The sequence below is a fragment of the Bombina bombina genome, chromosome 9 (assembly GCF_027579735.1).
Source record: "Bombina bombina isolate aBomBom1 chromosome 9, aBomBom1.pri, whole genome shotgun sequence".
Lineage (NCBI taxonomy): Eukaryota > Metazoa > Chordata > Amphibia > Anura > Bombinatoridae > Bombina > Bombina bombina.
Window position 1 is genome coordinate 210,857,630 of NC_069507.1, and position 126,498 is coordinate 210,984,127.

Consider the following 126,498-nt stretch of genomic DNA (forward strand, 5'->3'; position numbering starts at 1 on the left):
GCAGAGCTTTTTAAGTCCTACGCATCGCCACAGCCCTTCGGGGTCCACCCTCAGAGAACGACTCGACGGACAGGTAGCAGACTACCTCGCCTCAACTGCAGATATCAACACTCTGAGGAGCGAAGAATCCCTTGACTACTGGGTGTGCAGGCTTGACCTGTGGCCTGAGCTATCCCAATTTGCGATAGAACTTCTGGCCTGCCCCGCTTCAAGTGTCCTGTCAGAAAGGACCTTTAGTGCAGCAGGAGGTATTGTCACTGAGAAGAGAAGTCGCCTAGGTCAAAAAAGTCTAGATTACCTCACCTTTATTAAGATGAATGAGGGATGGATCCCGAAGGGACTGACAGTGGGCGATACATTTGACTAAAAAAGCCTGATGAGATGAGCTGCCTTGGACTAAAAATGGTCCACACGCTGCAGTATTTTATCTCTGAATGCCGGATGACTTGTGTGACTTATCCGCCACCAACTAGGGTTCAAGCCGCAATGTTTTAGGGCACTTTCTGCTGGGAAACAAACATCAATTTTTCTGGCTGCTGCTACAGCAGCGGCTGCAACAATACCTAATTTTTCAGGCATGTGTACATGCCTAATTTTTCTGGCCTCTGGTGCTGCACTGTGGCTTCAAAAACCAAACAAAAAATAAGGCACATAACAGGGATTAAACTGATAGGAATAGTACTACTTAACACACCACTCCTATCTGGTGGCACATTAGATTGCACACGCAGTGCCCCAAATTTGAAGTAGGAGGTCCAACCAAGCATCTTTTTCCATCTCCCGGTTCCTAAAATCGATGACATATACACGTCCCCTGATAGGGGACGTAACAGGGATTAAACTGATAGGAATAGTACTACTTAACACACCTTATAATAACACAGAGAGAGGCAACGCAGAGAGAGGAGTCTGAAGAAGAGGAGTCAGAGGAGGAAGGTGGCTTTGAGGAGGTGGAAGACCAAACACAGCAGGCGTCCCAGGGGGCTTGTTGTCACCTTTCGGGGACCCTTGGTGTTGTATGTGGCTGGGTGGAGGAAGAGACCTTCAATGACATCAGTGAGGACAAGGAACAGGACATGCCTAGCTTGGTATCTAACCTTGTGCAAATGGGGAGTTTGCGGTTGTGCAAATGGACTGTTTGCGGTTATTTGCGGTGCGTTAAACGGGGAGTTTGGTCTGTCACTGTGAAGCGGGCGTAACCCTTACACTACCTGATCGATACAACATCATACCTGATGTTTTAAAGCACGTTATTCCAAACAATTTAGGAATGTTAGGTGATTTATGCCCTTTATGGATTAAAACCAGACTCTGCATCAACTATGTAATTTTCCATGGGAGTTTTGCCATGGGTCCCCCTCTGGCATGCCACAGTCCAGGTGTTAGTCGCCTTGAAACAACTTTTCCATCACTATTGTGGCCAGAAAGAGTCCCTGTGGGTTTTAAAATTCGCCTGCCTATTGAAGTCTATGGCGGTTCAACCCGAATCGCCCGTCTGCGAACAGTTGCGGAAGTTCGCGTTCGCCGTTCGCGAACCCAAATTTTTATGTTTGCGACATCACTATATACAGTATGTACAATCAGCATAATAACTATTTAAATATACAATTATTATTCTAGTACCACAAGGTGGCGTACAAGGTGAAATTCATTAAAATTGTTTAATATTTGTTTTATGCTTTTTTTTTTAAATATATTAGAATACATTTAGATGACCGGTCATATGTGAGGATTATTCTTAATTATTTTGGTGTATTGTATATTTGTATACATTCTTTTATCTTTTTTAAGGTATTAAATACGCAACCTTTTTTACTACTTCTTTACCACTTTTTTGTCTCTGTAGAAATACTACTACATTGAATACCACCCCTTAGCTGTTAGCGCACATATACCAACCATTTTTTGTGTTTTCTGTCCAAACTTTTTATCTGTTTTTTGGGAGCAGATTAGTATATGTGCAGGGGCATGATTTGCGCACCATTTTAACCCCTTTTTTTTCTCTTAAATACCAAATGGGGTATATTTATTCAGTTAAGGAAAATAAATAAACAATGTAATAAAATATATAAGGAAGTTAACAATAAAATTAATACGACAGATAATATGGGACATCTCCCAATCTAAAACAGAGGAATTGAAATAAAATAAAATCTAAGTATCTCACTATAGCTTTTATAGATATGTGACAAGTAATCCTCAAAGCCTAGCAATTGTTTAGACCTAAGCAGCTTTATACAATGTATCAACGGATATAATTTCAATAAAAACAATATAACAATTTTCCACAGCAAATTTCTTTTTCTGGGGTATCCTTTGTTTGGCTTATACTCCAAAAGGAAGTCTTTAAAGGGACATAATACTCATATGCTAAATCACTTGAAACTGATGCAGTATAACTGTAAAAAGCTGACAGGAAAATATCACCTGAGCATCTCTATGTAAAAAAGGAAGATATTTTACCTCACAATCTCCTCAGCTCAGCAGAGTAAGTTCTGTGTAAAAAGTTATACTCAGCTGCTCCCAGCTGCAGGTAAAAAAATTAAAAAAAAATGAAGAAATGAACAGCAGCCAATCAGCATCAGCAGTGCTGAGGTCATGAACTCTTGCTGTGATCTCATGAGATTTGACTTAACTCTCATGAGATTTCATAGTAAGCTTCCTTTACCTGATTGGTGAAATAGTATGAGAGTGCACGATGCTAGTCCCTTCAGATGTCCCAGGACAAACACACTAAAATGCTGCTTAGAAATCCTTTACAATGGGAGGTGGCTACTGAGGAACTTTTGAGGTAAAATATCTTTCTTTTTTACATAGAGATGTTCAGGTGATATTTTCTAATCAGCTTTTTACAGCTATGCTGCATCACTTTCAAGTGTTTAAACATTTGGGTATTATGGCCCTTTAAATATCAGGGAAAGGCTTTATAACCTTGTAAATAAGAGATTATATTTAACACAGTTCTTATTATGTTGAATGTGGCAATTCTCCAGGACCAGGACCTGTTGCCACACACTAAATACCAACCGCTACTTCCAAGCCACTCTGTTTGGGCTTGTTTTTAGACATTTTGACTTTTCACTTTGACATACATTGCGAAGTTGCCACCTATTTCCTTTCTCCTAAGGCACCTAGGACATCGGAAGGAATATCAGCATATTCAATCACTAAAGCAACTTGCAGCCATTGGATCAGGACGTGACCTCTGACCTCTAACACACAGAGGGGAGTCAGGTGACGAAACTCACCGGAGCCCTGTAAAACAATCACCTCACAAAGTCAAAAGTTTATCAAAAGAGGAAGAGAAACATAAGAATTACCCGAAAGCTTTCGCAACCAAAGTAAGGTACCTTTCTTTATTTTACATACAATCCCTCTGGGTTCGGTAATCTGCTGTAGAGGTGAATATTCTTAAAAATACAATCTCCTGCATTATCCCTCTGGACGCGGTCCACCCGCCGAGGGGATTGTGAACTGCCATACTTGAAAAGAGAGCGGTAAGCCCGCCCGAGGAACTTGTGAATTGTCACATTCAGCAGAATAAGAACTGTGTTAAATATAATCTCTTATTTACAAGGTTATAAAGCATTTCCTTGATACCTAAAGACTTCCTTTTGGAGTATAAGCCAAACAAAGGATACCCCAGAAAAAGAAATTTTCTCTGGAAAATTGTTATATTGTTTTTATTGAAATTATATCCATTGATACATTGTATAAAGCTGCTTAGGTCTAAACAATTGCTAGGCTTTGAGGATTACTTGTCACATATCTATAAAAGCTATAGTGAGATACTTAGATTTTATTTTATTTCAATTCCTGTTTTAGATTGGGAGACGTTTATTTATTTTCCTTAACAGAATAAATATACCCCATTTGGTATTTAACCATTTCCGTGCTTTTAGCGCTGCTAATTCCAATTTTTTATTTTACGCTGATCGATCATCATGTATATATAGGGTTGAAGAGCCTATTATGCCTGTTTAATTGCCAGGCTTAAAAAGGGACATGAAACCCAAAATCTTTCTTTCATGATTCAGATAAAGAATACAATTTAAAAAAAAATCAAATTTACATCTATTATCAAATTTGCTTCGTTCTCTTGCTATTCTTTGTTAAAGGGACATTAAACCCAATTTTTTTATTTCATTATTTAGATAAAGAATACAATTTTAAACAACATTCCAATTTACTTCTATTATCTAATTCGCTTAATTCTTTAGATATCTTTTGTTTAAGAAATAGCAATGCACATGGGTGAGCCAATCACACAAAGCATCAATTGCAGCCATCAATCAGCAGCTTCTGAGCCTATCTAGATGTGCTTTTCAGCATAGAATATCAAGAGAATGAAGCAAATTAGATAATAGAAGTAAATCAGAAAGTTGCTTAAAATTGCATGCTCTTTCTTAATCATGAAAGAAAACAAATTGGGCTTAATGTCCCTTTAAAGAGAGTGTGCACATGTCTAAAGCACTGCATGACAGGAGATAGTGCTGCCATCTAGTGGTCTTGATAATGTATAACATTGTTGCAAAACTGCTGCCATATAGGACTCGATTTACCAATCTCACAAGAACTTGCTCGCCGTAATTTATCAAGCAGCGGTCACCTGACTGCTGCTTCCTTAACCTCTTCGCCACCTCTAAGGTGGCGAAATTCAATCTCTGCGGTCGAGTCCGACCGAGGAGATTGACAGCTCCTGCCCCTGCGTGATTGGCTGTGCGCGGGCAGGGGGCGGGATTGCTCGTGTGCAATGTTGATTACCTGCGGGTAATTTCGCCCCGCCTCAGCTTTGATAAATCTAGACCATAGTACTGCAGACACTTGCATGCTCCTGAGCTGTTACACATTAGTCAAGTATTTTACATTTTCTAATGTTTCTCTAATTACTGCATTACTTATTTAATTTGTTAAACATTGTTTAATATTATAAAAAAACATAATGGTTATTTAACTTAGTAATATTGCTATTTTAACAATGTGAAATGTGAGTACTTTGGTAACAAATTAGAATTATTATAACAATAATATAAATGATTCTTAGGTAGATGCTTTTTTTAAAAAAAAATACACTATTTTAACAATTTGAAATGTGAATGCTTAAGTAACAAACTGGAAACTAAAACTATTACCAAAGTATTTCAAGTATTCTTTTTAAACTATTCTTTAATAATATATTTTAGTGTCGTTTCTAAGTGTTTCAATCATTATAGAAATGTTTATTTCATTTGTTTTAGGGAGGGATGCAATCATACAGGTATAATAATAATAATATACAAAGAAATGTTTCGTTAGATAATTACACCAAATAGTTATCTGTATAAATTTGAAATAACATCTCGCCTTTGACAAAGTTTGGACCAGCCGAGTAGCCGTAGTCAGCCTGAGATTTCCATGGCAACGCGTCTCTTCCTTCTGCATGGTTATTAGTAATATGTTTCCGCCCAGACACAGTAAGCCCAGTTTTTAGACGCGCTTCATTTGACTGATTCCTGGCGGAGTGACCGATGTTGTCCCATGTAAGTGATGTGCATGAAGAAAGTTTCCCGAACTCCAAAACAAAACTGTTTCTGTGTAATAATGAATATCAAAATAATAAGAAAGAATTGGAACTAAGGATCAAGATCTCATCATATTGGCTTTCAGTGGGGATTAACACCTAATGTGCTATGAGAATAGGGGTTTACGAAATATGCAACGCAACTTTAGGTTTTCATTATTTTCTTGCATTAAAGGGACCGTGAACATCTTGTGATTACAAGGCATTTGTGTCGTGTTGCTGTAATTAAAAATAAGCTATTTTTAGAGCCAAATTTTACGAAAAGGGGCAAACATAAATAATGAAAGTATATTGCTAAGTTGTTTCTCATGCATAACTAGACCCTTACTGTTTTTGTGTAATAAAAAATAAATAAATACTCCTTTGTGCAATAAAAAACAAAACTGTAGCTCTTTCGATATTGAGTTGTTGGTGGAAATGTAAATGTTCACTAGATCTGACTTCAATTTGTCTGTATGTAATAGAAAAATATATCATTACTTTAGATCCATATTGCAAAGTAGATTGTTTCCAGCTATCTACTGTCCTAGATGGAAAATACTGTAAAAAAACTCAATCATATGAGTAAAGTGGAGCTCTCTAAGGGGAGGATCACTCTATTACTTGTTTTATTATACTGTATATATATATATATATTTATTTTTTCTTTTTACCAATTCTGATGTAGCTGCAGTCAAGTAATGGATAAACAGCTGTCAATGCAATGCAGTCTGAGGAGTGAATACAGACACACAGTCGTTGGAAATCAGACATTTGATATAAAAAGTCCATTAAAACAAACTGATTTACATTCCAACGAACATTCCACAACATGTGACACATTGGATCTAAGTAAGAAAAACCTAACTTATCTTAGTGAAGACCTTTACAAAAGCGACTTTTGTATAAAGGTAAGTTAGTACATTTTTATACATTTAAAAAATGTTTATCTTAATTGTGTTTAACAGTGTACATTGTTATTAAAATGTATGAATCCTGAGTAGATATTATGTAGGTCTTAGGTTCAGTTCAGCCTGCATCACTAGCATTGGCTCTCTGTTGTTTTTGACCCATCAGTAATCAAAGCATCCTGCTAGGAAACTATACAATTATTATAAGCTCTCAAATTGAAATATATGCATACAAATGACTTACAATAAACATGTAGAGACGGCCATAAATCTTAAAGGAACATAAACTCCGTATTGCATTACATTAATATACCAAACGTGAAATGTTTTTGAATGCATTAAGGGGCACACAACTCATATTATATTATAAAGACTAACTAAAGGACCCATAAATACAGTAGAATGATATATTCAGCAAACCAATAATAAAAAGACAAAACAATCACACTTACTCTGAATTTCAAATAAGCAGTAGATTATTTTCTGACACATGCACATATATACTTTGAACTCTTGCACATGCTCAGTAGTAGCTGGTGCCTCAGAAAGTGTGCATATAAAAAGATTGGGCCCATTTTGATAATGGTAGTACTTTGATTTCATGCTCTATCTGAATCATAAAAGTTAAATCTTGACTTTAGTGTCCCTTTAATGTATTTAGGGGTTTCCATAGGGTAATGCAAGTAGGAAGTGAAAAAAATGTTTGCGCTATTGCTGCCTTCACTTAGTCCTTGCTTTAAACAGTGGAGGGGGATATCTTCTGCTTCAGAATGAAATAACAAAATGGGTGGTAGGGTACAGACAAATGGGGGCTATTTTTAATGAAGATTACTAGTAGTACCCTATGGAAACCTCTTAAATGTTTACAATCATGTTTTTACACCTTGTTTGCTGCAATTGTTTTGTAATAGCCACCCCCCCTCCTGTGCCTTATTCAGAGGAACCAGTGCAGACTTGTAGACATATATAGCCACTTCCCACTATCATTGTTTGCATTTCCTTATTGAATGACCCCTGCTGAGCACAATTAGGGACAAATAAATAGCAGGGTTAGCCGCCATGTATAAGGTTTCCAGAGACAGAAAAAAAGGGTCAAAATAAAACTTCAAAACTAGGGAATGGGGAATAAAGGGATTATCCATCTTTTAAAACAGTAGGAATTCTGGTGTAGACTGTCCCTTTAAAAAGATAGATAATCCCTTTATTACCCATTTCTCCAGTTTTGCACAGCCAACACGGTTATATTAATATCATTTTTACCTCTGTGATTACTTTGTATCTAAGCCTCTGCAGACTTCCCCCTTATTTCAGTTCTTTTCACAGACTTGCATTTTAGCCAACCAATGCGGACTCCTAGGTAACTCCATGTGCATGAGCTCAATAATATCTATATGGCACACATGAACTAACACCCTCTTGTTGTGAAAAACTGTCAAAATGCGTTCAGATAAAAGGCGGCCTTCAAGGGCTTAGAAATTAGCATATGCACCTACCTAGGTTTAGCTTTCAACTCAGAATACCAAGAGAACAAAGCAAAATGTATGTTGTTAAAAATTACATTCCCTATCTGAATCATGAAAGTTAATTTTTTTGACTAGACTGTCCCTTTTGAGGGATTTAAAAAAAAAAACCCCAACATATTTATCTTTCATGATTCAGATAGAGAATACAATTTTATAGAGTTTCCGCTTTACTTATATTATCAAACTGTTCTCATGTTCTTTATTGAAAAGGTATCTAGATAGCTAGTGTGCACATGCCTGAAGCACTACATGACAGGAAATAGTGCTGCCATCTAGTGCTCTTGCTAATGTATAACATTGTTGCCAAACTGCTGCCATATAGGGCTGCAGACTCATGCACACTCCTGTACTTTACCTTCTGGCTTTTCAACAAAGGATACAAAGAAAACAAAGACAATTTTATAATAGCTGGGAAAAATCTGACGTGCATTCTATGGCCGCGGCAACATTTAGGGCTGGTCTACAAGTTTTCCAGGGCTGTTTTTTATTCCCAGTCCGGGAATCAGTTTTCAGTGGCTCTAACCCAGGGGTATCAAGCTCAATGTATCTGGGGACCACTGGTTAAAGGGCCATAATACCCAAATGTTTAAACACTTGAAAGTGAGGCAGCATAGCTGTAAAAAGCTGACTAGAAAATATCACCTGAATATCTCTATGTAAAAAAGAAAGATATTTTACCTCAAAAGTTCCTCAGTAGCCACCTCCCATTGTAAAGGATTTCTAAGCAACAAATCAGTATGTCTGTCCTGGGACAGCTAAGGGAGTGAGCTTCGTGCACTCTCATATTATTTCACCAATCGGGTAAAGGAAGCTTACTATGAAATCTCATGAGAGTTAAGTCAAATCTCATGAGATCACAGTAAGAGTTCATGACCTCAGCACTGCTGATGCTGATTGGCTGCTGTTCATTTCTTCATTTTTTTTTTATTTTTACCTGCAGCTGGGAGCAGCTGAGTATAACTTTTTACACAGAACTTACTCTGCTGAGCTAATGAAATTGTGAGGTAAAATATCTTCCTTTTTTACATAGAGATGCTCAGGTGATATTTTCCTGTGAGCTTTTTACAGTTATACTGCATCAGTTTCAAGTGATTTAGCATATGAGTATTATGTCCCTTTAAGTGTTCTTCTCCCATGGGGGCCTCTTAAACTGAGTAAGTGCTCCAGAACTGGATATACTAAACTGGAATTGACATTTAACTAAGTAGTAGTGTATGGTGTGAGTTGTAGCCCACAATAGAAATACTCAGTTGGCTATATTTATCTTGTGAGTGAAGTGATCATTCTGGAACTGTATAACAACGTAAAAAGTGACATTTATCCAAGCAGTGCATGGTGGGAGTCTACACTGGACACTTGCCTTTATAATCATCTTGTGAGTGCCTATATAGAACATCAACAAGTTACACCTCTTAGAGCCACAAAAAAAACTGACAGCCAAAATAAATTGTTTACCTATTAAACAAGGGAGGACCAAATTAAACTATCTTGAGGGCCGCATATGGCCCTGGGGCCGGTACTTTGAGATCACTGCTCTAACCACTTTTGGATGCTTTAGTGGAAGCAGATGGTATCACAAAATTTGTATTTGACCACAGGATGAAAAACACCTTTTTTTAAATGGCATGCTGTTTATATATACTGTAAATAGCTTCTGTATAGTCTTCAAATGCAGCAAGTTTATTTGTCCTATGCTTTTACCATCAAGCCTTTCTCTTTCCAGAGTAAATATTTGTTATGAACCATTTATTTATCTAAGGAATTGGATGTTTTTCAAATGTACAGTGACTGATGCAGAATGGAGGTTATGAATGGAAAATATTCCTCTCTATAATCCCTTTAGAAAAAAAAGATGTTATTGATATTTAGTAAAATGTTGTAAGAATCTTGTAGACAGAAATATCATTATAGATTTTATTTCTTCACTTCAGAATATCCATTTACAAGGAAATGCTTTGTGCTGTCTTCCCGAGGATTTCTTTCAACAACTGCCATATCTTGTATGGTTAGATCTTCGTTATAATAAAATTACAAGTCTGCCCTCTGCAATTGGAGAACACAGGTACTGTTTTTAAACACTGTTATAGATTCTTTACACTAATAGACTACTGCAAATATTGCTTATATTATATAAACTTTATTTGTAAGCAGCTAAATCTGTAAATACAACAGCACGGGGATATTTGTGACAATGTATGAATGGGTGTTCCTTACAGCTGATATTTATGTATAAAGAGAGAATGTCTCCAGATAGGCAGCTCTGCATATCTGAAATCAAAATGGATCACAGTGTTTTTTTGTTGTTGTTTCTTTGAAGCATTGATGTTCTGGTTCTGAATGAACCAACTTTTTTGGTGGTTGTTCTTTCTTTCAGCCAGTTAGCAGGGACATTAAAGGATCACTCAATGCAGTAGATTTGCATAATCAACAAATGCAAGATAACAAGACAATGCAATAGCACTTAGTCTGAACTTCAAATGAGTAGCAGATTTTTTTCTGACAAATTTCAAAGTTATGTCTTTTTCCACTCCCCCTGTACCATGTGAGAGCCATCAGCCAATCACAAATGCATACACGTACCATGTGACAGCCATCAGCCATTCACAAATGCATACACACTTATTCTTGCACATGCTCAGTAGGAGCTGGTGACTCAAAAAGTTAAAATATAAAAAGACTGTGCACATTTAGTTAATGGAAGTAAATTGGAAAGTTGTTTAAAATGGCATGCTCTATCTGAATAATGAAAGTTTAATTTTGATTGAGTGTCCCTCAATGTAGTAGAATTGCATAATTAACAAGTACATAATAAAAAAAGACAATGCAATAGCACTAATTCTGAATTTCAAATAAGCAGTAGATTTATTTCTGACAAATTTATTTTTTTCTCCCAATTTCCGGCCCCCTGTATCATGTGACAGACATCAGCCAATCACAGACTAGTATACGTATACCCTGTGAGCTTGTGCACATGCTCAGTAGGATCTTCCTCCCCAGAAAGTGTAAATATAAAAAGACTGTGTGCAAAATTTGATAATGGAAGTAAATTGGAAAGTGTCTAAAAACTGCACACCCTGTCTGAATCATAATACTTTATTTTGACTCTTTAAAAACACCAAAAGGAAGAGTTCTGTATTTAAAGCAAAGATTAGCCTGAGCGGACAATAAACTAAATAAAAATATATATTGGATTATTTGCTTCCACACTGAAAAAATAAGTGAAGCTTCAGTGTTAATAAAGCAACAGCCGCCATCTTGTAACCCAGTTTTCATTCTCTACTAAAACCAATTGGGGCAGTTTTAAAGTCAATAGAGTGTGCAGCCAATGGCTGTTTGGAATATAACAATTTTAAGTCTGGAATATGCATTTTATACATTTTACAAGCATTTGAAAGATCATTTTAGAATTAAATTACAGTAAAAGGGCACAAAACTGACACATTTGGGTTTTGTGCTGCCCTTGTCGCTCTAGGGCAGCCACCAATCACCAGCTAGCTCCAAGTAGTGTAGGATGTGTACTTGAATCAAGCACGTTTCATTTTGACTTTATTTTTTACATTTCTTCTCATATTTTCCCTTGGTCAGTGATATAATTTGATGTCCTGTATATGGTCTAAACTATGATCTGTAAGTGACCCTAACATATTAAATACAGTAGATAACCAGTGAACAAATAGAGTTAGATCATATTCCTGTTGTATGTGGCAGGAGGAATAGAAATCTTCATTAACCTCCTCAGTGCAAAGGAAGACACAGTGTTGTCTCACTTTCACTGTTGTGTACGGAGGACAATACTGTATCATCCTCTGTTGACTGCTTTTTCTCATTCATAGGTGGTAGAATAAAGAAGGACCGAGATCCAAATCACGGGCGAGATTACATATGCGGCGCAGGCTTTAGCGCAACTGCTGAAATCCCTGCCGCCCGTAATTTTCACCTCGCACATCGGGGAATCACATAAACCCCGCCAGCAGTTCATAAAGTGCCTTAAGTCGGATAAACTAGCAATGTCCAGAAATGTGCGTAAATACACATTTCCTGGAGTCGCCAGTGACTTAAGGCACTTTAGAAACTGACGGCGCCTAAAAAAAAATAAATCATTTTTAAATCTCCTGTAAAAGTCTAACCCGCCTCCCAAAAATAAACCCGACACGTAAAACCCCCTAAATCCACAATCCCCCCACATCACAACTAATAATAAAAGTATTAACCCCTAAACCAACAACACCCCACAACGCAATATGCCTAATTAAACTATTAACCCCTAATCCGCCATTCACCCACATTGTGATCTACCTAATAAATGTATTAACCCCTAATCCGCCATTCACCCACATGGCAAACTACCTAGAACATGTATTAACCCTTAAACCCCCACATCACAAAGTAACTAACTTTTGAACCCCTAAACCGCCAAACCCCCACATCGCAATTAACCTAATTAATCTATTTACTCCTAAACTGCCAACCCCCCACAATGCAAATAACTAATTTAATTACTAAGCCCACTAACCTAAAACCTCCTAAATGAACCCCAAATTACATAAAATACTATATTACAATTAAAATAAAAAATTCTAATAGTACTTAAAAAAAACTACAATTAAATTAATCTAAAATTACAAAAAATTAAAAAAAGTCTAACATTACAGAAAATAATAAACCAAATTATCAAAAATAAAAAAAATAAACCTAATCCCTACGAAAATAAAAAAGCATTCCCCCCAAAATAAAAACACCCCCTAATCTAAACTAAACTACCAATAGCCATTAAAAGTGCCTTTTGTAGGGCATTGCCCTAATTTAAACAGCTCTTTTACATTTAAAAAAAAAGTTCCCCCTAACAGTAAAATACCCCAGCACCCACCAAACTCCCCAAAATAAAAAAAACTAACACTAAAAACCTAAGCTACCCATTGCCCCTAAAAGGGAATTTGTATGGGCATTGCCCTTAAAGAGGCATTCAGCTCTTTTACTGCCCTTAAAAGGGCATTCAGCTCTTTTACCGCTCAATAAAATCCCTAATCTAAAAAATAACTCCCCCCAAATATAAAAAAAAAAAGCTTAAGTCTAACTCCCAGATTGGTAATCATGGTTCCTTAAGTCCGGTGGTGAATTCTGCTTCCTATCGGCGACATCTTCTTCCATCGCAGCGATCTCTTCTATCTTCATCAAGGATCGCGTAACTGAAGACCGGCGACAGCGGAACCATGGAGCATGGAGGATCCTCTTCGTACGATCACCGCCGTACACTGAATATTGAATCCAAGTTACGCTTTTAAATTATATTCAGTGTACGGCGGTGATTGTACAAAGAGGATCCTCCACCCTCCATGGCTCTGTGGTCGCCGGTCTTCAGTTCCGCGGTCCTAGATGAAAATAGAAGATGTCGCCGGTTGGAAGAAGACTTCACCGCTGGACTTCAGGAACCGCGAGTACCTATCTATTTTTTAGATTAGGGATTTTATTGGGCGGTAAAAGAGCTGAATGCCCTTTAAAGGGCAATGTCCATACAAATGCCCTTTTAGGGGCAATGGGTAGCTTAGGTTTTTTAGTGTTAGTTTTTTTTTATTTTGCGGGGGGTTTACTGTTAGGAGGAACTTAAGTTTTTTTATGTAAAAGAGCTGTTTAACTTAGGACAATGCCCTACAAAAGGCCCTTTTAAGGGCTATTGGTAGTTTAGTTTAGATTAGAGGTGTTTTTATTTTGGGGGGATTTTTTATTTTCATAGGGATTAGGTTTAATTTTTTTTATTTTTGATAATTTGGTTTATTATTTTCTGTAATGTTAGACTTTTTTATTTTTGTAATTTTAGATTAATTTAAACTTAGTTTTTTATTTATAAAGTAATCAGGTTTTTTATTTTAATTGTAATTAGTATTTTTTAATTTTAGGTAATTGGGGTTAATTTTGGGGGTGTTAGGTTAGGGGGCTTAGTAATTAGTAAATTGCGTTGGGGTTTGGCGGTTTAGGGGTTAATATACTTTATTAGGTAGTTTGCAATATGGGTGAATGGCAGATTAGGGGTTAATAGTTTATTTAGGCATATTGCGATCTGGGGGTTTGACGGATTAGGGGTTAATGTACTTTCTTAGGTAGTGGGCGAATGGCGGATTAGGGGTTAATAGTTTAATTAGGCATATTCCGATGTGGGTGTTCGGCGGATTAGGGGTTAATATACTTTATTAGTTATTGCTGTAGGGGATTGCGGTTGACAGGTAGATATTGTGCATGTGTTAGTTTATATTTTCAGGGAGTTACGATGCTCACATTTTTAGCGTAAGGCTTGCTGCGTCTGCCTATGTGTGGCGAGGTTAAAATTGAGTAAAATTTCTCTATTTTCGCCGCGTAAGTCCTTGCGCTGAATATGTGATACCAATTTACGACGCGGTTCTATGTTAGCTTATGGGAGTAAAATTAGCGGGCGACGGGTGAAATATACACACCGCATTTAAATGCGGTGCCGTATATGTGATAGCAAACCCGAACTAAACACCAGCATCGCCAGCTTTTGCGGGCAACGCCACATATGTAATCTCGCCCCACATTCTTAGTATCAGCATTATGATTACTCAGTGTTCTCCACATGACCTATTTAATGGACACACCACCCTGCTTAATTTAAAAAAACAACTGGCTAAAATTTAAGCCAATGTTAAGCTAAAATGAACTAATATTAAAGGGACATGAAACCCAGCTTTCCAATTTACTTCAATTATCAAATTTGCTTCATTCTCTTGGTATCATGTGTTGAATAATTAGCAGTGCAGCACTGGAAGCTAGTTAACACATTGGGTGAGCCAATAACATGAGGCATAAATGTGCATCCACCAATCAGCAGCTCCCGAGCCTACATAGGTATCCTTTTCAACAAAGTATACCAAGAGAACAAAACAAATTAGATAATAGAAATAAATTAAAAACTTGATTAAAATAGCATTCTCTATCTGAATCATGAAAGAAAAAAATTGGGTTTATGTCCCTTTCATTTTTTATTTTTTTTTAACAGATTACCATTAAATCACTTTATGTTAAATTATGCATTTCATGTGTGCTTTGGATATCTTAAGTAACATTTAGAAATAAAAGAAGATGTTATAATATTGCAAAATGTACCCACAAATCAGCAAGCGCTATACAAGGTGCTGAACCAAAAATGGGCTGGCTGGTAAGCTTATACATTCCTGCTTTTTCAAATAAAGATACCAAGAAAATAAAGACGCTTTGATAATTGGAGTAAATTAGAAAGTTGCTTAAAATTGCATGCTTTATCTGAATCATGAAATAAATAAATTGGGTTCAGTGTCCCTTTAAGCACAGCAAACAGGCTTTCATGTAGCATGATACATCATATAATATATATTTATGTACAGGTAGCCCTCAGTTTACGCCGGGGTTAGGTTCCAGAAGGAATGGTTGTAAATTGAAACCCAGTTTATAATGTAAGTCAATGGGAAGTGAGGGAGTTAGGTTCCAGGCCCCTCTCAAAATTGTCATAAGTAACACCTAATACATTATTTTTAAAGCTTTAAAATGAAGACTTTAAATGCTAAACAGCATTATAAACCTAATAAAATAATCACACAACACAGAATATATCATTAAACTAAGTTAAATGAACAAAAACATTTGCTAAACAGCATTATAAACCTAATAAAATAATCACACAACACAGACTTTACTTGCATTTTTCTGCAAACAGTTCTTTCTATGCATTCTAATCGGGACTGATTTATAGACAGGAAAATTGTGTTCCTTTGCAAGCTGCTCTATAGCTCAGGTCTGGTTAAACTGATTAATTTCAGCTTGATTGGCTTGCATATCTTTGCTGCAACACAAGCGGACAGCTCCACCTACTGGCTATTTTAATCAATGCACTGCTTCTCAATGCTTTTCAATAGCAGTCACATGACTGAAAAAAAAGGTTGTTATTCTGAAACGGTGTAAATTGAACCGTTGCAAACCGAGGGCCACCTGTATTTATTTATTATATTAATGTTATCCGGTTCTAGGTTTTAATTTTAAAAACTTGTGAGATACGTTGCTGGGTGCCATTCATTTTTTTCTAATGGAAATAGACATTTTGCAGAATAATAATTTTATGTTTTTGAATATAATAATAATTTTATGTTCTGAATATGTTTAAGGCAGCTGCAATATCTCCTCTTGGAAGGAAACCCGTTGCAAGCATTACCTATTGAACTTGGTAAGAATTTGTTATACTGTGAGCAATTAAATAGAAACTTTGACTGAGATTGACTCTTCTTAATAAGGGAAGTGGTCGGTGGAGTTTGACCATTGAAAAACAATTGAAGCAAACAAGGTTAATCTGTTCTAATGTAGTCCAAATTGCTGATATCTGTCTATTTATCTATCTTTCTACCTATCTATCTGTTAGATAGTGTATCTGTCTATCTGTCGGTTGTCTGTTCAAGACCCTCCATTTTCTATAATGTACGTCTCATTATTCTTCATGTAACAATTGTTAAAGGTACATAAAGGAGCAAAAAAGAAAATGCTCTGTGTTTATAGCACTTTATGATTGCACTATTGCAATAATAATTTATTATCAAAATTGAAAAGTAGTAATTTGAAAAGTCTCTAAAAGCTACATGTTTGTCTGAACCATGTAACTTTTAAAGGGGCAGTGTACTCCAATATTTTCTCCCCTTTAATGTGTTCCCAATTATCCATTTTACCTACTGGAGTGTATACAATTGTTTACAAATCGCTTCCTCACCTTTATTTTCTCATTTGAAATACTTGATTTTGCCTATACCTATACTGAACATTTCTGAACATATTTTCTGGTTACAAAAATACAAAAAACATGTAAACTAGAAGGTTTAGATAATATAATCGGGGGTGAAAGAAGTACTAAAATGTAAATTTTTCATTGTTCTTTCTATATATTGGTGTTTGAGTAAACAGTGACAAATAAGATAAGGAATACTTTTTGTAAATAACTAGACAGGTAAGCTAACTAGGTATGCTCTCAATATAAGCGAAGCCAATTTCATTGGGTTGTGGTTTCATTTTGCTGCAACAGCTATTTCATATAAAAGCATACCTAAAGGAGATATTTCTAATACATTTTAAACTCTGCAGCTGGTACATACTTTCTGAAAGTAGCAGGTAGCTGCACAAGTTTAAGTAAAATTGTTTGACGTAATTGTGAAGAAGCTTTAAACTAGTTTAAATCTCAATAAAAGCACTCATAGATCTTTGCAAATTCCATTTACTAAGAGGTGAATGTTGATGGCAGCGTTTTCCCCCTGCTTGCTATATGTGTTTAGCAGTTGAGATTAATTGCAGCCATTTTCTAAGCTGCTGAGCATGAATGTTTGGTAATGCATTTTGACAATTGTGTTTCTCTACATATAACTTTACTTATAGACGGCTGTCTAAAATTAGTTCATTCTGTAACAGTTACATTGTATTTTCTTCCATTACTGAAAGAAAATGAGGACAAAAATTGTTTCAAAATAATTCTAGTAAACATATCTTTTTTGTTTTAATGGGATGTTATCTTAGGGTTTAAAAAAACTCGTTGAAACACTTGAAAGTGATGCAGTATAGCTGTAGAAACCTGACTAGAAATATCACCTGAACTTCTCTATGTAAAAAGGAAGATATTTTACCTCAAAATTTCCTTATTTCCCTACTCAGTTTAACCCCTTAACGACCAGTGTCTTCCCCTGTACGACGCTGGTCGTTATGTCCTTAAGGACCAGCGACATACCCTGTACATCACTGCAGTCCTGGGTTTCTCTCTGCCGACATCTCGCTCAAAATAGCGAGATGGCTCTATTTCTGCATGCCCCATGAGTGGGGCACTGCAGAAATAGATTTGCAGAGTTACCGAAAGTAGTGTCTATTACACAGAGTTAAAATAAAATTAGTGTATACTATCCCTTTAATTAAAATGCAATCACAGAAAAATGATTACCCTTTTCCAGATTTTTGTAACGGTTCTTATTTTAAGATGTGCACTTTACCTATAAGATGTACTTTAAATGTTTAATTTTCCTTTAAGCTTGTTGAAGCTGTAATGCAGCAGTAGTTGTCTGGGTTGGATATTGATGTCTCTAAAGCTTGTGGGGCTAGGCACTTTCTAATCTCAGTGGTTTAATGAGAAGTTATCCAGCTGAAGACAAGACATGGATGAAACGTTCTATCTCTACACTGCATGCAGCCTCCACTAGCACACATTAAATAATGTTTGTGCATGAACCAGGGTACTGTAGTGCCCCATTCAATTGCACCCCATGCCTATCAAGACCACTTTTATACCGCACATGGAGGCATGAGGTTATACTAAATCATGTGACTTTGATCTTGTTGTATTTCCCTACTGGCTGGCCCTATTGAACAGTATTTCTGGATCCATTTTCCTCTTACATTTTATTGATTGTGTTATGACATAAAACAAAATTTATGCTTACCTGATAAATTTATTTCTCTTGTGGTGTATCCAGTCCACGGATTCATCCATTACTTGTGGGATATTCTCCTTCCCAACAGGAAGCTGCAAGAGGATCACCCACAGCAGAGCTGTCTATATAGCTCCTCCCCTAACTGCCACTCCCAGTCATTCGACCGAAGACAATCAAGAGAAAGGAGAAACTATAGGGTGCAGTGGTGACTGTAGTTTAAAAAATAAATAACACCTGCCTTAAAATGACAGGGCGGGCCGTGGACTGGATACACCACAAGAGAAATAAATTTATCAGGTAAGCATAAATGTTGTTTTCTCTTGTAAGGTGTATCCAGTCCACGGATTCATCCATTACTTGTGGGATACCAATACCAAAGCTATAGGACATGGATGAAGGGAGGGACAAGGCAGGCGCTTAAACGGAGGGCACCACTGCCTGTAAGACCTTTCTCCCAAAAACAGCCTCCGAAGAAGCAAAAGTATCAAATTTGTAGAATTTAGAAAAGGTATGAAGCGAAGACCAAGTCGCCGCCTTACAAATCTGTTCAACAGAAGCCTCATTTTTAAAAGACCATGTGGAAGCTATTGCTCTAGTGGAATGAGCTGTAATTCTCTCAGGAGGCTGCTGGCCAGCAGTCTCGTAAGCAAAGCGGATTATGCTTCTTAACCAAAAAGAAAGAGAAGTTGCCGAAGCCTTTTGGCCTCTCCTCTGTCCAGAGTAAACCACAAACAAAGCAGATGTTTGACAAAAATCTTTAGTGGCTTGTAAATAGAATTTTAAAGCATGGGCCACATCAAGATTGTGTAATAGACGTTCCTTCTTTGAAGAAGGATTAGGACATAGTGAAGGAACAACAATCTCCTGATTGATATTCTTATTAGATACCACCTTAGGAAGAAACCCAGGTTTGGTACGCAACACTATCTTATCAGCATGGAAAATGAGATAAGGAGAATCACATTGTAAAGCCGATAACTCCGAAACTCGTCGAGCCGAGGAGATAGCTACCAAAAACAGTACTTTCCAAGACAACAGCTTGATATCTATGGAATGCAAAGGTTCAAACGGAACCCCTTGAAGAACTTTAAGAACTAAATTTAGACTCCATGGCGGAGCAACAGGTTTAAACACAGGCTTGATTCGAACTAAAGCCTGACAAAACGCCTGAACGTCTGGAGTATTAGCCAGACGCTTGTGCAAAAGAATAGACAGAGCAGAAATCTGTCCCTTTAAGGAACTAGCCAACAATCCCTTCTCCAATCCTTCTTGGAGAAAAGATAATATTCTAGGAATCCCGACCTTACTCCATGAGTAACCCTTGGATTCGCACCAATGAAGATATTTACACCATATCTTATGATAGATTTTCCTGGTAACCGGCTTTCGAGCCTGAATTAAGGTATCAATGACCGTTTCAGAGAAACCACGCTTTGATAAAATCAAGTGTTCAATCTCCAAGCAGTCAGACGCAGAGAAATTAGGTTTGGATGCTTGAAAGGACCCTGAAGTAGAAGGTCCTGCCTCAGCGGCAGGGTCCATGGTGGACAGGATGACATGTCCACCAGGTCTGCATACCAAGTCCTGCGTGGCCACACAGGCGCTATCAAAATCACCGAAGCTCTCTCCTGCCTGATCTTGGCAATCAGACGAGGGAGCAGAGGAAACGGTGGAAACACATAAGCCAGGTTGAAGGACCAAGGCGCTGCTAGAGCATCTATCAGCGTTGCCTTGGGGTCCCTGGACCTGGTCCCGTAACAAGGAAGCTTGGCGTTCTGCCGAGACGCCATGAGATCCACTTCTGGTTTGCCCCAAAGTTGAATCAACTGAGCAAATACCTCCGGATGGAGTTCCCATTCTCCCGGATGAAAAGTCTGCCGACTTAGAAAATCCGCCTCCCAGTTCTCGACACCTGGGATATGGATAGCTGTTAGATGGCAAGAGTGAACCTCTGCCCATAGAATTATCTTTGAAACCTCCATCATTGCTAGGGAACTCCTTGTTCCTCCCTGATGGTTGATGTAGGCTACAGTCGTGATATTGTCCGACTGAAATCTGATGAACCTGACCCCAGCTAGCTGAGGCCACGCCTGAAGAGCATTGAAAATCGCTCTTAGTTCCAGAATGTTTATCGGAAGGAGTGCCTCCTCCTGAGTCCACGAGCCCTGAGCCTTCAGGGAGTTCCAGACTGCACCCCAGCCCAGAAGGCTGGCATCTGTTGTTACTATAGTCCAATCTGGCCTGCGGAAGCTCATCCCTTTGGACAGATGGACCTGACATAGCCACCAAAGAAGAGAATCCCTGGTTTCTTGATCCAGATTTAGTAGAGGGGACAAATCTGTGTAATCCCCATTCCCTGACTGAGCATGCAAAGTTGCAGCGGTCTGAGATGTAGGCGGGCAAACGGTACTATGTCCATTGCCGCTACCATTAAACCGATTACTTCCATACACTGAGCCACTGAAGGACGAGAAGTGAAATAAAGAACACGGCAAGAGTCTAGAAGTTTTGACAATCTGGCCTTCGTTAGGTAAATCTTCATTTCTACCGAATCTATCGGAGTCCTTAGGAATGAAACTCTTGTTAGAGGTGATAGAGAACTCTTTCCTTCGTTCACCTTCCACCCATGGGACTTCAGAAATGCCAGAACAATGTCCGTATGGGACCTTGTGATTTGAAAAGTCCCCGCCTGTATTAGAATGTCGTCTAAGTAAGGGGCTACTGCTATACCCCGCGGCCTTAGGACTGCTTGGAGGGACCCTAGAACCTTGGTAAAGATTCTTGGTGCCGTGGCCAACCCGAAGGGAAGAGCCACAAACTGGTAGTGCCTGTCTAGAAAGACAAACCTGAGAAAACAATGATGATCTTTGTGTATCGGGATGTGAAGATAAGCATCCTTTAAGTCTACGGTAGTTATATATTGACCCTCCTGGATCATAGGAAGGATGGTTCGAATAGTCTCCATCTTGAAGGATGGGACTCTGAGAAATTTGTTTAAGATCTTGAGATCTAAGATTGGTCTGAATGTTCCCTCTTTCTTGGGAACCACAAACAGATTTGAATAGAAGCCCTGCCCCAGTTCCTCCTTTGGAACTGGGTGGATCACTCCCATAACTAGGAGGTCTCGAACACAATGTAAGAATGCCTCTCTCTTTATCTGGTTTACAGATAAATGTGAGAGATTAAATCTCCCTTTTGGGGGAGAGGTTTTGAATTCCAGAAGATAACCCCTGGACATCTCTTGTCCAAGCCTGGGCGAAGAGAGAGAGTCTGCCCCCTACTAGATCCGTTTCCGGATCGGGGGCTGCTCCTTCATGCTGTCTTAGAGGCAGCAGCTGGCTTTTTGGCCTGTTTCCCCTTGTTCCAAGCCTGGTTAGGTCTCCAGACCGGCTTAGACTGGGCAAAAGTTCCCTCTTGCTTTGTGTTAGAGGAAGTTGAAGCTGCGCCACTCTTGAAGTTTCGAAAGGGCCGAAAACTAGACTGTTTGGTCCTTAATTTGTTGGACCTGTCTTGAGGAAGGGCGTGACCTTTTCCTCCAGTGATGTCAGAAATGATCTCCTTCAGTCCAGGCCCGAATAGGGTCTGTCCTTTGAAGGGAATGTTGAGAAGTTTAGACTTTGAAGTCACGTCAGCTGACCAGGATTTAAGCCATAGCGCCCTACGCGCCTGAATAGCAAAACCTGAATTTTTAGCCATTAGCTTGGTTAAATGAACAACAGCATCAGAAACAAATGAATTGGCTAGCTTAAGGGCCCTAAGCTTGTCAAAAATATCTTCCAACAGGGTTTCAACCTGTAGAGCCTCCTCTAGAGACTCAAACCAGAAAGCCGCAGCAGCAGTGACTGGGGCAATGCATGCAAGAGGCTGGAGAATAAATCCTTGTTGAATAAAAATTTTCTTAAGGTAACCCTCTAATTTTTTGTCCATTGGATCTAGAAAAGCACAACTGTCCTCGACAGGGATAGTGGTACGCTTAGCTAGAGTAGAAACTGCTCCCTCCACCTTAGGGACCGTCTGCCACAAGTCCCGTGTAGCGGCGTCTATAGGAAACATCTTTTTAAAAACAGGAGGGGAGAGAACGGTACACCTGGTCTATCCCATTCCTTAGTAATAATTTCAGAAAACCTCTTAGGGATTGGAAAAACATCAGTGTAAGTAGGTACTGCATAGTATTTATCCAATCTACATAATTTCTCTGGGACTACAATAGCGTCACAGTCGTCCAGAGTTGCTAAAACCTCCCTGAGCAATATGCGTAGGTGCTCAAGCTTAAATTTAAATGTAGACATATCAGAATCAGGTTGAAGTATCTTCCCTGAATCAGAAAAATCACCCACAGATTGAAGCTCCCCTGCTTCAGCTTCAGTACATTGTGAGGGTGTAGCAGACATAGCCACTAAAGCGTCAGAGAGCTCTGTATTTATTCTAGTCCCAGAGCTGTCTCGCTTTCCTTGCAATCCTGGCAGTTTAGATAATACCTCTGTAAGGGTATGATTCATAACTGCTGCCATGTCTTGCAAGGTATACGCAATGGGCGCGCTAGATGTACTTGGCGTCCCCTGAGCGGGAGTTATAGGTTCTGACACGTGGGGAGCGTTAGGCGGCATAACTTCGCCCTTGTCAATTTCTTCTGGTGATAAATTTTTTAAAGCCAGAATATGGTCTTTGTAATCTATAGTAAAATCAGTGCATTTGGTACACATTCTAAGAGGGGGTTCCACAATGGCTTCTAAACATAATGAACAATGAGTTTCCTCTATGTCAGACATGTTTAAACAGACTAGTAATGAGACCAGCAAGCTTGGAAAACACTTTAATAACTGTGAACAAGCAAAAAATAAAAACGGTACTGTGCCTTTAAGAGAAAAAACACAATCACAGAAACTGCAAAACAGTGAAAAAAGCAGTAATTTTTACGAAATTTTTACAGTGTGTATAATACACTGAAATAGCATTGCACCCACTTGCAAATGGATGATTAACCCCTTAGTTTCAAAACCGGATCAAAAAAATGATATAACCGTTTTTAAACAGTCACAACCAACTGCCACAGCTCTACTGTGGCTCCTACCTGCCCATACAACGACTTTGGAAGGCACAAAAACCCTTTAGAGAGGTCCTATATGTTCAGGGAACTCCTTCAGGGAAGCTGGATGTCTCAAGCTGCAAAACTAGTGCGCAATTAAGGCGCGAAAATAGGCCCATCCCAACATGTACTCACAGTGAGAGGGCCTTAAAAAACTATCCCTAGGCAAAATCTAGTCAGCCATGTGGAAAAACTGGGCCCCAGAATAAAGTTTTATCACCATTTGTAAAAAAACGTTTATATACATCAATCAAACGTTATATCTGTTCAGTAATGAGAGTAAATAACAAAAATATTACCCTTTACAGCAAGCATGATACCAGTCGTTATTAAATCACTGTAATCAGGCTTACCTTAAATAAATCAGGCACTGTCAGCATTTTCTAGCTTATCATCTCTAGAAAAATTTAAAACTGCACATACCTCAGAGCAGGTAATCCTGCACGCTATTCCCCCAGCTGAAGTTACCCATCTCTTCAGTTATGTGTGAGAACAGCAGTGGATCTTAGTTACAAACCGCTAAGATCATCAAAAATCTCAGCAGACTCTTCTTCAACTTTCTGCCTGAGGCTAAAATAGTACAACTCTGGTACCATTTGAAAATAATAAACTTTTGATTGAAGATAAACTACATTAATGCACCACATCTCTCTAGCTACTTCCCTTGTCGAGAGCTGCAAGAGAATGACTGGGAGTGGCAGTTAGAGGAGGAGCTATATAGACAGCTCTGCTGTGGGTGATCCTCTTGCAGCTTCCTGTTGGGAAGGAGAATATCCCACAAGTAATGGATGAATCCGTGGACTGGATACACCTTACAAGAGAAACAGAGTTTTTAGTCTGAGTAATAAGATATGTTAAAGCGCACAAAGCAGGAACAAAACCCTGCAAATGTTGTATTGAGACAAGCTGCCAACTAAGAGCTAGGTTACAAGAGGAGCGCTAGTTAAGGCTCCCACTCGAGCGTTAGCTGCGCTAGAAGTAAGCTTTTTGCGCTCCTCATATTATAAGTTGAAATTAAACTGTTTCCACTCGCATGCTAACCCGACACACGTAAAAAGCTAAACTTAGGATATCACACACAGAAGAAGATGGAATAGGAGCGAGAAAAGTGGGAGGGGGGAAATCTAACACCCTACTCGCATGCAAGCAATCCTTGTAGATGTTAAATAAATAAAGTTCCAGGAGCTCTGTTTGGTCTTTGCAGGTAGAACACATTACCAAAAAGGAGAGGTTTTATTGTTTTTTAGATTACTAATTGTTATCAAAGCTACAGATACTGCAAATAAGAAAACAGGTAAATCTGCCTTAGAACATTCCAGGTGCATAATACACGAAGAATGACACCATAATATTTGTATTTCTTTTTTTGTAGCTGAATTACAAATCTATGGACATCAACCACCACATTCCAAGCTTTAAAGGGACATAAAACCCAAACATTTTCTTCCAAGATTCAGACAGACCATGTGATTTTTTTTTTTTTTTTTTTTAAATTCTAATTTTCTTCTATTATACATTTTCTTCATTCTCTTGGTATCTTTTGTTAAAAAGCAGGGATGTATTATTAGGAGCCAGCCCATTTCTGGAGCACTATACGGCAGCAGTTCTGCTAGAATGTTATCCATTTGCAAGGCATTAGATGGCAGCATTATTTCTGCCTCGTTGTCTTCCAGATGCCTACCTAGGTATCTATTCAACACAATATATAATATTACTATATAATAGTAAAGAAGCAGATTTGATAATAGGAGTAAATTGGAAACTTTTTAAAATAGTATGCTCTGCCTGAATTTGCAAAATAAAATTGTTGGGTTTCATATACCTTTTAAGGAGTTGTCATTTCCCAAGCTGCATCACACCAATTCCCCTAGCAGTACAACACACAACAATCTGAATTTGCACAGATTGCACTTGAACACTAATACATCTGTTGCTAAAAATAGCCGAATGCTGCTACCTGCAGCCATATTTGGAATGTGTTTGACAAACGAATATCCGAATAACAAATTTTGCACATACTTATTTTTGTTGCATTTGGGGGATCGTGTTGAGTGGATGGTTCAGTAACAGTTAGGGTTAATTGTTGTAGTGTTTCAGCCAATAGCACTCAGAGTGGGTTACAGTTTAGTTCTATTGTGGTGGTTGGAGGTGGCAGTTAGGGTTAAAGAACTATAACACTAGTACTTATGTATTAAAGAAACAAATGACCCCTAGACTTCTGTTGTCATATTTAAATACACTAAAATATCATCTCTCTTCCAGAATTCTTCTTTTGCCACTATACTTGGTATTTTCTTCAGTGTTGATTCAGGCTCTCTCCAAACTTAAACATCTTTAAATACACCGTCATGAAGATTAACCCTCACAATTACATTTCATTTCTACATTAGTGCCTTCATACTGTTACTACTGTGTTTTTACCCGATACACACCCTGTACCTATTTACATTTGTTTATCCTGTATCAGTCTGCTCAGCACATATGACTTTCATATATACATTTTAGACATTATGTGATATTAGTTGTATTCTATTGTCTTTATACAAATGTAATTATAATTACTGGACCACGTCTCTTACTGTAGGGGACCTGACCACTCTTAAAGCTCTGAATCTCAGACATTGTCCTCTTGAATTTCCTCCAAAGAATATTGTTCAGAATGGGCTTGAGTCCATTTTATCCTTTCTCAAAAATGCTAGACGAGAGAATCAAGTAGGTTCTGAATCCTCTGAAGCAGGTAAGTTTACATTAAACTCAGGTTTCCATGTATTGAGTATGATTGAACAGTATATGAATGTTTTTCCTTTTTGGATGTCTGGACTAACATTTAGATGGAGTGTACCATTTTTAAAAATCTTTCGGGTTTACCTCTATTATCTCATTTACTTTGTTCTTTTTTATTCTTTGTTGAAAAGTTGGCTATTAGGCTTAGGAGTGTGTATGTGTCTGGAGCAGTATATGGCAGTAGTTTTACAAGAATGCTTTTAACTATGTTATACATTGTGCAAACACTATCACTGCTATTTAGTGACAGCTCTCTCAGGTATCGCTGCTATTTAGTGACAGATCTCTCAGGTATCACTGCTATTTAGTGACAGATCTCTCAGGTATCACTGCTATTTAGTGACAGATCTCTCAGGTATCACTGCTATTTAGTGACAGCTCTCTCGGGTATCACTGCTATTTAGTGACAGCTCTCTCAGGTATCACTGCTATTTAGTGACAGATCTCTCAGGTATCACTGCTATTTAGTGACAGATCTCTCAGGTATCACTGCTATTTAGTAACAGATCTCTCAGGTATCACTGCTATTTAGTGACAGATCTCTCAGGTATCACTGCTATTTAGTAACAGATCTCTCAGGTATCACTGCTATTTAGTAACAGATCTCTCAGGTATCGCTGCTATTTAGTAACAGATCTCTCAGGTATCACTGCTATTTAGTAACAGATCTCTCAGGTATCACTGCTATTTAGTAACAGATCTCTCAGGTATCGCTGCTATTTAGTGACAGATCTCTCAGGTATCGCTGCTATTTAGTGACAGATCTCTCAGGTATCGCTGCTATTTAGTGACAGATCTCTCAGGTATCACTGCTATTTAGTAACAGATCTCTCAGGTATCACTGCTATTTAGTGACAGATCTCTCAGGTATCACTGCTATTTAGTGACAGATCTCTCAGGTATCACTGCTATTTAGTGACAGATCTCTCAGGTATCGCTGCTATTTAGTGACAGATCTCTCAGGTATCGCTGCTATTTAGTGACAGATCTCTCAGGTATCGCTGCTATTTAGTGACAGATCTCTCAGGTATCACTGCTATTTAGTGACAGATCTCTCAGGTATCACTGCTATTTAGTGACAGATCTCTCAGGTATCACTGCTATTTAGTGATAGATCTCTCAGGTATCACTGCTATTTAGTGACAGCTCTCTCAGGTATTGCTGCTATTTAGTGACAGATCTCTCAGGTATCGCTGCTATTTAGTGACAGATCTCTCAGGTATCACTGCTATTTAGTCACAGATCTCTCAGGTATCACTGCTATTTAGTGACAGCTCTCTCAGGTATCGCTGCTATTTAGTGACAGCTCTCTCAGGTATCACTGCTATTTAGTGACAGATCACTCAGGTATCACTGCTATTTAGTGACAGATCACTCGGGTATCGCTGCTATTTAGTGACAGATCTCTCAGGTATCACTGCTATTTAGTGACAGATCTCTCAGGTATCGCTGCTATTTAGTGACAGCTCTCTCAGGTATCGCTGCTATTTAGTGACAGATCTCTCAGGTATCGCTGCTATTTAGTGACAGATCTCTCAGGTATCACTGGTATTTAGTGACAGCTCTCAAAGGTATCACTGCTATTTAGTGACAGATCTCTCAGGTATCACTGCTATTTTTATTTCAAATGACAAAAATAAAGGTAAAGGAACTATTTGTAAACAAAACTCTACAACAATAAAGGGGAGAGCTTAGCATGTTTGCTTAGCACGCTGTTTGTGTGTACACTTTCTGTTCTTTCCCATTCTGTAGATAGGCTGCCTGTTGAAAAACTGCAGCTCAATGACCTGTTGGACTCCAGCTTGGAAATGTCTGAAGAATGGGAAAATGAAGAACAAAGGAAGCAGTTTGAGATGCTAAAAAAAAGAATCCAGCAGGAAGATCTGAAAGAGTTGAATCAATGGCAAACTCTTGGCCTTCAAGCCGTACCCCAGGGAACCGCTAATCTGAAAAAGACAGAGAAATGCGCCTTTTTAACTGAGTCAAGGTAAAGCTCTGGCTAAATATTAAGAAAAACAGTTAGTGCCTCAGCATTGTTAGAGACACTGAAATCTAGTTCTCAAAAAAAAACAAAAAACATATCTCTATAAAAAGAGAAGGTAATTATAAAAAAATAAAAATAAGATTACATATAGCTATAAATGCAGCTATTTTACAAAAAAAGTAAAACAGTGTAAAACCCATAGAGAATTATGTCTCCCAATCATCTGTCTGGCCAAACCGTAACAAAGCGCGTATTACCAGAGGAAGGGGTGTAACTCTGAAACGCGTTTTGTTAACAGTTTGAGCAGACAGACAACTGTTGGGGGCCAGCATCCCCTATGTTTTGTTATTCCAAGTATACATTTTTTGCATTTAAATCAGAGTGGATTTGATTTAAATCACTAGCAGTAAGACTTGATTTAAATAAAGTAAATTCATGGTTTCCTACATAAATGTTTAATTTTTAGAATAATAAAAGACGATTACCTTTCCAACGGTGGGTCTTGTGGGTCTGTAGCTGCTTAGATGCCTGAGATACAGGCTTCTAAGCATCATGCCCCCTGCTCCTATACTTAACATTGTTAAGTATAAATAAAGTTGCGCAGTGACGTCATCATGTTATTGCGCGTGACGTCACCACGCAAAATGGGAAGCCCCGGCGATGCCTGTCACTCTAAAGGCACGGGTAGGGGTAGGAGCGGTTGGGAGGCCCCAGATCTCCCTCAAGGTGGGAGAGTGCTAGTGACGGCTCTGAGCCATCATTAGCACCAGAGTGGGAAACTCTGTGACGGCTCAGAGCCATCATTAGCACTCAAAGGGTTAATTAAAGGGATAGTAAACCCATTTTTTTTCTTTTTATATGATTCAGATAGAGCATGCAAGTTTAAGCAACTTTCTAATTTACTCCTATTATCAATTTTTCTTTGTTCCCTTGCTATCTTTAGTTAAAAAGCAAAAATGTAAAGCTTTGAAGTCGGCCCATTTTTGGTTCAAAACCTTGATTGCACTTGCTGATTGGTGGCTAAATGTAGCCACTGAACAGCAAGCACTGTCCAGGGTGCTGAACAAAAATGGTCCGGCTCCTTAGCTTAGATTCCGGTTTTTCAAATAAAGATAGCAAGAGGACAAAGAAAAATTGATAATTGGAGTAAATTAGAAAGTTGCTTAAAATGTCTTGCTCTATCTGAATAATGAAAGAAAACATTTGGATTTAGTATCCCTTTAAATAAAAATATACTGCAGGCTTAAGAAAAATGTTGTTTGAGCTAAATTCCTGCATTCTTAGTAGGCAGGCTAAATACTAGTTTAAATGGATATTAAACCCCCACATTTTCTTTTGTGATTTAGACAGAGCATACAGTTTTAAAATGTTTCCAATTTACTGCTATTATAATATTTACTTTGTTACTATGGTATTCTTTGTTGTAGAGATACCTAGGTAGGTATAAATAAAAAGAGAGAAGCGCTCAACCTGGGAACGAACAATAGCATAATAGCTTGTTCTATGGCTAGTTGCCACTCAAGAAGCAGCCTCTCTTTGCTCAACATGTGCCTTTCACAGAGAAGAACTTTCCTTTTTCGGCCCACAATAGGTCGAAACGTACGTCTGGGGTTTTGCTATTTCTCTCGTTCAGAGGATCAGACTGATATGCTACAGCACAGTAATGCCTGTGTAAAGGGGTTAACACCTAGGGGTCCATTTTAATCCTTTTGAAAAATTTACCTAATGTTTTTCAACAGAAAACCACCATTAAAGTCTTTGGGGATTTTTGTAGATACATCTCTAAAGGATTATTATTGACCCTCTAGTTAAAGGGACACGAAACACAAAAAATGTCTTTTATTATTCAGTATACAATTTTAAACAACTTTCCATTCTACTTCTGTTATCAATTTTGCTTCATTCTCTTTGTATCCTTTATTGAAGGAGCAGCAATGCACTATTTGGAGCTAGCTGAATACATTGGTAAGCCAATGATAACAGGTATATATGTGCAGTAACCTATCAGCAGCTAGCTACCAGCTCATGAGCCTACCTAGGTATTTTTCAACAAAGGATTCCAAGTGAACGAAGCAAATTTTAGATAATAGAAATAAATTGGAAAGTTGTTTAAAATTGTATGCTCTATTTGATTAATGAAAGAGCAATTTTGGGTTTCATGTCACAGGCTGTGCTGGACCTGAGCAGTACATGGCTGGTAATTGCTTGATGTGTGCATATGCTGCTCCTGACTGACATGACTTCCAGTTTCAGCTACACTGGATTCTTACATAGAAAGCTGCGATATTGGAGTGCAGATACACACAATCCCTCATCTGCACTCTTTTGGGATTCCTGATGAGCGGCTTTGCTGACAAGGTACCTGGCTTTCTCTGCCAGCTGTAATGGGCGCTTATTCTTACAATGCACAATACAGAGCTCTCATTGCAAGTGCTGCTTATTGCGAGAGAGCACTTCATCAAGACCTCATCAGGGATTTGGTGGTTCATGAGAGATCCAGAAAGTGGGTTGGAGAAGGCCCATGTGTACCTGCTCCAATATGGCAGCACTCTGTTTAAGAATCCAGCGCAGCTGAAACCTCCATGTCAAGGGGTCAGAAAAGGGAACGCAGCTAAAGCAAAGTAAACTTATAGCAATTTGTACAAAATAAATTTATTATAAATAAATATATTTAGTCTCATTTCTTTTTAGTTATTAATCAATTTTGTTTTTCACTGGACAGTAGCTGATTTTGAAGCTTAAAATCATGTTTACTTTTCTAATCATATAATGTTGTCCCAATACAGTTTACTTTTGCTTTAACCTCAACAAGCAAAGAAGTAACAGCTTAGAATGGTAAAACTGTGCTATGTCAACTGGTGTGTTGTCATGGTAACTGATGAGCATTTTGTAGAAGTTTATCCTTTCTATCTAGACCTTCTTTTGAAGGACATAAAAGACAAGGTTTGCTTTATAAAAAAATGTAATAGCAGCAGGATGTTAGAAAATAATCTGTCAGGGTGACTTTGATATTAGTTGTTACTGTTAACTGGTAAGTTCACCAATTAAAATATCAACAACGATGGAATACAGAAACTTCAATGATTAGTTCTTCAACCATGTTCTTTACTTTATCTTCTAGTAACCTTATGTTTGTCTATTACTTGGAATCACAAATTATACCCAATTTATGTTTTCCAGACATTTTGCTCATATTTATACATAATAAATATAAAATCAAAGTGTGCCCTAGGTTTTCTCTTTGGTGCTAAAATATTACTTTCAACTTGTAATATAAGTGCAAAAATAAAAGCAGTATTGATTGCACTCAATTTTTGAGTTCCAGTCTATATTGGTGGCAAATGTAGTTAATGCACCTAGAATGAGGGTAATGATGTTTCAAGCCAAAAAGAGTATGAATGATCCCTTTTAACTATGTTTGTTATTCATGTCTGAAGACACCTGATATAAGGGCCAAGAAACGTGTTGTGAAGCTTTTATTTGTTGTGTGCATGTTTTAACAATTCTTTAATAAAACAAATGTTATAGAGAGAGAGAGAGAGAGATAGAGAGAGAGAGAGAGAAAGAGAAGAGCACTCCAAAGGTCTTGTATAATATAGTCACCTTTAATGTGAACGTTTTCGAGTCAAAACGACCCGTCCTCAGACATACAATAGACGGGTCGTTTTGACTCGAAAACGTTCACATTAAAGGTGACTATATTATACAAGACCTTTGGAGTGCTCTTCTCTTTGGCTCTCTATCTACTGTTTAGTAGCACCCAAGGCTGTCGGACTGAGATTCAGGAGTGCACATTGTTTGGAACTTATATATATATGAGTTTTGTGGAAGTTTTCTACAATTTGTTTGCTGCAAGTCATGAGGGAATTTACTGTACAACTTAGGTGAATCAGTTTGTGCACAGACACCATTTTTGGTGTTTTGGGATATATGAGTACAATACCTTTGGGGGTATTTGGAAGAATGATTGTTTTGTGTGCACATAATACGCTATGTGGCGCCCTATGTTTTGCCTTTCAGAACAAACAGTTAATGTATATGCTGTTTCCCTGCTAGAGGGGCAAATGTGGGTTGTGTTTTTTGGGCTTCACATAATTGGTCAACCCAAAATAGCCATGCAATTGGTTTAAATGCAGGGCTTTATAATGCCTACAAAATACTGTTAATCTAATATGCAGTGAAATTATTTCTTTAGTATTGCTCATTATTACTCTGATATAGAAATAGTTGCATTGCTTATATTTCCCGGTAACGGGTACAAGTCCTCGTTGCCCAGACATACATGTGTTTTTTATAGTACACTGCACTTGCAGACACATGTGATATATTAATTACAAGGTAACTTTATTTGTGCAGGTTCCATTGCTCGCTGTCATAGCCCCACAAGGGGACTGTGGCCTCTACAGGAATACTAAAGAAGAAGTTTTTCCTTTAAAGACACTAATAGACACAAGCACTAGAATACATAAGCATAAGCTCTATTCAGTTTCTTGCCAGAGCTCACTAGACTAGAGGACATTTGTTGCAAAAATCACGTGACAGTAGAACTTAAGTTTTGTAATGGTAGCTCCCTGATTTCACTAAAGGCAACAACTACACTGAGAATTTTGCAATAAAACAAGTTAGTAGTTTGCTGTTTTTAACACAATCTGGTTCTTTTTATGTTTTATCATATCTTTGTTTACTAAAGGAGCACTGTTTCACATCCCTTTAAACAGACTCCTGAGCTGTCAGCTTTGATTTCTGCACTGGTAAAGTCCCCATCTGCCCGAACCTAACTAAACTAGCAATTGTATTTATATAAAATATTTAAAGAGACATAAAAGTAAATTAACAGCCTTATATCTCTACAGCAGTTTATATTTAATTAATAAACTCTTACTATGTTTCTTCTATGCATTCTATATAATAAAAATGCTGAGATTAGCCTGTCCTGCAGTACTGCTGGTGCCAGTGCCCAAAAAGATATGGGAAGATTAGTCAGGGTCTTGCTGCAGCCGCTGATGGTCGGATCCACTTCTGGAGTGCACAGAGAATTCTACATTTGGTATAAACGCACACACGGCAGAAGAGACTGTAAATGCTGTAATGTGTTTGATCATTTTATTATTGCATTATTCATTGTATTTATCTACATGTTATATGTATGTTTAACTGCCACAAAAGGGGTTAAACACATAGTTAAAGTCAGCTCCAGAGCAACAATGCACAACTGGGAACTAACTGAGCACATCTGGCGAGCCAATGACAAGAGGCATATGTGTGTAGTCAGGAATCAGCAGCTAGGTCCCAGTAGTGCATTGCTGTTCCCAAACCTATTTAGGCATGCTTTTTGGCAAAGGATACAAAGAGAACAAAGTAAATTTGATAAGAAGTACAATTATATGCTCTCTCTGAACCATAAAAAGTTTAATTTTGACTTTCATGTCCGGTTAATTACAGATAAATAAATGTATTCTTGTGTTTCTTGGACAGCGAAAGGGTTACGTTCTGAATTGTTTTGATAATCGCTCTCTCATCTTTACAGGCACGTAGTAACGAAAGACAGCAGGAATCATGGGGCAAATAGAAACGCAGAAATGAAAGAAAGACTTGCTTTGATCCATCAGAAGAATAAGTGAGTGAGATCTGTATGGTTATATTCAGTGCATATCGAAAATCCTTTCAGAAATGTGAAACTGCCTAGTGCCTGCTTTTTTCATTTAAAGCAGCTGTAACGTCAAAAGTGTGTGTCTATAAAACAGTGGGAGCTGCCATGTTGTAACTTAAAGGGACATGAAACCCACATTTTTTCTCTTATGATTTAGAAGAGAATGCATTTTTAAGCATCTTTCTAATTTACTTCTATTATCTAATTTGTTTTATTCTCTTGATATTCTTAGCGGAAAAGCATATCTAGATATGCTCAGAAGCTGCTGATTGGTTGCTGCACATGGAAGCCTCATGTGATTGGCTCACCCATGTGCATTTCTTTTTCTTCAAATAAGGATATCTAAAAAATGAAGCAAAATAAATAATAGAAGTAAATTGTAATGTTGTTTAAATTTGTATGTTCTATCTGAATCATGAAAGAAAGATTTTGGGTTTAGTGGCCCTTTAAGTTACCTTCTCTGCTGTGGCCAATAAGGGACAGTTATAAATAGGTCATTAGAGTGTGCAGCCAATGGCTGTGTGAATATAATAGTGTTCTGCACTTCCATTTCTAACAGGAACTGAAATGCTCATAATTTCAGAATGGAATTACAGGAAAAGGGGACAAAATAAATAATTAAAGTATATTGTAGAGATTTATTTTTATATATATATATATATATATATATATATATATATATATATATATATATATATATATATATATATATATATATACGATTTATCATTTTATATATCCATCTCAAGCTGTTTAATGTCCCTTTAACCCCTTGAGTGCTAACGACGGCTCTGAGCCGTCGCAGAGTTTCCCACTCTGGTGCTAATGACGGCTCAGAGCCGTCGCTAGCACTCTCCCACCTTGAGGGAGATCTGGGGGCTCCCACCCACTCCTACATAGTGACAGGCATCGCCGGGGCTTCACGTTTTGTGCAGTGAGGTCACGCGAAATGACGTGATGACGTCACTGTGCAACTTTATTAAAAATGTACAATACAAAGTATAGGGAAAGAGGGCATGCTGCTTAGACGCCTGTATTTCAGGCATCTAAGCAGCTACAGACCCCCAAGACCCACCGTTGGAAAGGTAATTGCCTAACCTTTCCAGCTGTGTAAGTCTTGGGGATCTGGAAAAAAAAATATATAAAAGTTAAAAAAAAAAATTTCAAAAAATAAAAATGTCAAAAAATCCTTAAATCACTTTAGCACCCAGGTAGGAAAGTGCTTAGAACTCAAAGGGTTAAGATGCTCAAGACACAGTAAATTATCTCATAGGCAAACTGCTGTATATTCTAGTAAGTCATGGGCACAATGTGGATATATATAACTCACTGTCTCTCAGACCTGTCTCCACCTCAGTGTATTTTCTGCTTCAATATTCACTTTCATGAGTGGTTTACAATGTGTGAACACTGTGCAGTCACTTCAGTATAGCTCCCAGCTTTCAGCCATTACAAAAAATAGATACAGATGGTATTAAGAATCCCCTTAACAGTAGGATCTCTACATCTTCACTTTTATAAATGAGTCTGCTCTGGTAGCATACAATATTTACAATAGAAATATTAAGACCAACTTTACCGTAGAAATAAAAATATTTATTGGAGTAATATCATAAGAGTATACTAAGTTAAAGGCATATGGAACAGTGGGTTTCATTGTTGTAGTAAAAAGCAATAAGCAGTGGCTTATACTTAATCAAAATCATTGCAATATTTTAAAAGGATTTTACTTTTTATTTCTTTTTATAAACTTAATTTGTGCAGTGTCCACAGCCCTACAAGAGGTATCTACAGGAAGGTTTATCTTAGTCTGATGTCAAAAAATTTCTAGAGGAACATGGGCTAGTTTAATATTAAAGGGACATTAAATACTACAGGGAGTGATTAGGCAAGTTGTATTTTTGAGGATTAATTTTATTATTGAACAACAACCATGTTCTCAATGAACCCAAAAAACTCATTAATATCAAAGCTGAATAGTTTTGGAAGTAGTTTTTAGTTTGTTTTTAGTTATAGCTATTTTAGGGGGATATCTGTGTGTGCAGGTGACTATTACTGTGCATAATAATTAGGCAACTTAACAAAAAACAAATATATACCCATTTCAATTATTTATTTTTACCAGTGAAACCAATATAACATCTCAACATTCACAAATATACATTTCTGACATTCAAAAACAAAACAAAAACAAATCAGTGACCAATATAGCCACCTTTCTTTGCAAGGACACTCAAAAGCCTGCCATCCATGGATTCTGTCAGTGTTTTGATCTGTTCACCATCAACATTGCGTGCAGCAGCAACCACAGCCTCCCAGACACTGTTCAGAGAGGTGTACTGTTTTCCCTCCTTGTAAATCTCACATTTGATGATGGATCACAGGTTCTCAATGGGGTTCAGATCAGGTGAACAAGGAGGCCATGTCATTAGATTTTCTTCTTTTATACCCTTTCTTGCCAGCCACGCTTTGGAGTACTTGGACGCGTGTGATGGAGCATTGTCCTGCATGAAAATCATGTTTTTCTTGAAGGATGCAGACTTCTTCCTGTACCACTGCTTGAAGAAGGTGTCTTCCAGAAACTGGCAGTAGGACTGGGAGTTGAGCTTGACTCCATCCTCAACCCGAAAAGGCCCCACAAGCTCATCTTTGATGATACCAGCCCAAACCAGTACTCCACCTCCACCTTGCTGGCGTCTGAGTCGGACTGGAGCTCTCTGCCCTTTACCAATCCAGCCACGGGCCCATCCATCTGGCCCATCAAGACTCACTCTCATTTCATCAGTCCATAAAACCTTAGAAAAATCAGTCTTGAGATATTTCTTGGCCCAGTCTTGACGTTTCAGCTTGTGTGTCTTGTTCAGTGGTGGTCGTCTTTCAGCCTTTCTTACCTTGGCCATGTCTCTGAGTATTGCACACCTTGTGCTTTTGGGCACTCCAGTGATGTTGCAGCTCTGAAATATGGCCAAACTGGTGGCATCTTGGCAGCTGCATGCTTGACTTTTCCCAGTTCATGGGCAGTTATTTTGCGCCTTGGTTTTTCCACACGCTTCTTGCGACCCTGTTGACTATTTTGAATGAAACGCTTGATTGTTCGATGATCACGCTTCAGAAGCTTTGCAATTTTAAGAGTGCTGCATCCCTCTGCAAGATATCTCACTATTTTTGACTTTTCTGAGCCTGTCAAGTCCTTCTTTTGACCCATTTTGCCAAAGGAAAGGAAGTTGCCTAATAATTATGCACACCTGATATAGGGTGTTGATGTCATTAGACCACACCCCTTCTCATTACAGAGATGCACATCACCTAATATGCTTAATTGGTAGTAGGCTTTCGAGCCTATACAGCTTGGAGTAAGACAACATGCATAAAGAGGATGATGTGGTCAAAATACTCATTTGCCTAATAATTCTGCACTCCCTGTAAATAAATGCTAGATAGAATGATGCATTCAAAGACAAGATTAGTCTGAGAATAACATGCTGATGTATTTTTTTTTAAGTTTCGTTAGCTGTTTAAATATTAACAAAATAAGAGTAAAGTTTTGCTATAAAACAATGGGAGCTGCCATGTTGTAACTTCTGTTACCTTCTCTGCTGTGGCTAATTAGGGACAGTTATAAATAGGTCACTAGAGAGTGCAGCCAATGGCTGCATTTCCATTTCTAACAGGAACTGAAAAGCTCACAGTTTCACAAAGGAATTACAAGAAAAGGGGACAAAATAAATAATGAAAGTATATTGCTGAGTTTTTTTTTATATATGATTTATCATTTTATATTACCATCTGAAAGTATTTAATGCCCCTTTAAGTGAATATTAGATAAACAGGAAGTGGCAGAATGCAACTTAAGTTGCCAACATGTCAGCTGTCTTATTTCCCTGAGGGCATTTTGCAAGAAAACCAAGTTCTTTGCTGGTTTTTTTTTTTTTACACAATCTTTTTATGTTTACTTTGATGTAAAATATTTGAGCACTCTGTTTAATATCTTTTTAAAACAGCACAGATTTAATGACCATAGAGCAGGGCTATTTAATGCAGAGTTAGTTAATAATAATAATGCAAAAAATAAAATACTCTGTCATTAGTGTCCCTTCCAAACTATGGCCTAAACTACAAGTGGAGCACATAAATGCAAGTGTGTACAGTGTGTTAACATCACTATATAGAGCATAGTCCTTATCACGCCAATTTTTACTTTTATATATATATATATATATATATACACATTTACATTAAAAGTGATTTAATTGTTTGAAAAAGGCCTGTGAGTGCAATCTTTCTTTGGAATATAGCGCTGTATCATTGCACTCAGGCAGGTGACTTCCAGTGGGTCGGGCTGCAGAGTGGTTTTATATATATATACATACATATTCAAATACATACACACACAAACACATACATCTCCATCTGAACCATGAAAGAAGAGTTTTATGTCTATTTAAAGGGATATTCCAGCCAAAATTGGAAACCACAAGGGTGCATTTGGGTATTAAAGAGAAGCAATTTTGTAATATTTATGCATTAGCAAAAATGCTTCTAATAAAAGCTATAGCTGTTTCAAAAGTAGTATGCACCGTGCACCAGCATTTTAAACACAGCACTTGCTCGGACAGGCTAAGGTGCTTGTACCATCTGGTAATGGCTCAATTTGTTAATTGAGGACATGATTCAAGCCCCACTCATTATCTGAGCAGCTGCATTATTTAAAATGTGGGTGCAGTGACAATATCTAGCTATGCTTCACATGGCATGTGCAGAGATGTTTCTATTCAAAGCTGTAATAAATATATATGCATTTACATTTTGACTGGAATGTCTCTTTAAGAAAATTCCACTGAAAGTGTGATCATTTAGTAAGCAATATCTACTGTCACAAACCATTTGAGGCACCTCCATGGATTACAAAATACAAAACAGCAGCTATAGATGCTAAATGCTATAGAGCAACTTGAAGAGTGAGAGAAGAAAGGGTAAAAAAAAATCATTGCATTAATTGACTGTCTGGCCTCACTCCCCTTCGTTTGGAGAGATCACAGCACATAGAAAAGCTGTAATAGCTGAAATGTGACCTGGCCCTTGACCTGCACAAGCAGCACAGCTTAGACGGAGCAATGGCTGTGGGCCCCCTAAAAGGATGGGACCAGTAGAAGTGGCATAGTTCTGGGCTATACTATTTAAATGAAACTTGAGCATAAAATAATTCACTCATTCATACACACTAACCCATACGCACAGACACACACAAATACACATACACCTGTGACCCCTTCGCATTCCTGCCCTTGTCATATACCATATCCTTTTCATTCTGCCACAAAATTATTATTATTAGACATTTGTTTCCTTAGTATTAATTCTAAATATAAGTTAAATCCTTTATTGTCATAGCCTTTTCATGTTTTTTGTTATGCAAAGAGCAAGCAATAATAGGGTACTTTAGGCCTCAAAAAGCCCCACAGCCATGTAAAGATGGACTGGTTAACATTTTTACCCATCTGTTTGCAAAAGGCAAAAGTAGCACAGGGAACATTATCATTTTCCCCCACTAGGCCTATCTGTATAATACTACATAGGTGCTAAACATGTCGTAAAAGTCTTACTTAGAAACCATAATACATTGTATCAACTCAGTAAGCCAGTTAGGAGAGGCATACGTACGTAGCCACGCTCACCCTTTGTGTCCTGCTCCAGAGACTCCAGAAGGAGTAGAAATAGCCCAGGTTTCAAACATAATTACAGGAAAAGTGCAAAAAAATAAGGAATGAATATGTTTTACATTGATTTTTTTTAATGATTCTTAAAAATGAATGAAGGATTTAAATTTTAGTTTAATGTCTCTTTCACCTTCCAGTGAAACAGTACGATTGCAGAAAATGTTATTTTATTATGAACGGCAATGTCAAACCTCACATTTATTTACTTTTGTAAGAGATCAAGAAATACTTAAAGAGTGGCAAAAGCAAACCAAGATTATGCAGGATAAAAAAGCAAGAGAGAGACCGGCAAAGGAGGTGAAGGTAAGTGCTATGTCTGTTAAACTATTCTACACCTTATTGTATAGACCAGACATCCTCAAACGTGGCCCTCCAGAGGTTTTGTAACTACATTTCCCATGATGCTCAGCCAGCATATCAGCTGGTTGAGCATCATGGGAAATGTAGTTCCAAAACCTCGGGAGGGCCAAGTTTGAGGATGTCTGGTGTAGACCACAGGCATCAAAATAAACAAGAGACTGCATTATATATACCATGGGAACAAAGCAAATTTGATAAACTTTTTAAAAATGGTATGTTCTGTCTGAATCACAAATCATTTTTTTAGGTTTAATATCACTTTTTATGACCCCTTGTTTTGTTTTATTTTGGGTTGTTTTGTGGAAAATGCTTTCAGTTTCTACTTTATTATTGTCTACCAAATTTTAAATCATCTGAAATAATAATTCCCAAGTCCCATTGCTCTTTAGTTACAGTCAGTAATGTACCATTGAGACTATAATTGACCTTTGGGTTTTTGGATCCTACTGTATATGCATCATTTTGCTCTTTGTAATATTACATATTATATCCCATTTATTTTGGAGAATAATTTAGGTATTTGCCCATGTAAGAAAATTCATCCAATCTAAAATCTAAAACTTTTGTTTTACTATAGTTGCCTGAATATTTATTTAATCATAAATACTGGTGATTACTAGAACCTAAGTTCTCACTCACAGAAACTTCAGATACTATAATCATTGTTTTAAGTACTAAATCTAATATAGCTTCTTTACGTGTGGGTTCTTTAACAGTTGTTTAAGAGATTCCCCATGCAAAGACCCCAGGATATACTTACTTCTAAATGATTTAGCAACTGGTACTTCCCAGTCTACATTAGGCTTATTAAAGCCCCCCTCTACTATAACCGTGTCCTTCGGTGTAATTTTGGCAATTTCATCAGTTAAAAGTTGATCTAATACTTCATCCTGTAATAAAGACCTATATACTGCCCCTTTTCTACACACGTTTCCCGTCAGTTTCTATAGTTTCCCAAACACTTTCTACATTGACATTGGTTGCTATAATTTCAGTTACTTTAATATTTTCTTTCACATTTAGAGCCACTCCCCCCCCCCCCCCATTTTTTTTTTTTTTTAAAACAAAATGTAACCAGGTATGACTGTATCCCGTCATGAGAATCATTGTACCATGTCTCTGTTATAGCTACCAAATCAAACTGATCTCGAATCATTATTGCAGTATGTTCAGGTAATTTATTTACTAAACTGTGAGCATTTGTGCACATTGCATGAAGAACAGTACTAGAATTGTTAGATCCTTTTGCTTGATCAATACATTCTCAGCTTATATCAATCAAAACCTTAGTGTTTTTATCATTAAATACACTAGAATGTAAACTTTGGTGAAGTTTGTCATGCTCTGTGGGACAGTTGTGTATTTCAACAGTCCCCCTTCTCTAGTTTAAATTTCCAATAATAAAGTCTTTAAATTCCTTACTCACTACTCCTGTCCCTTTAAAACCCAATTACAAACCATCCCTCTTCTACAACGTAGTATCAAGCCAAACAGGGTTCTGATGGCTGACAAACCCATATCCTCTCTCACTGCACCACTTCCGTAACCAAGAGTTAATTACTCAGTTAGACTCTGCATTCCTCCTTCTTACCATCCATACATAGGTAACAGCAGAAAAAGACACAGATGAAGCCACATGATCTAAACAATTTCTTAGTTTATAAAACTCCTTTTTGCACAGAAACAACATCATTACCAGCCAGATCATTTGTACCTAGTTGAACAACCACATCTAACTCCCGGTCCTTGCTAGTGGCCTTAGTAATTCTTGAAATACAATTTAAATCTCTATGAGCAGCAGCACCTGGCAGACATCTAACCTCTCTCATATCTCCTGTATCATCACCTATATGTACATTTCTTAAAGTCCCCTATTAACAATGTCTTACAGAAATGTACATTTGCAGCTCTTACTTTGGTTTTCTTGTTTTCAGATTCAGACACCAGAAACAGACTTAGCTGTTACACTGTCAGAAGTACTAGCAGCTGTGCTCTCCTCATCACAGGGGCCCATATTAAGAGCAGCATAGGAGTTATTCAAAGGCAGAGGATTAGGAATTTGTTCTACTGTTCTTACCCTTCCTGAGCCAACCGTTGTCCATCTCCCTTTTTCGCTAGCAAATTAATTCTGCACTACCCCATGATTGACTATCTGATGAAACAAAACAAATTGTGTGTGTGAGACTAATAATTTGTTAGAAGCAATGTTTTTTGTCTGTGCGCGTCTAATAATTATTACATACATGAGAACGGATCAGTTGTTGCCTGATGAAGAGACTAAAGTTTGCAATTAGGTAGCCATTAAATGTATCACCTGTATATCAGGGCTCGACAAACCCAGGAGCCAGATAGCCACTGGCTCCTAGAGTTTTACCTCTGGCTCCTAACTTTCTGGGTTATGTTCCATAGATCTTTTTACAAATACCACTGTCTGGCTCCTAAATATTACTGTCTCCTGCATTTTAAACCGTTTTTTTTAACCCCTGCTGTAGATCACCGTTATTGTTTCTGTAGGAGAATTTATGCTTTTTTGGTATTAGTAGAACAAGATATAAGGAGAAATAACACTATTTGTGTTTATTTATAGCAAGAAATGTGCATTGTACATAGATTTGTGTTGGTCCTTTGTCCTATAACATACAATCTATGTTCTAGCATTCAACACAACTGAACATTATAGGGACATGATGATCAAAACACTCTCTGTTTCATGTAAAAGAAAATGTTTTCAAATGCAAGTTGTCCCTGTCAGCCAATGAGCAGCAGAGTCCCACACACGCATTCACTCACTGTTAGTTTCAATTTAAATGGGAAAAAAAGTTGTTTTATCCATTTGTCATAAAAACAATATTTGCAGTATCTTTGACTACTGCTCTATACTATATGCTAGAACTTTTTTTGAGTAATATGGCCGTTTTAGTGCCTAACTACACACAGCTTGATCATTTTTCACCTCTATCTTTCCCTTTTACTCACTAACATGTTGTGTTAAATGCTATAATACATTGTGCTTTTATATATTATTGCTATAAGCCTCTCTGCTGCCAGAGACAGGTATCATGAATTGTTTTGCATTATATTGATTTGTTCTCTGGTAGGCAACAAGGTTTAATTCATAGCTTGTTTCCCATACAATAACACTTTTATTTGAAAGGTATCTTGCAGTTTGTAAGAAAACCACTAGGGTGCAGTGTTGCATCATGTTCTGGTTGGCTGAAGAGAACGCAAATTAACAGAATTTTAGGTCTACATTTTACATCCATTTTAACAAAACAAAGTATTTACCCACAGTAACACATAAAAATAAGCAAATTAAATAAAAATTCAGACATTTTGGAAGAATTAATTCATACAAATATTACATATAGCAATGAAAGAACAATTGTGCTAAGCTCTATGCCACAAAAAAAGTTACTAAACTTCAAAATAGCAAAAATCCAGCATAGTCAAAAAGAAACAAACTAACAAAATGTCTAGTATATGATATGGCTTTAGTTCTTTTAAACCAGGGGTGCCCACACTTTTTTGTGTTGGGATCTACTTTTCAAATGACCAGCTCAATGAGATCTATCCACTAAAAATGTGCCCGCTCCTAAGCTTACATTCCTGTTTTTGTTTTTTTCAAATAAAGATACCAAGAGAATGAAGACAAATTGATAATAGGAGTAAATTAGAAAGTTGTTTAAATTTGCATGTTCTATATCTGAATCATGAAAGAAAATAAAAAGTGTGTGTTCATATCCCTTTAAGGTTGCATGATTTAGCAACACATGGATGTGCAAAAGCATAAAGATACAACAGATTAATCCTGACGACAAGGGTAGCACTGACTTTAATTCGGGTTAACAGGAGCAACCCCTTGTGCCATGCTACAAACACTGCATTCATATTACTGCCACTGACCCCCTTTACTTTGCGCCGCAGGTTTGGCCTGATATGACCCAGTGAGGCTTACACAAATAAATTTCAATAACGCGCCATGCAGACCATTTCTTATGGGTCAACACGTTCATTTGCCAGACGTCAATCAGACTTGTTCCTTTAGCATAGCAAAGCAGCTTTCGCCTTAACTTTTTCTATTGATGCTTACCCTCCTAACTATACTATACGACCATATCCATTGGGAGAGTACTCACTCAACCATGCTTTTGATAGGCCAGTTGTGTTGTCATTCAAAAATAATCTACATTGATTGGTTGAAATCAATGTCCCTCGAGATCCAATCCTTTAGCACTTTTCGTGTCCGACCTTCAGGCTGCTTAATGACCCGCCCCTTTACACACTGCGGTAGATAAAGCGGTATCCCTAGCAACCATACTCTACTCACACCCCAGTGTTCAGATTGCGTAACTTAAATTTAAATGGCTCTTACTTTACCACACAGAAACATATTTTAACATATTTAGCCGCTGCTGTTCTATATACACAATAGAACATTTAGAATCTAATACAGCAGTATCAGTGTACTTCCCGCTGCTGCGTATTGGCAGTTATCTATTAAATAGAGAAACAATTGGCTGATATATACTTCCTGCTAATTCTCATGAGCTTAAAGGTACTTCTTACTTCACTCACTGGCTGATAAGTACACTGATAGTTCTCATTTAAGTTTAAACTTGTAACAGCTTTTACTTTTTTATTTATTTTTTTTTCAAAGAAAAAAAAATCTCTTTGTTTAAAGGGAAAGTCTACTTGAAAAATGTTATTGTTTAAAAAGATAGATGATCCCTTTATTACCCATTCCCCAGTTTTGCATAAACCAACACGGTTTGATTAATATACTTTTTACCTCTGTGATCACCTTGTATCTAAGCACCTGCAGACTGCCCCTAATCTCGGTTCTTTTTGACACACTTGCATTTTAGCCAATCAGTGCTGACTCATAAATAACTCCACGGGAGTGAACACAATCTTATTTATATGACACATATAGACTAGCACTGTCTAGCTATGAAAAACTGTCAAAATGCACTGAGATAAGAGGTGGCCTTCAAGGGTTTAGTAATCAGTTTGAGCCTACCTTGGTTTAGCTTTCAACAGAAAGAATACCAAGAGAACAAAGCACATTTGATGATAAAAATAAATTGGAAAGTTGTTTCAAATTGCATGCCCTATCTGAATCATGAAAGTTCATTTTGACTAGACTGTCCCTTTAAATGCTGCTCTTTCATATAGCTTATAAAACATTTTGGAGTACAATATCCCTTTAAGTATAAACAGTGTTTTCCACAGACAATTTTGCGTGCCACGGGGCATTATGAAATAGCCAGATGGAGACGGTGTAATACTTTGCAATGTTGTAAACGTTTAAGTTAATGATACATTTTAAACTATCCAATGCACACATTATCTGGATAATCTTAACATAAATTGATTTAAAAATAATTTGTGCAAAAACAACATGAAAACATTAATGGGCAGTCAATAAAATCAGCCGGGTGGTGTACCCGATAAATAGGTCCCGGGGAGAACGCGGAGTATAACTTTTCATCAGAAGCAAATCACTAGCAATCTGAAAACATTTTTTAAATTCTAATGACATTTGTTTCCCTTAGCAATCGTTTTTCCTGTTAAATGATTTAAATGTTACAATCCCCCATTTTGAAAGCAACATTGAATTCTAGAAAATACATTACCATACCTCCCAACATTTCAAAATTCAAAAGAGGGACACCCCCCCCCCCCCCCCCCCGCGGCAAAAAAAATTGAAATGTGGTGGGCGGGGCTTAAAAATCATAAGATCAAAGTAATATAAATAAAATTCTAAATAAAGTCAGAGATTTTAATACACAGGCAGCAAATCAAACACAAGCTCAAACCACTGGTATGGTTATGTAAACTACATATTTAATTATCCTTTGCAAAGACATTGCTAAATATTTTTTATCTTAATTGGACATTTAATAATAAATTACTTAAAACTGCTCTCTGCACCCCTTTATTAATATTCTAAATTCTGGCCTTTAAAGTCAGCAAAAATGCACACTAGCACACATGCAGATACACACACACCTACATAGTATACACTTATACATGCAGATACACACACACTACATAGTATACACTTATACATGCAGATACACACACACTACATAGTATACACTTATACATGCAGATACACACACACCTACATAGTATACACTTATACATGCAGATACACACACACTACATAGTATACACTTATACATGCAGATACACACACACTACATAGTATACACTTATACATGCAGATACACACACACTACATAGCATACACTTATACATGCAGATACACACACACTACATAGCATACACTTACACATGCAGATATACACACACTACACAGCATACACGTATACATGCAGATACACACACACTACATAGTATACACTTATACATGCAGATACACACACACTACATAGTATACACTTATACATGCAGATACACACACATGACATAGCTTACACTTATACATACAGATACACACACACTACATAGTATACACTTATACATGCAGATACACACACACTACATAGTATACACTTATACATGCAGATACACACACACTACATAGTATACACTTATACATGCAGATATACACACACTACATAGTATACACTTATACATGCAGATACACAGACACTACATAGTATACACTTATACATGCAGATACACACACACTACATAGTATACACTTATACATGCAGATACACACACACTACATAGTATACACTTATACATGCAGATACACACACATTACATAGCATACACTTATACATGCAGATACACACGCACATTACATAGCATACACTTATACATGCAGATACACACACACACACTACATAGCATACACTTATACATGCAGATATACACACACACACACTACATAGCATACACTTATACATGCAGATACACACGCACATTACATAGCATACACTTATACATGCAGATACACACACACACACTACATAGCATACACTTATACATGCAGATACACACACACACACTACATAGCATACACTTATACATGCGCATACACTTATACATGCAGATACACACACACACTACATAGCATACACTTATACATGCAGATACACACACACACACTACATAGCATACACTTATACATGCAGATACACACACACACACTACATAGCATACACTTATACATGCAGATACACACACACTACATAGCATACACTTACACATGAAGATACACACACTACATAGCATACACTTACACATACAGTTACACACACACACACACACATTACATAGCATACACTTATACATACAGATACACACACACTACATAGCATACACTTACACATGAAGATATACACTTACACATGAAGATACACACACTACATAGCATACACTTACACATGAAGATATACACTTACACATGAAGATACACACACTACATAGCATACACTTACACATACAGATACACACACACACACACACATTACATAGCATACACTTATACATACAGATACACACACACTACATAGCATACACTTACACATGAAGATGCACACACACACTACATAGCATACACTTATACATGCAGCATACACTTATACATGCAGATACACAGACACTACATAGTATACACTTATACATGCAGATACACAGACACTACATAGTATACACTTATACATGCAGATATACACACACACATTACATAGCATACACTTATACATGCAACATACACTTATACATGCAGATAAAGACACTACATAGTATACACTTATACATGCAGACACACACACACTACATAGCATACACTTATACATGCAGATACACACACGACATAGCTTACATTTATACATGCAGATACACACACACTACATAGCATACACTTATACATGCAGATACACACACGACATAGCTTACATTTATACATGCAGATACACACACACTACATAGCATACACTTATACATGCAGATACACACACACAATACATAGCATAAACTTATACATACAGATAGACACACACACTACATCACATATGGGTATCTGTAATTCATTGTATGGGGTCCTGGGGTTGGTAAGCACATTAGCTGGCAGTCTGCGGCTGCCACTGTTCGTTACCCTGGTATTAGCACTGCTCATTGTATAAAACTGAAGGCATGCTAGTATTATCACCAGGGGTTAAACATCATCACTACCAGAGGTAGGTTAGAGAGGTCACCATTACCCATGGTCAGAGTGTATACAGCCTTCTTACTCCTGCTTAACCCACACACCATTCCTTTTCCACAGGGAATCTAACAGGTATATAACCCTGTGAGAGCAAAGCCAGCTGCTTCTGAGTATGGGCCCAACAGAATTTAAAAAAAAAAAATTATTTATTTTTTTAATGCCTGGGGCAAATCGGGACAGTTGGGGGGTATGCATTACCCAGTCCCAAACCTCTAAATAACATTCAGTGTCTCTTTAATTCTTTAACACACACCGCTATGGTTAAAAATGCGGATTTGTAACCATCGGCAGGCGCAGAAATGTTTTCATACGTGGGGGGTGTTAGGGACAAAAGTAATAGAATGTTAATAAATTATATCTAAAGAGCCGTGTTACCTCTCATTTGAAAGAAGAGTCTTCCATTTCCCTTTCAAGTCTTGTGGATGCATGGATTTTGTTTGCTGAAAAAGAAACACACATTTAACTCCCTCCCCTTTTCCTACTCTAGTATATAATGGATTGGGAAATTGTACTTTATGGGGCCTATCTATCAAGCTCCGTGTTTCTGGCGAGCCTTGAGGATCGCCAGAAACACCAGTTATGAAGCAGCGGTCTAAAGACCGCTCCATAACCTGTCCGCCTGCTCTGAGGAGGCGGACAGATATCGCCGCAGTTCAACCTGATCGAATACGATCGGGTTGATTGGCACCCCCCTGCTAGCGGCCGATTGGCCGTGAATCTGCAGGGGGCGGCGTTGCACCAGCAGTTTACAAGAGCTGCTGGTGCAATGCTGAGTGCGAAGAGCGTATTGCTCTCCGCATTCAGCGAGGTCTGTCGGACATGATCCGCTGATCGGATCATGTCGGACAGACACATAATAAATAGGCCCCTATATATTTACTGTGTGTTATCTAGAGGGTCTAGAGGAGGGAAGACTCTGGGAAGCAGCAGAACTTGTGTGCCATAGTCTTTATCTTTGGGTGGGAGAACAATGTAATCGGACGGGAAAACAACAGGCAGAGGATATCCTGCAACCTAAACCAAGCCATATGCCACTCGACACATTGGGAAATATATCATTATTTTTGTGTAATAGCTTTTAATTTATATTGATCTGCAGATCTGTGTTTGGAAGTTCCCCATCACTGGTCTAGATGGTAAATCACTCTATTTAAATAGGAGATTATCCTGTTTTAATTAAGTGACCTTATCGCTGTATGGGTTTATTTTTGTCTGAGATAGAGGCCTAGTTTCATAGTTCTGCTTTCTTATTCTAAGCCTGGCATTGAACAGGTTAAAAAACTGACATTTTCACACGGTCTACCTGATAACCACAGGGTCAGGTAACTCCTCACTGGAAAGAGGAGATTGTCCCTTTTCCAGTGAGAGTTGACATAAGTTAAAGGTACAATCAACACCAGAATTTTTGTTGTTTAAAAAGATAGATAATCCCTTTATTTCCCATTCCCTAGTTTTGCATAACCAACACAGTTATAATAATACATGTTTTACCTGTGTAATTACCTTGTATCTAAGCCTCTGCAGACTGCCCCCTTATTTCAGTTCTTCTGCCAGACTTGCATTTTAGCCAGTCAGTGCTGACTCCTAGGTAACTTCACGTGCGTGAGCTCAATGTTATCTATATGACTAACGCCCTCTAGTGGTGAAAAACTGTTAAAATGCATTCAGATTAGAGGTGGCCTTCAATGTCTAAGAAATTAGCATACGAGCCTCCTAGGTTTAGCTTTCAACTAAGAATACCAAGAGAACAAAGCAAAATTGGGGACAAAAGTAAATTGGAAAGTTGTTTGAAATTGCATGCCCTATTTGAATCATGAAAGGTTTTTTTTTTTGGACTTGACTGTCAATTTAAGTGTAGAAACTGGCTATCACCATTATTAGGCTCTAGACATATGACCAAGCCATATGGACACCCATGTTTAAAATACATGTACAAAAATTTGTTTTTCATTATTAATTTGCAAAACAAATAACAATTTAAAATATTTTGTCCAAATTCATTTATTAACTAAACAAATATAAAATGTGTTCCTTCATTTTGTTTCTCTATAGAGGAACACAAAGTAACAAATCTTGTGTTCCTTGGTTTGGTTAATTAATTAAATTCTGACAAAATATTTCAAATGTATTATACGTTTTGCAAACGAATAACAAAAAGACTAATTTTTGCACGGCTTTTTAATATATATTATTTTTTCAACTGTTTGTTAAATCTAATTGAATAGTCCACAACAGTACAAATTTGTGGTATAATGTATCTGCAGTTTTCTAGCAGGGGAAATGTTTTTTTACATGAAGAATGCCCCACTGTAAAAGACCTTCACAAATGTATTTATGTATTGTAATGCTATAAATCCACTTGTATTATCACTCTGAATGACTTGGTTCATGGCTTCAAGGCCATAATGGAGAACTTGATTTATGGAGTTTAATAATTTGACGTTTTGCAAGGACAAAACTGGGACTCATATTTGTCATATTTCATTTTAAGTCTGTTTGTGTGTGTGTATGCAATATATTTATGTGTCTGTATGTGTGTGTGTGTGTGTGTATATATATATATATATATATATATATATACACATACACACACACATTTTTGGGGCTACAATATGATGAGCTTTTTTTTTTACACATATCACACTTTTTCTGACACACACACAAACTCGTACTCTGTTCATGTGTGTGTCAAACTCACAATCTGACACACGCAAACACAAGAACAAACTCACTCTTTCTGACACACTAAAACTCGTACTTGCTCACACATACACAAACAGGAAGAAACATACACTCTTGTTGTCACATACACACAGAAACAAACTCACACTCTTGCTCACACATACATACATGAACAAACTCACGTTTTTACACACACACAGGAACAAACTGTTGCTCTTAGACAAACACACATACAAAAATTGGAGCAAAGTGACAATTCTGCTCACACACGCACACAAACAAACTCATACTCTTGCTCACACCAGTGACGTGCAGTGAGGTCAGAGGCTGGTGAGGCACTAGATATGATACGATAGAGAAACACATGTACTGAGGACCACAAGTACCCCCAACAGGGCAGGTTTAAATGATAGCTGAACCAGTGCACAGGTGACATAATCAGGTGATGGGTGAGAGCAAGTTAGTAACCACTGAGTTACTGATCAGCTGATTACTTCACCTGTGCACTGATTCAGCTATAATGAAAACCTGGCCTGTTGGGGGTACTTGAGGACCATTGTTGTGAAACACTGCACTAAAGCACCAGCTCATCGGAAATGTATTGATTACCTGGAGAATAAAGCACACATACTCTGCTCACTGACACCCACACAATTCTGTGGCACAGTGCCAGTTACTAAGCAATTAGAATGATACACAATCTCTTCTCTACTCACTACTGTATTGTAAAAATAGAAATAATTTACCATACAAATTTTACACAAAGGACAAGTTATCAATACTGCCAACACAGCTGCTGCAATATGGTGTTCAAGAAACGCATGTGCACATCCCACTTAGGTATGCTCTTCAACAAAGGACACCAAAGGATACCAAAATAATGAAGTACATAATAATAATAAAAGCAAAATAGAAAGTTTTTTTGTTTTATTTTTGTGTGCAATTTCTATCTGAATGATGGGAATGTAATTATGACTTTCATGTTCCTTTCAAAAACTAATTTGATTTGCTGACATGGGGCCAGTAACAGTTGATGCTAATTCTCAAAATATAAATAACTAGAAAAGTCTATTAAAATAGCATGCTCTACCTAAATCATGAAAGTTTAATTTTAAATGTCTCCCTTTGACTATGTGTTTAACCAGTTACTTTACAGTGGCATTATTTCTAAAAACATTTAACTGCAATAATTACATATATTTTTTAAATGACTCAATATCTCCTTTTAATTAATATAAACTTGTATAAAAGCAGCACATATTAAAAACTTTCAATTGATTTATGAATTACAAGTTAACAGCAGTCTTTAAATAAATGGAGACACAGAGAAAAATAAAAATAGATACTGCATCCTCTGACTAAACAGACATAACATATATGGAGTTTGTACCTAATTAAATCAAATAACCATGAAAAAAGGGAGGCTTAGCAATATTCAATGTCAAAAACTTTAATTTAAATAATGTGGACACTGCACACTTAAAGGGACATGAAACCCAATTTTTTTCTTTTGTGATTTAGAAAGAATATGTCATTTTAAACAACTTTCTAATTTACTTCTATTATCTAATTTGCTTTATTCTCTTGATATCACTTGCTGAAAAGCATATCTAGATATGCGCAGTAGCTGCTGATTGGTTACTGCACATAAAGGCCTTGTGTGATTGGCTCACACATGTGCATTGCTATTTCTTCAACAAAGGATATCTAAAGAATTGAGCATATTAGATAATAGAAGTAAATTGGAAAGTTGTTTAAAATTGCATGCCCTATCTGAATCATGAACGTTTAATTTTGACTAGACTGTCCCTTTAACTTCAAACTCTGGGTTATAAATTATGGATTTCAATTTGAATTGACCCTTTGACTTCCTGTCAGTATTGGGTTATGCTCACTTACTGTCCCCCCTGTTAATGAGCTGTATCTGAACACAATTTGTGAATCACAAGAGATGTAGAATACTACTTTACTCTTCTGCTTGGTGTCATCTGTTCTTAGGTTACCTCAGCTTCCAGTTGTGTCACATGACCCTGCTAACTGCATCCTCCTTCTGATTAATCTATATATCCTTCACTTGCTAGGAGGCATCAAGAGGGCTGCCTCCTATTGGTCCCAATTTTTGCTGCTAATATATTGACAGAACACAGGTGGCGCTGCAGCACAGCTTTTCCTTTCACCCATGTACTGCAATGGAGAGAAGCATTCCTGTACCTGCCTCTCCATAGCATTACATGGGGGGAAAATATTTTTTTTTAACTTTTTTTTTGTTTTAATTGAAATTTAATTAAGCTTTGGCCACATATGGCAGGGTAGGCACTGCTTCCCCTGCCTCCTATGAGTGCACATCCCTGGCTCACACACGCACACAAACAAACTCACACTCTTGCTCACACACACAGGAATAAACTGGTACACTTGCTCACACACACACACACACACACAAACAAACTGTCACTCTTGACAAACACACATACACAAACAGAACAAAGTGACAATTTTGTTCACACACAGAAACAAACATACTCATAAACAAACTCACACTCTTGTTCACATACACACAGGAACAAACACACTCATGCTCACACACACACAGGAACAAACTCACACTCTTGCTCACACATGCACACAAATAATATCACACTCTTGCTCACACACGCACACAAACATACTCACACACACACAGGGACAAATTAACACTCTTGCTCACACACACAGGAACAAACTCACACTCTTGCTCACACGCACACAAACAAACTCACACTCTTGCTCACACGCACACAAACAAACTCACACTCTTGCTCGCACAGACACACACATTGGAACAAACTCATACTCTTGTTTACACACACACACATAGGAAAAAACTAGCACTCTTGCTCACACACACATACATACACAGGAACAAACACACTATTGCTCACACATGCACACAAACATACTCACACTCTTGCTCATACACAGGAACAAACTCACTCTCTTGCTCACACACACACACAAACAAACTCACACTCTTGCTCACACACACATTGGAACAAACTCATACTCTTGTTTACACACACACACACATAGGAGAAAAATGTGCTCTCTTGCTTACACACACATACATACACAGGAACAAACACACTATTGCTCACTCACAAACACACAGGAACAGACTCACACTCTTGCTCACACGCACACAAACTCACACTCTTGCTCACACAGACACACACATTGGAACAATCTCATACTCTTGTTTACACACATAGGAAAAAAACTTGCACTCTTGCTCACACACACACATACATACACAGGAACAAACACACTATTGCTCACTCTCACACACACACAGGAACAAACTCACACTCTTGCTCACACACGCACACAAACATACTCACACTCTTGCTCATACACATACACAGGAACAAACTCACTCTCTTGCTCACACCCACAGACACAGGAACAGGAACAAACTCACACTCTTGCTCACACACACACAGGAACAAACTCACACTATTGCTCACACACACACAAACTCACACTCTTGCTCACACGCACACAGACACAAGAACAGGAACAAACTCACACTCTTGCTTACACACACACATAAATAAATTCACACTCTTGATCACACACACACACACACACACACACACAGGAACAAACTCACACTTGCTCACACACATTGGAACAAACTCATACTCTTGCTCACACACCGGAACAAACACACTCTTGCTCACACACACATACAGGAACAAACTCACACTCTTGCTCACACACACACATGAACAAACTCACACTCTTTCTCACACACACATGAACAAACTCACACACACACACATGATCAAACTCTTGCTCACACACACACACATGAACAAACTCACACTCTTGCTCACACACACATGAACAAACTCTCACACACACACAGGAACAAACTCACACTCTTGCTCACACACACACAGGAACAAACTCACACTCTTGCTCACACACAAATGAACAAACTCACACTCTTGCTCACACACACATACAGGAACAAACTCACACTCTTGCTTACACACATACTACACAGGAACGCACTCACACTCTTGATCACACACAGGAACACACTCACACTCTTGCTCACACACTCATAGGAACACACACGTACTTTTTCACACACACAGGAATGCACTCTTGCTCACACACACACACAGGTACACACTCACACTCTTGCTTACACACACACACATACACAGGAACACACTCAAATTCTTGCTCATACAAACAAACACTGGAACAAACTCACACTCTTGCTCACACACGCACACACACATAGGATCAAACTCCCACTCTTGCTCACACACTCACACACCCACTCTCTTGCTCACACACACAGGAGCATACTCACACTCTTGCTCACACACACATAGGAACACACTCACACTTTTTCACACACACAGGAACGCACTATTGCTTACACACACACAGGTACATACTCGCACTCTTGCTTACACACAGGGGCACACTCAAATTCTTGCTCATACATACAAACACAGGAACAAACTCACACTCTTGCTCTCACACACACAAACAGGAACGAACTTACACACAGGAACAAACTCAAACTCTTGCTCACACACGCACACACACACAGGATCAAACTCCCACTATTGCTCACACACAGGAACACACTCACTCTCTTGCTCACACACTGGAACATACTCACACTCTTGCTCACACACACATAGGAACACACTCACACTTTTTCAAACACACAAACGCACAATTGCTCATACATACAAACACAGGAACAAACTCACACTCTTGCTCTCACACACACACAAACAGGAACAAACTTACACATTTGCTTACAGTAACACACACATACATATAAAACCCACTTTAACGCAAATAGAGAAACATTGACACTTACACGCCAATTGTTGTCTATTTCCTACAGCACAACTCCAGGGGCTGAACTTCATTCTGAGCATTAGCTAACTCCCACACCCATTTTGCACCTGAGCACCAGCTAGTTCCTATGCCCCTTCTGCACCTCCCCTCCTCAGCAGCATGTAGAAGCAAAAGCTGGGTGGAGAGAATGTTAGCCCTTAAAATGACGACTCACCCGGGAATCCACTCACGTTTTTGTGAGTCACTGCACAGGAACTTCAGAGGGAATGAGCAGACTGTGCGGAAACAGCACTGGAAATGAAAGTAAAGCAGATGTGCTGCAACCGATACAGCTGCAATGTGAGCTACAAAAAATATTTATGAACATTTTGCCAGTCACTGAGACCTTTGTACCTTTGTATCACTGGTCCTATTAAAATCATCTATAGTGCATACCCCCAACTGTCCTGTAATGGTGTGTGGGTTAAGCAGGAGTTGGACGGCTGTATACCCTCTGACATTAGGTAATGGTGACCTCTAACCCCTGGTGATATTAGCATGCCTTCAGTTTTATATGATGAGCAGTGCAACACCAGGGTAACAAACAGTGGCAGCCTCAGACTGCCAGTTTATGTGCTTGCCAACCCCAGGACCTCATACAATGAGTTACAGATACCCATATATGATGTAGTGTGTATCTGTATCTATAAGTGTGTATGTGTGTGTATCTGCATGTATAAGTGTAAGCTGTGTAGTGTGTGTGTGTATCTGTATGTATTAGTGTAGGCTATGTAGTGTGTGTATATGCATTTATAAGTGTATGCTGTGTAGTGTGTGTCTGTATGTATAAGTGTGTGTGTGTATCTGCATGTATAAGTGTAAGCTGTGTAGTGTGTGTGTATATCTGTATGTATAAGTGTGTGTGTGTGTGTGTATCTGCATGTATAAGTGTATACAATGTAGTGTGTGTGTATCTGCATGTATAAGTGTATGCTATGTAGTGTGTGTGTATCTGCATGTATAAGTGTATGCTATGTAGTGTGTGTGTATCTGCATGTATAAGTGTATGCTATGTAGTGTGTGTGTATCTGCATGTATAAGTGTATGCTATGTAGTGTGTGTGTATCTGCATGTATACGTGTATGCTATGTAGTGTGTGTGTATCTGCATGTATAAGTGTATGCTATGTAGTGTGTGTGTATCTGCATGTGTAAGTGTATGCTATGTAGTGTGTGTATCTGCATGTATAAGTGTATGCTATGTAGTGTGTGTGTATCTGCATGTATAAGTGTATACTATGTAGTGTGTGTGTATCTGCATGTATAAGTGTATACTATGTAGTGTGTGTGTATCTGCATGTATAAGTGTATGCTATGTAGTGTGTGTGTGTGTATCTGCATGTATAAGTGTATACTATGTAGTGTGTGTGTATCTGTATGTATAAGTGTATGATATGTAGTGTGTGTGTATCTGCATGTATAAGTGTATGCTATGTAGTGTGTGTATATCTGCATGTATAAGTGTATGCTATGTAGTGTGTGTGTATCTGCATGTATAAGTGTATACTATGTAGTGTGTGTGTATCTGCATGTATAAGTGTATGCTATGTAGTGTGTGTATATCTGCATGTATAAGTGTATGCTATGTAGTGTGTGTGTATCTGCATGTATAAGTGTATGCTATGTAGTGTCTGTGTATCTGCATGTATAAGTGTATGCTATGTAGTGTGTGTGTATCTGCATGTATAAGTGTATGCTATGTAGTGTGTGTGTATCTGCATGTATAAGTGTATGCTATGTAGTGTGTGTGTATCTGCATGTATAAGTGTATGCTATGTAGTGTGTGTGTATCTGCATGTGTAAGTGTATGCTATGTAGTGTGTGTGTATCTGCATGTGTAAGTGTATGCTATGTAGTGTGTGTATCTGCATGTATAAGTGTATACTATGTAGTGTGTGTGTATCTGCATGTATAAGTGTATACTATGTAGTGTGTGTGTATCTGCATGTATAAGTGTATACTATGTAGTGTGTGTGTATCTGCATGTATAAGTGTATGCTATGTAGTGTGTGTGTGTATCTGCATGTATAAGTGTATACTATGTAGTGTGTGTGTATCTGCATGTATAAGTGTATACTATGTAGTGTGTGTGTATCTGCATGTATAAGTGTATACTATGTAGTGTGTGTGTATCTGCATGTATAAGTGTATACTATGTAGTGTGTGTGTATCTGCATGTATAAGTGTATACTATGTAGTGTGTGTGTATCTGCATGTATAAGTGTATGTTTTGTGTTGTGTGTGTATCTGTATGTGTAAGTGTATGCTATGTAGTGTGTGTGTGCGTATCTGCATGTATAAGTGTATGCTATGTAGTGTGTGTGTGTGTGTCTGTATGTATAAGTGTATGCTATGTAGTGTGTGTGTGTGTATCTGTATGTGTAAGTGTATGCTATGTAGTGTGTGTGTGTGCGTATCTGCATGTATAAGTGTATGCTATGTAGTGGGTGTGTATCTGCCTGTATAAGTGTATGATATGTAGTGTGTGTGTATCTGCATGTATAAGTGTATGCTATGTAGTGTGTGTGTATCTGCATCTATAAGTGTATGATATGTAGTGTGTGTGTATCTGCATGTATAAGTGTATGCTATGTAGTGTGTGTGTATCTGCATCTATAAGTGTATGCTATGTAGTGTGTGTGTATTTGCATGTATAAGTGTATGCTATGTAGTGTGTGTGTATCTGCATGTATAAGTGTATGCTATGTAGTGTGTGTGTATCTGCATGTATAAGTGTATGCTATGTAGTGTGTGTGTATCTGCATGTATACGTGTATGCTATGTAGTGTGTGTGTATCTGCATGTATAAGTGTATGCTATGTAGTGTGTGTGTATCTGCATGTGTAAGTGTATGCTATGTAGTGTGTGTATCTGCATGTATAAGTGTATGCTATGTAGTGTGTGTGTATCTGCATGTATAAGTGTATACTATGTAGTGTGTGTGTATCTGCATGTATAAGTGTATACTATGTAGTGTGTGTGTATCTGCATGTATAAGTGTATGCTATGTAGTGTGTGTGTGTATCTGCATGTATAAGTGTATACTATGTAGTGTGTGTGTATATGTATGTATAAGTGTATGATATGTAGTGTGTGTGTATCTGCATGTATAAGTGTATGCTATGTAGTGTGTGTGTATCTGCATGTATAAGTGTATGCTATGTAGTGTGTGTGTATCTGCATGTATAAGTGTATGCTATGTAGTGTGTGTATATCTGCATGTATAAGTGTATGCTATGTAGTGTGTGTGTATCTGCATGTATAAGTGTATGCTATGTAGTGTCTGTGTATCTGCATGTATAAGTGTATGCTATGTAGTGTGTGTGTATCTGCATGTATAAGTGTATGCTATGTAGTGTGTGTGTATCTGCATGTATAAGTGTATGCTATGTAGTGTGTGTGTATCTGCATGTATAAGTGTATGCTATGTAGTGTGTGTGTATCTGCATGTGTAAGTGTATGCTATGTAGTGTGTGTGTGTATCTGCATGTGTAAGTGTATGCTATGTAGTGTGTGTATCTGCATGTATAAGTGTATACTATGTAGTGTGTGTGTATCTGCATGTATAAGTGTATACTATGTAGTGTGTGTGTATCTGCATGTATAAGTGTATACTATGTAGTGTGTGTGTATCTGCATGTATAAGTGTATGCTATGTAGTGTGTGTGTGTATCTGCATGTATAAGTGTATACTATGTAGTGTGTGTGTATCTGCATGTATAAGTGTATGCTATGTAGTGTGTGTGTGTATCTGCATGTATAAGTGTATACTATGTAGTGTGTGTGTATCTGCATGTATAAGTGTATACTATGTAGTGTGTGTGTATCTGCATGTATAAGTGTATACTATGTAGTGTGTGTGTATCTGCATGTGTAAGTGTATGCTATGTAGTGTGTGTGTATCTGCATGTGTAAGTGTATGCTATGTAGTGTGTGTATCTGCATGTATAAGTGTATACTATGTAGTGTGTGTGTATCTGCATGTATAAGTGTATACTATGTAGTGTGTGTGTATCTGCATGTATAAGTGTATACTATGTAGTGTGTGTGTATCTGCATGTATAAGTGTATGCTATGTAGTGTGTGTGTGTATCTGCATGTATAAGTGTATACTATGTAGTGTGTGTGTATCTGCATGTATAAGTGTATGCTATGTAGTGTGTGTGTGTATCTGCATGTATAAGTGTATACTATGTAGTGTGTGTGTATCTGCATGTATAAGTGTATACTATGTAGTGTGTGTGTATCTGCATGTATAAGTGTATGCTATGTAGTGTGTGTGTATCTGCATGTATAAGTGTATACTATGTAGTGTGTGTGTATCTGCATGTATAAGTGTATACTATGTAGTGTGTGTGTATCTGCATGTATAAGTGTATACTATGTAGTGTGTGTGTATCTGCATGTATAAGTGTATGTTTTGTGTTGTGTGTGTATCTGTATGTGTAAGTGTATGCTATGTAGTGTGTGTGTGCGTATCTGCATGTATAAGTGTATGCTATGTAGTGTGTGTGTGTGTCTGTATGTATAAGTGTATGCTATGTAGTGTGTGTGTGTGTATCTGTATGTGTAAGTGTATGCTATGTAGTGTGTGTGTGTGCGTATCTGCATGTATAAGTGTATGCTATGTAGTGTGTGTGTGTGTCTGTATGTATAAGTGTATGCTATGTAGTGTGTGTGTGTGTCTGTATGTGTAAGTGTATGCTATGTAGTGTGTGTGTGCGTATCTGCATGTATAAGTGTATGCTATGTAGTGGGTGTGTATCTGCCTGTATAAGTGTATGATATGTAGTGTGTGTGTATCTGCATGTATAAGTGTATGCTATGTAGTGTGTGTGTATCTGCATCTATAAGTGTATGATATGTAGTGTGTGTGTATCTGCATGTATAAGTGTATGCTATGTAGTGTGTGTGTATCTGCATCTATAAGTGTATGCTATGTAGTGTGTGTGTATTTGCATGTATAAGTGTATGCTATGTAGTGTGTGTGTATCTGCATGTATAAGTGTATGCTATGTAGTGTGTGTGTATCTGCATGTATAAGTGTATGATATGTAGTGTGTGTGTATCTGCATGTATAAGTGTATGCTATGTAGTGTGTGTGTATCTGCATGTATAAGTGTATGCTATGTAGTGTGTGTGTATCTGCATGTGTAAGTGTATGCTATGTAGTGTGTGCGTATCTGCATGTATAAGTGTATGCTATGTAGTGTGTGCGTATCTGCATGTATAAGTGTATGCTATGTAGTGTGTGCGTATCTGCATGTATAAGTGTATGCTATGTAGTGTGTGTGTATCTGCATGTATAAGTGTATGCTATGTAGTGTGTGTGTATCTGCATGTATAAGTGTATGCTATGTAGTGTGTGTGTATCTGCATGTATAAGTGTATGCTATGTAGTGTGTGTGTATCTGCATGTGTAAGTGTATGCTATGTAGTGTGTGCGTATCTGCATGTATAAGTGTATGCTATGTAGTGTGTGCGTATCTGCATGTATAAGTGTATGCTATGTAGTGTGTGCGTATCTGCATGTATAAGTGTATGATATGTAGTGTGTGTGTATCTGCATGTATAAGTGTATGCTATGTAGTGTGTGTGTGTCTGCATATGTAAGTGTATGCTTTGTAGTGTGTGTGTGCGTATCTGCATGTATAAGTGTATGATATGTAGTGTGTGTGTATCTGCATGTATAAGTGTATGATATGTAGTGTGTGTCTGCATGTGTAAGTGTATGCACTGTAGTGTGTGTGTATGTGCATATGTAAGTGTATGCTATGTAGTGTGTTACTGTGCATTTTTGCTAACTTTAAGGGCCAGAATCTAGAATATTAATGAAGAAACCAGAGAGCAGTTTTAAAGAATCTATTATTAGATGTCCAATTAAGATAAAAAATATTTAGCACTGTCTCTGCAAAGGTTAATTAAATACAGAGCTCACATAGCTATACCAGTGGTTTGAGCTTGTGTTTGATTTGCTGCCTAATAGTATTAAAATATATGACTTTATTTAGAATTTTATTTATATTACTTTGGTCTTGGAATTTTTTTAAGCCCCCCCCAACAACTTTTTATTACACATATTACAAATTACAGGGACTATTTTCCTCAAGGAAAGAAATGTAAATATACTTGTCCACCTTAAAAGTGTGTGATGTAGCAATTAGGGGAGAGGCCTGTACATATGCCTAACACCCTTATTGGACAAGACTGTGTTTTAAACTGTGCACACCCTCATTTTCTGAAGAAGCATTTAATGTGTGAAACGCATAAGAATTTTCAGTCATGATGTGTCTAATAAAGCAGCCTTAAAGGGACAGTGTACACCAATTTCTCCTGTTAAGTGTGGTCAGTCCACGGGTCATCATTACTTCTGGGATATTATCTCCTCCCCTACAGGAAGTGCAAGAGGATTCACCCAGCAGAGCTGCTATATAGCTCCTCCCCTCTACGTCACCTCCAGTCATTCTCTTGCACCCAACGAATAGATAGGATGTGTGAGAGGACTGTGGTGATTTAATTAGTTTATTACCTTCAATCAAAAGTTTGTTATTTTATAATAGCACCGGAGTGTGTTATTCATTCTCTGGTAGAATTTGAAGAAGAATCTACCTGAGTTTTTTCTATGATTTTAGCCGGAGTAGTTAAGATCATATTGCTGTTTCTCGGCCATCTGAGGAGAGGTAAACTTCAGATCAGGGGACAGCGGGCAGATTAATCTGCAAAGAGGTATGTAGCAGTTTGTTATTTTCTGACATGGAATTGATGAGAAAATCCTGCCATACCGTTATAATGTAAACTCAGCCTTAAATGCAGTAGATGTAGCTGGTATCAGGCTGTCATGTATGTATATTTTACACTTCAGTATTCTGGGGAATGGTACTTCACTGGTTTTATACTGTATGCATAGATTTTACCTAATTTGCAGGGACTTGCAATAGGTTTTAAATAACAATTGATTTATTGAGTTTAAACGTTTTTTTGCTGGCATGTAAAAACGTTTATTTCTCTGAGGTACTGGGTGAAAAGATGTTGTGGGCACTATTTTTTCCACTTGGCAATAGTTTTGTTTAATTTAAAGCAGTTCACTGATCTCTCTCACTGTTATGTGTGAGGGGGAGGGGCCATTTTTGGCGCTTTTACTATGCATCAAAAAATTCAGTCAGAGATTCATTTTCTTCCTGCATGATCCGGTTCATCTCTTCAGAACTCAGGGATCTTCAAATCCTTGTTTGAGGGAGGTAATCATCACAGCAGAGCTGTGAAGAGTGTAGCTGACTGTGATAAAAAACGTTTGTGTATTTTTTCTGCTGACAGGGTTAGTTATCCTTTGCTAATGGGAACAATCCTTTGCTAAAATTGTATATTTCTTACAAAGATTTGATGTTATAACTTAATTATTTTCAACTGTCATAATTTTTTATGTGCTTCTTATAGGCACAGTTCGTTTTCATATAATTGTAAATTACTTGAAAAAGCATTTCCAAGTTGCTAGTTAATTGCTAGTGTGTTAAACATGTCTGATTCAGAGGAAGATACATGTGTTATATGTACTAATGCCAAAGTGGAGCCCAATAGAAATTTATGTACTAACTGTATTGATGCTACTTTAAATAAAAGTCAATCTGTACAAATTGAACATATTTCACCAGACAACGAGGGGAGAGTTATGCCGACTAACTCGCCTCACGTGTCAGTACCTGCATCTCCCGCTCGGGAGGTGCGTGATATTGTAGCGCCGAGTACATCTGGGTGGCCATTTCAAATCACATTACAGGATATGGCTACTGTCATGACTGAAGTTTTGGCTAAATTACCAGAACTTAGAGGCAAGCGTGATCACTCTGGGGTGAGAACAGAGTGCGCTGATAATATTAGGGCCATGTCAGACACTGCGTCACAGGCGGCAGAACATGAGGACGGAGAACTTCATTCTGTGGGTGACGGTTCTGATCCAAACAGATTGGATTCAGATATTTAAAATTTTAAATTTAAGCTGGAAAACCTCCGTTTATTACTAGGGGAGGTGTTAGCGGCTCTGAATGATTGTAACACAGTTGCAATACCAGAGAAAATGTGTAGGTTGGATAAATATTTTGCGGTACCGGCGATTACTGATGTTTTTCCTATACCTAAGAGACTTACTGAAATTGTTACTAAGGAGTGGGATAGGCCCGGTGTGCCGTTCTCACCTCCTCCGATATTTAGAAAAATGTTTCCAATAGACGCCACCACACGGGACTTATGGCAAACGGTCCCTAAGGTGGAGGGAGCAGTTTCTACTTTGGCTAAGCGTACCACTATCCCGGTGGAGGATAGCTGTGCCTTTTCAGATCCAATGGATAAAAAATTAGAGGGTTACCTTAAGAAAATGTTTGTTCAACAAGGTTTTATATTGCAACCTCTTGCATGTATTGCGCCTGTCACGGCTGCAGCAGCATTTTGGTTTGAGTCTCTGGAAGAGACACTTGAATCATCTACACTAGATGAGATTACACTCAAACTTAGAACCCTTAAGTTAGCTAACTCATTTATTTCAGATGCCGTAGTACATTTAACTAAACTTACGGCTAAGAATTCCGGATTTGCCATTCAGGCACGCAGAGCGCTGTGGCTAAAATCCTGGTCAGCTGATGTTACTTCTAAATCTAAATTGCTTAATATACCTTTCAAAGGGCAGACCTTATTCGGGCCCGGGTTGAAAGAGATTATCGCTGACATTACAGGAGGTAAAGGCCATGCCCTGCCTCAGGACAAAGCCAAACCTAGGGCTAGACAGTCTAATTTTCGTTCCTTTCGTAATTTCAAAGCAGGAACAGCATCAACTTCCTCTGCACCAAAACAGGAAGGAGCTGTTGCTCGCTACAGACAAGGCTGGAAACCTAACCAGTCCTGGAACAAGGGCAAGCAGGCCAGGAAACCGGCTGCTGCCCCTAAGACAGCATGAATCGAGGGCCCCCGATCCGGGACCGGATCTAGTAGGGGGCAGACTTTCTCTCTTCGCCCAGGCTTGGGCAAGAGATGTTCAGGATCCCTGGGCGTTAGAGATCATATCTCAGGGATACCTTCTGGACTTCAAATCCTCTCCCCCAAGAGGGAGATTTCATCTGTCAAGGTTGTCAACAAACCAAATAAAGAAAGAAGCGTTCCTGCGCTGCGTACAAGATCTTTTATTAATGGGAGTGATCCATCCAGTTCCGCGGTCGGAACAAGGACAAGGGTTTTACTCAAATCTGTTTGTAGTTCCCAAAAAAGAGGGAACTTTCAGGCCAATCTTGGATTTAAAGATCCTAAACAAATTCCTAAGAGTTCCATCGTTCAAGATGGAAACGATTCGAACAATTTTGCCCATGATCCAAGAGGGTCAGTACATGACCACAGTGGATTTAAAGGATGCTTACCTTCACATACCGATTCACAGAAATCATTACCGGTATCTAAGGTTTGCCTTTCTAGACAGGCATTACCAGTTTGTAGCTCTTCCATTCGGATTGGCTACAGCTCCAAGAATCTTCACAAAGGTTCTGGGTACTCTTCTGGCGGTACTAAGACCGCGAGGAATTTCGGTAGCTCCGTACCTAGACGACATTCTGATACAAGCTTCAAGCTTTCAAACTGCCAAGTCTCATACAGAGTTAGTACTGGCATTTCTAAGGTCGCATGGATGGAAGGTGAACAAAAAGAAGAGTTCTCTCTTTCCACTCACAAGAGTTCCCTTCTTGGGGACTCTGATAGATTCTGTAGAAATGAAGATTTACCTGACAGAAGACAGGTTAACAAAGCTTCAAAATGCATGCCGGGTCCTTCATTCCATTCAACACCCGTCAGTAGCTCAATGCATGGAGGTGATCGGCTTAATGGTAGCGGCAATGGACATAGTACCTTTTGCACGCCTACATCTCAGACCACTGCAATTGTGCATGCTAAGTCAGTGGAATGGGGATTACTCAGATTTGTCCCCCACTCTGAATCTGAATCAAGAGACCAGAAATTCTCTTCTATGGTGGCTTTATCGGCCACACCTGTCCAGGGGAATGCCATTCAGCAGGCCAGACTGGACAATTGTAACAACAGACGCCAGCCTTCTAGGTTGGGGTGCTGTCTGGAATTCTCTGAAGGCTCAGGGACTATGGAATCAGGAGGAGAGTCTCCTTCCAATAAACATTCTGGAATTGAGAGCAGTTCTCAATGCCCTTCTGGCTTGGCCCCAGTTAACAACTCGGGGGTTCATCAGGTTTCAGTCGGACAACATCACGACTGTAGCTTACATCAACTATCAGGGAGGGACAAGAAGCTCCCTAGCAATGATGGAAGTATCAAAGATAATTCGCTGGGCAGAGTCTCACTCTTGCCACCTGTCTGCAATCCACATCCCGGGAGTGGAGAACTGGGAGGCGGATTTCTTAAGTCGTCAGACTTTTCATCCGGGGGAGTGGGAACTTCATCCGGAGGTCTTTGCCCAGATACTTCGACGTTGGGGCAAACCAGAGATAGATCTCATGGCGTCTCGTCAGAACGCCAAGATTCCTCGCTACGGGTCCAGATCAAGGGATCCTGGAGCGGTTCTGATAGATGCTTTGACAGCACCTTGGACCTTCGGGATGGCTTATGTGTTTCCACCCTTCCCGATGCTTCCTCGATTGATTGCCAGAATCAAACAGGAGAGAGCATCAGTGATTCTAATAGCACCTGCATGGCCACGCAGGACTTGGTATGCAGATCTAGTGGACATGTCATCCTGTCCGCCTTGGTCTCTACCTCTGAAACAGGACCTTCTGATCCAGGGTCCATTCAAACATCAAAATCTAACTTCTCTGAAGCTGACTGCTTGAAAATTGAACGCTTGATTTTATCAAAACGTGGTTTTTCTGAGCCAGTTATTGATACCTTAATACAGGCTAGGAAGCCTGTTACCAGAAGGATTTACCATAAAATATGGCGTAAATACTTATATTGGTGCGAATCCAAGAGTTACTCATGGAGTAAGGTTAGAATTCCAAGGATATTGTCTTTTCTACAAGAAGGTTTAGAAAAGGGGTTATCTGCTAGTTCTTTAAAGGGACAGATTTCAGCTCTGTCCATTCTTTTACACAAACGTCTGTCAGAAGTTCCGGACGTTCAAGCTTTTTGTCAGGCTTTAGCTAGGATCAAGCCTGTGTTTAAAACTGTTGCTCCGCCATGGAGTTTGAACTTAGTTCTTAATGTTTTACAGGGTGTTCCGTTTGAACCCCTTCATTCCATTGATATCAAGTTGTTATCTTGGAAAGTTCTGTTTTTAATGGCTATTTCCTCGGCTCGAAGAGTTTCTGAGTTATCTGCCTTACATTGTGATTCTCCTTATCTGATTTTTCATTCAGACAAGGTAGTTCTGCGTACTAAACCTGGGTTCCTACCTAAGGTGGTCACTAACAGGAATATCAATCAGGAGATTGTTGTTCCATCTTTGTGTCCTAATCCTTCCTCGAAGAAGGAACGTCTGCTACACAATCTAGATGTAGTCCGCGCCCTGAAATTTTATCTACAGGCAACTAAGGATTTTCGTCAAACGTCTTCCCTGTTTGTCGTTTATTCTGGTCAGAAGAGAGGTCAAAAAGCTTCGGCTACCTCTCTCTCCTTTTGGCTTCGTAGCATAATACGATTAGCCTATGAGACTGCTGGACAGCAGCCCCCTGAAAGAATTACAGCTCATTCTACTAGAGCTGTGGCTTCCACTTGGGCCTTTAAGAATGAGGCTTCTGTTGAACAGATTTGCAAGGCTGCAACTTGGTCTACTCTTCATACTTTTTCCAAATTTTACAAATTTGACACTTTTGCTTCTTCGGAGGCTGTTTTTGGGAGAAAGGTTCTTCAGGCAGTGGTTCCCTCCGTATAAAGAGCCTGCCTGTCCCTCCCGTCATCCGTGTACTTTTTCTTTGGTATTGGTATCCCAGAAGTAATGATGACCCGTGGACTGACCACACTTAACAGGAGAAAACAAAATTTATGCTTACCTGATAAATTCATTTCTCCTGTAGTGTGGTCAGTCCACGGCCCGCCCTGTTTTTTATGGCAGGCTTAAAATTTTTGTTGGATTATACTCCAGTCACCACTACACCCTTGGGCTTCTCCTTTCTCGTTGGTCCTTTGGTCGAATGACTGGAGGTGACGTAGAGGGGAGGAGCTATATAGCAGCTCTGCTGGGTGAATCCTCTTGCACTTCCTGTAGGGGAGGAGATAATATCCCAGAAGTAATGATGACCCGTGGACTGACCACACTACAGGAGAAATGAATTTATCAGGTAAGCATAAATTTTGTTTTTCATGTAACTGCATGTAATATTCACCACTATAAAGAAGAATATGCACAGATACTGGTCTAAAAATCCAGTAGAAAACTTTTAAAAACTTACTTTTAAGCTCCCAGTTTATCACTGTTGATGAGGTTAGGCTGGAACACCAAGTGAAAGGGGCTGGGTAAGCAGAAAAAGTAGACCCCGTCTTCCCTTCCCTGCATATTAAAAAAGATAGATTACACAAACTGGAATGTGTAAACCTGAGTCTACATCTGATAATTTTGGGCTTGGTTAGGAGTATGAAAATCAGTACGTTATTAAAAAAATAAGCAAATGTATACATTGTTACAAAAACAATCCCAGATGGGCTAGTGTACAATGTCCCTTTAATCCACAAGACTGCCCCACTGTTTTCTTTATTTGCATATGTGTGTAACCACCAATCACCAGCTAGCTTGTGGTGCATTCCTGCTCCTGAGCAGACCTATGTTTACTTTTCAACCACGGATTCTAAGAGAACAAAGTGCAATTTATAATATAAGGCAATTGAATAGTTTCTTACAATTGCACACTCTGGGGCCGATTTATCATGGCCGAATGGGGTGAAATACCCCTGTTTCCGGAAACAGGTCTTAAAGGGACACTATACCCAAACATTTTCTTTCATGATTAAGGTAGAGAATACAATTTTAAACATTCCAATTTACTTCTATTACCTAATTTGCTTCATTCTTTACATATACTTTAATGAAGAAATATCAATGCACACGGTGAACCAATCACAGGAGGCATCTATGTGCAGCTACCAATCAGCAGCTACTAAGCATATCTAGATATGCTTTTCAGCAAAGAATATCAAGAGAATGAAGCAAAATAGATAATATAAGTAAATTAGAAAGTTGTTTATAATTGTATGCTCTTTCTAAATCGTGAAAGAAAAAATTTGGGTTTCATGTCCCTTTAAGAAGCAGTGGTCTTAAGACCGCTGCTCCTTAACTTGTTCGCTGCCTCTGAGGCTGTGGACATCAATCCGCCCGAACAAATACGATCGGGTTGATTGACACATCCTGCTAGCAGCTGATTGTCCGCGAATCGGGGTGGCATTGCACAAGCAGTTCACCAGAACTGCTTGTGCAATGTTAAATGCTGACAGCGTATGCTGTCGCCATTTAGCGATACTGGGTGGACACGATTCGCTATAGCGAATCATGTCCGACTGGGGTATGATAAATCTACCCCTCTATCTGAATCATCTAACTCTAATTTTGACTTTCATTACCATTTTAATAAAAGCAGAATTGCAAGAACTGAGGTCTTGTTAATCTATATGTCTTTCAACAAGATATTTTTTTTCGTTCTACACATATTGTCAATATGCGCTGGCGGCTGACACTTTGGAACTGCATGCACTTTATCTGTCAATAAAGTTACCAACAATAAAATCAATATTACTTGTCTGACCCAGATACTTAGCATCGCTCCGTACGCCATTAGTCTGGAAAACGATGACTTGGGCAAGCAAAACTCTGCCATAGATGCAAAACAAGAGAACATGCCAAGAATCACATCAGGGAAATCGCTGAAGGAAATGAAGAGAGAAAGGTTTGTTTAACAAACACTGTGCATATTCATAAAGTTATTTAATACCCAATGGTAAACCATAAAGTATATCTGTCTGTGTTCATTAGATCTCAAACAAAAAGCAACTTAAAGGGACAGTTAGCACTTTGAGAATGTAATATAAAATGTTAAATTATGCATTCATTATTTATTTTTTCCTCTTTTTCTATAATTTAAATCTGAGAATTGTATATTATCTCCCTTATTTGCAATTTATCTTATATTCTGTGCTTAATCCGAAAAATGGAGATTATAGTGACATAATGACAGTGGCAAATTCTGTCATCTCTACACTCAAGTCCAGATTGTCTCCTCCTAAGACCGTAAAAAAACATAATTTATGTAAGAACTTATCTGATAAATTCATTTCTTTCATAGTGGCAAGAGTCCATGAGCTAGTGAAGTATGGGATATACATTCCTACCAGCAGGGGGCAAAGTTTCCCAAACCCCCAAATGCCTATAAATACACCTCCCATCTCACTCATACCTTAGTTTAACGTGTAGCCAAGAAGTGAGAGGTAAATGAAGGCGTAAAAAGCATACAAAAAGAGGAACTGGAAAAATAAAGTGCTTTATACATAAAAATCATAACCACCAAAAATAGGGTGGGTCTAATGGACTATGAAATAAATTAATTTATCAGGTAAGTTCTTACCAGGGATAGGCAAGGTGTCCGTACACGGACACTGGTGTCCGTGACTTGCCCTTGCAGTGTCCGCCACAACCTTAGTATATCTTTTCTTTCTGATTAAATAATATGAATAAAAAAAAAAATACGTAGCGTAAATAAAGTTAGTGGCTTGTCAAGAGACTGCTAGCAATATTGGGTGATAAGTTATGGAATAAATAAAGCCTGAGTGAAATACTGGATGTGTATCTGTATCTGTATAATAACACCCAGATCTATACAAAGACACAGTAGTGACACTGGCACATGCATATAGCCAGACAAGGCTGGTTATAGGGTGAGTGGTATCTGCATCAATATAATAATACCCAGCACAATATAACACAGTAGTGACACTGGCACATGGGTATAGCCAGACAAGGGCTGGTTATAGGATCAGTGGTATCTGCAAACACCCAGCACTATATAATGACACAGTAGTTACACTGGCTCATGGGTATAGTCAGATGAGGGCTTGTTATAGGATCAGTGATATCTGCATCAGTATAATAACACCCAGCACTATATAATGACACAGTAGTGACACTGGCACATGGGTATAGCCAGATGAGGGCTGGTTATAGGATCAGTGGTATCTGCATCAGTATAATAACACCAAGCACTATATAATGACACAGTAGTGACACTGGCACATGGGTATAGCCAGATAAGGGCTGGTTATAGGATCAGTGGTATCTGCATCAGTATAATAACACCCAGCGTTATATAATGACACAGTAGTGACACTGGCACATGGGTATAGCCAGATGAGGGCTGGTTATAGGATCAGTGATATCTGCATCAGTATAATAACACCCAGCGTTATATAATGACACAGTAGTGACACTGGCTCATGGGTATAGTCAGATGAGGGCTGGTTATAGGATCAGTGGTATCTGCATTAGTATAATAACACCCAGCACTATAAAATATTTTTTTTAATTTCATATGTACCTTGGTGTCCTTCACTAAGGTCTGTACTTTGGAAAATGTCCGCCACAGCCTTTGTCAGTGCCTATCCCTGGTTCTTACACAAATTATGTTTTCTTTCATGTAAGTGGCAAGAGTCCACGAGCTAGAAACGAATGGGCTATATAATTCCCAAGATGTGGAAATCCACAATTCACTAGAGAGGGAGGGATAAAATAACAACAGCTAAATCCGCTGAGAAATTAAATCCAAAATATAAATAAGTTTTCTCCAACATTGGTGTGTCCGGTCCACGGCGTCATCCTTGTGGGATATTCTCTTCCCCAACAGGAAATGGCAAAGAGTCCCAGCAAAGCTGGTCACATGATCCCTCCAAGGCTCCGCCCACCCCAGTCATTCTCTTTGCCGTTGCACAGGCAACATCTCCACGGAGATGGTTAAGAGTTTTTTGTAGTTTTATTCTTCTATCAAGTGTTTGTTATTTTAAAATAGTGCTGGTATGTACTATTTACTCTGAAACAGAAAAGGATGAAGATTTCTGTTTGTAAGAGGAAGATGATTTTTAGCAGACAGTAACTAAAATCGATTGCTGTTTCCACACAGGACTGTTGAGATGAAGTAACTTCAGTTGGGGGAAACAGTTAGCAGTCTTTTCTGCTTAAGGTATGACTAGCCATATTTCTAACAAGACCATGTAATGCTGGAAGGCTGTCATTTCCCCTCATGGGGACCGGTAAGCCATTTTCTTAGTTAAACATAAAAGAATAAAGGGCTTCAAAAAGGGCTTAAAAACTGGTAGACATTTTTCTGGGCTAAAACAATTGCTTTACTAGGCATATTATGCAGATTCTAACTAATTATTGGTATTATAATCTTGGGGAACGTTTAGAAAAACGGCAGGCACTGTGTTGGACACCTTTTTCAGATGGGGGCCTTTCTAGTTATAGACAGAGCCTCATTCTGGGACTGTATAGGGGTTAAATGTAAAAACGGCTCCGGTTCCGTTAATTTAACGGTTAAAGCTCTGAAATTTGGTGTGCAATACTTTTAATGCTTTAAGACACTGTGGTGAAATTTTGGTGAATTTTGAACAATTCCTTCATACTTTTTCACATATTCAGTAATAAAGTGTTTTCAGTTTGAAATTTAAAGTGACAGTAACGGTTTTATTTTAAAACGTTTTTTGTGCTTTGTTGACAAGTTTAAGCCTGTTTAACATGTCTGTACCATCAGATAAGCTATGTTCTATATGTATGAAAGCCAATGTGTCTCCCCATTTAAATTTATGTGATAATTGTGCCATAGTGTCCAAACAAAGTAAGGACAGTAATGCAACAGATAATGATATTGCCCAAGATGATTCCTCAAATGAGGGGAGTAAACATGATACTACATCATCCCCTACTGTGTCTACACCAGTTATGCCCACACAGGAGGCCCCTAGTACATCTAGTGCGCCAATACTTATTACCATGCAACAATTAACGGCTGTAATGGATAACTCCATAGCAAATCTTTTATCCAAAATGCCTACTTATCAGAGAAAGCGCGATTGCTCTGTTTTAAACACTGAAGAGCAGGAGGGCGCTGATGATATTTGTTCTGACATACCCTCACACCAATCTCAAGGGGCCATGAGGGAGGTTTTGTCTGATGGAGAAATTTCAGATTCAGGAAAAATTTCTCATCAAGCTGAACCTGATGTTGTGACATTTAAATTTAAATTAGAACATCTCCGCGCACTGCTTAAGGAGGTGTTATCTACTCTGGATGATTGTGACAATTTGGTCATTCCAGAGAAATTATGTAAGATGGACAAGTTCCTAGAGGTTCTGGTGCCCCCCGACGCTTTTCCTATACCCAAGCGGGTGGCGGACATAGTAAATAAAGAGTGGGAAAGGCCCGGCATACCTTTTGTTCCCCCCCCTATATTTAAGAAATTATTTCCTATAGTCGACCCCAGAAAGGACTTATGGCAGACAGTCCCCAAGGTCGAGGGGGCGGTTTCTACTCTAAACAAACGCACTACTATTCCTATCGAAGATAGTTGTGCTTTCAAAGATCCTATGGATAAGAAATTAGAGGGTTTGCTTAAAAAGATTTTTGTACAGCAAGGTTACCTTCTACAACCAATTTCATGCATTGTTCCTGTCACTACGGCAGCGTGTTTCTGGTTCGAGGAACTAGAAAAATCGCTCAGTAAAGAATCTTCGTATGAGGAGGTTATGGACAGAGTTCAAGCACTTAAATTGGCTAACTCTTTTGTTTTAGATGCCGCTTTGCAATTAGCTAGATTAGCGGCGAAAAATTCAGGGTTTGCTGTCGTGGCGCGCAGAGTGCTTTGGCTAAAGTCTTGGTCAGCGGATGTGTCTTCCAAGACAAAATTGCTTAACATTCCTTTCAAAGGTAAAACATTATTTGGACCTGATTTGAAAGAGATTATTTCAGACATCACTGGGGGAAAGGGCCACGCCCTCCCACAGGATAGGTCTTTTAAGGCTAATAATAAGCCTAATTTTCGTCCCTTTCGCAGAAACGGACCAGTCTCTAATTCTGTATCCTCTAAGCAAGATGGTAATACTTCACAACCCAAACCAGCCTGGAAACCAATGCAAGGCTGGAACAAGGGTAAGCAGGCCAAGAAGCCTACCACTGCTACCAAAACAGCATGAAGGGATAGCCCCCGATCCGGGACCGGATCTAGTGGGGGGCAGACTTTCTCTCTTTGCTCAGGCTTGGGCAAGAGATGTTCAGGATCCTTGGGCGCTAGAAATAGTTTCTCAAGGTTATCTCCTGGAATTCAAGGAACTACCCCCAAGGGGAAGGTTCCACAGGTCTCAATTATCTTCAAACCAAATAAAGAGACAGGCATTCTTACATTGTGTAGAAGACCTGTTAAAGATGGGAGTGATACATCCAGTTCCAATAAGAGAACAAGGAATGGGATTTTATTCCAATCTGTTCATAGTTCCCAAAAAAGAGGGAACATTCAGACCAATTTTGGATCTAAAGATCCTAAACAAATTTCTCAGGGTACCATCGATCCTACCTACTATCCAGGAAAATCAATTTATGACTACCGTGGATTTAAAGGATGCGTACCTACATATTCCTTTCCACAAGGAACATCATCAGTTCCTAAGGTTCGCTTTTCTGGACAAGCATTACCAGTTTATGGCACTTCCATTTGGATTAGCCACTGCTCCAAGGATTTTCACAAAGGTACTAGGGTCCCTTCTAGCGGTTCTAAGACCAAGGGGCATTGCAGTAGTACCTTACTTGGACGACATCCTGATTCAAGCGTCGTCCCTGTCAAAAGCAAAGGCTCATACGGACATCGTCCTAGCCTTTCTCAGATCTCACGGATGGAAGGTGAACAAAGAAAAAAGTTCTCTGTCCCCGTCAACAAGAGTTCCCTTCTTGGGAACAATAATAGATTCCTTAGAAATGAGGATTTTTCTGACAGAGGTCAGAAAATCAATACTTCTAAGCTCTTGTCAAGTACTTCATTCTGTTCCTCGTCCTTCCATAGCGCAGTGCATGGAAGTAATAGGATTGATGGTTGCAACAATGGACATAGTTCCTTTTGCACAAATTCATCTAAGACCATTACAACTGTGCATGCTCAGACAGTGGAATGGGGATTATACAGACTTGTCTCCGACGATTCAAGTAGATCAAAAGACCAGAGATTCACTCCGTTGGTGGCTGACCCTGGACAATCTGTCACAGGGAATGAGCTTCCGCAGACCAGAGTGGGTCATTGTCACGACCGACGCCAGCCTAGTGGGCTGGGGCGCGGTCTGGGAATCCCTGAAAGCTCAGGGTCTATGGTCTCGGGAAGAGTCTCTTCTCCCGATAAACATTCTGGAACTGAGAGCGATATTCAATGCTCTCAGAGCTTGGCCTCAACTAGCAAAGGCCAAATTCATAAGGTTTCAGTCAGACAACATGACGACCGTTGCATATATCAATCATCAGGGGGGAACAAGGACTTCCCTGGCGATGAAAGAAGTGACCAAGATAATTCAATGGGCGGAGGATCACTCCTGCCACTTGTCTGCGATCCACATCCCAGGAGTGGAAAATTGGGAAGCGGATTTTCTGAGTCGTCAGACATTCCATCCGGGGGAGTGGGAACTCCATCCGGAAATCTTTGCCCAAATAACTCAATTATGGGGCATTCCAGACATGGATCTGATGGCGTCTCGTCAGAACTTCAAGGTTCCTTGCTACGGGTCCAGATCCAGGGATCCCAAGGCGACCCTAGTAGATGCACTAGTAGCACCTTGGACCTTCAACCTAGCTTATGTATTCCCACCGTTTCCTCTCATCCCCAGGCTGGTAGCCAGGATCAATCAGGAGAGGGCCTCGGTGATCTTGATAGCTCCTGCGTGGCCACGCAGGACTTGGTATGCAGACCTGGTGAATATGTCATCGGCTCCACCATGGAAGCTACCTTTGAGACAGGACCTTCTTGTTCAGGGTCCATTCGAACATCCGAATCTGGTTTCCCTCCAACTGACGGCTTGGAGATTGAACGCTTGATTTTATCAAAGCGTGGGTTTTCAGATTCTGTAATAGATACTCTGATTCAGGCTAGAAAGCCTGTAACTAGAAAAATTTACCATAAAATATGGAAAAAATATATCTGTTGGTGTGAATCTAAAGGATTCCCATGGAACAAGATAAAAATTCCTAAGATTCTATCCTTTCTACAAGAAGGTTTGGAGAAAGGATTATCTGCAAGTTCTCTGAAGGGACAGATCTCTGCTTTATCTGTTTTACTTCACAAAAGACTGGCAGCTGTGCCAGATGTTCAAGCATTTGTTCAGGCTCTGGTTAGGATCAAGCCTGTTTACAGACCTTTGACTCCTCCCTGGAGTCTAAATCTAGTTCTTTCAGTTCTTCAAGGGGTTCCGTTTGAACCCTTACATTCCGTAGATATTAAGTTATTATCTTGGAAAGTTTTGTTTTTGGTTGCAATTTCTTCTGCTAGAAGAGTTTCAGAGTTATCTGCTCTGCAGTGTTCTCCGCCCTATCTGGTGTTCCATGCAGATAAGGTGGTTTTTCGTACTAAGCCTGGTTTTCTTCCGAAAGTTGTTTCCAACAAAAATATTAACCAGGAGATAGTTGTACCTTCTTTGTGTCCGAATCCAGTTTCAAAGAAGGAACGTTTGTTACACAATTTGGACGTAGTCCGTGCTCTAAAATTCTATTTAGAGGCTACTAAAGATTTCAGACAAACATCTTCCTTGTTTGTTGTTTATTCTGGTAAAAGGAGAGGTCAAAAAGCGACTTCTACCTCTCTTTCCTTTTGGCTTAAAAGCATTATCCGATTGGCTTATGAGACTGCCGGACGGCAGCCTCCTGAAAGAATCACAGCTCACTCCACTAGGGCTGTGGCTTCCACATGGGCCTTCAAGAACGAGGCTTCTGTTGACCAGATATGTAAGGCAGCGACTTGGTCTTCACTGCACACTTTTGCCAAATTTTACAAATTTGATACTTTTGCTTCTTCGGAGGCTATTTTTGGGAAAAAGGTTTTGCAAGCCGTGGTGCCTTCCATTTAGGTGACCTGATTTGCTCCCTCCCTTCATCCGTGTCCTAAAGCTTTGGTATTGGTTCCCACAAGTAAGGATGACGCCGTGGACCGGACACACCAATGTTGGAGAAAACAGAATTTATGCTTACCTGATAAATTACTTTCTCCAACGGTGTGTCCGGTCCACGGCCCGCCCTGGTTTTTTAATCAGGTCTGATGAATTATTTTCTCTAACTACAGTCACCACGGTATCATATGGTTTCTCCTATATATATTTCCTCCTGTCCGTCGGTCGAATGACTGGGGTGGGCGGAGCCTTGGAGGGATCATGTGACCAGCTTTGCTGGGACTCTTTGCCATTTCCTGTTGGGGAAGAGAATATCCCACAAGTAAGGATGACGCCGTGGACCGGACACACCGTTGGAGAAAGTAATTTATCAGGTAAGCATAAATTCTGTTTTCTTGAAAAAATTAAAAAAAAACTCAAATCAAAGGCACTACAATCAAACTTAGATAAGTGCCTGAAGAACCTTTCTACCAAAGGCTGCTTCTGAAAAAGCAAACGCAACAAAATGGTAAAATTAAAGGGACATGAAACCCAATTTTTTTTCTTTCATGATTTAAAAAGAGCAATTTTAAACAACTTTCCAATTTACTTCTATTATCTAATTTCCTTCATTATCTTGATATCCTTTGTTGAAAATCATATCTAAATAGGTCCAGTAGCTGCTGATTGGTGGCTGCACATAGATGCCTTGTTTGATAGGCTCACCCATGTGCATTGCTATTTCTTAAACAAGGGACATCTAAAGAATGAAGCAGATTAGATTATAGAAGTAAATTGGGATGTTGTTTAAAATTGTATTCTCTATCTGAATCATGAATGAAAAATTTGGGGTTTCATATCCCTTTAAGAAAAAGTATGCAAAGGAAAACCAAACTACTGCTTTGCAAATGTAATCAACTGAAGCTTCATTCTTGACAACCCAAGAAGAGGCAACTAATCTAGTAAAAGGAGCTGTAATTCTCTGAGGTGGAGACTGCCGCGCCTTCAAATAAGCTTTGTGAAACAAACGCTTCAATCAAAAAATGCCAGAGAAATAGCAGAGGCTTTCTGACCTTTCCTGGTGCCACAAAAAATAGCAAATAGACTAGAAGTCTTTTTGAAATCTTAAATAGCCTCAACATAATATTTCAAAGCCCTTACCACCTCCAAAGATTGAGAAAACCTTACAAGAGTATTCTTAGAATTGGGACACAAAGAAGGAACAAATTCCTTATTGAATTTGTTAGAATTCACAACTTTAGACAAAAATTTAAATGAAGTCCGCAAAACAGCTTTATCTTGATGGAAAATCAGATAAAGAAACTCGCAAAATAGAGCAGACAATTCAGAAACTCTTCTCCAAAAGAAATAACACTTTTCAAGAAAGTAATTAATAATCAGAGAATGCATAGGCTCAAAAGGAGGAGCCTGAAAAAAAACCTTCAAAACTAAGTTGAATCCCCAAGGAAGAGAAATAGATTAAATAACAGTTTTGATACAAATCAAAACCTGAACAAAACAGTGAATATCAGAAAGTTTAGCAATCTTTCTATGAAATAAGAGAGAGCAGAAATGTATCCTTCAAAGTATTTGCAGATAAACCCTTCTCCAAAACATCCGGAAAAACTCTGAAAGAATGCCAAGAATAATTATGAGTGGAACACCATGAAATATAGATTTTCCAAACCCAATAACATTTTTTTCCTTGAAACAGACTTATGAGCCTGTACCATAGTTCTAATCACTTAGTCAGAGAAACCTCTATGACTAAGTACTAAGCGTTCAATTTCCATGCCTTCAAATGTACGGATTTTAGACCTTGATGGAAAAAAACGCCCTAGAGACAGAAGGTCTGGCCTTAAAGGAAGTGGCCAAGGCTGGCAACTGAACATCCAGACAAGATCCGCATATCAAAACCTGTGAGACCATGCTGGTGCTATCAGAAACACATGAGATTGAACCATTATGATCTAGAAGATTACCTTTGAAAGAAGAACCAGAGACGGAAAGATAATAAGCAAGTTGGTAAAAACCAAGCAACTGCTAAGGCATCTACCATCTGGGCCTGAGGATCCCTGGACCTGGAAAGGTATTTGGAAAGCTTCTTGTTTTGACGAGAGGCCATCAGATCTATTTCTGGAAGACCCCACATCTGTACAAGATGAAAAAAAACACATCTGAATGAAGAGACCACTTCCCCAGATATAAAGTCTGACGGCTGAGATAATCCACTTCCCAATTGTCTACACCTGGGATATGAATCGCAGAATTTAGACAAGAGTTGGATTCCGCCCAAGAAAGTATCCGAGATACTTCCTTCATAACTGAAGGACTGCGAGTCCCTCCTTGAGGGACGCAAAACAAATGAAATAATGCAACTCTTGTCATAACAGGTGCAACTTCGCGCCAAAAAACCTTGCGACAAGAAAGTCGCAAGAAATGACGTAACTCGCGTCACAGCAGACGCGACTTCATGCCAAAAAAAATTTTGCTCCAAAAATTTCGCAATAAAAATTACATTCTGCACCATCGCAAGCCTAAGCCTGTGAAAATTTTTGAAAAAAAACAGACTCCAAGTTACAACTAACTGGAACCCCAGGTAAGCCTAAAAACTCCCATAAACATAATTTCCAAGCTAAAACTGTTAGACTGCAGAGGGAAATGCACAGACCTGACTCATGGCAAATATATACAATATACATTTAAAACTTTATAAGATAAAGTGCCAAACATAGCTGAGAGTGTCTTAAAAAATGATATATACTTACCGGAAGACACCCATCCACATATATAGCAGACAGCCAAACCAGTACTGAAACATATCAGCAGAGGCAATGGTAGAGGAGTATAATGTCGATCTGTAAAGGGAGGCAGCAGATGAATCCCTGCAACCGATTTACAGAGAGCCCTAGAATAGATTTTCCATAGGTGAAAACATGGCATCGTTAGGCAATACTCCCTTCACATTCCTCAAACACTGTATTTTGAGAGGAACTGGGCTTTAATATGCTTAGAAGCGCCTATTGAAGAAGAAAATCAAGCACAACTTGCTTCACCACCTCCACAAGGAGGCAAAAATTGTAAAACTAAGGTATGAGTTAGGTGGGAGGTGTATTTATAGGCATTTGGAGGTTTGGGAAACTTTGCCCCCTCCTGGTAGGAATGTATATCCCATACGTCACTAGCTCATGGACTCTTGCCACTTACATGAAAGAAATAATTGTAGCAAACAAGGTGTCAATTAGTTCTAGTAGAGTCCAGACTCTGTTGGTATGTTCATCTATTGGAAGCCTACAGAAAATAAATGTTGCAATTACAAAGGATTTACTGTTCCTTTAAATACTAATTTGATATTTTGTACTTTAATGTCTATAGTCAGTTTTCATATATAGCTTCCTTGTCCACTTCATTGCTATTAGAATCAGTAATGGAATGCGACATCACAATCTATAAATACACTGGCACACTAAAGGGCAAGGTAATATACTAAAAATAGTTTTTAGGGTGAGCAAGTATTAGCTGTTATTGCAAAATTAAAGCTGGGCATTTTACTCTATTTAGAGTATTGACGTTTTTACAATAAATAAACAGTTAATAAAGAATTATTCAAGCCTAATGTCTTCCACTGGTAATTTCCATTCCATTACGCAGATTTTCTTTTATAAAAGCCTTTAATGACTACAGTCTGCATCAATAAATTGTGTGTTTTAATTAAAATAGTTTTCAAGGATTTTAAAGAGAAATGTGAGTCAAAATAATATGATGCATATGAAAGAACGGCAATGAAACACTTCAAATGTTTTAATGTGAAACTAGTAGGAATATATATTTGTGCAGAATTGACACTGCTGTGATCAAAGCTTATTGGCTAAGAGGAACACCTCCTACTGTTCTATTTGTGGAGAAGTAAAAGGCCCCTATTTATCAAATGTCTCACAAGAGCTGCTGGTGCAACGCCGCCCCCTGCAGACTCGCGGCCAATCAGCCGCCAGCAGGGAGGTGTCAATCAACCCGATCGTACTTGATCGGGTTGAATTGCGGCAATGTCTGTCTGCCTGCTAAAAGTAATAACTTTTAGTAGAAGCATTTTTGCTAATGGAAGTTTATTTCAAAAATGCTTTTATTTAAAAATGAAATGCACTCATGTACATGTCAGCTTTGACCTTTCTGCCCCTTTAATGTTGAAAATAAGGCCTTGAAAACATCACAGGAAGGCAACTTTATCTATGTACTTTACTTTTTATAGGGGTTAAATAATATTTTCTTAGAAAATTAAATGCTTTAAAAAAATAGAGCATTTTATTTTTTGTCACTAGAATGTTCCTTTAGCATCTTGTCTTAAAGGGACATTACACACTAAATAAATGCTAGATAGAATGATGCATTGAAAGAAAAGATTAGTCTGAGAATAACATGTAGATGTTTTTAACGTTTCATTGGCTGTTTAAATATGGACAAAATAAGTGTACAGTTTTAGTGTCTATAAAACAATGGGAGCTGCCATGTTGTAACTTAGGTTACCTTCACTGCTGTGGCCAATTAGGGACAGTTATAAATAGGTTACTAGAGTGTACAGCCAATGGCTGTGTGGAATATAACAGTGTTCTGCACTTCCATTTCTAGCAGGAACTGAAACGCTCACAATTTCAGAATAGAAAAGGGGACAAAATAAATAATGAAAGTATATTGCAGACATATATATTATCATCTCAGAGTGTTTAATGTCCCTTCCAATATTCTAACGGAGATGTATGTTATTATCAGTTGTTGCATTTACTGCAATGAATTTATTTGCAATGTCAGTTTAAACATATATATGTATGTGATAATATATGTTATGCAAATGCAATTAGAGAAAGAAATAGGCCAACTACTTTCATTAAAAACAAGAAGATGATTGTGGAATAATTAGTAGATTTTTGTTATATGATCACAGCTCATCAAGAGACCTTAAACTGGAACAGCGAATCAGGGAACATATCCAGGCCATGAAAGAGAGAAAGAAAAGCACAAAGGGAACTGCTCATGAAGAGCTTGAGACATCTAAGAAAGAACTAGAAGAGGTATATTCTCAAAACCAAGATAATCCGTTCATTTACGGACCATGTCCTCTGTTCAAAATGAATAAATTATTTAAAGGGACATAAAAGTGCAAAAAGAAAATGCGCAAATGTGTTAGGTCATTTTATTATTTAAAATAACTATGTGCTACATTACAAGTGGCACGTTAAAGTTAGAGCGAGTCACGAAAAGCAATATTGTGATGTGTTAACTATATATACAGTTGTGCTCATAAGTTTACATACCCTGGCAGAATTTATGATTTCTTGGCCATTTTTCAGAGAATATGAATGATAACACAAAATCTTTTCTTTCACTCATGGTTAGTGTTTGGCTGAAGCCATTTATTATCAGTCAACTGTGTTTACTCTTTTTAAATCATAATGACAACAGAAACTACCCAAATGACCCTGATCAAAAGTTTACATACCCCGGTGATTTTGGCCTGATAACATGCACACAAGTTGACACAAAGGTGTTTGAATGGCTATTAAAGGTAACCATCCTCACCTGTGATCTGTTTTCTTGTAATTAGTGTGGGTGTATAAAAGGTCAATGAGTTTCTGCACTCCTGACAGACCCTTGCATCTTTCATCCAGTGCTGCACTGACAGTTGATTGATAATAAATGGCTTCAGCCAAACACTAACCATTAGTGAAAGAAAAGTTTTTGTGTTATCATTCATAATCTCTGAAAAATGGCCAAGAAATCATAAATTCTGCCGGGGTATGTAAACTTATGAGCACAACTGTATATAAATATATGTCTAAATATGTGTATATACATGTGTATTTATGTGTATATATGTATATACATACATATATTCACATGTATATACACGTTGGAGCCCTTTCCACTCAAATACATTTAAACAAGAAAAATAATTTTTATTTAAAGGGACAGTTAACACAAGAATTTTTGTTGTTTTAAAAGATAGATAATTCCTTAACCCTTTGAGTGCTAAGCACTTTCCCACCTGGGTGCTAATCTGATTTTTTTTTTAAATGTTTTTACCTAAAGCAGCATGCCCCCTTTCCCTATACTTTGTATTGTTTGTTTTCAATAAAGTTGCGCGGTGACCAGTGTTCCCTCTAAAGCCAGTTTTGTGTGCGGCCCAGCAGTTAATTAGGTAACCGCACCCTGCAATTAGCAAACACTGTACAATGCAGACTGCAAGGTATGATTCTCTTATTAACTGTTTCACTGCTGGGCCGCACACAAAACTGGCCTTAGAGGGAACACTGGCGGTGACGTCATCAAGTCATTGCGCGTGACGTGACCGCGCAAAACGTGAAGCCCCGGCGATGCCTGTCACTATGCACTCAAGGGGTTAACTCTAAACCCAAATTGTTTCTTTCATGATTCAGATGCGATTTTAAGCAACTTTCTAATTTACTCCTATTATCAATTTTTCTTCATTCTCTTGCTATTAGAAAGTTGCTTAAAATGGCATGCTCTATCTGAATCATGAAAGAAAACATTTGGGTTTAGTGTTCCTTTAATGACCCATTCCCCAGTTTTGCATAACCAACACAGTTAAAATAATACGTTTTACCTCTGTAATTACCTTGTATCTAAGCCTCTGCTGACTGCCCCCTTATTTCAGTTCTTTTGACAGACTTGCATTTTAGCCAATCAGTGCTCACTCCTCAGTAAATTCATGTGCATGAGCTCAATGTTATCTATATGAAACACATGAACTAACTCCCTCTAGTGGTCAAAATGTATTCAGCTTAGAGGCGGCCCTCAAGGTCTAAGAAATAAGCATATGAACCTTCTAGGTTTAGCTTTCAACTAAGAATACCAAGAAAACAAAGCAAAATTGGTGGTTAAAGTAAATTGGAAAGTTGTTTAAAATTACATGCCCTATTTCAATCATGAAAGTTTTTTTGGACTTGACTGTCCCTTTGAATATAATATTTGTATTATATTTTACTGTGTTTTTACTGTAAATAGTTTACATTCAAATGTTTATTGTATTTATATATATATATATATATATATATATATATATATATATATATATATATATATAATGTAAGACTAACAGCACAAATCTTAAGAGAATGAAATACCAACATCACTCTGTTTGTGCAACTTTTCAGAGTGATGGTGCAGCTAGATAGAAAAAGATAAATATGAATATAGGAGGAGGGTCAAAAATCACTTGATTAAAGCAATTTCCAAAGTCTATCTTGACCTGCACTGGTAATGTCAAATAATTCAAGAGACCCCTGTTAAAGGACACCAAATGAACAATGCACATAGAGCGATCAATTTGAAAATATATATATATGTGTGTGTGTTAGGGGTAACGTCGGATATCCAGATAATTCTAGGATTACCTGGGTAATACTGACAATACCCCAGTAGCTGTGGGTAAAGCCTGATTTAACATCATACATCGGGCTTTATCCGGGTATATATTGTATTGAAATCCTTTGCAGTTATGAGGATGAGAACATGATTCATGCAATATTCATTTGTAATAAAGTGTTATATACCTATATATAATCATGTATGTGTGTGTGTGTGTATATATATATATATATATATATATATATATATATATAAAACTGAAGGATTTGCTCTCTCATATACAAATCAGCGTGACAGGAGCGAAGGAGATATAGGAGACAAAAGATCCGCACTCTCTGGACTTGCATCAAGTGAATCATTTTTTCAGTATGTGACCTTTCAGGGATCAAGCATTCCCCTTTATCAGACCCTATATACATATATATAGGTATAGATACATATTGTACCAAAATACCATCATATATATATAGAAATATGTATGTATGTATGTATTTATGAATAAATAGAACATATTTTGCTATGTGCAGAACAATGGAATGGGAAATATTAATATTTCTTTCCAATGGCATTGAGAGTCCACAAATCCATTCAATTGCTAGTGGGAATTCAACTCCTGGCCACCAGGTGGAGGCAAAGAACACTCCAGCAAAGCTGTAAAGTATCACTCCCACTTCCCATAATCCCCTAGTCATTCTTTGCCTATTCATTGGGTGGATGTGCGAAGGTTTTTGAAGATATTTAATCCTTTTATGGGTAGTTTCCCTGCAAACAAGGATTGGGGCTATGTTATATGTGTATATCTAGATATATATGTATATAGTTCTTGGGATCTCTTTTGGGCTCTTCAATGATAATTTTGTCCTTCTTTTGTTGAGCAGATTCTATTCTTGTGCCCGTGACATCTTATATGGTCCTAGTTCTTTTGTTTTCAGTGATCTTAGGACTTAAATTAGTTATTTTTTTATCTTTTTTAAATAGGAATTTATGATATTCCCATACGAGAGATTGTGCCTAGGAGGTTGCAAATCTTATTTTCTTTCCTATGGCATGGAGAGTCCACGAAACATTCTAATTACTAGTGGGATATTCACTCCTGGTCAGCAGGAGGAGGCAAAGAGCACCCCAGCAGAGCTGTTAAGAATTGCTTCCCTTACCCATAACCCCCAGTCATTCTCTTTGCCTTGATCACGGGAGGATGGCGAAGATCGTGTCTGAAGATTTTAATCCTTTTAATGGGTACTTTTTCTCCTGTTAAGTGTGGTCAGTCCACGGGTCATCATTACTTGTGGGATATTTGCTCCTCCCCAACAGGAAGTGCAAGAGGATCACCCAAGCAGAGCTGCTATATAGCTCCTCCCCTCTACGTCACACCCAGTCATTCTCTTGCACCCAACTAATAGATAGGATGTGTGAGAGGACTGTGGTGATTATTCTTAGTTTTTATAACTTCAATCAAAAGTTTGTTATTTTAAAACAGCACCGGAGTGTGTTGTTCCTTCTCAGGGAGAATTTGTTTTGATTATGTTTTGAGAATTTGAATTAGTTTCTGTATGATTTTAACCGGAGTAGTTAAGATCATGTTGCTGTTCTCGGCCATCTGAGGAGTGAGGTAAACTTCAGATCAGGGGACAGCGGGCAGGTTCACCTGCAAAGAGGTATGTAGCAGCATATTATTTTCTGAGGAATGGAATTGACTAGAAAATACTGCAAATACCTATATAAAGTAAGTTCAGCCTTTAAATGCAGTAGTAGCAACTGGTATCAGGCTGTCATGTATGTATATTTTCACTTCAGTATTCTGGGGAATGGCACTTCACTGGAATGATACTGTATGCATAAAACTTTAGCCTATCTTGCAGTGAGAACGGCTAGCAGCAGGCTTTCTATGACAATTCATTTATTTGATGTTAAACGTTTTGCTGGCATGTTAAATCGTTTAATTTTCTGAGGTACTGGGTGAAAAATTGTTTTGGGCACTATTTTTTCCACTTGGCGGGCATTTTATTTAATTTATGACAGTTTACTGATCTCCCTCACTGTTGTGTGTGAGGGGGAGGGGCTTAATTTGGCGCTTTTACTACGCATCAGAAATTCAGTCACAAGTCTGTTTTTCTTCCCTGCATGATCCGGTTCGTCTCTACAGAGCTCAAGGGTCTTCAAAAGTTATTTTGAGGGAGGTAATCACTCACAGCAGACCTGTGAGATTGTGCTTTGACTGTGATAAAAAACGTTATATTCTGTACATTTTTTCTGCTATTTAAGGGTTAGTTATCCATTGCTAATGGGGGCAATCCTTTGCTAAAATTGTATTTTTACCGGAAAGAATTTGATTATATAGTTTATCCGTTTTATTGTTATTCAACTGTCATAACTTTCTGTGCTTCTTAAAGGTACAGTACGTTTTTTTCATACTATTTGTAAATTGAATTGAAAAGTATTTCCAAGTTTGCTGGTTTAATTGCTAGTGTGTTAAACATGTCTGACTCAGAGGAATATCTCTGTGCTATATGTGCTAAAGCCAAAGTGGAGCCCAATAGAAATTTATGTACTAATTGCATTGATGCTACTTTAAATAAGAGTCAATCTGTACAAATTGAACATCATTCACCAGACAACGAGAGGAAAGTTATGCCGACTAACTCCCCTCACGTGTCAGTACCTGCATCTCCCGCTCGGGAGGTGCGTGATATGGTAACGCCGGGTACTTCAGGGCGGCCATTACAAATCACATTGCAGGACATGGCTAATGTTATGACTGAAGTTTTGTCCGTTTTATAGTTTATCCGTTTTATTGTTATTCAACTGTCATAACTTTCTGTGCTTCTTAAAGGTACAGTACGTTTTTTTCATACTATTTGTAAATTGAATTGAAAAGTATTTCCAAGTTTGCTGGTTTAATTGCTAGTGTGTTAAACATGTCTGACTCAGAGGAATATCTCTGTGCTATATGTGCTAAAGCCAAAGTGGAGCCCAATAGAAATTTATGTACTAATTGCATTGATGCTACTTTAAATAAGAGTCAATCTGTACAAATTGAACATCATTCACCAGACAACGAGAGGAAAGTTATGCCGACTAACTCCCCTCACGTGTCAGTACCTGCATCTCCCGCTCGGGAGGTGCGTGATATGGTAACGCCGGGTACTTCAGGGCGGCCATTACAAATCACATTGCAGGACATGGCTAATGTTATGACTGAAGTTTTGTCTAAATTACCAGAACTTAGAGGGAAGCGTGACCACTCTGGGGTGAGAACAGAGTGCGCTGATAATACTAGGGCCATGTCAGATACTGCGTCACAGTATGCGGAACATGAGGACGGAGAGCTTCAATCTGCAGGTGACGGTTCTGATCCCAATAGAGTGGATTCAGACATTTCTAATTTTAAGTTTAAGCTTGAAAACCTCCGCGTTCTGCTAGGGGAGGTATTAGCGGCTCTGAATGATTGTAACACCGTTGCAATCCCAGAGAAATTATGTAGGCTGGATAGATACTATGCGGTACCGGCGAGTACTGACGTATTTCCTATACCTAAGAGGCTTACAGAGATAATTACTAAGGAGTGGGATAGGCCCGGTGTACCCTTTTCCCCCCCTCCTGTATTTAGAAAAATGTTCCCAATAGACGCCACCACACGGGACTTATGGCAGACGATCCCTAAGGTGGAGGGAGCGGTTTCTACTCTGGCTAAGCGTACCACTATCCCGGTGGAGGATAGCTGTGCCTTTTCAGATCCAATGGATAAAAAATTAGAGGGTTACCTTAAGAAAATGTTTGTTCAACAAGGTTTTATATTGCAACCCCTTGCATGTATTGCGTCTGTCACGGCCGCGGCCGCTTTTTGGTCCGAGTCCCTGGAAGAGACTCTTGACTCAATAACTATCGAGGAGATTTCAAACAGGCTTAAAACACTTAAGCTAGCTAATTCATTTGTTTCAGATGCCGTAGTACATTTAACTAAACTTACGGCTAAGAATTCCGGATTCGCCATTCAGGCACGCAGAGCACTGTGGCTAAAATCCTGGTCAGCTGACGTTACTTCTAAATCTAAGTTACTTAACATTCCTTTCAAAGGGCAGACCTTATTCAGGCCCGGTTTGAAAGAAATTATCGCTGACATTACAGGAGGTAAAGGCCATGCCCTGCCTCAAGACAGAGCCAAACCTAGGGCTAGACAGTCTAATTTTCGTTCCTTTCGTAATTTCAAGGCAGGAGCAGCATCAACTTTCTCTGCACCAAAGCAGGAAGGAGCTGTTGCTCGCTACAGACAAGGCTGGAGACCTAACCAGTCCTGGAACAAGGGCAAGCAGGCCAGAAAACCTGCTGCTGCCCCTAAGACAGCATGAATTGAGGGCCCCCGATCCGGGAACGGATCTAGTGGGGGGCAGACTTTCTCTCTTCGCCCTGGCTTGGGCAAGAGATGTCCAGGATCCCTGGGCGTTAGAGATCATATCTCAGGGATATCTTCTGGACTTCAAATCCTCTCCCCCAAAAGGGAGATTCCATCTGTCAAGGTTGTCAACAAACCAAATAAAGAAAGAGGCGTTTCTACGCTGTGTACAAGATCTGTTACTAATGGGAGTGATCCATCCGGTTCCGCGGTCGGAACACGGACAGGGGTTTTACTCAAATCTGTTTGTGGTTCCCAAGAAAGAAGGAACCTTCAGACCAATCTTGGATTTAAAGATCCTAAACAAATTCCTAAGAGTTCCATCGTTCAAAATGGAAACTATTCGGACAATTCTACCCATGATCCAAAAGGGTCAGTACATGACCACAGTGGATTTAAAAGATGCTTACCTTCACATACCGATTCACAGAGATCATTACCGGTACCTAAGGTTTGCCTTCCTAGACAGGCATTACCAGTTTGTAGCTCTTCCATTCGGGTTGGCTACGGCTCCAAGAATCTTCACAAAGGTTCTGGGTGCTCTTCTGGCGGTGCTAAGACCGCGAGGAATTTCGGTAGCTCCGTACCTAGACGACATTCTGATACAAGCTTCAAGCTTTCAAACTGCCAAGTCTCATACAGAGTTAGTACTGGCATTTCTAAGATCGCATGGGTGGAAGGTAAACGAAAAGAAGAGTTCTCTCTTTCCACTCACAAGAGTTCCCTTCTTGGGGACTCTTATAGATTCTGTAGAAATGAAGATCTACCTGACAGAAGACAGGTTAACAAAACTTCAAAACGCTTGCCGTGTCCTTCATTCCATTCAACACCCGTCGGTGGCTCAATGCATGGAGGTGATCGGCTTAATGGTAGCGGCAATGGACATAGTACCCTTTGCACGCCTACACCTCAGACCGCTGCAATTGTGCATGCTAAGTCAGTGGAATGGGGATTACTCAGACTTGTCCCCTACTCTGAATCTGGATCAAGAGACCAGAAATTCTCTTCTGTGGTGGCTTTCTCGGCCACATCTGTCCAGGGGGATGCCATTCAGCAGGCCAAATTGGACAATTGTAACAACAGACGCCAGCCTGCTAGGTTGGGGCGCTGTCTGGAATTCCCTGAAGGCTCAGGGATCATGGACTCAGGAGGAGAGTCTCCTGCCAATAAACATCCTGGAATTGAGAGCAGTTCTCAATGCCCTTCTGGCTTGGCCCCAGTTAACAACTCGGGGGTTCATCAGATTTCAGTCGGACAACATCACGACTGTAGCTTACATCAACCATCAAGGAGGGACAAGAAGCTCCCTAGCGATGATGGAAGTATCAAAGATAATTCGCTGGGCAGAGTCTCACTCTTGCCACCTATCAGCAATCCACATCCCGGGAGTGGAGAACTGGGAGGCGGATTTCCTAAGTCGTCAGACTTTTCATCCGGGGGAGTGGGAACTTCATCCGGAGGTCTTTGCCCAAATACTTCGACGTTGGGGCAAACCAGAAATAGATCTCATGGCGTCTCGACAGAACGCCAAGCTTCCTTGTTACGGGTCCAGATCCAGGGATCCGGGAGCGGCCCTGGTAGATGCTTTGACAGCACCTTGGACCTTCGGGAGGGCTTATGTGTTTCCACCCTTCCCGATGCTTCCTCGATTGATTGCCAGGATCAAACAGGAGAGAGCATCGGTGATTCTAATAGCGCCTGCGTGGCCACGCAGGACCTGGTATGCAGATCTAGTGGACATGTCATCCTGTCCACCTTGGTCTCTGCCTCTGAGACAGGACCTTCTGATTCAGGGTCCCTTCAAACATCAAAATCTAATTTCTCTGAAGCTGACTGCCTGGAAATTGAACGCTTGATTTTATCAAAACGTGGATTTTCTGAGTCAGTAATTGATACCTTAATACAGGCTAGGAAGCCTGTTACCAGAAAGATTTACCATAAAATATGGCGTAAATACCTATATTGGTGCGAATCCAAAGGTTACTCTTGGAGTAAGGTTAGGATTCCTAGGATATTGTCCTTTCTACAAGAAGGTTTAGAAAAGGGTTTATCCGCTAGTTCCTTAAAGGGACAGATCTCAGCTCTGTCCATTCTGTTACACAAACGTCTGTCAGAAGTTCCAGACGTTCAGGCTTTTTGTCAGGCTTTGGCCAGGATTAAGCCTGTGTTTAAAACTGTTGCTCCGCCATGGAGTTTAAACCTAGTTCTTAACGTTTTACAGGGCGTTCCGTTTGAACCCCTTCATTCCATTGATATAAAATTGTTATCTTGGAAAGTTCTGTTTTTAATGGCTATTTCCTCGGCTCGAAGAGTCTCTGAGTTATCAGCCTTACATTGTGATTCTCCTTATCTGATTTTTCACTCGGATAAGGTAGTTCTGCGTACTAAACCTGGGTTCTTACCTAAGGTAGTCACTAACAGGAATATCAATCAAGAGATTGTTGTTCCATCCTTGTGTCCAAATCCTTCTTCAAAGAAGGAACAACTTCTACACAATCTGGATGTAGTTCGTGCCCTGAAATTTTATTTACAGGCAACTAAAGATTTTCGACAAACGTCTTCCCTGTTTGTCGTTTATTCTGGTCAGAGGAGAGGTCAAAAAGCTTCTGCTACCTCTCTCTCTTTTTGGCTTCGTAGCATAATACGTTTAGCTTATGAGACTGCTGGACAGCAGCCTCCTGAAAGAATTACAGCTCATTCCACTAGAGCTGTGGCTTCCACTTGGGCCTTTAAGAATGAGGCCTCTGTTGAACAGATTTGCAAGGCTGCAACTTGGTCTTCGCTTCATACTTTTTCCAAATTTTACAAATTTGACACTTTTGCTTCTTCGGAGGCTATTTTTGGGAGAAAGGTTCTTCAGGCAGTGGTTCCTTCCGTATAAAGATCCTGCCTGTCCCTCCCGTCATCCGTGTACTTTTAGCTTTGGTATTGGTATCCCACAAGTAATGATGACCCGTGGACTGACCACACTTAACAGGAGAAAACATAATTTATGCTTACCTGATAAATTCCTTTCTCCTGTAGTGTGGTCAGTCCACGGCCCGCCCTGTTTTTTATGGCAGGTCTAAATTTTTAAATTATACTCCAGTCACCACTGCACCCTTTAGCTTCTCCTTTCTCGTTGGTTCTCGGTCGAATGACTGGGTGTGACGTAGAGGGGAGGAGCTATATAGCAGCTCTGCTTGGGTGGTCCTCTTGCACTTCCTGTTGGGGAGGAGCAAATATCCCACAAGTAATGATGACCCGTGGACTGACCACACTACAGGAGAAAGGAATTTATCAGGTAAGCATAAATTATGTTTTCCTGCAAGCAAGGATTGGGGCTATGCTGTGTCCATGTCAATCTCTTTAGTAAGAGTAATGGTGGCTATTAGCATTTAGAAGATGGCGAGGTAGTCTTTGCTTAAACTTCTAACATTATTGCTACCCCTATTATAGAAAGCCAGAGTTGGTTACTCTGTAATTTCTTTTCTTTAGGTCCCTGGTAGAAGCTGCCGCACCTCAGAAAACAGCTCCTGTTTGACAGAGCAGGATCCACAGGAAGTGCTTTGCCTTCTAGGTTTGAAGGTACCGGATCTATAGGGGTTAAATCCTTGTGGAAAGTATTTAAATCTGTTTTAGGGGCACTGCTTTTATGTGAAAAGAGGCATCATTTTTTATTGGGGGCTCAGAGATGGGAGAGTGTATGAAGTGCTTGACAGGTGTTTGTTCTACTTCTTACTTGTTGCAATCACTTTTCAGCTCAGCTTATTGGCCCAATCACTTTTGCTGTGCTGCTGTTGGTTTTCGCAACGTTTTTGTTTAGCGCAATTTAAGAAAAAAAAATTGTTTATTGCGGTCACGTGACCACTCCTCTACATTTCCAGTTTTTGGCTTCTCTGTTTAGATCGGAGTTTGCTGCGACGAATGTGGAGGCTACATTTTCTTCTATCTGCAGTGGTAAGTGGTTTTGGGCTGTTCCGATAACAAGGAGGTGTTTTTTGCTACCGGTGTGTTCGGTTTTCTGTGCGTGTTCGGTTTTCTGTGCTAGTAGGAAAGCAACTTCTGGAGGGATAAGACCTCAGCAGAGCTGAGGGTTTTAAGTGCTTACTTATGTTTTATTGCTTCATATAAATAAACAAAATTTGGCATTGAAATGTGTTTGTTAATTGTGAACTTATACCCAATTATGGACTCTAATACTGAAGTTGATTGATTTGAAAAATGCTTATTGTGTTTGGAGGCTAAAATAATTCCTCCTGTACAGTTTTGCTCTTCATGTTTAAATAAAACTTTAAAGTTAAGATGTCTCTCCCTGAGCCTCCTGTCTCTCAGGATAGTGTTATCCTAGCTATGCCTTAGCTTTCCCCTCAAGCTTCCCAAGCTTCACATGCAGTGCCCTGCGGTTCATCTTAACCTCCTTGGGGGGGGTTTACCTAGGGATTTCGCTTCGCAGATTACTTCTGCTGTTTCTGCAGCTTTATCAGCTTTTTCAAAGGTTTCTGGTAAACGAAAGAGGAAATCTAAACATATTGATGTTAGTAAGGCTGACTCCGCTTAAGCTGCATTAGTCAGGTTGTCTAAATTATCTGATGAGGCTGACTCTTCAGTGGCTTCTGAGGGGGAATTGTCTGATTCTGATACTGTAGTGACAAATTCTGCAGATTCAGAGGAGATTAATTTCAGATTTAAGTTAGAACACCTTTGAGTACTTTTGAAGGAGGTTCTTGCTACTTTGGAAGAATCTGAATCTGTTGCGGAGAATCCAAAGAGGTCTAGTAAGCTTAATAGGGTATATGATGTACCCTCATCTGTGGAAGCATTTCCAGTTCCAGACCGTATGGCAGATATTATAACTCAGGAATGGGATAAACCAGGGATTCCTTTTTCCCTGTCCCCTGTTTTTAAAAAGATGTTTCCTGTTGCTGACTCTATTCGTGACTATGGCTCACGGTGCCCAAGGTAGAGGGAGCTATCTCTACTCTGGCTAAGAGAACTACTATTCCTATTGAAGATAGTTGTTCTTTCAAGGATCCCATGGATAAGAAGCTTGAGGCTTTTTTGAAGAAGATGTACATTCATCAGGGATTACAGTGGCAACCTGTTGCTAGTATTGCTACAGTTGCGGGGGGCAGCTTCTTATTGGTGCAATGATTTATCTAATCTTATCCTATAAGAGATTACTATAGAGGAGATCCAAGACAGGATCAAGGCTCTCAAGCTAGCCAATACCTTTATTTGTGATGCCAACATGCAAGTTCTTAGGTTGGGTGCTAAGATTTCTGGTTTAACTGTTTTAGCTCGCAGAGCTCTCTGGTTAAAATCTTGGTCCAAGCTTTTATCTCTGCCTTATAAGGGTAAAACCTTGTTTGGACCAGATCTGACATTAAAGGTGGAAAGGGTTCTTTCCTACCTCAGGATAAAAAGAATAGACCTAAGGGTTGCTAGAATTCTAATTTTCTTTCCTTTCATAATTTTAAGAGACAGAAGTCTTTGTCTTCTAATTCGGATCAATCCAAGTCTTCTTGGAGGTCCAGTCAGCCTTGGAATAGGGGGAAGTAAGCTAAGAAGCCTTCCATTGATTCTAAATCAACATGAAGGGGCCACCCCCGATCCTGTAGTGGATCAAGTGGGGGGCAGGCTTTCTTTTTTTCAGCAGGCTTAGATACACAATGTTCCAGATCCTTGGGCTATATATATAGTATCCCACAGAATATTATTCAAATCTTGTCCTCCCAGGGGCAGGTTTCACCTGTCAAGATTATCTGTGAATCAGATAAAGAGAGAGGCCTTCTTAAACTGCGTAAAGGACCTATCATCCCTGGGAGTTATTGTTTCAGTTCCTCTAGAGGAACAGGGTCTAGGATTCTATTCAAATCTATTTGTAGTTCCTAAGAAGGAGGGCACTTTTCGTCCCATTCTGGACCTAAAGTGTCTCAATCAATTTCTCAGGGTTCCGTCCTTCAAGATGGAGACCATCCGTTCTATTCTTCCTTTGGTCCAAAAGGGTCAGGTCATGATGACCATAGATCTGAAGGACGCGTATCTTTATGTTTCTTTTCACAGGGATCATTACCAGTATCTAAGATTTGCCTTCCAGGACAAACATTTCCAGTTTGTTGCCCTTCCTTTTGACCTTGCTACAGCTACCAGCATTTTTTACAAAGGTTCTGGGGGCTCTTCTGGCAGTGGTGAGGTCCCAGGGTATTGCTGTGGTGCCTTATCTAGACGACATTCTAGTTCAAGCGCCATCTTTTCGTCTAGCAAGATCTCATACCGAGATGTTGTTGTCTATTCTATGTTCACACGGGTGGAAAGTAAATCTGGGAAACAGTTCCCTTGTCCCAGATACAAGGGTTTGTTTCTTGGAAACAGTCATAGATTCCCTGTCCATGAAGATTTTTCTAACGGATGTCAGAAAATCCAAGCTTCATGTTTCTTGCCTGTCTCTCCAGTCTGCTATTCATCCATCTGTGGCTCAATGTATGGAGGTGATTGGACTGATGGTTGCCTCCATGGACATCATTCCTTTTGTTCGGTTTCATCTGAGACCTCTGCAGCTAAGCATGCTCTGTCAATGGAACGTGGATCACTCAGATCTCTTGCAGAAGATACATTTGGATTCCCCGACAAGAGTCTCACTCTCATGGTGGGTTTCACAGGACCATCTGTCTCAGGGCACATGTTTCTTGAGGCCTTCCTGGGTGATTGTGACCACGGACACCAGCCTGTTAGGCTGGGGAGCAGTTTGGGGTTTCTTAAAGACACAGGGTCTGTGGACTCCAGAGGAGACTTTTCTTCCAATAAACATCTTGGAGTTGAGAGCAATTTTCTATGCTTTAATAGCTTGGCCTCAACTAGCTTTGGTCCGATTTATCAGATTTCAGATGGACAACATCACCTCTGGTGGCCTGCATCAATTACCAGGGGGGAACTAGGAGTTCCTTGGCAATAAAGGAGGTGTCTTGCATTCTCCAGTGGGCGAAGTGTCACGATTGCCATCTCTCTGCCATCCACATACCAGGACAACTGGGAGGCGGATTTTCTAAGCAGGCAGACTTTTAATCCCAGCGAGTGGGCTCTCCACCCAGAGGTTTTCGCAATTCTAACTCTCAGGTGGGGGGTTCCAGAGTTGGATCTGATGGCGTCTCGTCAAAACGCCAAGCTTCCAAGGTACAAAAAGGGGAACAGCTCGCTCAACTATTATAAATTAAATAAAGTGTGCCAGTGTGGTGCAACCTGGAAACAATTTATACACAGGATTTTAAAGAAAAGTGGATATGCAAAATAAGCAATATTCAAAAGACCAGGGGTACAGCACTCTCACTTATTAATAAATTCAAATAATTAAATCAGAGACAGTAAGGTAATATGCAGAAATAGAAATTTTATGTGATCTTACAATTTCTGTTTTTGCATATTACCTTACTGTCTCTGATTTAATTACTTGAATTTATTAATAAGTGAAAGTGCTGTACCCCTTAAAATCCTGTGTATATATACGGTTCAAGGTCAAGAGATCCTCAAGCAGTTCTGGTAGATGCTCTAGCGGTTCCTTGGAGCTTCAAACTAGCATACCTGTTTCCTCCATTTGCGTTGCTTCCACAAGTAATTGCTCGCATCAAACAGGAGAGAGTGTATGTGATTCTAATAGCTCCTGCATAGCCTCGCAGGATCTGGGTCGCGGATCTGGTGACAATGTCATTTCTTCCACCGTGGAGGTTACCTTTCAGGAAGGACCTTCTAATTCAGGGTCCCTTTCTTCATCCAAATCTTGTTTCTCTGAAACTGACTGCTTTGAGTTTGAACGTCTAAGTTTGGCTAAACATGGCTTCTCTGAGAAAGTCATACGGCTAGATTTAGAGTTTTGTCGGTAAAGACCTGCGTAACTAACGCAGATTTTTTTCCCAACGCACCCTTAAGACAACGCTGGTATTGAGAGTTGTCTGAGGGGCTGCGTTAGGCTCCAAAAAGGGTGCGTTGAGCCGAATGAACCGCCACTTCAACCCTCAATACCAGCGTTGCTTACGGTAGCGGTAAGCTGGCAAAACGTGCTCATGCACGATCCTACCATAGGAAACAATAAAGCAGTTTCGGCTGAAAAATAACCTAACACCTGCAAAAAAGCAGCGTTTAGCTCCTAACGCAGCCCCATTGATTCCTATGGGGAAACACTTTCTAAGTCTGCACCTAACACCCTAACATGAACCCCGAGTCTAAACACCCCTAACGTACACTCATTAACCCCTAATCTGCCGCCCCGCTATCGCTGACACCTGCATTATACTATTAAGCCCTAATCTTCCGCTCCGGACACCGCCGCCACCTACATTATCCCTATGTACCCCTAATCTGCTGCCCCTAACATCGCCGACCCCTATATTATATTTATTAACCCCTAATCTGCCCCCCCCCCACGTCGCCGCTACCTCACCTACACTTATTAACCCCTAATCTGCCGACCGGACCTCGCCGCTACTCTAATAAAGTTATTAACCCATAAACCGCCGCACTCCCGCCTCGCAAACCCTATAATAAATAGTATTAACACCTAATCTGCCCCCCCAACGTCGCCGCCACCTAACTTCAAGTATTAACCCCTAATCTGCCGACCGGACCTCGCCGCTACTCTAATAAATGTATTAACCCCTAAAGCTAAGTCTAACCCTAACACCCCCCTAAATTAAATATAATTTTAATCTAACGAAATAAATTAAATCTTATTAACTAAAGTATTCCTATTTAAAACTAAATACTTACCTGTAAAATAAACCCTAATATAGCTACAATATAATTAATAATTACATTGTAGCTATTTTAGGATTTATATTTATTTTACAGGCAACTTTGTATTTATTTTAACTTGGTACAATAGCTATTAAATAGTTATTTACTATTTAATAGCTACCTAGTTAAAATAATTACAAAATTACCTGTAAAATAAATCCTAACCTAAGTTACAATTAAACCTAACACTACACTATTAATAAATTAATTAAATAAATTACCTACAATTACATACAATTAAATAAACTAAACTAAATTACAAAAAAAAACAAACACTAAATTACAAAAAATAAAAAAAGATTACAAGAATATTAGGCTAATTACACCTACTCTAAGCCCCCTAATAAAATAACAAAGCCCCCCAAAATAATAAAGGTCCATACCCTATTCTAAATTAAAAAGTAACCAGCTCTTTTAACAGCCCTTAAAAGGGCTTTTTGCGGGGCATGCCCCAAAGTAATCAGCTCTTTTGCCTGTAAAAAAAAATACAACCCCCCAACATTAAAACCCACTACCCACATACCCCTACTCTAACCCAAACCCCCCTTAAATAAACCTAACACTACCCCCCTGAAGATCTCCCTACCTTGAGTCGTCTTCACCCAGCCGGGCCGAAGTCTTCATCCTATGGGGCAGAAGAGGACATCCAGACCGGCAGAAGTCTTCATCCTATCCGGGCAGAAGAGGACATCCGGACCGGCAGACATCTTCATCCAAGCGGAATTAAGGTAGGAAAAATCTGATTGGCTGATTGAATCAGCCAATCAGATTGAGCTCGCATTCTATTGGCTGATCGGAACAGCCAATAGAATGCGAGCTCAATATGATTGGATCAGCCAATCAGATTGAACTTGAATCTGATTGGCTGATTTAGAATCCTATCAGCCAATCGGAATTCGAGGGATGCCATCTTGGATGACGTCACTTAAAGGAACCTTCATTCGTCGGGTAGTCGTCGGGGAAGAAGGATGTTCCGCGCCGGAGGTCTTGAAGATGGAGCCGCTCCTCGTCGGATGGATGAAAATAGAAGATGCCGCTTGGATGAAGCTGTCTGCCGGTCCGGATGTCCTCTTCTGCCCAGATAGGATGAAGACTTCGGCCCGGCTGGGTGAAGACGACTCAAGGTAGGGAGATCTTCAGGGGGGTAGTGTTAGGTTTATTTAAGGGGGGTTTGGGTTAGAGTAGGGGTATGTGGTGGGTTTTAATGTTGTATTTTTTTTTACATGCAAAAGAGCTGATTACTTTGGGGCATGGACTTAGGGTTAGACTTAGCTTTAGGGGTTAATACATTTATTAGAGTAGCGGCGAGGTCCGGTCGGCAGATTAGGGGTTAATACTTGAAGTTAGGTGGCAGGGACGTGGGGGGGCAGATTAGGGGTTAAAAAATATTATGTAGGTGTCGGCGATGTTGGGGGCAGCAGATTAGGGGTTCATAGGGATAATGTAGGTGGCGGCGATGTGCGGTCGGTTTTTCTTGGAACAAAGTAAGGATTCCTCAAATTTTTGTTTATCCTCAGAAGGACCTCGAGATGAAATTAATACTATTTATTATAGGGTTTGTGAGGCGGGAGAGCGGCGGTTTAGGGGTTAATACATTTATTATAGTGGCAGCGAGGTCCGGTCAGCAGATTAGGGGTTAATACTTGTAGTTAGGTGGTGGCGACGTTGGGAGGGGCAGATTAGGGGTTAAAAAATATTATGTAGGTGTCGGCGATGTTGGGGGCAGCAGATTAGGGGTTCATAGGGATAATGTAGGTGGCGGCGATGTGCGGTCGGTTTTTCTTGGAACAAAGTAAGGATTCCTCGAATTTTTGTTTATCCTCAGAAGGACCTCGAGATGGGTTTGTCAGTCAGTACTTTGAAGGGTCATATTTCTGCTCTATCTTTTCTTCTGCTTTAAACATCTGGCAGTTCTGCCCGATGTTCAGTCTTTTGTTCAGGCCTTGGTCAGAATCAACCTTAGAGTTTTGCAGCAGGCTCCGTTTGAGCCGATGCATTCTGTTAGTATTAATTTACTATCGTGGAAGGTTTTGTTTCTTCTTGCTATTTCTTCTGCTCGCAGAGTTTCCGAACTTTGGGCTCTGCAGTGTGATTTCCCTTACCTTATTTTTTATGCTGATAAGGCGGTCCTTCGTACTAAGCTGGGGTTTCTCCCTAAGGTAGTGTCGGATCGCAATATTAATCAGGAAATTGTTGTTCCTTCTTTTTGTCCTAACCCTTCTTCCCAGAAGGAACATCTTTTGCATAACTTGGATGTTGTGCGTACTAAATTTTACCTTCAAGCAACTAAAGATTTTCGGCAGACTTCTGCCCGGTTTATTGTTTTCTCTGGTAAGCGTAGCGGTCAGAAGGCAGCTTCTTCCACTCTTTCTCTCTGGTTGAGAAGTGTTATCCATTTAGCTTATGAGACAGCTGGACAGCAGCCTTCTGAGAGAATTACGGCTCATTCCACTTGAGCTGTTTCATCTTCATGGGCTTTCAAAAATGAAGCCTCTATGGAGCAAATTTGTAAGGCGGCCACTTGGTCCTCTATTCATACTTTTTCCAAATTCTACAAATTTGATACTTTTGCCTCAGCTGATGCTTCTTTTGGAAAAAAGGTTCTTCAAGCGGTGGTGCCTTCAGTTTAGGTCCGCCTGTCTTGTTCTCCCTCCCTATTCATTCTGTGTCCTCTAGCTTGGGTATTGGTTCCCACTAGTAATTAGAATGTTTTGTGGACTCTCCATGTCATAGGAAAGACAACAAAATTTATGCTTACCTGATAAATTTATTTATTTCCGGGCATGGAGAATCCACGACCCACCCTTATTCAAATTAAGACGGCAGTTTTTTGTCTACTCCTCAAAGTGGACACCTCTATACCCTTGTGTTATCTTCTTTTTCTGTTTTTTTTTCTTTCGTTTTTCCGTTGGCCAAATGACTGGGGGTTATTGGTATATATCCCACTGTTATTTAGAATGTTTTGTGGACTCTCCATGCCCAGAAAGAAATACATTTATCAGGTAAGCATAAATTTTGTTTTTTATTCAGTACTTTGCAATTCTCTACTGAGAATTGTGTCGACAGTTCAGGGAGCATTTCCAATTCCTGTGGTTTGCCTTTTTGGACAAAACCTTCCTTTTTGTAGCCTTTTCTTTTTGACTTAACCTCTGCCCCTAGAATCATTTTTACGAAGGTTCTGGGGGCTTTCCTGGCGGTGGTCAGATCTAAAGGAATTGTGGTGGTTCTGTACGTGGACAATTTCTTGGTTTAGCCACCATCTTTTCTTTAGCAAGATCTCATTCAGATTCTTGGTTGTTGATTCTCCACTCTCTTGGGGGAAGGGGAATATGGGAAAGGAGTGCATTGGTGCCAATTACTAGGGTAAGGTCCCAGTGGCCTAATGGTTAAGGCACTGGCCTCCTCAGCCAGGCATTGTGGGTTTGTGTCCCATCTGATGATCATAGCCTTGTTCTCTATGTAGTTTCTCTTAACGGAGGTCTAAAAATACAATCTTCTTTCTGCTTGTCCTTGTCTTCAGTCCTCTGTCCATCCTTCAGCAACTATGTGTATGGAAATAATTGGTTTCATGTGGGTTTCCATGGCCATTTTTCCGTTTGTTCATTTCCATCTGAGACCTCTACAGTATTGCAGGCTCAGACTTTGGAACGGAGTCCGCTCTGACATCTATCAGAGGATAATCTTAGACTTCTGGACAGAGATTTTATGTCCGGGTGGCTCTCTCAGGACAATCTGTTCCAAGGCAAATGCTTCTTGAGTCCAGCTTGGGGGATTGTGACGCCAGCCTTTCGGGCTGGAGAGCAGTTTGTTTTTTCCTTTAGAGCTCAAGGACTTTGGAACTGGAGGAATCGTCCTTCCAATAAGTATTCTAGAGTTGAGAGCATTCTTCAATGCTGTGATAGATTGGTATTAACTGTGTTTGGTCCGGTTTATCAGATCCCTTTCGGGTAACTTTACTTTGGTGGGACTCGCTTCTTCAATTGGCGGAGTCTCACAATTGTCTCTTTTCTGCTATTCTCTTCCCAGGGGTGGACGTCTGGGAAGCTGATTACTGAGCAGACAGACTTTTCTTCTAGGAGAGTGGGCTCTTTGTACGAAGAGTATTCTCCATGAAGACCCTCAGATGGGGTTTCAGGAGTTGGATCTGATGACGTCTTCTCTAACTCTTTTCTTCAAATTAAGGTATAGATCTAGGGATCCGCTAGAAGTTCCAGTAGACACTTGGGCGGTTTCATGGGACTTTGATCTAGTCTTCCTTTTCATCTGTTTGCCTTCCTTCTCGTGGTGATATCCAGTAGCTTTCAGGAGTAGGCCTCTGTGTTTCTTATTGATCCAGCTTGGCCTCGCAGAATCTGGTTTTCAGACCTGGTAGATATCATCCTTTCCCTCGTGGAAGTTTCCACTGAGGAGGGGTTTTCTCTTTGAGTTCAGGTGAGGGTTCCTCACATTTTGTCCTTTCTTCAGGAGGACCTGGAGAATGGTTTGTACCCTAAATGGTTCAGATTTCTGCCTTGTCGACCTTTTGCTTGCACATCTGGCAGATTTGCCAGAAGTTAAATCCCTTGTTTTGGCCTTGGTTCTAATGTGTTTCATTAGGTTGCTCCTCCATGGAACCTTTAATATTGTTTTAGAGTTCTGCAGCAGGCTCCATTTGAGCTTATGCACTCAGTTTTTTTTGTTTCCTCTCACTTTTTTCTTCTGCTCTTAGAGTATCAGAGCTTTCGGCTCTGCAGTATTACCTTATTTTGATGCGGATAGAGAGGTCCTTAGTACCAAATTGTGTTTTCTTCCTAATGAGGTGTTGGACCACAATATCAATTAGGAAATTGTCGTTCTTTCGCTCTGTTCTAATCCTTTCTTTCAGAAGAAACGTCTTACCTTAACCTGGTTGTTGTGCATGCTCTAAAATTCTATCTGCAAGCTAATGGAGATTTTCAATAGCCTGCCTTTTTGTTGTATTCTCTAGTATACGTTAGGGTCTGAAGGCTACTTCTTCTACTTGAGAAGTGTTATTCGGTTGGTTTAGGAGACAGCTGGACAATAGACTCCTGAGAGAATTATGGCTCTTTCCACTAGGGCTGTCTCTTCTTGGGCCTTTATGAATAGTCTTCTGTGGAACAGACCTGCAAGGCGGCCACTTGGTCCGCGTTGCATACCTTTTTCAAGTTTTTCAAATTTGATGATTTTTCCCCAGCTGAGGTTTCTTTTGGGAAGAAAGTTCTTCAAGCGGTGGTGTCTTCTGTTTAGGTCTGCCTTTCTTGTTCTCCCTCTCTTACATTCTGTGTCCTCTAGCCTGGGTATTGGTTTCCACTAGTTATTTAATGGATTTGTGGACTCTCCATGCCATTGGAAAGAAAACAAAATGTATGCTTACCTGATAAATTATTTTCTTTCCTGGCATGGAGAGTCCACGACCCGCCCTTGATTTAATTTTAAGACGGCTTTTTGTATATTTTTCAAAACCTCAATGTCAGGTTCTGCCTGGTTCAACCCATTTTTCTCCTAGCTACACCCACTACTTTCTGATTTGTTCCTCTTTCTTTAAGTGTGCCGCTCACCTGTTACACCTTGCTCAGTATTGATGATCTTCGCTACAGAGAGGTTTACCTGCCTGCTCAGCTTTTGCTTCTCTACCTTATTATCCGGAGTTCTGAGCCTTATCCTAAACAGCAACTTCTACCTTGGAATTACATTCACAGTCTCTCTCTCTCTGTTGTGGGGTAAAGTACCTATTGCATTTTTTCATTTGCCTCTCGCTGCTTTCTTTTTACCGCAACTCATACCTTCAGTGTTCATTCAGCCTGTCACTGTGTTTCTCCGATTACGCTACACAGCGTGACGTCACTTCCGGGTCTGCTCCGGTCTCAGTCTAACTACTCTGAATCACCTACGAAGGTAACCGTGCTTGCTCTCCTGCCTGTCTGCATTACCAAGGTACAAATTACTGCTAAACATCATACCTCATATCGTATGTACTGTGTCTTGTATTAAGATAAGAAGTTTAATCTCAAAACTATAAACATTAACCGCAACTTCTTGTCTTGTCCTGTTACTCCAATGCTGCCTGACTGAATCTTTATCTTGTCCACAGTTCACCTGTTATTATCTAAGCCTGATCTTAACAGTATATTATTTTCTTATTCACTTTCTGCTGAATAAGTTATCAATGCTTGTTATATTAAACTTACTCACATGACTGAAGGAAACCTTTTCAGAAATAGAGGTTTCAGACAGTCCTGTGTAACATACATATTATTATTCATTCTGCAGTTGTGTTCCACCTAACATATAATCACCAGTTCCTGATATAATACTGAGCCCTAAAAAATGGAACCAGCAGACATACATCAAATTGTATATAACCTCAATCAAAAGGTAGATCAACTGGCACAAGGCCTGCATGATTTACAAATTGAGAATGCTGCTCTGAGAAAAATAATTACAGAGTCTATCTCTTTAAAGGGGAATCAGACTGAAACTGTTATTGAACCTCAAGTCTCTCTCCCAGATCTATTCTGTGGTAACAGAAAGGCATATAGACAATTTAAAAACGCCTGCCTTTTATTTTTTTCAATGAAACCCAGGACTTACCCCACTGAGAGAGTGAAAGTCCTCACTACAATCTCATTTCTCAGAGGGGATCCTAGAAATTGGGCTGATAAATTCATAGAGAACCAGGATCCTATACTCGGATCCCTTGTAGACTTTTTCACAAGTATGGATGAATTGTTTCAGGACACAGATATTCAGCTTACTGCTGAGATGAGTTTAAGGAGTTTAAAACAAGGAAAGAGACCTGTCGAGGACTATATCAATGATTTCAAACAGTTCGCCACGGATGCTCTCTGGACCCCTGTCGCCCTGCGTAATCAATTCCGGTTGGGACTTTCAGAGTCTTTAAAAGATGAATTCGCCAGAATTGAATTACCAACAACTTTGGAGGCTTTCATGAAAACAGCAATTCAGATAGACCGTCGTCTACGTGAAAGGAAGGCTGAAAAGTTTGCAACAGACGCAAAACCTAAACCCTCATCTGGCTCTTCAGCCCAAAGCAGTGTTTCTTCTATTAAACCCTCTGTGGAACCCATGGAGATTGGCTTTATCAGAGGTCCCCTCTCTCAAGAGGAGAAACAACGGAGACGTTTAAAGAATCTATGCCTGTACTGCGCTAGCCCAAGTCACGCTGTTCAGGACTGTCCTCTACTTTTGAAGAACAAGAAATGTAAGTCCACTTACCTTTATACATCTCTACCTTCCCCAGAACATTCTCCTTACTGTACTTTATCTGTCTCCCTACAGTTGGAGCAAAGTCAACTGAGGATCAGTGATGCCATTGTCGACTCTGGCGCTTCAGGGAACTACATGGATCGGGCCTATTGCATTAGGGAAAATATCCCTTTAATAAAGAAAACTACTCCCATACCTATCAGAGTCATAGATGGATCACTCATGTTCTCTGGACCTATAACTCATGAGACTGTACCACTCATGCTTAATATTTCAGGACATTACGAATTACTCTCTTTCGATGTCCTTCCCTCTCCCCATTTTAGTTTGGTTCTGGGGATGAAGTGGCTACAACTTCATAATCCCACTATTGTTTGGCACCCTTTTCAAATAAAGTTTTGTTCCACTTATTGCAAAGAAACATGTTTTCCTAACCCTGTTTTTTTACACACTAATACTGATACTGAGGGCTTACCCTCTGAATATTTGGAATTTAATGATGTATTTAGTAAGACTGAGGCAGAGAACCTGCCACCTCACAGGGCATATGATTGCCCTATCGATCTCCTCCCTGGAGCCCGCATACCCATTGGACATCTCTACCCACTAAGTAATCCTGAACTGGAACATCTTAAAGTGTATCTTGACGACAACTTAAAGAAAGGCTTCATTAGGCCATCAACTTCTCCTGCAGGGGCGGGGTTTTTCTTTGTTCGTAACAAGGATTCCAGCCTCAGACCCATCATAGACTATCGTGAACTAAATAAATGCACGGTTAAGAATCGTTATCCTTTGCCCCTAATACCAGAGATGATTGAGAGGCTATCTGATGCTACTATTTTTACCAAACTTGACTTAAGAGGCGCATACAACCTTGTCAGGATCAAAGAGGGTCATGAATGGCTGACGGCATTCAGGACCAGATATGGCTTATTCGAGTACCTTGTAATGCCTTTTGGTCTCTGCAATGCCCCAGCCACCTTCCAATACTTCATTAATGATGTATTCAGAGACCTCCTAGATGTATGCATTGTCATATATCTGGATGATATACTCATTTATTCCAGAACTCAGCAGGAACACATCAGGCATGTCCGCCAAGTTCTAGCACGACTGAGAGCTTATAAATTGTATGCCAAATTGGAAAAATGCAAATTTCACACAACACAGGTATCCTTTCTAGGATATGATATCTCTCCCTCAGGAATCCAGATGCAGAAAGAAAAGGTTGAGGCTGTTTTGGATTGGCCAGAACCAAAGACTAAAAAAGACCTACAACGGTTCCTTGGTTTTTCAAATTATTATAGAAAATTTATCAAGGGATTTTCCAAAATAGTAAAACCACTCACCGTTTTAACAGGTTCTACTACACCTTTCTCATGGGGTTCAGATGCTGCTAATGCCTTCCGTTATTTGAAATCCAGATTTACCTCTGCACCAATCCTTCAATTTCCCAATCCTTCACATCAATATACTTTAGAAGTTGATTCTTCCGATTTCGCCATTGGAGCAGTCCTCTCACAACAAAAATCTCTATCTGATCCTCTCCATCCAATTTCCTATTTCTCTAAATTAATGTCCCCTGCTGAACAAAATTATGCTATAGGGGATAAGGAATTATTGGCCATTCGACGATCCCTTGAACACTGGAGACACCTCCTTGAAGGCACCACTCTACCAATTAATATCTACACAGACCATAAGAACCTCCAGTACTTGCAATCTAATAAAACCTTATCTGCCAGACAGGTTCGTTGGAGTCTGTACTTTGACCGTTTCAATTTTGTTATCATTTACAGACCTGCCAATAAAAACCTCAAAGCTGACGCTTTATCCCGGATACCAGAACGACTGACTCACATTCCTATCAGAAAAGACATTGTTTCTCCTCAATGCTTCATTGGGTTCACTTCGACAATCTTGACTGACCTCCGCAAATACTGCAAGGAACATTCTAACCCACCTGAACCAACTTTAACCAAAATGCATGGCATTTACTACTATGAAAAAAAAATCTTCATACCACCCTCCTTGAGAAAACAAATTATACAGACCTGTCATGATATTCCATTAGCTGGTCACCCAGGTCTTCAACGTACCTTGGAACTTGTTTCACGTACTTATTGGTGGCCACACATGAAATCCACAATTTCTGATCATATTGCCAGCTGTAGGACTTGTGTCACTTGCAAGCCAGAAAGAAGACCACCTTTTGGCTTGCTCATGCCTATTCCAGTCCCTAAAAAGCCTTGGCACCATGTTTCCATGGATTTTATTGTAGATTTACCACCATCAAAAAATCAAACAACTATCCTTGTGGTCATTGATTTATTCACTAAAATGGCTCATTTTATCCCTTTCCATAAACTTCCCACTTCTTCTGAAACTGCCACCCTATTCATTGACCACATTATCAAGTTGCATGGGATACCTTCTATCCTGACGACAGATAGGGGTACACAATTCACCTCAAAATTTTGGAGTAAGTTATGTGCCTTGATTAATATGGAACATCGTTTTACAACAGCTTTTCATCCCCAAACTAATGGGCAGTCAGAGAGGTTAAACCAGTGGCTCGAACATTTTCTCAGATGTTATTGTTCCTATCAACAGAACGATTGGATGAATTACCTTTCCATGGCCGAATTCGCCTACAATAACTTGACCAATGCATCTACTAAAATGACACCCTTCTTCGCAAACTATGCCTACCATCCTACCCTGACCTTCTCCTCCTTTGCTTCTTCGGATTCACCACCGCTGGATCAGCTCCATAATTCTCTGCAGGAGAATTTCAATGTCATCCAGGAGAACATTCGTTCGGCCCAACAGAACCAGAAACATTATTATGACCTCAGGAGAAGGAAGCCACCTGAATACTCCGCAGGAGATTTAGTCTGGCTTTCTACTAAGAACTTGAGATTACAAGTTCCTTCTAAGAAGATGGCCAGTCTCTTCATTGGACCCTTCCCTGTCCAAAGTGTTATCAATACCAATGCTGTCAAGCTACGTCTACCTAGTACTCTTAAGATTCATCCTACGTTTCACGTATCTTTATTAAAACCATATACACCTGCAAGAGATGCACAAATTCTTCTGCCACCTACAAGCCTTCCTCTTCCTGATGATGAGTATGAAGTTGAATCCATTTTGGACTCCAGGATCTCCAGGGGTGTTCTGCAGTACTTGGTCAGGTGGAAAAACTATTCAAGTGATGAGGATTCATGGGAGCCTCTCTCCAATCTCAACACGCCTAAACTTCTCTCCTTGTTTCATCGTCGCCACCCTGATCGGCCTCGTCCATCCGCTGTGGAACAGCGTCCTTGAGGAGGGGGTTCTGTCAGGTTCTGCCTGGTTCAACCCATTTTTCTCCTAGCTACACCCACTACTTTCTGATTTGTTCCTCTTTCTTTAAGTGTGCCGCTCACCTGTTACACCTTGCTCAGTATTGATGATCTTCGCTACAGAGAGGTTTACCTGCCTGCTCAGCTTTTGCTTCTCTACCTTATTATCCGGAGTTCTGAGCCTTATCCTAAACAGCAACTTCTACCTTGGAATTACATTCACAGTCTCTCTCTCTCTGTTGTGGGGTAAAGTACCTATTGCATTTTTTCATTTGCCTCTCGCTGCTTTCTTTTTACCGCAGCTCATACCTTCAGTGTTCATTCAGCCTGTCACTGTGTTTCTCCGATTACGCTACACAGCGTGACGTCACTTCCGGGTCTGCTCCGGTCTCAGTCTAACTACTCTGAATCACCTACGAAGGTAACCGTGCTTGCTCTCCTGCCTGTCTGCATTACCAAGGTACAAATTACTGCTAAACATCATACCTCATATCGTATGTACTGTGTCTTGTATTAAGATAAGAAGTTTAATCTCAAAACTATAAACATTAACCGCAACTTCTTGTCTTGTCCTGTTACTCCAATGCTGCCTGACTGAATCTTTATCTTGTCCACAGTTCACCTGTTATTATCTAAGCCTGATCTTAACAGTATATTATTTTCTTATTCACTTTCTGCTGAATAAGTTATCAATGCTTGTTATATTAAACTTACTCACATGACTGAAGGAAACCTTTTCAGAAATAGAGGTTTCAGACAGTCCTGTGTAACATACATATTATTATTCATTCTGCAGTTGTGTTCCACCTAACATATAATCACCAGTTCCTGATACTCAAGCACCTCTATAAACTTGTCATCTTCTCTTTTGATATTCCTTCGGCTGAATGACGGGGGGTTTATGGGAAGTGGGAGTTATACTTAACAGCTCTGCTGGAGTGTTCTTTGCCTCCACCTGGTGGCCAGGAGTTGAATTTCCACTAGTAATTGAATGTATTTGTGGACTCTCCATGCCAGGAAAGAAAATAATTTATCAGATAAGCATAAATTTTGTTTTTCATGTTGGATTTGCGCGCAAGTAAGGTGTTTTTTTCTACTTTTTGATCCATGGACTTCTATGGGCGAATAGGTTATCGCGTTTGCGATATTCTAACGGCTAGATTACGAGTCTTGCGTTAGGCTTAAAAAGCAGCGTTGGCCGGTCCCAACGCTGCTTTTTAACGCCCGCTGTTATTACGAGTCTTGCAGGTACAGGTGTACCGTTCACTTTTTTGGCCAGACTCGGAAATACCGCAAATCCACTTACGTCAATTGCGTATCCTATATTTTCAATGGGACTTGCATAGCGCCAGTATTACGAGTCTTCCAAAAATTGAGCGGTACACCCTCTCCTGTCAAGCCTGGTACCGCATTTTAAAGTCAGTAGTTAAAAGTTTTACACTACAACGTCGTAGCATAAAACTCTTAACTAACGTGCTAAAAAGTACACTAACACCCATAAACTACCTATTAACCCCTAAACCGAGGCCCTCCCACATCGCAAACACTAAAATAAATATTTTAACCCCTAATCTGCCAAATCGGACATCGCCGCCACTATAATAAATAAATGAACCCCTAAACCTCTCTGCACTCCCGAATCGCAAACACTGCCGGCCCTAACATCGCCACCACCTACCTACATTTATTAACCCCTAATCTGCCGCCCCCAACGTCTCCGCCACTATAATAAAGTTATTAACCCCTAAACCTAAGTCTAACCCTAACCCCACCTAACTTAAATATAATTTAAATAAATTTAAATAAAATTACTACAATTAACTAAATAATTCCTATTTAAAACTAAATACTTACCTATAAAATAAACCCTAAGCTAGCTACAATATAACTAATAATTACATTGTAGCTAGCTTAGGGTTTATTTTTATTTCACAGGCAACTTTGTATTTATTTTAACTAGGTACAATAGTTACTAAATAGTTATTAACTATTTAATAACTACCTAGTTAAAATAAAGACAAATTTACCTGTAAAATAAAACCTAACCTAAGTTACAATTACACCTAACACTACACTACAATACAATTAATTACAATTAAATAAAATGATCTAAAGTACAAAAAAACAAACACTAAATTACGGAAAATAATAAACAAATTACAAGATTTTTAAACTAATTACACCTAATCTGATCCCCCTAACAAAATAAAAAAGCCCCCCAAAATAAAAAAAGCCCTACCCTACACTAAATCACAAATAGCCCTTAAAAGGGCCTTTTGCGGGGCATTGCCCCAAAGTAATCAGCTCTTTTACCTGAAAAAAAAATTACAATTACCCCCCCAACATTAAAACCCACCACCCACACAACCAACCCTACTCTAAAACCCACCCAATCCACCCTTAAAAAAAACTAACACTAACCCCTTGAAGATCACCTTACCGGGAGACATCTTCACCCAACCGGGCCGAAGTCCTCAACGAATCCGGGAGAAGGATCTAATCAGCCAATAGGATTGAGCTGGCATTCTATTGGCTGTTCCAATCAGCCAATAGAATGCCAGTTCAATCCTATTGGCTGATTGCATCAGCCAATAGGATTTTTTCTACCTTAATTCCGAGAATTCTATCAGCAATTCAAAATTGAAGGGACGCCATCTTGGATTTTTTTAAGGGGGGATTGGGTGGGTTTTAGAGTAGGGTTGGTTGTGTGGGTGGTGGGTTTTAATGTTGGGGGGGATTGTAATTTTTTTTTCAGGTAAAAGAGCTGATTACTTTGGGACAATAGCCCGCAAAAGGCCCTTTTAAGGGCTATTTGTAATTTAGTGTAGGGTAGGGCTTTTTTTATTTTGGGAGGGCTTTTTTATTTTTTTAGGGGGATTAGATTAGGTGTAATTAGTTTAAAAATCTTGTAATTTGTTTATTATTTTCTGTAATTTAGTGGGGGGGTTGTATTAATATAACTATTAGTTATATTGTAGCTAGCTTAAGGTTTATTTTATAGGTAAGTATTTAGTTTTAAATAGGAATAATTTTTTAAATTATAGGAATATTTATTAAGATTTATTTAAATTTTATTTAAATTAGGGGGTGTTAGGGTTTAGGGGTTAATAACTTTAATATAGTGGCAGCGACATTGGGGGTGGCAGATTAGGGGTTAATTACTATAATGTAGGTGGCGGCGATGTTGAGGGCAGCAGATTAGAGGTTAATAAGTATAATTTAGGTGTCAGCGATGTTGGGGCAGCAGATTAGGGGTTCATAAGTGTAATGTAGGTGGCGGCGATGTCCGGAGCAGCAGATTAGGGGTTAATAATATAATGGGGGTGGCAGATTAGGGGTTAATAACTATAATGTAGGTGGCGGCGATGTTGGGGGCAGCAGATTAGGGGTTCATAAGTGTAATGTAGGTGGCGGTGGTGTCTGGAGCGGCAGATTAGGGATTAATAATATAATGCAGGTGTCAGCTATGTTGGGGGCGGCAGATTAGGGGTTAATAAGTGTAAGATTAGGGGTTTTTAGACTCGGGGTTCATGTTAGGGTGTTAGGTGTAGACATAAATGTATTTTCCCCATAGGAATCAATGGGGCTGCGTTAAGATCTTTACGCTGCTTTTTTGCAGGTGTTAGGTTTTTTTCCAGCCGGCTTTCCCCCATTGATTCCTATGGGGAAATCGTGCACAAGCACATTTAGCCAGCTCACCGCTAACGTAAGCAGCGCTGGTATTGAGGTGAGATGTGGAGCTAAATTTTGCTCTACGCTCACTTTTTTGCGGTTAACGCGGGGTTTGTAAAAACCCGTAATACCAGCGCTGTCTGCAAGTGAGCGGTGAACATAAACTGCTCGTTAGCCCCGCATAGCCGCTAACGCAAAACTCGTAATCTAGGTGTAAGTTTGGCTATTTGCACGCATCAGGTTAGTGCGAGAGCTATAACTTTTTACTTTCAACTGGTAATACTAGCGCAGCACGATGCTCGCAGAAAGTTTACTTATATCGCTAAATAGCACTCCACTCGTAATCTAGCCCTTAGTCATTTATTCTTTATTAAAACAGGATTATTCATGAAAAGAATACTAAACTATTGTTTGTGTGGAATAATTACAGGCCGCATTGCTTCAAGCTGAATTACTCCGTAGGAAACAAGAACAAGAATACCGGTTTACTGCATTTACAGGAGAATTTTACTCGAGTCCAGCCAGCCAAGCAGAACCTGAGAACGTCTTTACATCATTTTAACAACCGTGTGCTGTCATTTTTATTAACCTCCTGTCTTCCGCAAGATGCCTTAGCCCTTTCTGGCTACCAAGGGGTTAATTAAATATTGTTATCACAGCAAGTAGTTACTTGATAATTGCTAGAGGAGATTACCAAAACAATACTTGATATATTTGTATATCTCTTTATTTGTTAATAAAACTCTTAATAATTTGATAATTGTATTTTGCAAATACAGGTGGCCCTCATTTTACAACGGTTCAATTTACACCGTTTCAGAATAACAACCTTTTTGTCCAGTCATGTGACTGCTATTGAAAAGCATTGAGAAGCAGTGCATTTATTAAAATAGCTACTAGGTGGAGCTGTCCGCTTGTGTTGCAGCGAAGCCAAGCAAGCTGAAATTAATCAGTTTACCCAGACCTGAGCTATTGAGCAGATTTCAAAGGAACAAGATCTTCCTGTCAATAACTCAGTCCAGATTGGAATGCATAGAAAGAACTGTTTGCAGAAAAATGCAAGTGAAGTCTGTGTTGTGTGATTATTTTATTAGGTTTATAATGCTGTTTAGCAAATGTTTTTGTTCATTTAACTTAGTTTAGTTATATATTCTGTGTTGTGTGATTATTTTATTAGGTTTATAATGCTGTCTAGCATTTAAAGTCTTCATTTCAAAGCTTTAAAAATGATGTATTAGGTGTTACTTATGACAATTTTGAGATGGGCCTGGAACCTATCTCCCTCACTTCCCATTGACTTACATTATAAACTGGGTTTCAATTTACAACGGTTTCGATTTACAACCATTCCTTCTGGAACCTAACCCCGGCGTAAACTGAGGGCTACCTGTACTTATAATATTTTTCTGTCTGTTTAAATGTTCCTTTTGTGTTATTATCCATCACTGACAATTGACAGAAACTTTACACACCTTTAAATGGCCCACTTGGTTTATGTGCTGAGTCTTCTGTTATAGTCAGTAGAGAAAGGGAGATGCTCTTGAACCTGGGATAAAGAAATAGAAATATTATATAGCTAAATTTATTATAAACGAGATAGATGGAACCCAAATGTCGCCCAATAATAAAATGGGTACTCACAATCTGGGAATCACCTGACAGTGCTAGTAACACCTACTGGGCTATTGTAGTGGTCCAGCTCACTAATCATCCAGCACACTGGTAAATCCACAACACAGTCATCTGTGTACCCAGACTTTAGAAAAGCAGATAAAAAAGACTCTAAAAGGTGCTTGAATAATGTATAAATAATGTATTTTAAAAACAAATTACACAAAATCGAAGCATAAGTTAAAAGCAGATACACTTAATAGCACTGTCAGGTGGTTCCCAGATTGTGAGTAGCCATTTTATTATTGGGCTTCATTTGGGTTCCATCTATCTCGTTTATCTGAACTAGGAGGTGCCCTTTTTTCTATGTGTTTATTTCTAGATGCGTCCTGATTGGGTATCGAAAGGAGCAGCCTTCGTTTGTGCACAGTGTGCTGGGACACTGAGAATTCTCAGCTTGCTTACCTAGGCATTATCTTTGCCTTTGGATATTGTGAGAATTATTATTATTCTTTATTTATAAAGCGCCAACAGATTCCGCAGCGCTGCCCATGGGTATAAGGATAAAAGTACAACGGAGTAACAATACAATAAAAGACAACATTTTACAGACAAATACAGGGGGATCTGAGGGCCCTATTCCTGTGGGAACTTACAATCTAGATATCCATTTTCTCCTGTTAAGTGTAGTCAGTCCACGGGTCATCATTACTTCTGGGATATTAACTCCTCCCCAACAGGAAGTGCAAGAGGATCACCCAAGCAGAGCTGCTATATAGCTCCTCCCCTCTACGTCACACCCAGTCATTCTCTTGCACCCAACTAATAGATAGGATGTGTGAGAGGACTGTGGTGATTATACTTATATCTTCAATCAAAAGTTTGTTATTTTAAAACAGCACCGGAGTGTGTTGTTCCTTCTCAGGTAGAATTTGAAGAAGAATCTACCTGAGTTTTTGTATGATCTTAGTCGGCGTAGCTAAGATTCATTTTGCTGTTCTCGGCCATTCTGAGGAGTGAGGTAAACTTCAGATCAGGGGACAGCGGGCAGGTTCACCTGCAAAGAGGTATGTTGCAGTATATTATTTTCTGAGGAATGGAATTGACTAAGAAAATACTGCCAATACCGATATAATGTAAGTTCAGCCTTAAATGCAGTAGTAGCAACTGGTATCAGGCTGTTATGTATATATATGTTTACACTTCAGTATTCTGGGGAATGGCACTTCACTGGGACAATACTGTATGCATATAACTTTTAGCCTATCTTGCAGTGGGAACGACTAGCAGCAGGCTTTTTAATAACATTTCATATTATTAGATTTTAAACGTTTGCTGGTATGTTAAATCGTTTAATTATCTGAGGTACTTGGTGAAAAATTGTTTTGGGCACTGTTTTTCCACTTGGCTGTCGTTTATTTTAAATTTAAGACAGTTTCACTGAACTTCCCTCACTGTTGTGTGTGAGGGGGAGGGGCCTATTGTGGCGCTTTTGCTACGCATCAGAAATTCAGTCACAAGTCTGTTTTCTCTCCCTGCATGATCCGGATCGTCTCTACAGAGCTCAAGGGTCTTCAAAACTTATTTTGAGGGAGGTAATCACTCACAGCAGACCTGTGAGATTGTGCTTTGACTGTGATAAAAAACGTTTATATTTTGTACATTTTTTTCTGCTATTAAGGGTTAGTTATCCATTGCTAATGGGGGCAATCCTTTGCTAAATTTATGCCTTTACTGGGAAAAATTTGGTTTTTATAACTTCTCCGGTTCATTGTTTTTCAACTGTCATAGTTTTTTTCTGTGCTTCTTAAAGGCACAGTACGTTTTGCATATTACTTGTAAACTGAGTTGAAAAGTATTTCCAAGCTTGCTAGTCTAATTGCTAGTTTGTTAAACATGTCTGACTCAGAGGAATATCTCTGTGCTATATGTGCAAAAGCCAAGGTGGAGCCCAATAGAAATTTATGTACTAATTGCATTGATGCTACTTTAAATAAAAGTCAATCTGTACAAGTTGAACATCATTCACCAAACAACGAGGGGGAAGTTATGCCGACTAACTTGCCTCACGTGTCAGTACCTGCATCTCCCGCTCGGGAGGTGCGTGATATTGTAACGCCGAGTACTTCAGGGCGGCCATTACAAATCACCCTACAGGACATGGCTAATGTTATGACTGAAGTTTGTCTAAATTACCAGAACTTAGAGGTAAGCGAGATCACTCTGGGGTGAGAACAGAGTGCACTGATAATAATAGGGCCATGTCAGATACTGCGTCACAATTTGCAGAACATGAGGACGGAGAGCTTCAATTTGCAGGTGACGGATCTGATCCAAATAGAGTGGATTCAGAAATTTCAAATTTTAAGTTTAAGCTAGAAAACCTCCGTGTACTGCTAGGGGAGGTATTAGCGGCTCTGAATGATTGTAACACCGTTGCAATCCCAGAGAAATTATGTAGGCTGGATAGATACTATGCGGTACCAGCGAGTACTGACGTATTTCCTATACCTAAGAGGCTTACAGAGATAATTACTAAGGAGTGGGATAGGCCCGGTGTACCCTTTTCCCCCCCTCCTGTATTTAGAAAAATGTTTCCAATAGACGCCACCACACGGGACTTATGGCAGACGGTCCCTAAGGTGGAGGGAGCAGTTTCTACTCTGGCTAAGCGTACCACTATCCCGGTGGAGGATAGCTGTGCCTTTTCAGATCCAATGGATAAAAAGTTAGAGGGTTACCTTAAGAAAATGTTTGTTCAACAAGGTTTTATATTGCAACCCCTTGCATGTATTGCGTCTGTCACGGCTGCGGCCGCATTTTGGTCCGAGTCTCTGGAAGAGACTCTTGACTCAGCAACTATAGATGAGATTTCAAACAAGATTAAAACCCTTAAGCTAGCTAATTCATTTATTTCAGACGCCGTAGTACATTTAACTAAACTTACGGCTAAGAATTCCGGATTCGCCATTCAAGCACGTAGAGCACTGTGGCTAAAATCCTGGTCAGCTGATGTTACTTCTAAATCTAAATTACTTAACATACCTTTCAAGGGGCAGACCTTATTCGGGCCCGGTTTGAAAGAAATTATCGCTGACATTACAGGAGGTAAAGGCCATGCCCTGCCTCAAGACAGAGCCAAACCTAGGGCTAGACAGTCTAATTTTCGTGCCTTTCGTAACTTCAAGGCAGGAGCAGCATCAACTTCCTCTGCACCAAAACAGGAAGGAGCTGTTGCTCGCTACAGACAAGGCTGGAAACCTAACCAGTCCTGGAACAAGGGCAAGCAGGCCAGAAAACCTGCTGCTGCCCCTAAGACAGCATGAATTGAGGGCCCCCGATCCGGGAACGGATCTAGTGGGGGGCAGACTTTCTCTCTTCGCCCAGGCTTGGGCAAGAGATGTCCAGGATCCCTGGGCGTTAGAGATCATATCTCAGGGATATCTTCTGGACTTCAAAACCTCTCCCCCAAAAGGGAGATTTCATCTTTCAAGGTTGTCAACAAACCAGATAAAGAAAGAGGCGTTTCTACGCTGTGTACAAGATCTTTTACTAATGGGAGTGATCCACCCGGTTCCGCGGTCGGAACACGGACAAGGGTTTTACTCAAATCTGTTTGTGGTTCCCAAGAAAGAAGGAACCTTCAGACCAATCTTGGATTTAAAGATCCTAAACAAATTCCTAAGAGTTCCATCGTTCAAAATGGAAACTATTCGGACAATCTTACCCATGATCCAAAAGGGTCAGTACATGACCACAGTGGATTTAAAGGATGCTTACCTTCACATACCGATTCACAAGGATCATTACCGGTATCTAAGGTTTGCCTTCCTAGACAGGCATTACCAGTTTGTAGCTCTTCCATTCGGATTGGCTACGGCTCCAAGAATCTTCACAAAGGTTCTGGGCTCTCTTCTGGCGGTACTAAGACCGCGAGGAATTTCGGTGGCTCCGTACCTAGACGACATTCTGATACAAGCGTCAAGCTTTCAAACTGCCAAGTCTCATACAGAGTTAGTACTGGCATTTCTAAGGTCGCATGGGTGGAAGGTGAACGAAGAGAAGAGTTCTCTCTTTCCACTCACAAGAGTTCCCTTCTTGGGGACTCTTATAGATTCTGTAGAAATGAAGATTTACCTGACAGAAGACAGGTTAACAAAGCTTCAAAATGCTTGCCGTGTCCTTCATTCCATTCAACACCCGTCAGTGGCTCAATGCATGGAGGTAATCGGCTTAATGGTAGCGGCAATGGACATAGTACCCTTTGCACGCCTACATCTCAGACCGCTGCAATTGTGCATGCTAAGTCAGTGGAATGGGGATTACTCAGATTTGTCCCCTACTCTGAATCTGGATCAAGAGACCAGAAATTCTCTTCTATGGTGGCTTTCTCGGCCACATCTGTCCAGGGGGATGCCCTTCAGCAGGCCAGATTGGACAATTGTAACAACAGACGCCAGCCTACTAGGTTGGGGCGCTGTCTGGAATTCCCTGAAGGCTCAGGGATCATGGACTCAGGAGGAGAGTCTCCTTCCAATAAACATTCTGGAATTGAGAGCAGTTCTCAATGCCCTTCTGGCTTGGCCTCAGTTAACAACTCGGAGGTTCATCAGGTTTCAGTCGGACAACATCACGACTGTAGCTTACATCAACCATCAAGGAGGGACAAGAAGCTCCCTAGCTATGATGGAAGTATCAAAGATAATTCGCTGGGCAGAGTCTCACTCTTGCCACCTGTCAGCGATCCACATTCCGGGAGTGGAAAACTGGGAGGCGGATTTCCTAAGTCGTCAGACTTTTCATCCGGGGGAGTGGGAACTTCATCCGGAGGTCTTTGCCCAAATACTTCGACGATGGGGCAAACCAGAGATAGATCTCATGGCGTCTCGCCAGAACGCCAAGCTTCCTTGTTACGGGTCCAGGTCCAGAGACCCGGGAGCGGTCCTGGTAGATGCTTTGACAGCACCTTGGACCTTCGGGATGGCTTATGTGTTTCCACCCTTCCCGATGCTTCCTCGATTGATTGCCAGGATCAAACAGGAGAGAGCATCAGTGATTCTAATAGCGCCTGCGTGGCCACGCAGGACCTGGTATGCAGATCTAGTGGACATGTCATCCTGTCCACCTTGGTCTCTGCCTCTGAGACAGGACCTTCTGATTCAGGGTCCTTTCAAACATCAAAATCTAACTTCTCTGAAGCTGACTGCTTGGAAATTGAACACTTGATTTTATCAAAGCGTGGATTTTCGGAGTCAGTAATTGATACCTTAATACAGGCCAGGAAACCTGTTAAAATGTGGCGTAAATACTTACATTGGTGCGAATCCAAGAGTTACTCATGGAGTAAGGTTAGGATTCCTAGGATATTGTCTTTTCTACAAGAAGGTTTAGAAAATGGGTTATCTGCTAGTTCCTTAAAGGGACAGATCTCAGCTCTGTCCATTCTTTTACACAAACGTCTGTCAGAAGTTCCAGACGTTCAGGCTTTTTGTCAGGCTTTGGCCAGGATTAAGCCGGTGTTTAAAACTGTTGCTCCACCATGGAGTTTAAATTTAGTTCTTAACGTTTTACAGGGTGTTCCGTTTGAACCCCTTCATTCCATTGATATCAAATTGTTATCTTGGAAAGTTCTGTTTTTAATGGCCATTTCCTCGGCTCGAAGAGTCTCTGAGTTATCGGCCTTACATTGTGATTCTCCTTATCTGATTTTTCATTCAGACAAGGTAGTTCTGCGTACTAAACCTGGGTTCTTACCTAAGGTAGTCACTAATAGGAATATCAATCAAGAGATTGTTGTTCCATCATTGTGTCCTAATCCTTCTTCAAAGAAGGAACGACTTCTACACAATCTGGATGTAGTCCGTGCCCTGAAATTTTATTTACAGGCAACTAAAGATTTTCGCCAAACTTCTTCCCTGTTTGTCGTTTATTCTGGACAGAGAAGAGGTCAAAAAGCTTCTGCTACCTCTCTCTCCTTTTGGCTTCGTAGCATAATACGTTTAGCCTATGAGACTGCTGGACAGCAGCCTCCTGAAAGAATTACAGCTCATTCTACTAGAGCTGTGGCTTCCACTTGGGCCTTTAAGAATGAGGCCTCTGTTGAACAGATTTGCAAGGCTGCAACTTGGTCTTCTCTTCATACTTTTTCCAAATTTTACAAATTTGACACTTTTGCTTCTTCGGAGGCTGTTTTTGGGAGAAAGGTTCTTCAGGCAGTGGTTCCTTCCGTATAAAGATCCTGCCTGTCCCTCCCGTCATCCGTGTACTTTAGCTTTGGTATTGGTATCCCACAAGTAATGATGACCCGTGGACTGACCACACTTAACAGGAGAAAACATAATTTATGCTTACCTGATAAATTCCTTTCTCCTGTAGTGTAGTCAGTCCACGGCCCGCCCTGTTTTTTATGGCAGGTCTAAATTTTTAAATTATACTCCAGTCACCACTGCACCCTATAGTTTCTCCTTTCTCGTTTGGTTCTCGGTCGAATGACTGGGTGTGACGTAGAGGGGAGGAGCTATATAGCAGCTCTGCTTGGGTGATCCTCTTGCACTTCCTGTTGGGGAGGAGTTAATATCCCAGAAGTAATGATGACCCGTGGACTGACTACACTACAGGAGAAAGGAATTTATCAGGTAAGCATAAATTATGTTTTTCTTTTCCTACATATTCCCAGTGCCCCATTGGCTACACTAAGAGGCGCCCTTCTTGTCTCGCTTCTGCACTAAAAGCAACATACTCACAAGGTTACTGAAAATTTTATTCAGAAAACATCTGAATCATTGATGACAGTAATTTCCAGCTTTAGTAAAAGCCAATAAAAAGCTCAACGTTTTATTAAAGCTGGAAGTTACTGTCATTAATGATTCCGGTGTTTTCTGCATAAAATCTTCCATTTCTTCACGTAACCCTGTGAGTATGTTCCTTTTAGTGCAGGCTGTTTGCTAAGATATATTGCACTATTGTTGGCTTTATCTTCTGAGGTTTTCTGCTGAGACCTGAGGTGAGAGAAACAGGTTTGGGAAACTCCTTGTGAAAGACTGTGCCGCCATCTAATAAACATATAAATAATCACATGACATCATCAATATTATTACAAAAATCACATGACCGACCACACTGACAATGCACATAAAGCACATTTACTAGCACAATAATACTCTTATACTACAGTAAAACATATCAGTCATGCAATATACCTTGCCCAGACACTGCAATAAAACATGATGTTGTATGTTGTTATTGTGCACTAACATTAAACCAAAAATGGTTTCATTAGTAAAGCGCCATTAATGTACTCAGTATATATGATTTGGGTTAAATACTTTTTGTTACTATACTGACTCATGTATGACTGTCCCTTATTGACCTTACCCGTGGATAAGATAACATGCTTGTAAACCTAGGTTACAACATTGTGACATCTATCACTTTATGAAAGCTAAAACTGTACCCTTATTTCTTTAATATTTAAATTATTAATATCATTTTAAAGGGACATTAAACACTAAAATCATTGCTTGAATGATAAATTCAGAGCAAAGATTAGCCTGAGAATAATTCTGTACATGTATTTTTTAAAATTATATTAGTTGTTTAAATATTGTAAAAATAGGGGTAAAGTTAATGGCCATAAAGCAGTGGGTGTCGCCATATTCTGAGGCCAATAAGGATGGGTTATAAATGGCTTACTAGAGTATGCAACCAATGACTGTGTAGATTACAGCTGTGTCTGCACTTCTATGTTTAACATGAATTGTAAAACCCACAATATTTAGAATTAAATTACAGGAAAGGAGAATAAAATAAATAATGAAAGTATATTGCAAAGTTATTTTACTACATGTAATTGAACAATTTATATTAAAGGGACACTGAACCCAATTTTTTTTCTTTCGTGATTCAGATAGAGCCTGCAATTTTAAACAACTTTCTAATTTACTCCTATTATCAATTTTTCTTTGTTCTCTTGCTTTCTTTATTTGAAAAAGAAGGCATCTAAGCTATTTTTTTGGTTCAGAACCATGAAAAGCACTTGTTTATTGGTAGGTGAATTTACCCACCAATCAGTAAGAACAAAACAGTGTGTTCACCAAAAATGGGCCGGCATCTAAACTTACATTCTTGCATTTCAAATAAAGATACCAAGAGAATGAAAAGAATTTGATAATAGGAGTAAATTAGAAAGTTGCTTAAAATTGCATGCTCTATCTGAATCATGATAGAAAAAAAGTGTCCCTTTAATATCTTGAGGTGTTTAATGTCCCTTTAATCAATACATCTGCATATTATTATCAGGCTAATATTTTCGTTGAATTCATCATTTTGTCTACCATTTATTATGTATGTGCCTTGTTAGAACAGGGTAAAAACATAAAATGGCATTACACCTAAGCATTGTGCCAACCAACTCTGTGGTTCTGGTTGAACCATAATTACAGAGAAGGAATGAGACAGGTTAAACCACGGAGTTTTAGAAATGTAGTCGTTATTATTTACAGCAATATTGCTTAAGATATGTAAATTAGATAATGTATAACAAAAATTCAGACTATACATCTAGATAGATAGAAATAGAGATATAGAGATAGATGGGTAGAGATAGAAAGATAATGACAGATAGATAGATAGATAGATAGATAGATAGATAGATAATGATTAAGATATATAGATAGATAGATAGATAGATAGATAGCTTAGATAATGATATAGAGAGATAATGATAGATAGATAGATAGATAGATAGATAATGATTGATATAGATAGATAGATAGATAGATTGGATAATGATAGAGATAGCTAATGACAGATAGATATATAGATAATGATTGATATAGATAGATTAGATAATGATAGTGAGAGAAAATGATTGATAGATAGATTAGATAATAATAGAGAGAGATTATAATATATAGAAATATAGATAGATAATTATAGATAGATAATGAAAGAGAGAAATAGATAGATGATAGATAGATAGATAAAATTGCACACTGTCAGTGTTCACTTTAGGTACACCTGCTCATTAATGCAATATCTATAACTAATCAGCCAGTCATGTGTGAGCAAATCAGCTTAATATATAAAAGCCTACAGATATGGACAGGAGGTTCAGTTGTTCAAATCTCAGAATAGGAAAAAAATGTGGTCTAAGTGACTTTGACCAAGAAATAATTTTTGGTGCCAGACAGGAAGGTTTCAGTATCTCAGAAACTGATGATATTTAGGATTTTCCCCCACAACAGTCATAGTCACTGAGAGAGGTCTGAGGAGAACAGCCAGACTTGTTCAAGCTGGCAGGAAGGTGTCAGTAAGTTAAATAATCATGTATTACAACAGTGCTGTGCAGAGAATGATCCCCGAATGTTTGTGGCAAACCATGAAATGGATGGGCTTTAGCAGCAACAAAAAACACACCAAGCTCCACTGTTGTCAGCTAAGAACAAGATACAGAGGCTACAGTGAGCACAGGCTCATCAAAACTGTACAATATGGAAATGTCCCCTGGTGTAACAAATCTTGATTCCTGCATAGACAAATAGATAGTAGGGGTTGAATTAGCTGTAAACATATATCCTTCCTTTTGTCAGTGGTTCATGCTGGGAGGGGGGGTAAGAAGGTTGTGGGTAATATTATACTGGCACACCTGAGGGCCCTTAACAGGAAACAAAACCCAGCATTTTTCTTTTATGAGTCAGACAAAGAAAACAATTTTAAACAACTTTCTAGTTTACTTCTATTATCTAATTTGCTTCGTTCTCTTGGTATCCTTTTTTACCAAATGTCACAGCCTGCCTGATTTTTGGGCACAGTCTACTAATCTTTTTCATAGCCCAGATGTACAAGGAGGTCAAAACAAAAAGTAACTCAGTAACCCATTCGAGGTCAAGAACAAATAATCTAATTTGTGGCTTTTCCTAAAAAGGCTGGGGAAAAAAGGTACGTTCTCAGTTTTGAACTTCTTGTACAGGCAATGAGGAGTGTCCAGCATAACCAGTGAATTCCAAATATTAATCTCTGGTTGCATTTCAATAGCCTTATAGCTTACATTTTTGCAACGATTATTCGGTATACCTAATTCATTATGAACTATTCAGCCAAACCAAATTTTTCGCCCATGCAAAAGTCTAAGCCAAAGTACTGTTGTGGATTGTAGCTCACGTGATCCTGGCAAAAAAATAAGTCAAACTCTCCATAGCAACAGAAATTCTGTTTATTATTATTATATGAAGTACAAAAGCATTTTACTATGACATCACAATCCTGTCCACGACCCACCCCTATTAAAAATAAAACAGCATTTTTTTTCTCTAGTACTCAGAGTGGACACCTCTATACCCTTGTGTTTTCTTCTTTTTCCATTTCCCTTTGGCCTAATGACTGGGGGTTATTGGTATATATAGTATATTGGTATATATCCCACTATTAATTAGAATGTTTCGTGGACTCTCAATGCCCAGATAGAAATACATTTATCAGGTAAGCATAAATTTAGATTTTTATTCAGTACTTTGCAATTCTCTGCTGAGAATTGTGTCAACAGTTCTCATGGTTCAGGGAGCATTTCCAATTCCTGCGGTTTGCCTTTTTGGACAAACTCTTCCTTTTTGTAGCCTTTTCTTTTTGACTTAACCTCTGCCCCTAGAATTTTTACGAATGTTCTGGGGGCTTTTCTGGCGGTGGTCAGATCTCAAGTAATTGTGGTGGTTCTGTACCTGGATGATTCCTTGGTTCAGCCACCATCTTTTCTTTAGCAAGATCTCATTCAGATTCTCGGTTGTTGATTCTCCACTCTCTTGGGGGGAAGGGGAATATGGGAAAGGATTTCAGTGGTGCCAATTACTAGGGTAAGGTCCCAGTAGCCTAATGGTTAAGGCACTGGCCTCCTCAGCCATGCATTGTGGGTTAGTGTCCCATCTGACGATCATAGCCTTGTTCTTTATGTAGTTTCTCTTGACGGAGGTCTAAAAATACAATCTTCTTTCTGCTTGTTCTTGTCTTCAGTCCTCTGTCCATTCTTCAGGGACTATGTGTATGGAAATAATTGGTTTCATGTGGGTTTCCATGGCCATTTTTCCGTTTGTTCATTTCCATCTGAGACCTCTACAGTTATGCAGGCTCAGACTTTGGAACAGAGTCCTCTCTGACCTCTATCAGAGGATAATCTTAGACTTCTGGACAGAGATTCTATGTCCGGGTGGCTCTCTCAGGGCAATCTGTTCCAAGGCCCATGCTTCTTGAGTCCAGCTTGGGGGATGGTGACACCAGCCTTTCAGGCTGGAGAGCAGTTTGTTTTTTTCCTTCAGAGCTCAAGGACTTCTAAACTGGAGGAATCATCCTTCCAGTAAGTATTCTAGAGTTGAGAGCATTCTTCAATGCTGTGATAGATTGGTCTTAACTGCGTTTGGTCCGGTTTATCAGATCCCTTTCGGGTAACTTTACTTCGGTGGGACTCGCTTCTTCAATAAGCGGAGTCTCACAATTGTCTCTTTTCTGCTATTCTCTTCCCAGGGGTGGACTTCTGGGAAGCTGATTACTAAGCAGACAGACTTTTCTTCTAGGAGAGTGGGCTCTTTGTACGAAGAGTATTCTCTATGAAGACCCTCAGATGGGATGTTCAGGAGTTGAATCTGATGACGTCTTCTCTAACTCTTTTCTTCTAATTAAGGTATAGATCTAGGGATCCGCTAGCAGTTCTAGTAGACACTTGGGTGGGACTTTGATCTAGTCTTCCTTTTCATCTGTTTGCCTTCCTTCTCGTTGTGATATCTAGTAGCTTTCAGGAGTAGGCCTCTGTGTTTCTTATCGATCCAGCTTGGCCTTGCAGAATCGGGTTTGCAGGCCTGGTAGATATCATCCTTTCCCTCGTGGAAGTTGCCACTGAGGAGGGACTTTCTACTTCAGGGTCTTTTCCTTCATCCATACCTAGATTCTCTGAAACTGACTTCTTGGAGATTGAACGCCTAGTATTGACTAGTCGTGTTTTTTTCTGAAAGGGTAAATGATACTATGGTTCAGACTTGTAAACCTGTTACTCGTTAGATTCCATAAAGTATGGCGTTCATACTTTTTCTGGTACAAATCTAGGGGTTTTCTCTTGGAGTTCAGGTGAGGGTTCCTCGCATTTTGTCCTTTCTTCCGGAGGACCTGGAGAATGGTTTCTACCCTAAAGGGTCGACCTTTTACTTGCACATCTGGCAGATTTGCCAGAAGTTAAATCCCTTGTTTTGGCCTTGGTTCTAATCAGGCCTGTGTTTCATTAGGTTGCTCCTCCATGGAGCCTTTAATATTGTTTTAGAGTTCTGCAGCAGGCTCCATTTGAGCTTATGCACTCAGTATTTTTGTTGCCTCTCGCTTTTTTCTTCTGCTCGTAGAGTTTCAGAGCTTTCGTCTCTGCAGTATGCTCCTCCCTTACTTTATTTTGATGCGGATAGAGAAGTCCTTAGTACCAAATTCCCAAATTGGGTTTTCTTCCTAAGGAGATGTCGGACCACAATATCAATTAGAAAATTGTCGTTGTTTCGTTCTGTTCTGATCCTTCATTTCAGAAGAAACGTCTTACCTTAACCTGGATGTTGTGCATGGTCTAAAATTCTATATGCAAGCTAATGGAGATTTTCAATATCCTGCCTTTTTGTTGTATTCTCTAGTATACGTAAGGGTCTGAAGGCCACCTCTTCTACTTGAGAAATGTTATTCGGTTGGCTTAGGAGACAGCTGGACAATAGCCTCCTGAGAGAATTACGGCGCGTTCCACTAGGGCTGTCTCTTCTTGGACCTTTATGAATAGTCTTCTGTGGAACAGACCTGCAAGGCGGCCACTTGGTCCGCATTGCATACCTTTTTCAAATTTTCCAAATTTGATGATTTTTTGTCTCAGCTGAGGTTTCTTTTGGGAAGAAAGTTTTTCAAGAGGTGGTGCCTTCTGTTTAGGTCTGCCTGTCTTGTTCTACCTCCCTTCCATTCTGTGTCCTCTAGCCTGGGTATTGGTTCCCACTAGTAATTTAATGGATTCGTGGACTCTCCATGCCATTGGAAAGAAAACAAAATTTATGCTTACCTGATAAATTATTTTCTTTTCTGGCATGGAGAGTCCACGACCCGCCCTTGATTTAATTTTAAGACGGCTTTTTGTATATTTTTCAAAACCTCAAGCACCTCTATAAACTTGTGTCATCTTCTCTTTTCATATTCCTTCGGCTGAATGACGGGGGGTTTATGGGAAGTGGGAGTTATACTTAACAGCTCTGCTGGAGTGT

At 39.3% G+C, this 126,498-nt stretch overlaps 1 protein-coding gene across 1 annotated transcript; it reads left to right on the top strand.

The window, feature by feature from the left end:
* Positions 1 to 5,459: 5,459 nt before the first annotated feature.
* LRRC27 (leucine rich repeat containing 27) lies at positions 5,460 to 112,388 on the top strand. Its single transcript, XM_053692593.1, has 11 exons — positions 5,460 to 5,519; positions 6,228 to 6,450; positions 9,905 to 10,035; positions 16,121 to 16,179; positions 26,080 to 26,232; positions 28,032 to 28,266; positions 33,791 to 33,880; positions 39,846 to 39,933; positions 69,505 to 69,641; positions 81,786 to 81,912; positions 112,059 to 112,388. The coding sequence occupies exons 2-11, from the start codon at positions 6,241 to 6,243 to the stop codon at positions 112,188 to 112,190; spliced, it is 1,362 nt and encodes a 453-aa protein (XP_053548568.1). The 5' UTR covers positions 5,460 to 5,519; positions 6,228 to 6,240; the 3' UTR covers positions 112,191 to 112,388.
* The last annotated feature ends 14,110 nt before the right edge of the window (positions 112,389 to 126,498 follow it).

Excerpts from the sequence above, each read along its gene's own strand:
- LRRC27 (XM_053692593.1), top strand. The coding sequence starts at position 6,241 with ATGGATAAACAGCTGTCAATGCAATGCAGTCTGAGGAGTGAATACAGA. Across the intron at positions 10,036-16,120 it reads TCTGCAATTGGAGAACACAG|GCAGCTGCAATATCTCCTCT; the intron begins GTACTGTTTTTA and ends AATATGTTTAAG. Across the intron at positions 81,913-112,058 it reads CTAAGAAAGAACTAGAAGAG|GCCGCATTGCTTCAAGCTGA; the intron begins GTATATTCTCAA and ends GAATAATTACAG.